The sequence below is a fragment of the Drosophila tropicalis genome, unplaced genomic scaffold (assembly GCF_018151085.1).
Source record: "Drosophila tropicalis isolate 14030-0801.00 unplaced genomic scaffold, ASM1815108v1 contig_527, whole genome shotgun sequence".
In the NCBI taxonomy this organism is placed as follows: Eukaryota; Metazoa; Arthropoda; class Insecta; order Diptera; family Drosophilidae; genus Drosophila; species Drosophila tropicalis.
The window spans coordinates 1,027,848-1,172,026 of NW_027172999.1; the positions used below are offsets into that span (position 1 = coordinate 1,027,848).

Consider the following 144,179-nt stretch of genomic DNA (forward strand, 5'->3'; position numbering starts at 1 on the left):
TGTTTCATAGTATGTGCTATCTCGCTCACTCTACGAACACACGAGCACTCTAGCGCCGCCACTAGCCAACGGCCAATTTTGGCCTTGTGGACCGCTTAGTAAAATACGTTCATACGCATATTTTACATGTTTCTAGTCCGATTTCAATAAAATTTGGTGGTTTTGTAGAAATAGATAAGATTAATTAGTCTGCCGAATTTGAATGCGATAGTCGAAAAACTACAGGAGAAAATCGGTTTTTTCTTAATTATAGAGGCGGAAGTGGGCGTGGCAAAATATGAAAATATATATACTCTGCGCGCATACTAAGCCAGTATACATACTAAATTTGGTGACTTTAGCTTTGTTCGTTTTTGATAAAATCAGTTTTGTTTAATTTGCGGGGGCGAAAGTGGGCGTGGGAAAATTTTTAAATAGCCAGTTTCTGCGCGTCTATTAAACTAGTCTGCATACCAAATTTGATGTCTCTAGCTATTACACTTTTTAAGAAAAACAGTTTTATGTGATTCCTGGGGGCGTAAGGGGCGTGGCAAAAAGTTTGAAGAATTAATTTCTGCGCGCTAACTAAACGGGTACACAAACTAAATTTGATGTCTCTAGCTGTTATACTTTTTAAGAAAAATAGTTTTATGTGATTCCTGGGCGCGTAAGGGGCCGTGGCCGAAATTCCAATTAACTCTATATATGTACATAATACACGAGTATACATACCAAATTTGGTGGCTCTAGCTCTTATAGTCTCCGAGATCTGCGTGTTCATACGGACAGACGGACATGGCTAGATCGACTCTGCTGTTCATCCTGATCAAGAATATGTATACTTTAAAGGGTCGGAGAAGCTTCCTTCTGCCTGTTCCATACATTTTGGCGACTTTAATATACCATTTCACCCTATGGGTGTATGGTATAAAAATTGGTTTATCAAAATCAAATTATAAATCAATATGTAAATAAAAAGGGAAAAATGTAAAGAGAGGCATATACAAACTTAAGCAAAAGTTAACTGCAATATGCAAATAAAAAAAAACAACAAAGTAAGAAAATATTTTTTGTATTAAAACACACAACAAGAAAAACTTGTTAACGCAAGCACGATCAAAATGGAAAACAAAACAATAGAGAGCACAAACATCACACAACCAATAACAAAATGTGAACTGTAAATTGAAAGCGCGAGTGGGAGCAAAAAACAGGAACAAATTAAAAACCAGAGGGCCGGGGCTAACTTCGACCGCGTTTGTATACCCTTGAAACTTTTTTGGTAACTCTTTCCTTACCTATGTATTAGCCATCAATGTGAAAGAACGTTCTATCTAAAAAGGCTTATGTTTGCGAAAGAATGGCCTACAATCTTAGCATGGGAAATAACCAAGATATTGATCAAAGTCACTGTTTTCCACCGATCGTTCCTATGGGAGCTATATGATATAGTCACCCGATCTTTATCAAATTCGGCACAGTCATTAACAGATATATTAAACTAACAAATGTTTAGTTTGAAAGCAATCGCGTTTAAAGAAACGAAGTTATTTACAAAAGTCACTGCTTTCTACCGATCGTTCCTATGGGAGCTATATGATATAGTCCGATCTTAACCGATCTTAATTATTTTTGGCACAGACGTTTATAGGCGTAATAAATAATAACACTGTGATAGTCGAAAAAAAGACATGGCAAAATTCGATGGTTTCACCCTATTTCGGGTCCTGCGAATCGAACTGCGTCATTAGTTTTTTAAGTTATCACGATGGTTTCATACAAAATTTTTTGCGGAAGTTTTTCATCAAAGTTGCCATTTTTTCGTAAAGGATGTTTTTTTCATTTGCTTCTAACTTCTAAAATATTCATTTTTTTTAAAAAAGCAAAGTTTCTTAGAATTGAAAGAGCTACAAATGTTGGGAAGTTATCTAGCCTCTAAATCCGTCCGTTCCCGAGCATTGGGACAAAATGTAAAAATAATCGAATCTTGACCAAATTTTTTTATGTTTTCTTTCTCGCATTTTGCTAAAATTGATATTATTCCATTTGAAGCTTGATCATTATATGAGAATTTATTTTGCTCAATGGCAGCAGAAGAGACACCAGACCTATCAAATTTACGATTTATAATATAACCACATAATCAAATTGAATTTTTTTTTAGATATGTTAACAAAATTAAACTAACTGTAGTTCTTTAGTTTTTGAAAAATAACAACATTTGTAGCTCTTTCAATTCTAAGAAACTTTGCTAAAGAAAGTTTTTAAAAAAAATGAATATTTTAGAAGTTAGAAGCAAATGAAAAAAACATCCTTTTCGAAAAAATGGCAACTTCGATGAAAAACTTCCGCAAAAAATTTTGTATGAAACCATCGTGATAACTTAAAAAACTAATGATGCAGTTCGATTCGCAGGACCCGAAATAGGGTGAAAGCATCGAATTTTGCCATGTCTTTTTTTTTTTTTGAAAAAAACTATCACAGTGTAATCAGAAAAGTCACTGTTCGTGACTTTGGCGTTTGTATGGGAGCTATATGATAAAGTAGTCTGATCCGGCTGAATCCGAGATATACAACCCCTGCAGTATATAAAAGCCTACATGCAGCTCTTACGGTCTAGGAGGAGTTTGCGTTGATCCAGACGGACGGACGGACATGGCTATTTGAACTCGTCTCGTCGTGCTGATCACGAATATATATACTTTGTATGGTCGGAGTTGCTTCGTTCTAGGCATTGCACACTTCTGACCAAAATTAATATACCCTTTTTGCATAACAAAGCTAACTCCGTTTCTGTGTTTTCCCTGTTATTTTTCAGTTCTAGATGGAAGATTTTGAATACGTTGACGGCAAAAAAAGAAATGGTTCTTTTGACAAAATCAAATGTGGATCGAATTTATATAACCCAGATGATTTCAAAATGGCATTGAAATTATTCAAAAGTAAAATATATTCAAATAGTCAAAATGTGCCTTTGGATATATCCTGCTTTGACGATGACACGTTTTTAAGTCGATTTTTGTTTGCGAATGATGGCAGTATAGTTAATGCGCATCAGCAATTTGTAAAATATTTTAAGTTTAAAGGCCAAAATAAAAGTTGGCTAAAGAATATGACCATATTCGACAATAAGATAGAGTTGTCACTTCGAGATGGAAATCCCAGAGTTCTTAAAAGTCGGGATAGAAAAGGCAGAAAAATAATTACATTTATGGCAGCTAATTGGATTCCTCAAAAATACACTTTGCTGGACTTATATCGATCATTTTTATTAACAATAGACAAACTATTAGATAATGTGGAGAATCAAGCTCTTGGTTTTGTGGTTATTGTGGACTGGACAAACGTCACTATGAATCAAGCTCGATATTTAACACCAACAATTGTAAAACTTATGATTCATGGATTACAGGTAATTTTTACATCATACTTATAATTATAGTAAATATTTACTTTATCCCTTTTCCTACTCGATTCATTTATGGCGAATGGTTAGGGTTAACGGTGGATGTGAAATTCCGATTTCCACAGTCACCATCTACCATGTTTCTGTAGGCCTATGCCTATGTTTTTTTTGTAATTTCATTTATCCAACTAACAGGCAACATACAAACAGTATACGTACAACACAATAAAATACAATAGAATGACGAAAATCTGCTGCGGAATGGTCGAAAGATAATTCTTCACATCACCCGTATTGGTTTATGGTTGTGACTCCAAGCATAGGAGATAGTTCTGAACACGCAGCAGACTCCGAGTGCGCTAGTGCGATGCTGCCTGTTGGTATCTTATATAACTTTCTGTCTTCGCTGCCTCTGCGTACACCTGTGCCGCCGACCGATTCAAGCAAAGGATTGCGTCATAAAAGGGGCCCCAGAACGGAGACTTAAAGTATCCCTACAAAAACTGAATATATGGATTTGACGTTAGTTATACAAATCTAAAGTTGCCTGTTTTCGAAAAAGCTCTAAATAATTGCGACAACAAAGTTGTATAGTGCATCCAAAATACATCCCCAGTTGGCTGTTATGAATGCATTTCTAACATCCAATCCGTGGCAATCAGACAATATTTCTATGTCCCGGGTCTAGTGTGACTTCGCTATGGAAATAATATTCCCTTGACTATAGAGCTGATTTGCTATGCCCCTAGAGTGTGCTGCCAGTTTGCATAAAAGAGCTTTACGACTATTTTATGGGCTTTCTTAGGTTGAATGTTACGAACGTACGCATGTGACATCTCGAACGTGACATTCTTTGAATCATACATTTAAAACAAAATTTTAAGTGAACAAATACAAATAAAACGGACACACAATTAGAATATGATTAATTACGAAAACTACGTGCTAAATGTGACAGAATAGAGATTTAAAAAAAAAGAGAGGCTTCTAATCTGATTACGGGATAAAGAAAATTGTAACCAGAGCATAGGATTCGAAAAGATTTATGCAAAGAATAGTTAGAAACACAGTGTCTTAAGGATAGAGGAATAAAATTTCTGGTAGGTCTACGGCGTACGGTAGGTTTAACTGGTTCAATATCTAGAGTCTATTTCACATATTAAAAGTTTATGAATAAAGATAGCACCAAGCATTACTCTACGATTAATTAAAATTGAAGATTGACTAAAAGAAGCCTACTGGCATTGACATTGCGATCCCAATTTAGATAGCGACGAACACAAAGCAGAAATTGCTTTTGAACAGATTCAATTTTATTTTGGTGCTTCTCATATTAAGGTGACCATATGCAAGATCCGTACTCTAAGATAGGACGGATTAATGAAGTGTACAGAATTATGGTTGTGTACGGATAGTCAAATTACTTTGACAATCGTTTTATAACCCAAGAACTCTAATAGCTTTACTAACAGTGGTGGAAATATGAGGATTCAAGTTAATTTATGGTCCAAAGGAACACCTAAGTTTTTGATGATATCTAACCACTCCTAGGAAGTGTCTTTAAGATAATAAGTTGCCAAGTATGGAGTGCATCTGTATAAAACAATCATTTTACATTTAGATCCATTGAAATTTAAAAGGCTGCTCTTACATGACCTGAGGTACTCCAGAGGTCACATGAATGGTCTTAGGAAATGAAGACTTAAATAGGACCTTTTGTGTATGCTTAGAAAGATATTAAAAAATCCAATTAAGTAAAAGGCTCGGTATGGCAGTTGCGTTTAACTTATATTGAAGTATGATTTGGAAATACCCTCGTAGTTCAAAGCCTCGGACTTTTTGCCGTTTCTATGCAGAGGAATAATATATGCTTCCTTCCAAATATACGTAAAAGCGGAAGATGTGAATGCAGTGTCAATAACCTAAGTATTGCATTACATAGAGCCTCTGCAAAAAACCTCAATACGATTTTTTTTTTTAATCTTTAACTAGTAACTCGATTTTACGGTCTTCAAGTTATATAACTCACGTTAAAGACAAGGGCTGCAAATGGGATGCAAATTCAAGAGAGAAATAGAAGAGATCATAGCCATGCAAGGTTACAGACATGTTCAATTATTAATTTAAATGAAGCAAGTAAGTCGACTCGTCGACTTGGGTATACCATACACCAAGTGAAACAAATATTTCAAATTTCGAAAACCAAATGTATGTCTATTGTTTTTACATGTTTCATAGTATGTGCTATCTCGCTCACTCTATGAACACACGAGCACTCTAGCGCCGCCACTAGCCAACGGCCAATTCTGGCCTTGTGGACCGCTTAGTAAAATACGTTCATACGCATATTTTGCATGTTTCTTGTCCGATTTCAATAAAATTTGGTGGTTTTGTAGAAATAGATAAGATTAATTAGTCTGCCGAATTTAAATGCGATAGTCGAAAAACTACAGGAGAAAATCGGTTTTTTCTTAATTATAGAGGCGGAAGTGGGCGTGGCAAAATATGAAAATATATATACTCTGCGCGCATACTAAGCCAGTATACATACTAAATTTGGTGACTTTAGCTTTGTTCGTTTTTGATAAAATCAGTTTTGTTTAATTTGCGGGGGCGAAAGTGGGCGTGGAAAAATTTTTAAATAGCCAGTTTCTGCGCGTCTATTAAACTAGTCTGCATACCAAATTTGATGTCTCTAGCTATTACACTTTTTAAGAAAAATAGTTTTATGTGATTCCTGGGGGCGTAAGGGGGCGTGGCCGAAATTCCAATTAACTCTATATATGTACATAATACACGAGTATACATACCAAATTTGGTGGCTCTAGCTCTTATAGTCTCCGAGATCTGCGTGTTCATACGGACGGACGGACGGACGGACAGACGGACATGGCTAGATCGACTCTGCTGTTCATCCTGATCAAGAATATGTATACTTTATAGGGTCGGAGAAGCTTCCTTCTGCCTGTTACATACATTTTGGCGACTTTAATATACCATTTCACCCTATGGGTGTATGGTATAAAAATTTCATTAAGTTTAGTAAAGTTGTCTTCAGAGATAACTAAGGTATCAGTCCTGGAAACATCGCAGTTGGAAGAATCTAACACAAATACTAGGTCTAGTGATCTGTCACGTCTATTCCGGACAGGATTTATTTGAGGAACACTGGACAATTTCAGACGAAAACGCTGAATCAACAGCGATCAAAACACCACCACCATTACGGATAGTCCGATCATGTCTACATGTTAAATATTTTGAATTGAAAAGAAACTCTTCTCTGGTCTTGCTGGGATTTTTGCAATAATATTTACAACAGACCGACATTATTAAAAAAAAATTGGTTTATCAAAAACAAATAATAAACCAATATGTAAATAAAAAGGAAAAAATGTAAATGTTAAGAGAGGCATATACAAACTTAAGCACAAGGTAACTGCAATATGCAAAAAAAAAAAAAAAAACTAAATAAGAAAATATTTTCTTTTGTATTAAAACACACAACAAGAAAAACTTGAAGTGTCGTTTATTAATAATGTTTTTGGGTCTCTACATTTAGTCTGTCTGTTATAATCGAATTAATGCATGTGTGTATGTATGTTTTATGTATGTATGATGATTTCTGGGAACAGGAAAAAGTCGATGCCACGTCTTCTTTCCTGAGTTTCGTTCCCAAATTTAGTGACCAGGGTGTTGGGTTGGGAACTTCTCCTTTCCCAAAATGAAGCAAATGCGTTTAGAAAGGGGTGTCAGGGTGGATGCCGCTGATTTTCCTTGTGTGACTTGGGCTTGTTCATCGGACCGTCGTTGTCCACTTCCAACGCAACACAAAAGGATCTAATGCAGGGCCCGGCACAAAGAGAGCGCTAGAAAAATGTAGTTGTATGTGTGCACATGCTTGTCTGCGTTTGTTGCTTTACACTGCGCAAACTGAAAGTTGACAAAATTTTGCCTCAAATCAAGAAAACGAGTACAGCAGCTAAACTGATGCAAGAGAAAGATAAAAAAACAAAGTAGCGATCAATTTTTTCATGTGTCATCTCTCAACAAAGCGACATAGACCTGCTTGCGTCGAAATGCTGAGGAAAACTAAATCCATCTTGATTTTTTTGTGTGAGGACTTCGGCAGCCGTTCGGTTACACGCATACGACGAGCCGAACGTGTTCGTCCCCCGGGGGATATGAGTGCCTGGCTCTGATCTAATGGTATGCTGAAAAGTTAATTTTCCTAGTTGTTTTGGTAGCATTTTATGTTACAAATTTTTTTTCAAATGTTTAAACATATGCTGTATTTTGTTTACAATGCATTTGGGTACAATGAATGACATACATATACCGTAAAAAGCAAAGATTATACTAATTATTATTTTGTTGTTCGCCTTATTTTAGATTTATGGATTTTTTGTAAGCGTGTGATGATAAGTGTTTTACCATTATCTCGTAAGACTTTATGTTTAGGAAATCTTGGCGTTAACTTATTTCTGCGGTTTTTTTTTCGAAATATGCTTTCATTAGTTGATAAGGGGGCTGCGGATTTCCGAGCTTCGTTAAGTTTATCAAGTTTGCTTTTAGTATTTTTATGTAAAATCTCTTTTACCTCTTGGTATAATTTTAATTGAAAAAAATTTAATTTTTGTAAATATTCATTATTAGTGTCGTATTTATTTGTTTGTTCAAATATAGGTGTGCGTCCAGTGAAAAGTTCAAAAGGTGTGTATTTTGTAGATGAATGTATAGCGTTATTGTACGTGAGAAATGTTTCCGAAAGAGTTTCTTCGTGTTTGTTAATCTGCTTATTTTTCTTTTTTTAATTCTGTGATTATTCTATGGGTTTCAGTAAGTGTCGTAATCGTTCTACTGGAGAGTTGCTGGATGACTGGATGGATGAAGGAAGTTATATGACATTGGATGTTGTATTGACTACAGAAATCTTTAAATATACTGCCAGAAAATTCCGCACCGTGGTCATAAACAATTTTTTTAGGTATTCCAAAAAGACTGAACAAATTTTTCATGGCGGTAACGACGTTTATGCAGGTCCTGTTGTTTTTGTTTATCGTGTATATGTCTATATGGACTATGTCCATTGGTTTGCAAGGAGTTTCTGGTACTTCAAAAGGTGGTTTCTGCGGCTGTCTATCGTATTTAAGTGTGAGCCAAATTTCACAACCCTTTATTATTTGCGCTATTATGCTTTTCATATGTGGAAAGTACACTTTTCTTTAAAGGTGCATTAATGTTTCATCAATATTTTTTTCTTGATCGGTATTAGTGATATCATCTAAAAGAGTTGTACACCTAAGCAATTTAAATAATTTATTGTGAGAAAAATGTTTAGAAAACACATATAGTACTATTGGAAAATACTGTCTGATGAGTAAAGTGCTAATGTCCTGTTAATCTTTAAAAATTTTTTTAGAATGTCTACTGATATGAATGATACTGTACTATCTAAGTTAAGTCTAGGTTTTGCGATTGTTCGCCTTAATTTGTTTTTAAAGGGAGTAGAAACCTGGTAAGAAGCAGGAGAACCTTCAGCTAAAACAATCTGCAAATTAAAATCATTAAGTGGTTTTTCGACAATTATTTTGCTTGATGAAAGATTATACAGAGAAGATGTTATTTTGTTATTTGAAAAATTTGCGACATCTATATTGTTAACGCTAATATCTGCAACTACGTTCTGAGAGAATTTTTTGGTTTGAAATTCGTATTCGTATTCTAGTAATTGTAGTTTCTAACGGGCGACCTTGTCGTTGGTTGAAAATGGTCCTGTGTTCCATGTTAATAGTTTGTGGTCTGAAACTAAAATAAATTTTTTTCTGAATAAGTAGGGCCTGAAGTGTTTTTGCCCAATGGACTGCAAGCATTTCTTTTTCTGTAGCTGAATACGGGTTTCTTCATCAGATAATGGGCGACTGGCGTAAGAAATAGGTTTTGCGCTTCTAGATAATTTTTGGGATAAAACAGCGCCGATGGCATAATTGCTTTCATCAGTAGTGAATATAAAGGGTTCTTTAAAGTTTGGGTAGGTCAATATTGGATTATTACAAAGTGATGTTGTGTTACAGAATTCAAATGCTTTAAAGTATTTGTCATCAATCGTTACTGATTTTGTACCTATTAATTGTTGTGTTAATGGCTTTGTTACGCGGGCAAAGTCTTTAATAAATTTTCTATAATAACCAAGGAGACCAAGAAAGGATTTAATTTGTCTCCTGTTTTTTTTGGGAACTCCTGAATGGATTTTATCTTATTTGGGTTAGGTTTGACCCCATCTTGAGTTACAATATGACCTAGAAAATTAACCTCTCTCCGAAGGAAGTCAGATTTTGCGATTTGCAGCTTAAGATTAGCGGATCTGAGTCTATCAAATACTTGTCTTATATCAATCAGGTGTTTTTGCAGAGATGGTGAAAAAATTATAATGTCGTCTAGGTATAATAAACAAATGGAACCTACTAGATCTCTAAGGACATGGTCCATTACTCTTTGGAACGTCGCAGGTGCATTCTTCAACCCGAACGGCATACGGATGAAAAGTGGCCACCTTCGACAGTAAAAGCAGTTTTGCTCCTATCTGCTTGGTTCATTTCAATCTGGTGAAATCCTCTAGCTAAATCAAGAGTTGAGAAATAATTAGATTTACCAAATTGTTGTAAAATCTCATTTATATTTGGAATTGGATAACGGTCTGAAATTGTTTTTTCGTTAAGTTTAATCTAAAACTAATCTCCATTTCTGCGTTTCAGAAGAGTTCGATTTTTTTGGAACTACCCAAACAGGGGCGCTCCAAGGCGAATAACTGTTTTTAATTATTTTTTGCTTTAGCATTGAGTCTATTTGGTCTTTTACTTCTTTCTTTAAGGCGTAGGGATATCGATATGATTTAACAAAAATTGGCGTGTCGTCAATTGTGCGTATATAATGTTTAATACCGCTGGTAAATGTTAGTTTTTGATTGTCGTCATAAAAAAGGTCTGTGTACTTGCTACAGAGTTGCATTAATGCAATTTTTTCTTCGGAGTTTAGGTGATCGGTTTTTAATTTGGTAACGTATTTGTGGACATGTGACTTTGATTGTCCGAATTCATATTGTATATTTCAATATAGTGATTTTGATCATAGGGTATGGTTTCTAATGGCTGTTCTAAATATAATTGCTGATCTTCGAGTGAATTATTTACGATTACCATCTTGCTATATCGGTTAGTTAACCGAATTCAGTTGAATTGTATAGTCCTTTTGAAATCTCTAAGTGCTTATTATACATTATCTATTGAGAGTAGAAATTGCCTTCCTTCATCCGGACCGGAAGGGTTATTAAAGATTTTGAAGAATCTGGGATAATATGTACTTCAGTTACTGGGTTGTCTTGTAAACAAATTTTCAAACATGATTTTGGAGTTTCTAAACAAAAACAGTACAGATTAATATTGGCCTTTAACTTTCTATGGACATCCATCCCAAGCAAACCTTTGTGGGTGAAAATCGAAAAGAAGTAAGTCTACCTTAATGAACAAATATTAAACTCTTTAAGTGATTGAATCGTGTTTTTTTTTTTTATGACGTGTTGGTTCAACACTGACTGTACAGTTATAGGGTTATCAAGAGTTTTGCGATCGACATTGCTCACTATGGTTGGACTTATAAATAAATTTGTGGAACCTGAATCTATTAAGAATTTTATGGGTTGAGTTGTAACGGAATTAATCCATATAAAAGGGAGTGTCGATCCGTGTGATTTTTTCGTTAAGTACCCTGTTGGTTCTCGGAGGCAGTTTCGAAAAAATTCCTGCGTCATTAATATTACAAAGTTCAGTTGAAGATTGCTGCTCATTGATATTGTGTAATTGGTTCCTAGTTGGGCCTGTTGAATTGAAAGGATTTACAGATGAATTTATATTATGGTAGTTATTATTAGCCTGATTGTTAATGTTAGGCTGAGAAATGGTTGAATTATTTCTAAATAACTGGCTTCGATTGTTAGAATAGGGGTTGTTGTTTGTTTGATTTCTTATGTTTTGGGGGCGTAAGTATGGTTGTGCTCGAAAATTCTGGCTAGTATTTGGTTTTTGCAAATAGAAGGTCTTTTCGACACGTCAATGTTCATAGGTTTTCTTGATATTTTGTGGCTTTTTTTGATTTTATTAAAGTTTTAAGGGGTTCTCATAGATTAATTAAAAAGGTATTCAAGCATATCTCGATTGTTAGAATAGGGGTTGTTGTTTGTTTGATTTCTTATGTTTTGGGGGCGTAAGTATGGTTGTGCTCGAAAATTCTGGCTAGTATTTGGTTTTTGCAAATAGAAGGTCTTTTCGACACGTCAATGTTCATAGGTTTTCTTGATATTTTGTGGCTTTTTTGATTTTATTAAAGTTTTAAGGGGTTCTCATAGATTAATTAAAAAGGTATTCAAGCATATCTCGTCATATAATTTTGGTTTGTCAGTTGAGTTTTGATTTGTGTTTTGTAAAATGTCTGTCAATTGTGATCTCATTTTTGGGAAAGTTTTGTAAATCGCGAATAAGCATAGCTTTGCTTTTCTTGCTACCATAATGCTGGATGAGATTAGCCTTGATGTCATCCCAGATGAGTGCAGTATTGGATAGTTTTAAGGCGTCATTAGCTCTACCTACGATTATGTTCCTGATGGCGCTGAACAGAAGGGAGCTGTATGGTGTCTGGTCAGTTCCTCTGATCAATGTGATGACTTCTTCCACATTGACAATGAAGTCTTGCAGTTTATTAGGGATGCCGTCAAAAGTAGGTAGCTCCTTGATAAAGGCAAGGATGTCAGTTGGATTTAAAGATGTTGGGTTGTTGGCTATGCTGCTTATTGTAGGCGTAACGTTTGGAGTCGATATAGTTGTGTGTGGGTGAATGAAGTGGATCTTTACAAATGAGTCTTGCCGTTCGTCTGGCAGATGTTCTTTTTGTGGCTGCTTTGAATGTAGATGTTTTTGGCATTTATGTTGACGTGATTTTTCGCATACACACATACACATGCATGTACACATGCAAATACATACAGTGCAGAAAACCTGGCGAACAGTATTATGCATAGCATTGAGACAGCCTGCAACGCTAGCATGACACGACGAAAACTTTTTAAACGCCCCTATGCGGCTGTACATTGGTGGTGCGACAATATAGCGACAGCCAGACGAGCGTGTTTCCGTGCGCGGCGACTATTTCAGCGTTCAAGAGGTACAGAAAGTTTTGAATCTCTAAGGCTTGAATACCACAGCAAACGGCTGGAACTAAAGCATGCAATCAAAAATAGCAAAAGAGAATGCTTCCTGCGTCTTTGCGATTCTGCCGAGCACGATCCCTGGGGAAAGGCATACCAGACCGTGGTCAAACGCGTTGATGTCGGGAAAACATCAATACCATCTGATGCAGCGAGCCTGAATCAAATCGTCAGCTCACTTTTCCCACAAAAACAGGTCCAGCTACCACTGGCAACTCGAAGCAGTGAGATAGAAATAACAGCGTGCACGAAAACAGAACTGTTGGAAATCGTCAACAAATTAAATAATAAGAAAGCTCCTGGACCCGACGGCATCCCGAACAGAGCTTTAAGGCTGGCAGTTAACCTGCACCCTGATGTGTTCATAAAAATGTACAATGCATGCCTGAGAGAAGGAACCTTTCCATCCAGATGGAAAAGGCAGAACCTGGTGCTCCTACCAAAACCCGGCAAGCCCCCCGGCGAAGCCTCATCGTATAGGCCTATCTGTCTTCTGGACACAGCAGGAAAAATATTGGAATCGCTCAAAGCGCGTAGGCTCAACAAGGCTATTGAGCAAGGAGGTGGACTTTCTCCTAACCAATACGGATTTAGAAAGGCAAGATCGACGATAGACGCGATAAGCACAGTTGTGGACACAGCCAGAGACGCCATATCTGGTAACAGACGGAAAGGGGGAACCAAACAATACTGTATGGTGGTGACGCTCGACATCAGAAACGCATTTAACTCGGCTGAATGGAGTCGTATAATGGGCAGTCTGGCTTCTTTCGGCGTTCAGGGTAATCTGCTGCATATAGTGGACAGCTACTTCACAAATAGGCGCCTCCGATACTCGACAGTGGACGGCTCGGAGGAATATAGCATCTCTGCTGGAGTACCACAGGGTTCAGTCCTGGGCCCTCTCCTGTGGAACTCCATGTACGACGGAGTCCTCAGACTAAATTTTGATCCGGGCACACGCATAGTCGGCTTTGTTGATGATATCGCGGTGGTGGTAACGGAAAAGGAGCTTGCAGTAGCGGAACAAAAATGCAACAACGCCATTGCAACTATTGGCCGGTGGCTGTCTGTTGCAGGACTTGAATTGGCAGCCCACAAGACTGAAGCCGTTTTAATTAGCAGCAGGAAGAAAGTCGAGACCGCCTCTATAGAAGTTGGTGGCAAAACCATCACATCTAAGAGGCCCATCAAATACCTAGGTGTAATGCTGGATACACGTCTCTGCTTCCGTGAGCACTTGGAATATACGTGCCAGAAGGCACTGAGCTCTGCACGCGCGCTGGCAAGGATAATGCTCAATACAAGAGGACCCAAACAAGAGAGAAGGCTGTTGTTAACTAGCGTGACAAAATCCATTTCCCTGTACGCTGCCCCTGTTTGGGCTAGTGCGCTACGGGTGAAAAGCTACAGGCGAGGGCTGGAATCGGTCTCCAATCAGCGATCTAGTGTACGAAGCAGACGCGATGTACAGAGCGCTACACTCCACACAACCGGTGGTTGAGCGATCGCCCTTAGCCAGTATACGGCAAGAAATACGAGGCGAACATGTGGCTCATGGCAGCAACGATGGACGGAATCTGCGAAGGGCCGTTGGACTTACTGCCTTATCCCAGACCTACAACAGTGGATAGGCAGAAGTCACGGGCAAGTTACGTTTTACCTGACGCAAATTCTGAGCGGCCATGGCTGCTTCAGAGCTTATCTAAAGCGTTTCGGGCACGAGGCATCCGACGAATGCACGTGGTGCGGAGCCGGCATCGTCGAGGACGCAAGGCACATAGTATTTCACTGCCCTCGATATGAAGCACGGAGACTCGAGTTGGAGTCCAGGATCGGCACGCGCATCACAATTGAGAACCTGGTGCCTCTGATGTTAGAAAACGATCGCGCATGGGAGGCAGTGTACGAGTTTGCGGCAGCCGTCATGTTCGAACAACGGCGACTAGAGAGGCCGAGAAGGGAGGTTTAGTTTAAAAGGTTTAGTTTAAACCGGCCGCTGCGAAGCAATACCTCGCGGTAGTCCCGCAGTAGCTTGTCACACCGCCAATAACTAACTATGTACATATATGAAGTAAATGAAATATTGGTTGTAAATAAAAAATGAATATAAAAAAAAAAAAAAAAATGCATATACATACATACCCACATATATATATATAAATATATGTATATATATTAACACACATATATACATATATATTATATATATATATACATATTTATATACATATATGTTCTTTTCAAATATTTTGTAACAAACCTTTATTACGTTAATCCTCTTGATATTAAAGTGAACTTGATTCAGCACGTGAGAGCGATTCTAAATTCTTTGTTATATTTGGTGTCTTCTTCACATTTGGGGTAACTTTATTTAACAACGTGAATGTGATTCTAAATTTGTATGTCACTGTTATGGCAGCATTTGCATGTATGAATAGTATATTGTTATTAAAACTTGATGTCACGAAACTTTAAACTGAACTTCTAATTTTATCAACGTCTTTGCAACTCAAGCTCACTTTTGTAAATGAGCCTACAATAAAACGCTAATACTTATGAAAACTTCGTTTGCCAATTGCAGCACTGCTTAGAAGATTGATTTCACTAGAATTTGCCGCTTTTGCTGCTTCGTCTGCCCATCGCAGCTCAGCTATCTGATCAGTTTCGCCAGAGCGTCGTCCGATTAGTTGGTTTAGGCGAAGCCCTTTACACTAATTCAGCTGGCGCCCATGGGTATGCACACAAAAAAAGGTGGAACCTGCAGTTGCAAGCTTTGCCGTTCTTTTTTCGCTTCATGTAGTTTGAATTCTCAACTACTTTTAGCGTTGAAGATATGGTATGGCCATTACAATTGTGGATTCTTTAGCGAAGTCTGCTGATGATAGAACTTGGTGGTTCTTGAAATAGCTATACAGACAACCTGCTCACCTTTTGTGCTGCCTAGAATTTAAAATCTTACAAATAAATCAGTAAGATTGACCTGAAGCCCCGCTCAAACAAAGTTTTTTATTTTTTTTTATTTTTTTTTTTTTTTTTTTTGAGATTATTAACTTATGATTTCAGCCCATACTTTTATTAAAATATTTTTTTAAACTTATGATTGACCTCCAATTATCAGCAATTGATTCTGTAGGCCAATTTCTATGTGTATAACATGTACATGTATATATGAAAACACCGTGAGGTAAATATTGTGTGTTTTTTTTTTCTTTTTCAGCTAGTTGATCAGTTTTGCCAGAAATTGCTATCTTTTTAGCGTCGTCTGTTCAGCGTAGTTCTGCTAGCAGATCGATTTCGACCGAAACGCAATATTGTGGTTTTGTAGCGTTTTGGCAATTCCGCAGAATTATAAAATTCGAAGCAGAATGAGCGACAAACAATGTGTATTTCGTAAAATCGATCTTGTAGCTTTGCAGCACATAAACATATCCATTGAATTACAAAATTTACACATACACATGTGTATCTGCATACATGTATATACATATGTGGTTCCAATTACCAATGCACTTAAGACACAGCATGTATGTTTTATGTATGTATGATGATTTCTGGGAACAGGAAAGAGTCGATGCCACGACTTCTTTCCTGGGTTTCGTTCTCAAATTTAGTGACCAGGGTGTTTGGTTGGTAACTAGCGCGTTCAAAAGGGAAAACAAACGAAATTGAATTGTAAATTGAAAGCGCGGATAGGTGCAAAAAACAGGAACAAATTAAAAACTAAGCAGCGAAACAACAAAATAATATGAGCGTTTTTTAATGTTTTGATAACAATAAGAATATAACTTTAAATAACGTGATGATATTTAATATTAAGAGTGAAAAACAGTTGTTCAGCGACAGTGCAAAAGAAACAAGACCAACTTTGATGAGAGACAATAATCATGGTGGCACAAATAGTTTTGGCTCAAAGTTAAAAACAGTGCAGAAAACCTGGCGAACAGTATTATGCATAGCATTGAGACAGCCTGCAACGCTAGCATGACACGACGAAAACTTTTTAAACGCCCCTATGCGGCTGTACATTGGTGGTGCGACAATATAGCGACAGCCAGACGAGCGTGTTTCCGTGCGCGGCGACTATTTCAGCGTTCAAGAGGTACAGAAAGTTTTGAATCTCTAAGGCTTGAATACCACAGCAAACGGCTGGAACTAAAGCATGCAATCAAAAATAGCAAAAGAGAATGCTTCCTGCGTCTTTGCGATTCTGCCGAGCACGATCCCTGGGGAAAGGCATACCAGACCGTGGTCAAACGCGTTGATGTCGGGAAAACATCAATACCATCTGATGCAGCGAGCCTGAATCAAATCGTCAGCTCACTTTTCCCACAAAAACAGGTCCAGCTACCACTGGCAACTCGAAGCAGTGAGATAGAAATAACAGCGTGCACGAAAACAGAACTGTTGGAAATCGTCAACAAATTAAATAATAAGAAAGCTCCTGGACCCGACGGCATCCCGAACAGAGCTTTAAGGCTGGCAGTTAACCTGCACCCTGATGTGTTCATAAAAATGTACAATGCATGCCTGAGAGAAGGAACCTTTCCATCCAGATGGAAAAGGCAGAACCTGGTGCTCCTACCAAAACCCGGCAAGCCCCCCGGCGAAGCCTCATCGTATAGGCCTATCTGTCTTCTGGACACAGCAGGAAAAATATTGGAATCGCTCAAAGCGCGTAGGCTCAACAAGGCTATTGAGCAAGGAGGTGGACTTTCTCCTAACCAATACGGATTTAGAAAGGCAAGATCGACGATAGACGCGATAAGCACAGTTGTGGACACAGCCAGAGACGCCATATCTGGTAACAGACGGAAAGGGGGAACCAAACAATACTGTATGGTGGTGACGCTCGACATCAGAAACGCATTTAACTCGGCTGAATGGAGTCGTATAATGGGCAGTCTGGCTTCTTTCGGCGTTCAGGGTAATCTGCTGCATATAGTGGACAGCTACTTCACAAATAGGCGCCTCCGATACTCGACAGTGGACGGCTCGGAGGAATATAGCATCTCTGCTGGAGTACCACAGGGTTCAGTCCTGGGCCCTCTCCTGTGGAACTCCATGTACGACGGAGTCCTCAGACTAAATTTTGATCCGGGCACACGCATAGTCGGCTTTGTTGATGATATCGCGGTGGTGGTAACGGAAAAGGAGCTTGCAGTAGCGGAACAAAAATGCAACAACGCCATTGCAACTATTGGCCGGTGGCTGTCTGTTGCAGGACTTGAATTGGCAGCCCACAAGACTGAAGCCGTTTTAATTAGCAGCAGGAAGAAAGTCGAGACCGCCTCTATAGAAGTTGGTGGCAAAACCATCACATCTAAGAGGCCCATCAAATACCTAGGTGTAATGCTGGATACACGTCTCTGCTTCCGTGAGCACTTGGAATATACGTGCCAGAAGGCACTGAGCTCTGCACGCGCGCTGGCAAGGATAATGCTCAATACAAGAGGACCCAAACAAGAGAGAAGGCTGTTGTTAACTAGCGTGACAAAATCCATTTCCCTGTACGCTGCCCCTGTTTGGGCTAGTGCGCTACGGGTGAAAAGCTACAGGCGAGGGCTGGAATCGGTCTCCAATCAGCGATCTAGTGTACGAAGCAGACGCGATGTACAGAGCGCTACACTCCACACAACCGGTGGTTGAGCGATCGCCCTTAGCCAGTATACGGCAAGAAATACGAGGCGAACATGTGGCTCATGGCAGCAACGATGGACGGAATCTGCGAAGGGCCGTTGGACTTACTGCCTTATCCCAGACCTACAACAGTGGATAGGCAGAAGTCACGGGCAAGTTACGTTTTACCTGACGCAAATTCTGAGCGGCCATGGCTGCTTCAGAGCTTATCTAAAGCGTTTCGGGCACGAGGCATCCGACGAATGCACGTGGTGCGGAGCCGGCATCGTCGAGGACGCAAGGCACATAGTATTTCACTGCCCTCGATATGAAGCACGGAGACTCGAGTTGGAGTCCAGGATCGGCACGCGCATCACAATTGAGAACCTGGTGCCTCTGATGTTAGAAAACGATCGCGCATGGGAGGCAGTGTACGAGTTTGCGGCAGCCGTCATGTTCGAACAACGGCGACTAGAGAGGCCGAGAAGGGAGGTTTAGTTTAAAAGGTTTAGTTTAAACCGGCCGCTGCGAAGCAATACCTCGCGGTAGTCCCGCAGTAGCTTGTCACACCGCCAATAACTAACTATGTACATATATGAAGTAAATGAAATATTGGTTGTAAATAAAAAATGAATATAAAAAAAAAAAAAAAAAATGCATATACATACATACCCACATATATATATATAAATATATGTATATATATTAACACACATATATACATATATATTATATATATATATACATATTTATATACATATATGTTCTTTTCAAATATTTTGTAACAAACCTTTATTACGTTAATCCTCTTGATATTAAAGTGAACTTGATTCAGCACGTGAGAGCGATTCTAAATTCTTTGTTATATTTGGTGTCTTCTTCACATTTGGGGTAACTTTATTTAACAACGTGAATGTGATTCTAAATTTGTATGTCACTGTTATGGCAGCATTTGCATGTATGAATAGTATATTGTTATTAAAACTTGATGTCACGAAACTTTAAACTGAACTTCTAATTTTATCAACGTCTTTGCAACTCAAGCTCACTTTTGTAAATGAGCCTACAATAAAACGCTAATACTTATGAAAACTTCGTTTGCCAATTGCAGCACTGCTTAGAAGATTGATTTCACTAGAATTTGCCGCTTTTGCTGCTTCGTCTGCCCATCGCAGCTCAGCTATCTGATCAGTTTCGCCAGAGCGTCGTCCGATTAGTTGGTTTAGGCGAAGCCCTTTACACTAATTCAGCTGGCGCCCATGGGTATGCACACAAAAAAAGGTGGAACCTGCAGTTGCAAGCTTTGCCGTTCTTTTTTCGCTTCATGTAGTTTGAATTCTCAACTACTTTTAGCGTTGAAGATATGGTATGGCCATTACAATTGTGGATTCTTTAGCGAAGTCTGCTGATGATAGAACTTGGTGGTTCTTGAAATAGCTATACAGACAACCTGCTCACCTTTTGTGCTGCCTAGAATTTAAAATCTTACAAATAAATCAGTAAGATTGACCTGAAGCCCCGCTCAAACAAAGTTTTTTATTTTTTTTATTTTTTTTTTTTTTTTTGAGATTATTAACTTATGATTTCAGCCCATACTTTTATTAAAATATTTTTTTAAACTTATGATTGACCTCCAATTATCAGCAATTGATTCTGTAGGCCAATTTCTATGTGTATAACATGTACATGTATATATGAAAACACCGTGAGGTAAATATTGTGTGTTTTTTTTTTCTTTTTCAGCTAGTTGATCAGTTTTGCCAGAAATTGCTATCTTTTTAGCGTCGTCTGTTCAGCGTAGTTCTGCTAGCAGATCGATTTCGACCGAAACGCAATATTGTGGTTTTGTAGCGTTTTGGCAATTCCGCAGAATTATAAAATTCGAAGCAGAATGAGCGACAAACAATGTGTATTTCGTAAAATCGATCTTGTAGCTTTGCAGCACATAAACATATCCATTGAATTACAAAATTTACACATACACATGTGTATCTGCATACATGTATATACATATGTGGTTCCAATTACCAATGCACTTAAGACACAGCATGTATGTTTTATGTATGTATGATGATTTCTGGGAACAGGAAAGAGTCGATGCCACGACTTCTTTCCTGGGTTTCGTTCTCAAATTTAGTGACCAGGGTGTTTGGTTGGTAACTAGCGCGTTCAAAAGGGAAAACAAACGAAATTGAATTGTAAATTGAAAGCGCGGATAGGTGCAAAAAACAGGAACAAATTAAAAACTAAGCAGCGAAACAACAAAATAATATGAGCGTTTTTTAATGTTTTGATAACAATAAGAATATAACTTTAAATAACGTGATGATATTTAATATTAAGAGTGAAAAACAGTTGTTCAGCGACAGTGCAAAAGAAACAAGACCAACTTTGATGAGAGACAATAATCATGGTGGCACAAATAGTTTTGGCTCAAAGTTAAAAAATGTGCGTTTTTACTGTCGCAAGCTACAGTGAAAGAAACTGTCAATTAAAACGAATTATTGCCGTATATGTCAACTAAATTGGCTTTTTTACATATACTTGTTATATTCTCTTTATACGAATAGCACAAGTTAATGGCATATATCTCTCATTAGGAGTAATAATAAAAACAAAATGTGGATGTGAAATACCGATTCAATCTCCCACCATCCACCATCTCAAACTAAATTATTTTCCTAGCTACTTGGCCCTCTCCCATTTTATGTTCTCATTTTTAGTTCGAACGTTCAGGCTTTTGCCGAAGTTCTCTAGGGCTCCATGATTACGCTATCGCACACAGTAATTTATACAGTCAAGTCGGGACCCAGTTTTTTTAAACCTTTGAAAATATCTCGATCTAATATTACGGAGATTAGATAGCCTATATGTTAATTAGACCAGCCGGGCCTACTGGAGGCTGTAGAGATATTCACATAAGCAACGGATTTATCAATTAGACAATTAACAGCAGAGTAGAAAAAATACACAGCACAGTCCATATCACATCACTCAAATAGAAATCAACAATTAAAAGAGGAAATATGATTATTAGGAAAACTGAAATTAGTTTTACGGAAACATCAACGACGAGATACTGAGATGTTATTAAATGAATTAGAAACGGAATTGTAAGATATAATAACTTCAATGGTAGGGTGATAGGAATCTTCAGGCTTCACAAGGGGCTGTGTTTGAGATACTGAAATAACAGTGGCAAAACAAGGTCAAGGAGTATTGTAGTAGATTAAGTTAAGTATTCAACTGATATAGCGGACATTCAAGTATGCTTTCAAGAAAAATGTGTTGATACAAAGGAATCAAGAAAGAGAGATTATCATCAACCAGACAAGAAATATTAGGCAAGTTAAAACACCTAAAACCAGGGACCAAAAATAATAATTATTTCCAAAATATTTTTCGGAAAAATTATTGATATAATAATTTTTAGAAAAACCCTCAATTTCAATTCTTATTTTGGATTTTACAAATAAAACTCATAGAAATATTTATTTATTTTTCCATCAACACATAACTGTTCTTTTTGGTTTGGAACTTTTATAACAAAAAAAAAAAAACAGAGGGCCGGGGCTAACTTTGACCGCGTCAAAGTTTGTATACCCCTGCAAGTTTTTTGTTACTCTTTCCTTACCTATAGTCTTCACAGTGAAAAAACGTTTTAAACGTTTGCGAAACGGCATACATAGGAAAAAAACGAAGTTAATAATCGGAGTCACTGTTTTCCCGCGATTGTTTTTATGGGAGCTATAAGATATAGAGATATATAAAACTGACAAATGTTTAATTTGAAAGAAATCGCCTTAAAAGTAACAAAGTTATTGACAAGTCACTGTTTTTGACCGATCGTTCCTATTGGAGCTATATGATATAGTCGCCCGATTTTAATCAAATTTGGCAAAGTCGTTTATAAGTGTAATAAGCTTATTAATTATAGATATCACAACAATAGCTTTGAAAATAACGAAGTTATTGAGAAAAGTCACTGTTCGTGACTTTGGCTTTGTATGGGAGCTATGTATATGATATAGTGGTCCGATCCGGCTGAATCCGAGATACAACCCCTGAATGACATGCAAGCCTACATGAAAATTTCAATTCTGTAGCTCTAACAGTCTAGGAGGAGTTTGCGTTGATCCAGACGGACGGGCAGACGGACGGACGGACTTGGCTATATGAACTCGTCTCGTCATGCTGATTAAAAATATATATACTTTATATGGTCGCCTTCATTCTATGCGTTGCACACTTCTGACCAAAATTTTAAAAAAGCGTATAAAAATTACATGAATGGAGTAGAGGTTTATTAGAGATTGAAATCATGCATGGGAATATTCGCTGCAGTGCAGGCTGCTAGAAAATGAATGTAAAGCAGAAATGAAAGAATGTCCGTTACAATTTACAAATGGGAGCATTCGAGAATAAAAAGAAATAGATAAACATACTGCGGTCTTTACATACACATGTAAACACTCCTTCTCAAAGCGAAGTTTATCTTAGAAAAAACTGCCTATTTTAATCCGAACATTTCTGTAAACTTTACATGTTTACGTTACATAAGTTTTTCGTTAAAATACTGAGGTCATACTATCTGTGGGAATGCATTTTATATCTATTACATTATCTTTATACATTTCCCTTACAAAATTATATTTTATTTCAAAACGTGAATGAAATTTAGCATCTTTAGCAAGACATTGTGCGCTCTGGCTGTCCCTATATATTAGCAGCTTCGCTATCGGCCCGAATCCTATCTCGTTGATCAGTTTTGTAATATATCGCTTCTTTGCAAAGAGCATTGGCTGCTGTATAAAGTGCTACGTACTCGGCATCCGTGCTACTAAGGACAACGAGATATTGCTTCTTCGATTCTTTTGACACCGCCGGTACAGCAATGAAAAATGGGCGACCTGTAAACAACTTAAAATTGTTGCTATCGCCCATTATTCATTAAATGTTCGTTCTCTTGTTCCTAATATTTAGTGATTATATAGAAAGGAAGGAGCGGCATGCATGTACAAGGGATGGGAATGAAGAAGAAAACGTAATGGAATGTATATTTGGAAGGTTTTGTATGTGCATTGATGGAAGAGTTTGGAACATGTATAAATGTATTAATATTGTAGGTATTGGTTAGCTGTTTTATTTTGCTGCATATTAGAAAGCTTAGTAGATATTACTTCTACTTAGGGATGGCAAAAAAAATAAATTAATCGATTATTGTATCATATGACTATTTTTTTCCTTGCGATTACTAATCGCGATTAATGGCAAAAAATGAAAATAATCGATTATTTTAACGATTATTTTCATAATTTTAATTTTTGTATGATTTTTACATTTTCTTATATATTTTATGGCTAAAATAGTAAAGAAAACAGAAAATGTTATTCATATATACTCAAAACTGTTTTGTAAGTAGTAAAACATTATAATTTTTATTTATTTAAAACAGAATTTAAGAACAGAAGTTTATTTAGATGTTCCGTAGTTAATCTGTTCCGTTTTTTTTGTTGCCGTATTTCCCGCTTTTGAAAACAGGCGCTCAGCTGGTACAGATGTACCAAGCAGAAAACAGTAGCGCTGTGCAACTGTATGCAATTTTGGGTATACCGATCTCATTTCCTCCCAGGCGTCAATGACGTTGCGCTTCAGCTCCAAAACAGGAGTTGAGGAAAAAGCTCAGCTCGTCTTGGATATCGGAATACTCCGCTTCTTTTTTGCGGCGCTTATGTGCCAACGATTTATGGTGGGCCCATAAGTCGAACTCCACTTCACTGCTAACTGAGCCATCACTAACACTGTCTTGGCTTTCATTTGCATGGGCTATAGTCGCCATTTCTCTCCGTATATTTTTCCATTACTGAAGCCAAGGCAAGAGCATATTGAAAATGGATTCTCTTGAAGCGGGGGTCTAGCAAAGTTGATGCAGCCAACAAAAACTACTGATACTGAAGCCAAGGCAAGAGCATATTGAAAATGGATTCTCTTGAAGCGGGGGTCTGGCAAAGTTGATGCAGTCAACAAAAACGACTGTTCCATTGCTCCAAAACGACGATCAAATTGAGCCAGTAAATTTGTTTTCAGATTATTGCCAGTGGTTGTATTGCAGATCACCTTCATTATTTGTTGGCGTCCACAATGAGCAATCGGTATGACCAGGCTCAATGTAGCATATTTTTCACTACTTATTTAAGTGGTCATAGCCTCTACTGGCTTAAGCAATGAAATCATTTCAACTATTTCGTTTTTTTCCTTGGTTGAAATCATTTCTGGAGATTCCGCAAAGTTTAATACTACTTGGCCAATGTAGTGTATTTATTTTAAAAAACGCTCCAGCATTTAAAATGCTGAGTTCCATCTAGTTTTGACATCTAAAGTTACTTTTAATGCTTTTCCTTCTGGGACTCCAGCAGATTGTTGTAGCTTTAGCAAATTCTTCGATTTTGTACTGCGTTTGAACCAAACTACAATACTCCGGCACTTGGCAATCACCTCCGCTGCTTGTGGAAACTCCAGTGCGTTCACACACACTAAGTTTAAAGTGTGCGCGAAGCAAGGGATGTGGCGCGATCTTCCAAAGCTGTCGTGCATTGATTTAACAATATTTGCACCATTATCTGTTACCACTGCCGTAATTTGGTCTTTTCCAATGGAAAAGCTCTCCAACGAAGCCATGAACACGTTAGAGATGTGATCTGCGGTGTGGGCTTCTGGTAATTTAAAAACTCCAACTGTGGCACTGATTTGCTTATTTTCAAATAAGCCATGTAGAGTAATTCCAATTACGCTGGTCAAATTTTTATCAGTCCATATGTCTGTGGTTAATGACAATCCTGACATTTGACGCACCATTTTTTTAAACTTGACAACCTCTACGTCATACATTTTAATTATTTCCGATTTAATGGTGTTGCGTGCAGGAACTTTTTAGTTTCTTAGTTATTTCGTCGTGCTTAGACCCCCCTAATGCAAAGCTATTTACATTTGCAAATGTTGTTTGGATTTTTGGTTTGCACAGGCTTTGTATCTTGCGCTGTTGACGTAGACGCAACCACCTCCTCTTCATCTTCAGTATCTTCAATACGTGTGATCGGTGTCTAGAAATAATCAAATTAAAATATTTATGTTTATTAAAAATATAAGCTGAAATACTAACCTTGACGTGTTTCAGTTTTAAATGCTGCAACATATTTGTTGTATTTTGGCAGTATTTTAATTGCTTCCCACACAAATTGCATTTCACTTCTTTGTTATTGACTTTGTTGAGTTCTTCCACACTTTACTTGCGTCGGCGCCATTTCTTTCGCTTTTAATTCGTAATGAAATAGTTTGCTGTATGAGCTTGGCTTGTAAAATTCGCGCTGAAATTCACTCACCTAAGCGATTATTTGATCGAATAATCGATTATTGAATAGATTAGTCAAATGTCATTAATCGATTATATTCAATCGCAAATTGAAACAAAATAATCAATTATTGTGTATCATATGATAAATTTTGCCATCACTACTTCTACTGATTCTCCGTCCACTGCTTTTGATAAATAAGCAATGATTTCAGCCATTGTCTGCTCATTATACCATACATCCATAGGGTGAAATGGTATATTAAAGTCACCAAAATGTATATATATTCTTGATCAGGATGAACAGCCGAGTCGATCTAGCCATGTCCGTCTGTCCGTCCGTATGAACACGCACATCTCGGAGATTATAAGAGCTAGAGCCACCAAATTTGGTGTGTATAATTGGAATTTTGGCCACGCCCCCTTACGCCTCCAGAAATCACATAAAACTATTTTTCTTAAAAAGTATAACAGCCAGAGACATCAAATTTGGTTTATATACTCGTTTAGTTAGCGCTCAGAAATTAATTGCTCAAACTTTTTGCCACGCCCCCTTACGCCCCCAGGAATCACATAAAACTGTTTTTCTTAAAAAGTGTAATAGCTAGAGACATCAAATTTGGTTTATATACTTGTTTAGTTAGCGCGCAGAAATTAATTGCTCAAACTTTTTGCCACGCCCACTTCCGCCACCGCAAATTAAACAAAACTGATTTTATCAAAAACTAACAAAACTAAAGTCACCAAATTTAGTAGAGTATATATATTTTCATATTTTGCCACGCCCACTTCCGCCTCCATAATTAAGAAAAAACCGATTTCCTCCTGTAGTTTTTCACTATCGCATTTAAGGACTAATTAATCTTATCTATTTCTACCAAACTACCAAATTTTATTGAAATCGGATTAGAAACATGCAAAATATGCGTATGAACGTATGTATGTTACAAAGCGGTCCACAAGGCCAGAATTGGCCGTTGGCTAGTGGCGGCGCTAGAGTGCTCGTGTGTTTGTAGAGTGAGCGAGATAACACTTAGTATGAAGCATGTAAAAACAATTAATTTGACATATGTAATTACATTTGGTTTTCGAAATTTGAAATATTTGTTTCACCTGGTGTATGGTATACCCAAGTCGACGAGTCGACTTACTTCCTTCATTTTTGATTGAACTCCTTGCAAGCCCTTTCAGTGCGCCCTTTAAATTTTTTAATAGAGTCAAAGAGTCTAGAAAACTTTAAAGATTTTGTGGCTTGACATCAAACTCTGGTATTGAAGATGTAGCTAGTCTGATAATTTCTGCTACTGCTGTGCCATTTCTGTTTTTATAATTATCGGGCTTTTTATATCGATTATTTCGCTTGTTTTTTTTTTCTGTGTTTCGATATCTTGGTTGTATAGATTCGTCTACCACTTTGAATTGACTGGGGTCAAAGTCCGCCCATTGGTTGGGACTTCCCGGATATTAATCTAAAAACCATGCTAATTTTCCTTCGTACTTATTTACTATGGTTACTATATATTTGTATTTTTTTACAATTATATCTACATATATGGATTTTTTTGCTGCATCTTTGTTAATGCAAGTATATGATTTAACAAATTTATTAAGAAATGCGGATATGTGTCCCGCAATTCAGTTCCACGTCATTTTTAATGGAAATTTATTTTTATAAATAAACTTACCATATAGTTGCTATTCCCATTCTGCGATGATGTTCCTTGATTACCTTAACTCTGATATATGGAAATTTTGTTAAAACGATGTCCAATATAAACTCAGCGGATATTGCTTTATACTGATCATCAAAACGATCAACATGCATGTAAGTAGGTAGACTGTTGCCTTGTTAGTGCAAGAACAGGTACAAGCCAAGCTTTTGAGAGGCGGCGTTAAAAAACTGATTACGCGGTAGAGAAGCTAAGCACAAAGAAGAGAGAACAAAAAAACTAGCACTGATGGTATGATTGGGGGAAGCAAAAAAATATTAAATGCACCAAACACTAAACACGAAAAAAAAAAACAATTAATTTGACAAATTATTTAAATAAAACACAAGGGTGTCATGCACAATTACGAGCCCCGACCATTATTAATTCGTACGGCAAGCTTTTTTACCCAAATGCAATGTTTAACTGACGATATTTTCAATACTATAGAAGATAGCACATGCAAACCACTTTTTTCTGAAAGATCCTTTTATTCTCTATTATATAACATAAAATGTTTGTTGTACTTCAATAACAACAACAATAATTTCATTAAATGCTCTGCTGAACTGTTAAAAAAAAAATTGACCAGTATTAATTCGTACGGTGCATTAGCTTAGCTTAGAATTGAAAGAAGATCAAAATAAAAACAAACAGTGTAACATAATCACTACCTAGTCATAATCTGGAAACAGTTATACCATGTGGAATGTGTGAAATGCTTTACCGCTTCATATTATTCAAAGTTTACCAAAAATGGTACGTGGTAAGCCGATTTCCAAAGAAATTCGCAGTTTAGCCGTAGATTTTTATAAATCTGGGAAGTCATTTGGTGAATTAGCCAAACAATTAAATCTGGCTAAATCGTCCGTTCAAGGAATAATAAAAATGTTTATGAAAAATGGCAGTATTGACAATAAAGTCGCAAATAGAGGCCGAAAATCAGTAATATCAGATCGTGATAAAAGAGCCCTAGCCACAATTGTGAAAGCTGATCGTCGCCAAAATTTAAGAAATTTGGCATTAGAGTGGTGTGAGAAAATCGGGAAAAGCGTTAAGCGTGAGTGGACTCGCCTGCAGTTGCGTAATATTGGATACAAGTTCTATAAAGTATGTATAGGGATTATCTATGCTACAAACTTAATATCTTAAATTACTCTTAGGCCAAGGAAAAACCATTGCTTACGCTTCGCCAAAAGAAGAAGCGTTTGCAATGGTGTCGGGAACGGATGAGTTGGACTCAAAGGCAATGGAATTCCATCATATTTAGCGATGAAGCTAAATTTGATGTGAGTGTCGGTGATGCGCGAAGGAGAGTCATTCGCAACAAAAGTGAAGCATACCATAAAGACTGCCTTAAAAGGACAGTTAAGTTCCCAGCGAGCGTAATGGTCTGGGGTTGTATGTCTGCCAAAGGCGTAGGCCAATTGCACTTTATTGATGGGATGGTCAACGCAGAAAAATACATTACCATATTAGAAGAAAGTCTGCTGCCATCAATACCAAAACTGGGTGACTGTGGTGAATACACCTTTCAACAGGATGGAGCATCATCTCATACTGCCAAAAAAACAAAAGCATGGTTGCAGAAAAAGGAAATTGGGGTTTTAGATTGGCCATCAAATAGTCCGGACCTAAGCCCAATCGAAAATATATGGGGAATAATGAAAAGAAATCTGAAAAATGAGCCGCAAAGAACCCTCTCTGACTTAAATCAAAATCACAGGAGATGTGCGACTCTATCTCAACCGAACAATGCCAGAATTTATTAAAATCTATGCCAAAGCGTTGTAAATGTGTTGTAAAGGCAAAAGGCGATGTTACCCAATATTAATTCTTAAAAAATCATATTGTATATACTTATTTCAAGCACCGTACGAATTAATACTGGTCAATTTTTTTTTATCAGTTCAGCAGAGCATTTAATGAAATTATTGTTGTTGTTGTTGTTATTGAAGTACAACAAACATTTTATGTTATATAATAGAGAATAAAAGGATCTTTCAGAAAAAAGTGGTTTGCATGTACTATCTTCTACAGTATTGAAAATATCGTCAGTTAAACATTGCATTTGGGTAAAAAAGCTTGCCGTACGAATTAATAGTGGTCGGGGCTCGTATAAATTGAGAGAAACAATAAATATTAATAAAAAATCAGAAGCTATGAAAAACACGACCGTCACGTCAGAGTGCAGACTTTTTTTTTATACAAATTTAGAAAACCTTTTGCAGTATTGTATACAATGGAAAAATAGTAAAACAATTCAAATAATTTGCGTTTTCGAACCTTGAACCAATTCAAATATGGAATGGAATATTGCCGATACTCCCAAAGAATTACCTGGCACGCCTTGTTATTCGAATAAAAGCCAAACGAGAAATGAAGTAGTTAGGAATTGCGTGGGACGTTGCCGAAAGACTCAAGGAATGGCCTAGAACAGATTGTAATTTAAACAAAAACCACAAACGCGAAATGGAACTTTTTCTTTGTAATTATGTTAAGTATTTCTTGATGGTTTAAATGTTTTGGATTAAATATTCCTAGTCTTGTCAACTGCATTCATAATTCTATGTATTTTATAAAATGCTCTAAGTTGTACATTAGAATATGTCGGATAGTGTTGATTAAGTGACTAACAGGTGAAAGCCTACTAGTTAGTTCCAATTAATTGACAGTTGTATCAATTGTAGCCCTGGCATTACCTTTGCAGCGGCTACAGATTGGCACTTGGAATGTTGCTAGGAATGTTGAGTTTGCAGGATGCCAAGCATCTTTGCTCTAGCAACATATTTAGAAACAAATGTTGAGATCTGCCTTCGTTTCAAGTCTTATATAAAGAGGGGGCCTCGGGCTAGAGAGTCAATAAACCCCCCTGGGAACTGGTCAAACAGTTCTAGATAAAAGTAAAGCTGTGAAAGTGAAAAGACAAAAGTGAAAACTATAAAAGACATGAGTAAATCAAGTAACATTGTAAACGCTCCGACATATATTTAATTATTTGTCTGGATCTTGTTTAATAGTAAGGTTATTTAAGACTTTCATAATTTTAAGGTGCCGAAAAGATTTTTTTTTTATTATTTTTATACAGTTCATTTCGCGATTTCATTTTTCGACTAAATACTGAATGTGGCATATGATCTTATCTACTGCTTTACTAAGTTTACAGTTAAATAATGATATTTGAAATCTGAGGCTAAATCCATTGTTCCTGTTTTGAATACAAGATATCCATTAGGTGACTTTATGAGGTTAATTTCAATGCTTTTATTATGCGTCAATTGTACCATTGAAAAGAATAGAAATAGTAATGTTGGGATCTCTGAAATTAATAATAATTAATATTAATTAATAATAATAATTAAATTTGTATATTTACTTTGATGAGCTTTCTTTTTCTTTTTGAATTATGATTTGTAGGGTGTTGTTTGTCTACCTCGGTTTGTTTCAATAAAATGTATGTACATCGTCGACTTGGGAAATTTCTCCTGTTTTCATAAAGGGTGTTGTCGTTTTCGATCTAACTAAGGGGGCTTGTTTATACTATGTATTTATTTCAAAATCTGATCCATTCACATTTAATTTATCAATTTGTTTTGCTTTGTTAGCTTATGTATTATGAAGAGGTGTGGCTGCGTAGATAAAGATAACCGCTGGTGCTCTGTTTGTCGTTAGATGTTTAGTTTTATGATTATATGTGTAAAGGGTAGTTCAAATCTAGTTTTTTTTTGTCTTTTATACTAGATTTGGCGTGAATAATTCTTACTTTTTTCTTTAAAGTTCTGTGGAGTCTTTCCAAATCTGAAACACAATTTTTCTCGATGTTTTACTTATATTAAAGTTTTCCGAATTCGAGCAATGCAAATGAAAACAGAGTTTTTATGTGCTTAAAAATTTAAAGATCGTTAAAAAATCCGCATAAGCCTAAGAATAATTTTATTTCTTTTGGTGTTTTCGAGATTAAAAATTTTAGAATTGATTGCTTTTGTGGTTATGATGTGGCCTAAAAATTCTGTTTCCTTTTTGAGAACTCGCATTTATCTTATTGTAGTTTATAGATTTAATCTTCTAATAAATTGTTCATACATCTTTCGAATATTGCTGGTGCATTTGTTACAGCAAATGGCATTCGTGTGAACTCGTAATAACCATGTTTAGTGGAAAACGCGGATTTTATACCCTTGCAAAAAGGGTATATTAATTTTGGTCCGACCATACAAAGTATATATGTATATTCTTGATCAGCACGACGAGACGAGTTCAAATAGCTAAGTCCGTCGGTCCGTCCGTCCGTCCGGATCAACGCAAACTCCTTCTGACCGTAAGAGCTGCAGAGCTGAAATTTTGCACGTAGGCTTGTATATACTGCAGGGGTTGTATATCTCGGATTCAGCCGGATCGGACCACTATATCATATAGCTCCCATACAAACAACAAAGTCACGAACAGTGACTTTTCTCAATAACTTTGTTATTTTCTGTGCTATTATCGTGAAACTTATTATTAGAGAGTTTATTCGCCTAAAAACTACTGTGCCAAATTTGATCAAGATCGGATGACTATATCATGTAGCTCCCATAGGAACGATCGGTCGAAAACAGTGACTTTTGTTAATAACTTCGTTACTTTTAACGCGATTGCTTTCGAATTAAACATTTCCTAATTTAATATATCTGTTAGTGACTGTGCCCAATTTGATCAAGATCGGGTGACTATATCATATAGCTCCCATAGGAACGATCGGTCGAAAACAGTGATTTTGGTAAATAACTTTGTTACTTTTAACGCAATTGCTTTCAAATTAAACATTTCTTAATTTAAAATATCTGTTAATGACTGTGCTGAATTTGATAAAAATCGGGTGACTATATCATATAGCTCCCATAGGAACGATCGGTGGAAAACAGTGATTTTAATCAATATCTTCGTTATTTCCTAAGATTGTAGGCCATTCTTTCTTTAGATAAAACGTTGTTTCACATTGATGGCTAATAGGTAAGGAAATAGTTACCAAAAAAGTTGCAAGGGTATACGAACTTTGACGCGGTAGAAGTTAGCCCCGGCCCTCTGGTTACAATTGATATAGGATTCATTGGAATTTGATGAAATACCTTGGCGAAGTCAATGGTTGTAAAATATTGACATTTTCCAAGTTTGTCCAATAATTTATTTATTACTGGTATAGGGAACTTGTTATCGACAGTAATCAAAAATTTGTGGGTATTTGTATGGGTGTTTGTAAATTAGGTTCCCGTGCTTTGTTCTTTACTTACCGTACGGGTAGAGGTCAAATTTTCAACTTTCCTATACTGGATATCGCTATATTCATGCAATATTTTTATTAACTTTTTTATTTCTTCTAAATTTAAATGATCAAGTCTAAATTCGTTTCTTTCGTCGATACCGTTATTTATTTCATGTGCGAATGCTTCATATTCGAACTCTGGGGCAGGATAAGGTATTGATTCTTCTTTATTGGTGTATTTGAAATAAAATTTTTGTGATTTGATAATGTTACACTATTTTCTTCGTAATTAATAACGGCCTGACATGCTTTGAGATATTTTCTACCTAATAGTATGTCATATGTTCATGAAAACTTATGGCAATAAAATTTTTGATGGTTAGGGCAAAGTTTGCTTGGTGCAAAAGATACGCTCTTATTAAGCTCAATTATTCCTTTTATTGTTTGAACATTCAAATTTTCTGATGTTTCTGGAAAATTGAAATAATTCTCGTTGATAATATTTATTGAATAGTCTGTATCTATAACGCTTTTAAAGGAATGTTATTGATTTTTAGTTGGACATAGGGATTTGATTGGAAGTATTCGGTTGATCTATTTGATTCACCTGTTCTGTCCGAGCTGAGGTTGATTCTGAATCTTATAAATAAGGGGACTTTCTTGTCTGCCCTGACTAAGATTTTGTTGGAATTCTTCTCGAAGCTGTTGGTTATTTTGGGAATTGGTATGATTTGAATTATTGTATTGTTGGTTTTGCTTATAATAGTTTTGCCTTGAATTATTCTGGTTTGATTTGTAATTCGAATTTACAGAATTACTTGGATTGTTAGTTTTGGGTTTCTCTGTGGAGCTGTTTTGTACTTCCACCTTCGAGCACATTAACGGATAGTGAGTACTCGGAACTCCAATCGGATGAGATGACTGCAGTTATTAAAAACCACATAACGCCGAACAAAGCCCCTTGACCTAATTACACCGAAAATGATCCTAGAACTCCCTATCATCGCCATACAATACATCTGTGTAATGACCGGGTTCCACTTAGTTGAAGTTTAAATAAATGAACACGTCAGTTCAGTTTGGTGGTAATATTTCGATTAATTTTTATTCTAAAAATATTCCTTTGCTTAACCCACTATTACATATATATTCTTATGCGACTTAGGCAACAGCTACAAAGAAGAGGGAGAGTGTCAGTACATACATACATACATATTATTTGGAGCGCTTGCATCAAAGTGCTTGGTCAGCGTTCACACGCTGGCCTGGCTCTAGCTCATGTTACGCTTGTGCATTGCTGCTCATGTGAATATATGTATGTGCATATATAAATACACTTGAGTCTTTTGTGCGTGCTCATATAAATGACTTTTGGGTCTACTGCTGCTATTTGCCACCAAGCCTCTCTCTGGAAAGCTATAGTAGGTCAATGGACGAGCTGATTACGGATATAAGAAACCACAACCGCGTTATTGTTGGCGGGGACTTCAACGCGTGGGCAGTAAAGTGGGGCAGCCCCTTTACCAATGCTAGAGGGTGGGTACTTTTAGAGACGTTGTCCTGTTAAACAGTGGCTCCCAATTTACCTTCAAGTAAGCGATACTTACACTGCAAGTGACCATGAGGCCATCGTTTTTGCTGTGGAGGAACCTGGCCGCTCACCATCTCTCTAATATGGTCAAGAGAGCATGCGATGCGGGCATGCAGCAATGTGGTGCATACACAAGGCACCACAAGTCTGTATATTGGTGGAACTAAAATATTAGTGACTTGCGGAAAAAATGTCTTGCAGCCAGGAGACGATAACAAAGGGCTAGACGCCCTGATGCTGAGAACTGTCCGCAACTGCAGCACGAATTTAGCTTGGCAAGGACGACATTAAAGCACATTATTTGGGCAACTAAGAGGGAAATTTTTCTAAGACTATGCGACTCAGCAGAGCAAGACCCTTGGGGGAAGGCGTATAAAATCGTCGTAAAGCGCATATATGTAAATAGGCAGCACACACCTTTAGAAGCGGAGCAACTCAGCTCTATAGTCACGGAATTATTCCTGCGCAGAGAAAACTCACTCGATAGTAGACGTCCCGCAACACCAGCAGCAGGAAGTTATGCCACTGAACCTGTGTCAATTCAGGAAATCGTGTCTGCAAAAAGCGCACTGAAGCCGGGTAAGGCACCAGGACCACGTGCCATCCCCACCCGGGCCCTCAAGCTGGCGATGTCGCTGCGCCCAGACTCATTTTTGGAGGCATACAATAAATGGCTATATGAAAAATTGGTTCTGATCCCGAAAGCAGGGAAACCCACAGGAACGGCTTCATCGTACAGGCCCACCTGCCTGGTGGATACTATGGGCAAAGTTCTAGAGGGTCTTATAGGCACCCGGCTTCACAGAGCTATAAATGCCGGAGGGGACCTATCGTCCAATCAATTTGGATATCGCAAAGCCAATAGAAGGCACTCGATGGAAGCACGGGACGAAGGAGTACTGTCTGATTGACACGCTAGATGCTAGAAATGCTTTCAATACTGCAGACTGGGGATGTATTTTGGATGCATTAACCAACGGCCAATAAAAAAACCAGGTTTCTGCAGAAGTACCCTAAGGCTCCGTTCTGGGGCCGCTGTTGTGGAACATTATGTATGAAGGGATCCTTCGCTTGGTCCTGCCGGCTGGCTGCGAAACTGTTGAATATGCTGACGATGTCGCTCTGGTCATAGTGGCAAAAGAAGTCTCGAAAGCAGAGGCGGTTCGGTGGGCCTACAACTAGCAGCGCAAAAAACGGAGCTTGTCCTAATAAGCAGCAGGAAACGGGTCGAGACGGCATCGGTCAGTGTGGAGGGCTCCATCATATGCTCGAAGCGGGCTATTCGGTACCTTGGAGTTTGGCTGGATACGCGGCTAAGCTTTTGAGAACATCTGGAGCATGTGCACGCAAAGGCTGTAGAGTCAGCGAGGGCATTATCGGGGCGGCATATCGTCTCAGTGCGCTCAGAGTATGTTGCGGGTTCAGGACCATCTCCGACGACGCCGCACTGGTTAATGCGGGAGTGGTTCCGATCGAGCTACAGGTAGAGGAAGCTCGACTAGTAGTATCTTCGCTCGAGGATGGGCCATCTAGGAGGGAGAAGAGGGCTGACGCTAGAAGGAGAAGTATAGCCACATGGCAGCGGAGGTGGGATCAATCCTTCAAGGGGCGTTGGACCCATAGAATGATTCCCGATGTAAGTGCGTGGCTTGGTAGGCAACACGGTGCCGTAAATTTCCACCTTACGCAAATCATCAGTGGGCACGGCTGTTTTAGGTTTTACCTACACCGCTTCGGCCACGACGCATCCCCCTTCTGCCCGTCCTGCGGAGACGGCGTCATTAAGGATGCAGAGCACGTTATGTTCGAATGTAACCGCTTCTCTGGCGAACGGCAATTGCTATTCCAAGAAGTGGGTACCACCCTCACAGTTGGTAACCTGATAGAGGAGATGATTTTGAGTCCACGTAAGTGGGATGCGATAAATTCCTTCGCGGCTAGTGTGATGCGCGATCTGCGATTATCCGAACGCCGGAGGGCAGGGGTGGAGGTACGACAATAAAAACAACACGGCTGCTGTGAAGCATTACCTTTCGGCCGTCCCGCAGCAGTTCTTGTCATTTTTTGTAAATTACTGTAGTGTACGTATTGTATCTGTATCTGTAATGTATTGTTCGTATACCGTATGTATGTTGCCTCACTAAAAAAAAATACATATATGAACATGTTTAGCTGTATATTTATTTTTTTTTTTTTTTAATTCATTTATTAAGAAATAGAAATAGAAATAGAAATACATATGTACAAGAAGAAAAAAGAAAATTTGGAAAAAAAAGGTTTGCGAGGGGAAGTAGCTCGTGTGGTACTGCCAGCGAGGGTATTGCTTCACGCAAGCGTCCTTCCACCCGCTTCCTGTTCTCAGGTTCGACTCAGCTGCTCCACTCTGCGGAGCTCGGTCATGGCGATGGCCGCGAACTTGTTGAATGCCTCCCAGTTTTCTCTGCGACGAATAATCATTGGGACCAAGTTGGATACTGTAATTTGCTCCCCGAGTTCCGCCTCGAGGTGTTCTCGCTCGATGTAGAAGTGTCCGCATCTAAAGAGGACGTGTTCAGCCGTCTCGTCTTCTCCGTTGGCGCACCATGCGCACTCTGGGCTTGTTGCGTGTCTGAACCGATGTAGGTAGCTACGGAAGCAGCCGTGGCCGCTCAGAAGTTGCGTCGAGAAGAAATTTACTTCTCCATGGGCCCTGGCCAACCAGTCTTTTAGACTTGGGATTAGCCGATAGGTCCATCTGCCTTTTTGCGACATATCCCACAGAGATTGCCACCTTGCAATGCTTATTTCGCGCGCTTGTACCCGTAGCAATTCTTTATCGCTTGGCCTTAAGTTTGGCTCTTTTAGTGCCCAAAAGAGTCTCTTTGATTCATTGGCCAGGATTCCGACTGGGATTGCGCTTGCTAGTACCTTGGCTGCGATACCTGAGATCGTACGGAAACCTCAGCAGACCCTTAGTGCGCTGATTCTATATATTGAGTCCAATTCTCTGGCGTATGCTTTTGTGGACATTGCTTCTGCCCAAACGGGTGCGCCATAAAGCATGGTTGCCTTGATTACCCCATGCCACAGCGTTTTACGACTCTGGCTTGGTCCTCTCGTGTTGGGCATTAATCGTGATAAGGCAGAGCAAGTTATTCTAGCCTTTTTGGCCGTTGCTGTGAGGTGATCTTTGAAATTTAGCCTTGTATCAATAAGTACCCCAAGGTACTTTATTGCCTTTTTGTGATTACTTGCGTGCCGCCGACCTGTATGCTTGCTGTCTCCACTTTTTTTCTACTGCTTATAAGAACAGCTTCTGTTTTATTTTCGGCCAGGAGAAGGCCCGTTGTAGCCAGCCATTGTTGCACTCGAGCAATCCCGTTTGAGCATATTGTCTCTGCTTCACTCAAGTTCTTTGCCACACATATTATGGCTACGTCATCAGCAAACCCTATAATTTCTACCCCAGCAGGTAATTCCAAGTTTAGAACGCCGTTGTACATGGCATTCCAAAGCAGGAGTCCCAGAACCGAGCCCTGTGGGACGCCTCCAGTAATGTTATAAGTTTTTTCTCCTTCGAGTGTGTCTGCGTAGAGGCTTCTATTGGAGAAGTAGCTACTTATTACCTTCCATAGATATTGTGGTATGCCGAAATTTCGCAGGGCATCTAGTATGCAAGGCCACCTTGCCGAATTAAATGCATTTTTAATATCCAAAGTGGCTATGATGCAATATTTCTTTGCGCCTCCTTTCCATCGGTCACCGGCTATTGCATTACGTGCTATGCTCACCACTTTTTGGATTGCGTCGATAGTAGATCGCCCCTTTCGGAACCCAAATTGGTTGTCTGACAGTGCGCTGGTAGAATGTAGTGCCTCATTTAGTCTATCCGCTAGGATTCTTTCGAGCACTTTGCCTGTCGTGTCGAGAAGGCATATGGGTCTGTATGCCAGGGATTCGCCGGCTTGCTTTCTTGGCTTTGGTAGCAGCACAAGCTTTTGCCTCTTGTAGAGATCTGGGAAGACTCCGTCGCTGATGCTTTTGTTGAATACAGCCGCGAATATTTCCGGGTGTTGGAATGCCGCAAGTTTTACAGCTTCGTTGGGAATGCAATCGAGGCCTGGGGACGACCTGGCTCTGATTCGCGCAACGGCTGCCAGTATCTCCTGTACACCTATTGGAGGTATAGCTTCCACCTCAATTGGTGCAGCGGGACTATTGTTGTGTGGCTGGGGGGGGGAAAGTTCTCCTACTATTTGGTTCATGTCAGCGACAGAGTGGGGCTCTGTTCTTTGGTGAGTTTTTAACCTCTTCATTACGATTTTGTACGGTCTGCCCCATACATCGTTTTCAGCTTCTACAAGAAGATCGTTAAAGCATCTCTTTTTACTACGGCGAATAGCCAGTTTAAGGTCCTTGCGCTTCTGCTCAAACTCTGAGCGGAGAATTTCTGAATCATCGCTGACTCGATTCCGTTGGTGTCTTCTTCTGGCTATATGACATTGCTTGCGAAGGTTGGCGATCTCATCATTCCACCAGTATGTTGGTATGTGTTCCCTTGGGCAGCAATTTTTCCGCGGCATGCTGGAATCACACGCGTTACGCAGCCATTCGAGAAGTCCTCTTGCTGACGAGGCGGTGTGAACATTTTGTTCTAGTGTGCTGGTGAAGCTTTGCATGTCCATACGTTTTGTGTTGTACCGTTGTGGTCTCGCTGTCGGTCTGTCGTATCTACGCCGGCCCTCAATAGTGCAGAGGATTGCCTTGTGATCGCTGGCCATGTAGACATCGCTCACTTCCCACCGTGCGTAAGGGCATAGTACATTGCTTACAAAAGTAAGGTCAATCGTCGAGCCGATATTGCCCCGTTGGAATGTGTATTCCTCGCCTGTGTTTAGAAGTGCCAGATCGAGTGTGGCAAAAGTTTCTAGTAGTGTTTGGCCTCTAGCATTGGTTGATGAGCTGCCCCATTCTGATGCCCAGGCGTTAAAATCTCCAGCTACAATTGCCGGCTTATGGCTGCGAATCTGGTCTGCCAATTCGTCCATCACGGCGCTAAACTCTCCGAGGCTATAAGAGGGAGGCAGATAGCAGCTAAAGAACCAGTAGTTGTGTAGTTTGGCCCTCACAAAGCCATTGAAGGACTCTGGGAATTGCACTTGTGCTGGTATAGGCCCACACGACCAAATCGCAGACTTTCCAGAGTTGTTTTGGACCCATTGGGAAGACGATAAATTTCTATAGGGCTCGCTTATAATGGCAACGTCTGAGCGTAGGTCTCTGACCGTTTGGACTAGTAAGTCCTGCGCCGCCTCGCAGTGATTGAGGTTTATTTGGAATAATCTAATCATGGCGAGTCGATTTCCCTCTTTTTGGCCCATGAACACATTTCTGGCTGCCTGCTATGTGGCTTATGTTCTGCTCGCCACTGGCGCTACATAGACAGCATGAGGGGCTGTTGTCGCACTCACTTATTTTGTGGCCGCTTTTGCCGCACTTGAGACAGAGTCCCGTTCTGTCGATTTTGCTCGTACATAGCTGTATATTTATGTGAGTATGTTTATGTGAATATATCAATGTACACACATAAACATATTCAAGTGCACACTTATATTTTATTGCATACATTTTTTATTGTTTATACTTGCAACAAAGTGTTACAAGTTAAGCTCTTTGTGTTGAATGATTTTTGGTATGAATATACTACACCTCCCCTTTTTAGAAAATAACGTAATATTATGGAGTTATTTATTAATTACTGATAATGATAATTAATGGTTGATTAATAGTAATGTAGGTATGTTTGTTGGAAAAATTGTTTTATTTTCTTTCTCATTTATCTGTTTGTATGTATATACTTTTAATTAGATGAAGTAGTTATAATAGTTGAATTTTTTTCTTTAATTATTTTTGCAGATTTTTAACCTATCCTTATGTACTGTTTGTATCTTATTTTTATTGTTCCTAATTTTTATGTTGTTGTTTTTAGATGTTTCTACAACTTCGAATGGTCCTAGATAGGCTGAATCAAGCTTATGACCAGCTTCATTTTTTAAGAAAACTTTATCTCCTTTTTTTAAAATCTGCTGACTTATTGTCATAAAAATTTTTCTGGTTTTCTTTACGTTTTTCTAACATTATTCCAGCTCTACTGTATGCTAGTTCTAATCTAAACATAACTTCTTTAGCATAATCATCTACATTATATAATGGTTCTATTCTATTTATGCTATTAAAATGTATTGGTAAATTATTTTGTTTATCAAATACAAGTTCATGGGGACAGTATTTGTGTGTTACTGATGGGGTTGTTTTAAACCATTCACAAATTAGAGCGACTGCATATTCATTACCATTTTCAGATTTTGGTAGTGTCTACTATTACCCTATCAAAAGCATGAAAAAACCGACCTAAATCTAGATTTCCATTGGTGTACAAATCTCCAATCTCAATTCTTGCTATAACTTTCTTTCCATGTTTGAGGAAACATAAATCGTGTGTTATGCACAAGGTCACTACTCTTTGTACTTCATCATTGCACATCACTACTCTTTGTAAGCATCATTAGGTACGTGCCTAATTGTATTTTCATTTTTATCGTCTGGCCAGAAATTATTTTCTCTACTTTCCTGCCTGGTAGCGACTTTCAGGACATTTGCTTTTGTGTTTTTTAGATCCTGTATTGTAATGCGGGATAATGCATCCACAACAAAATTATCGTTTCCCTTCAGATATTCTACTGTAAATTTATATTCCTCTAGATCAAGTCTCATTCTTGTTAATTTTGAACTCGGATTTATCATAGAAAATAAATACGTTAGTGGTCTATGGTCTGTTTTGACTCTGACGTGTGTGCCATATATATATGGGCGAAAGTGTGTAATAGCCCAGTGTATCGCAGCTAGTTCTTGCTTAGTAGTACTTTTATTACTTTCACCTTTAGTGAACGTACGGGACGACTATGCTGCTGGCAACTACTTATCGCCATAAGTTTGAGTTAGTGCTGCTCCACATGCATATTTGCATGTGTAGCATCTGTTATTATGCAAAATTCTTTGCTAAAATCTGGATACTGCAGCAGTGTAGGTTCTATTAAGACTTTTTTCAGATATTCAAATCCTTTTTGGCATTCTTCAGACCAAACAAAATCTACGTTTTTCTTACATAGTTGTGTTATCGGACGTGCATGTTCTGCGAAGTTTTTAATAAAACGTTTTTGAGCATGTGTTTCTCAGAACAGCCGATGACTATTAAGTCATCCATGTAAAGGAATGCTTGTGACGGATTTAATCCAGAGAAAGCAATTGTCACCATTCTTTGCAAGGAATTTAATGTTATTTTCAGACCATACGGTAGTCTAGTAAACTGATTAAATCCATTGCTGGAGGAAAATGACGTAATGCTTCGCGATTTATCTTTTAGTTCTATTTGGTGAAAACCGGACATTAAATCTACACATGAAAAATATTTGGCTCTGCCTAGTTGATCAAGAATATCGTCTATTCTTGGTAATGAGAATTTCTATTACCAATCGCCATCGTTTCTTTTCTGATCCTGGTAAACCCTTTTTCGGCACCAGTAGTAACGGACTATTATACTCGGACACTGACGGTTTAACTATTTTATCTTTAATGAGTTTATCGACTTATCTAGTTATTTCTTCTTTATGCATGTGTGGTATTCTGTAATTTTTTGTGTATACTGGCTGGTTATACCCTTGCAGAGGGTGTTATAAAATTGATCAGATGTTTGTAACGCACAGAAGGAGACGTTTCCGACCCCATAAAGTATATATATTCTTGATCAGCGTGAAAAGCTGAGTTGATATAGCCATGTCCGTCTGTCCGTCCGTCTGTGCGTAAGCGGCATAGCCGATGTTAGCTTCTTTAATTTTTATACCCTTGCACAAAGGGTATATTAATTTTGGTCAGAAGTGTGCAACGCGTAGAACGAAGCATCACCGACCATACAAAGTATATATATTCTTGATCAGCACGACGAGACGAGTTCAAATAGCCATGTCCGTCCGTCCGTCCGTCCGTCCGTCTGGATCAACGCAAACTCCTCCTAGACCGTAAGATCTAAAGAGCTGAAATTTTGCACATAGGCTTGTATATACTGCAGGCGTTGTATATCTCGGATTCAGCCGGATCGGACCACTATATCATATAGCTCCCACACAAACCCCAAAGTCACGAACAGTGACTTTTCTCAATAACTTCGTTACTTTCTGCGCTATTACCGTGAAACTTTATATTAAAGAGTTTATTACGACTATAAACGACTGTGCCCAATTTGATCAAGATCGGATGACTATATCATATAGCTCCGATAGGAACGATCGGTCGAAAACAGTGACTTTTGTAAATAACTTCGTTACTTTTAATGCGAATGCTTTTAAATTAAACATTTCTTAATTTAAAATATCTGTTAATGACTGTGCCGAATTTGATAAAGATCGGGTGACTATATCATATAGCTTCCATAGGAACGATCGGTGGAAAACAGTGACTTTGATCAATATCTTCGTTATTTCCTATTATTGTAGGCCATTCTTTCGCAAACATAAGCCTTTTTAGATAAAACGTTCTTCCACATTGATGGCTAATAGGTAAGGAAAGAGTTACCAAAAAAGTTGCAAGGGTATACGAACTTTGACGCGGTCGAAGTTAGCCCCGGCCCTCTGGTTTTTAGTTAATCTTATTTCATGCTTATAAAAGTTGTTTGTAGTAATTGGTTCGTTTTCTAAACCAAATATATCTGTATACTTGGTGCAGAGCTCTTCTAGTACGTTTTTGAACATAAGTGGGAAGTTTGGCTTTAGTTTTTGCATTACTGATTGACTTCTTTGGTCATCAGTTTTATGTACAATTTCATAATTCAATGATTCATATTTTATGTTTTTTAAATTTAAAACTTTTACTTCTTTTGTTGTGTTTAAAATTCGGACAAATGTTTGGTTAGGACTTAAGATCGAATTTCCAAAAAATATTCCATTTTCGACTTCTTCATTTAAGATGACGATATTTGAATTTTCGTTTGGAATATTTATTTGTCGGATTACTTCAGATTTTGCCAGGAGGATTGTGTTATTGCTGTCACAAGTGTGTGGGATATTTATTGGGATATTTATTGCAAAATTTAAATTATTTGGTCTTAATATTAGTGAATCGTTTGGTTCACTGAAATCTAATTGGCAATTAAATGTTTTAAAGAAATCTAGTCCCAAAATTCCATCAAATGGAATTGGAAAACTTTCATCTACTATATGAAAGTTGTGTGGAATTATGAATTCATTTTGTCGTAGTTCTATAGGGGTTAGAACTTTGGAAGTAATTGAACCTTCCCCAATTCCTGATATATCAATCATGTTTGAGGTATCTATATGTTCAAAAGTATCTCTTTTTATACCGTTGCAGAGGGTATTATAAAATTGGTCAGATGTTTGTAACGCACAGAAGGAGACGTTTCCGACCCCATAAAGTATATATATTCTTGATCAGCATGAGAAGCTAAGTCGATATAGCCATGTCCGTCTGACCGTCTGTCCGTCTGTCCGTCGGTGCGTACGCGTTTTACTTAGCCATCTTAACAGCTATCGGGATGAAATTTTTTTGGGAGCTTTTTTTTTACCCGGGTGAGATAAAGTATGAAAATCTTTGGGATCGGACTACTATATCATATAACTCTGGAACAAAAATTTTTGCAAAAATTGGAGTATCCCCATGAAATTTACCAATATAATAGAATTTGATATAATAATCTCAGATCCCAAAATTTGACCCTGATCGGATAAATAGAACACAAGTTACAGTCTATATAAATCGGTTCAATCGCTGCCGGCAGCTCTGCTTGCTGCCTACTACGTCATCATCAAATCAACAGAGCACATGCATACACACACAGACGCAACGCTACATAAACTGTATGTGTATGCGTGCGTTGCTTTGCTTAGGGAATGAGGGAAGAAGAAGAACAAATTGTACATAGTATGAAGAGTAAAATTGTTTTGTTTGTATATTAATGAATTGAGTTGCAGAAAACAAATTTTGAACATGTGAAATTATTATTGTCAAGGACTGCAAGGGTATATAAACTTCGGCATAGCCGAATTTAACTTCTTTGATATTTTTTCTTTTATTATTGATACGTCTGCACCTGTATCTAACAAGAAAGTGTGTGTGTTGTATGTATTTTCATTTTTAGCTTTGATGAAAATACTAAGGCTAAGGTTGAATGTGTAAACATTTACAGTTTCTTCTGAATATCTGTAGGGATCTATTTTTTTCCGTTATTGGAACTACCCCGGTTGGAATTACCTCGGTTCGAGCTGTTTCGGTTGGAATTATTTCTTCCTCGGTTATTGTATCGTGAGTTACCACGATATCCACCTGTATTATTATTCCTTTAACCATTATTTTGGTAATTACCTCTACCTCGTTAATTATTTTGTCCAGTTTTATTGTATTGACGGTAGTGCATGACAGGGTATCGAGCTGAAATTTTGTTTCTGTGCTTTTTATTTTTTATTATCTGATCAAGGTCCAAGTATGAGAATTATCAGGATCAGACTACTATATCATATAGCTCCAGGACAAACATTTTCATAAAAATTGGAGTATCGCTATGAAATTTACATATGTGATAATATTAGATATAAAACGCCAGATCCCCAAATTTAAATCGGATCGGGTAAATATAACACAAGTTACAGTCAATATAATAATCGCTGCTCTGCTTCCAGCTCTGCCGGCAGCGCTTCTTGCTGTCTACTACGTCATACGTCATCAACAGAGCACATGCACACACACAGACGCAACGCTACATGAACTGTATGTGTATGAGTGCGTTGTTTTGCTTAAGGAATGAGGAAAGAAGAATAACAAATTGTAGTAAACAGAGTAAATTGTTTTTTATGTATATTGATGAATTGAGTTTCAGGAAAAGAAATTTCAAATTTCAGGGTATATAAACTTCGGCATAGCCGATGTTAGCTTCTTTGATATTTTTTTTTTTAATTCCCTGAGAGATCAATTGTCTCCATGGGTTGTTTGAATAGGTTATGTACCCAGGTGGGTAGAATTCTGTTCTTTCGCTTTAGGCGGTTGTATGGTTGTACTATGGATCTTTCTATTAAGTAGGCTATCCCTGATTTAAATTTTCTATTATGCACAATCCAGTATTTGAATTCTTTATATTTTGGATTGGTTTCACCTCTGATAAAGAGGAAGTCTAAAAATGGAACGTATTTGTTTAAAGATTTAAGTTCTACTCGACTCATTATACCATACACCCATAGGGTGAAATGGTATATTAAAGTCGCCAAAATGTATGTAACAGGCAGAAGGAAGCTTCTCCGACCCTATAAAGTATACATATTCTTGATAAGGATGAACAGCAGAGTCGATCTAGCCATGTCCGTCTGTCCGTCCGTCCGTCCGGCTGTATGAACACGCAGATCTCGGAGACTATAAGAGCTAGAGCCACCAAATTTGGTATGTATACTCGTGTATTATGTACATATATAGAGTTAATTGGAATTTCGGCCACGCCCCCTTACGCCCCCAGGAATCACATAATACTATTTTTCTTAAAAAGTATAACAGCTAGAGACATCAAAATTAGTTTATGTACCCGTTTAGTTAGCGCGCAGAAATTAATTGTTCAAACTTTTGCCACGCCCCCTTACGCCCCCAGGAATCACATAAAACTGTTTTTCTTAAAAAGTGTAATAGCTAGAGACATCAAATTTGGTATGCAGACTAGTTTAATAGACGCGTAGAAACTGGGTATTTAAAAATTTTGCCACGCCCACTTTCGCCCCCGCAAATTAAACAAAACTGATTTTATCAAAAACGAACAAAGCTAAAGTCACCAAATTTAGTGTGTATATTGGCTTAGTATGCGCGCAGAGTATATATATTTTCATATTTTGCCACGCCCACTTCCGCCTCTATAATTAAGAAAAAACCGATTTTCTCCTGTAGTTTTTCGACTATCGCATTCAAATTCGGCAGACTAATTAATCTTATCTATTTCTACACCACCAAATTTTATTGAAATCGGACTAGAAACATGCAAAATATGCGTATGAACGTATTTTAGTAAGCGGTCCACAAGGCCAGAATTGGCCGTTGGCTAGAGGCGGCGCTAGAGTGCTCGTGTGTTCGTAGAGTGAGCGAGATAGCACATACTATGAAACATGTAAAAACAATTTAATAAACATACATTTGGTTTTCGAAATTTGAAATATTTGTTTCACCTGGTGTTTGGTATACCCAAGTCGACGAGTCGACTTACTTGCTTCATTTTTATACTGTATTTAGGCCATCTGCTCTACTCTGATATTATTTCTTAATTAAAACATTGTTTAAGTTGTAAGCCTACGCATGTCTACTCTTCTATCTTCTCTTAATATGCATAAGTTCAAAGCCAGATTTAAGGCTAGTAATATTAGGATAGCTAACAACAATATCCCTATTTCTTCTAAATTTGCCCTGTGATCTACTATTTTCACGCTGTTAACGACATTAGCCGTTGAATGATCTATTTTCGATTCTTGGGAACCCATCTTACTAGCAAAAAATTTTTTTCTTGGTCGTTTAGACACAAAAAATTTTCAAAAAAAGAAAAATTATCTCAACTGTGTTTGGCACAGTGAGCCAGAGAAGTAGAAAGATAGAAGAGTAGACATGCGTAGGCTTACAACTTGAACAATGTTTTAATTAAATCTATGCCTACGCATTTTTTTTAGTAATAGCCTATCAATGTTTGGTTAGTAAGTGTACTGTGCAACAAGTGCAAACTCGTACATGCTTAATATTATAGAATTTCAATTATAATTAAGGCAAGGGAATTATTTACTCCTTGCGTGTCTTCGCTCTTTGGCGAAGTTGGGCCGTGTTGTTCATAAGGCACTCTGTGTAGTGCTGTCGGTCTTTGTCGTCAAGTCCTGTGTGGAGGAGTTCCTGGAGGAGCTTCCTTTCACCCCTTAGCCTGGCGTATTTCCCTCCTCACGACTTCTTTTTGGGGTCTTCCTTTCGCTTCTCTTGGCGAGTCCGGTACTCCGCTATCGTGAGTGGGCGTGGTCCCTCGTTTGGACATACCTCTAATACTTCTTCGAGGAGGGGTGCGTCCCTTTGTACGGTAGGTACAGCCGTCAGGAAATCCAAGTCCTCTGGATGCGACGGTTCTGTGCTAGTCATCAGCACGTGCCTTTTTTTCAATTGTTTATTTATTTTTGTGTGTGTGTGTGTTATGTTTTTTGTTTTATTATTATTTGACTATTTGATTTTATATTTTATTTTTTTTCTTAGTCCATTAAGTAGAAATGGAATGTACCTGCGGTATTTGTGTAGCAGCATATGTTTGGTACACTTAATAAGAAGCACATTTGTATTCTTGTGTCTCATTTTACTGGGAATTTTTCTTCAGCAAGTTCTAAGTATGATGCTCTCATCCGCACTAGAGTAAGCGAGCTTTGAGGGGACTGGCTTTTCTCACTTTTAAACACCTCAATTAGGTTTTCTCTAATGCTCGGGTTTCGTCTGATAACTCTTTGAAAGTAGTTATCCATCGTTACCGTTTCTCATTTTCGTGCTTATATTTTTTTTTCTTCTTCTTCTTGTTTTTATCACACACACATACGTCCTTCCGATGTTCTAACGGTCCTATTGCCTATTGCCACGGTCGCCATGTAATGACCGGGTTCCACTTAGTTAAGTTTAAAGAAACTAACACGTCAGTTCAGTTTGGTAATATTCCGATTGATTTTTATTCAAAAAATATTCCTTTGCTTAACCTATTGTTACATATATATTCTTATGCTGCGACTTAGGCAACAGCTACAAAGGAGAGGGAGAGTGTCAGTTCATATATACATATTATTTGGAGCGCTTGCATCAACGTGCTTGGTCAGCGATCACAGGCTGGCCTGGCTCTAGCTGATGTTACGCCTGTGCATTGCTGCTCATGTTTTTTTTTTTTTTTTTTAATTCATTTATTTAGATGATGGGATACAGTATAGCAGTATAATAGGTTATAGAAATTTAACAATAAATATTACAAGTAATAACATAGGCTACATATGTAAGAAAAAAAAAAGAAAAGAAAAATAGACAGAATATAGGAAAGAGAAAGTTTGTTACTGCTGGTGGCTTGTGTATTTGGGTGTAGGGAACATTACTTTCGGGACTAGCCAGTGGGCCATTGCATCGAAAGCACAGAAATTCCCTACTTACCCTACCCTAGCCCTCTCGCGTTCTAGTCTGCGAAGCTCAGCTGCTGTAGACGCCGCATAGTCGCTGCATGCTCTCCAGTTAGATTCGCTTTCTAGCATAATCGAAATTAGATTGCCCGCGTTGATAGTTGCACCCAGCTGTGTTCCCAGCCGAGTCCGCTGCTCCGCAAATCGGCCACACGTAAATAGTGCATGGCTAGCATCCTCCTCAATGTCTTCGGTGCACCAAGTGCACCGATCTTAAAACGATGCAGATAGCTGCGAAAGCAGCCGTGCCCGCTTAAGAATTGTGTCATCGGGAACGACACTTGGCCATGATTTCTCTCTATCCAGCCTCTTATATTTGGAATTAGCGAGTTAGTCCATCTTCCATTCAATGCCTCATCCCACCTCCTTTGCCATCTGTGAATCGTGCGCTGCCTTGCTGCCAAGAACACTTCCTGATCCTCTAGGGCTAGTAGATCAATTGGTGGCATGCCCGCAATTACCAATGCTGCCTCCGTGGATACCGTCCTGAATGCACAGCAGACTCGTAGGGCACTCAATCGATATGTCGCTGCCAATCCTCTGGTGTAGCTAGGTGTTGCTGCTGCTCTGGCCCATATGGCCGCGGCATATAAAATAACGGATTTAAGAACCGTCATGAGGAGCTGCCTTCTCCATTGTTTGGAGCCCCTGAAGTTGAGCATGATGCGTGAAAGTGCCCTGCAAGTGCCTGAAGCCTTTGTGTTAGTCATCGCCAAATGTTCCCTGAAACTTAGCCTGGTATCAATTATTACACCAAGGTAGCGCAATGCTCGCTTAGACGCAACCGTTTCATCCGCAATTTTGATTGATGCTGTCTCCACTTTTTTTTTTGCTACTGACTAGCACTGCCTCCGTTTTTGTGCCGCCAGCTCCAACCCCATTCTGTCCAGCCAGCTTTTCAGTATCAACACTGCCTCATTGCAGTTAGTTTCTGCCAGGCTCAGATGCTTCGCCACTACCACCAGTGCAATGTCGTCGGCGAAGCCCACCATCGTGCATCCTGCCGGTAGCGTCAAACGAAGAATGCCGTCATACATTACATTCCATAATGTCGGCCCTAATACCGAGCCCTGAGGGACTCCGGCTGAGATGTGATGCGTTCTAAGCCCGTCATCGGTATTGTACAGGAGAGTCCGGTTGCTGAGATAGCCCCGTATGATACGTGTTAAGTACATGGGCACTCCAAAGCCTTCCAATGCAGATAGAATTTTATTCCAGGGGGCAGAATTAAAAGCATTTTTAACGTCAAGTGTGACTATCAGGCAATACTCCTTGTCTCCGCCTTTCCATCTCGTGCCCTCAATTGCATTTGCCGCTATGTCTACAACTGTTTTTATGGCATCGACAGTCGAGCGTGCTCTGCGAAACCCGAACTGAAGCGGAGCCAAGTCCCCCACCTCTCTTATGGCCACTTCCAGTCTGTTGCAGATGACTCTTTTAAACACTTTGCCTAGGGTGTCGAGCAGGCAAATGGGCCTATATGCTGAGGGATCATCTGGTGGCTTATCAGGCTTGGGAATAAGGACCAGGTTCTGAATTTTCCATCTGCTTGGGAAAATGCCTGACCTCATGCATAGGTTAAAGAGTTCTGCGAACACCTCGGGCTGCAGGGACACCGCTAGCTTAGTGGCGCGGCTTGGTATACCATCTGGGCCTGGCGCTTTGTCGTCTGCGATACTCCTTGCAGCATCAATTACCTCTCTCACGGTAATCTCTGCCTCATATTCTGCTGGTGTCGCCGATGGATCTTGCCTTTCTGCTGGGTCATGTACTGCAGGGAAAAGGCTGGATACGATGCGGCCGAGTTTCTCAGAATCTGTCGGAGCTTGCTGCTTGTGCCCGTGAAGCTTTTTTACAATCGTATTATATGCCTTTACCCAAGGATCTGTGTCGGCCGTGTCACAAAGTTCGAGAAACAGCGTACGCTTGCTGTCTTTGATTGCTTTTTTGAGTATTTTTCTCTTAGCCTTATACTGCTGCCTCAGTGTTTCCGCATTATCGCTGCCTCCTGACCGAGAATATTGGCGACGCGCTATGTGGCAGTCTCTTCTAGCTGCGGCGATATCGTTAGTCCACCAGTACACGGGTGTGTGGTGTCGCCGATATGTGCCTCGTCTTGCCATACTCCTGTTGCATGCTTCTGTGAGGCAAGTTGTCACCGCCTCTGCTGCAGTCTCCGGGTCATTTGTGGTGTTAATGACCAGCGATTCAGCGAATAGCTGCGGGTTTAGCGTCTCCGCTTTGTACCCTTTGCACGAGTTGCGCGTAGTTGCTGCTCTGTTGCTATTGGCTCCTATGTCGCACAAAATGCCTTCATGGTCACTGCCGGTGTAGTGGTTACTGATCCTCCATTTTATACTGTTGAACAGCCCGCTGCTGGCAAATGTCAGGTCAATTATCGACGCAGCACCACCCCTGTTGAATGTGTGTTGCGATCCCTCGTTGAGCAGAACCACATCGAGGGATGCTAACGCCTCAAGAACGGCCCTTCCCCTCCAGTTTGTGCTTGCGCATCCCCAATCCACAGACCAGGCGTTAAAATCGCCTGCTATGACCACCTTTTCGTGGCCTCTGGCGTCGTCAATTAGGGCATCTAGAATGCTATAATAATCATCGGCAGTTAGGCTGGGGGCCAAGTAACAGCTATATATTCGAACGCCAGATATCTCTGCTCTTACGAATCCAACAGCTGCGTGATTATTTTCCAATAGACATGGCGAACTTTCACATGCCCAAATTGCTGATCCTCCATCCAGCGACTGAATCCAGCCTCCACTACTCATGCGGCGGTAAGGCTCACTTATCAATGCAGCCGCTACCCGTAACTCCCTGACTGACTGAGTCAGTAAGTCATGGGCGGCCCTGCAATGATTGAGGTTGAGCTGCAGTGCTCTAAACATCCCTGATTTTGTTTAATGCCTTCAGGAACGCCGGACACATCCTGCTTAGCGTTTTATGTGAGACATTTTGCCCCCCCGCTCGGGTACAGAGGATGCACAATGGTTCTTCGCAACATTCGCTGGCACGATGGTGCTCTGTGCTGCCACAATTGAAGCACTGTTGAGATGCGTTAAATTGGCTGCCACAGTTTTTTGCTACATGCCCGAACTCCAAGCATTTAAAGCATCTGAGTGGTTCTAATTGTCGAATTGTGCCCTCGCTAAGTAGCTTTTCGGCCAGCTCGGCTGGTAGTCGTTGTGTCGCTGTCTGCGTGTTGCCGTATGCCTTTCGTAGTCTTGGCGCCGCATCTGCTGGAATATCTCCGTCTTGCGATGCGAACACTGCTTTGAGCACATCGTCTGGCGTGTAAGCCACCAGAATGTCCTTAATTTCTACAACGATCGCCTTTTTTCGCAGTTTATAAATATGACGTCTGGTCTTGGTCTCTTGTTTTTATACCATACACCCATAGGGTGAAATGGTATATTAAAGTCGCCAAAATGTATGTAACAGGCAGAAGGAAGCTTCTCCGACCCATGTCCGTCTGTCCGTCCGTCCGTCCGTCCGTCCGTCCGTATGAACACGCAGATCTCGGAGACTATAAGAGCTAGAGCCACCAAATTTGGTGTGTATACTCGTGTATTATGTACACTTACAGAGTAATTTGGAATTTCGGCCACGCCCCCCTACGCCCCCAGGAATCACATAAAACTGCTTTTCTTAAAAAGTATAATAGCTAGAGACATCAAATTTGGTTTATATGCTCGTTTAGTTAGCGCTCAGAAACTAATTGTTTAAACTTTTTGCCACGCCCCCTTCCGCCCCCGGAATTTACATAAAACTGATTTCCTTAAAAACTATGATAGCTACCTACATTAAATTTGGTATGTAGACCAGCTTAATAGACGCGCAGATATTGGCTATTTAAACATTTCGCCACGCCCACTTCCGCCCCCGCAAATTAAACAGAACTGATTTTATCAAAAACTAACAAAGCTAAAGTCACCAATTTTAGTATGTATACTGGCATAGTATGCGCGGAGAATTTATATATTTTCACATTTTGCCACGCCTACTTCCGCCTCCATAATTTAGAAAAAACCGATTTCCTCCTATATTTTTTTGACTATCGCATTCAAATTCGGCAGACTAATTATTCTTATCTATTTCTATCAAACTACCAAATTTTATTGAAATCGGACTAGAAACATGCAAAATACGCGTATGAACGTATTTTACTAAGCGGTCCACAAGGCCAGAATTGGCCGTTGGCTAGTGGCGGCGCTAGAGTGCTCGTGTGTTCGTAGAGTGAGCGAGATAGCACATACTATGAAACATGTAAAAACAATTTAATAGACATACATTTGGTTTTCGCAATTTTAAATATTTCTTTCACCTGGTGTATGGTATACCCAAGTCGACGAGTCGACTTACTTGCTTCATTCTGACCTACAGTCTGCCATTTCTGCTGGGTGCGTTGACCATTCAAGGCCTTGTTAGCCGTCTGAGACATGGTCGACGGGTCAGCTACCGCGTCTCTCACAGTATCAGCATCTATCGTGAGCCCGCCTCTTCTTCATTGGTGAGTTTCTAGTTGATGGCTGTTCCTCGCGGGGCCTCTTCGGAGTGACTTTATTGCCATTTTGTAGGCACAGGTCCACATTGGGATGATTTCGAGTCGGTTTCGGCTTTTTAGGCACCACTTTGGCGGCCTCGGGGGACATTTTCGTCGCTCTTTCCCACGTTATGGGCTTGCCTGCAAGTTTGCGGCAATCGCATTTTGACAGAGCAGTCTTTGGAGCTCGTACATTCTCGTAATCGCATCCTTGTTACCTGCGGTTACATGCCGAGTTGGTGGCTTGCCACCTTCCTTTGTGGTGAAGGTTTTGGCCAGTGCATATAGCAGCTTGCCCAGCTCATCAAGTTCCGGAATGTCGGAGACTAACGGCCGCTTGGGACCCGATGGCACTTCTTCCATATTGGTGACATCCGACACCGACTCTCTGGGCGACATTCTAAGTCTTGGCTTTCTGCCAAAGATGGCCGCTTCGTACCCCCCCCTCTGCAATATCTTCCACCATGGCCTTTGTTACTGCCAAATATTTGGAGAAAGCCGGGATTTTCTTTGCTACAAGACTCTATTCTCTATTCCTATCTTTTATTGCTGCTCATGTGAATACATGTATGTGCATATATAAATGTACATACATATATGCAACAAAGTGTTACAAGTTGAATGATTTTTGGTATGAATATACTACATCTGCAAACTGTTCAACGCTATAATAAGAATTGGCTACTTCCCAAGAGCATAGAAAAGGTCCACTATCATCATGATTCCTAAAGTGGGAAAGGACAAAATCCAGCCATCATCCTATAGTTTATTAGTTTGCTGCCATGTCTTTCGAAGCTTTTTGAAAAGCTCCTGCAGATCCGACTAAACTCATTTCTGGCATCAGACGCATCAGACAATTGAACAAGTCAATCGCATAACATCCGAAATACGAACAGCATTCGAACTAAACGAATACTGTGCGATGTTGCCCAGGCTTTCGATAGAGTTTGTCTGGAGGGTCTGATGTTTAAAATCTGACAAAAACTCCCTGAGTACACCCACAAACTCATGGAATCTTACCTTTACAATACATCTCCATCTCGGCTGATTTTGAAATCAAAACTGGTGTACCGCAAGTCAGTGCACTCGGCCCATTGCTCTACCTGCTGTACACTGCAGACTTACCAACGAGTTTAGGACTTACAACGTCCACTTTTGCCACTTTTGCCGATGACACGGCAATCCTCAGCAGATCCAAATGCCCAATACAAGCCTCTGCAAAATTAGAGGAACACCTCAAGGTGGTAGAGGAATGTCTAGCAACCTGGCGTATCCGGGTCAACGGGCAGAAATGCGAACATGTTACATCTACGCTTAACAGAAGAAACTGTCCAGCTCTTTAGCTAAACGACGTACCAATTCCTCATGCCGTGGATGTCACTTACACTTACCTAGACAGAAGACTAACTTGGCGCAAGCACATCGAAGCAAAAAAAGTCACAGCTTAAACTGAAAGCGAGTAGCTTCAATTGGATCATCAATGCTCGGTCCCCTCTACGTCTGGAGTATTAAGTCCTCCTATACAACTCCGTACTGAAACCCATCTGGACTTACGGTGCCGAACTATGGGGCAATGCAAGTACCAGCAATGTCGACATTATACAAAGGGCGCAGTTGAAGATTTTAAGTTCATTCACGGGGGCCCCGTGGTACATACGGAACGACAACATTCAAAATGATCTAAATATACCTAACGTAAAATCTTGAATAATGTAGTCAACTATTGAAGTATTCTGCGAAACTGGAATAATAATATAATAAGTGATTAGGGCCGCCTACAATATCCCCAGGGTTTATCTTAAGTACCAGATTAAGAAAAATATCTGAAACAAATATACATATTCAACGTTAAAAAAAATTTAAGAAAACATCTTAAGAACTAACTTATGAATACATAGCTCTTGATATTAGTAGTGGGAGCTCTTTGTATCACCAGATAATAGGGACATGGGATCTTGATTTGTACTGGTTAATTGATTGTTGGCTAGTAAGCGTTCCCACGCTTGGAATATTTTGGAGAACAGATTTGAAGGGTGTGGAGTTATGTGAGTAAATGGAGTGGGAAATTAAGTGGTGTGGGTGGATGGAGTGGCGGAAATATTACTTTATGTATATGTGTAGTCACTTGATGCAGCCCCTTCAACAAGCACATGCAAAATAGGTGAATCAAGTTACAAAAATTAAAAGCATAAGCGACAAAAAGGAAAATACATTTCCGACTAAAGAAATTCAAATAAAACTATAAGTAATAAATATTATTAATTATGTAAATTTGTCCATATAAATACCCTATATAAAATAAAACCAGAGGGCCGGGGCTAACTTCGACCGCGTCAAAGTTTGTATACCCTTGCAACTTTTTTGGTAACTCTTTCCTTACCTATTAGCCATCAATGTGGAAGAACGTTTTATCTAAAAAGGCTTATGTTTGCGAAAGAATGGCCTACAATCATAGGAAATAGCGAAGATATTGATCATAGTAACTGTTTTCCACCGATCGTTCCTATAGGAGCTATATGATCTTGATTAATATGGTACAGTCATTAACAGATATATTAAACTAACAAATGATTAATTTGAAAGCAATCGCGTCAAAAGTAACGAAGTTATTGACAAAAGTCACTGTTTTAAGGCTACTAATATTAGGATAGCTAACAACAATATCCCTATTTCTTCTAAATTTGCCCTGTGATCTACTATTTTCACGCTGTTAACGACATTAGCCGTTGAATGATCTATTTTCGATTCTTGGGAACCCATCTTACTAGCAAAAATTTTTTTTTCTTGGTCGTTTAGACACAAAAAATTTTCAAAAAAAGAAAAATTATCTCAACTGTGTTTGGCACAGTGAGCCAGAGAAGTAGAAAGATAGAAGAGTAGACATGCTTAGGCTTACAACTTGAACAATGTTTTAATTAAATCTATGCCTACGCATTTTTTTTAGTAATAGCCTATCAATGTTTGGTTAGTAAGTGTACTGTGCAACAAGTGCAAACTCGTACATGCTTAATATTATAGAATTTCAATTATAATTAAGGCAAGGGAATTATTTACTCCTTGCGTGTCTTCGCTCTTTGGCGAAGTTGGGCCGTGTTGTTCATGAGGCACTCTGTGTAGTGCTGTCGGTCTTTGTCGTCAAGTCCTGTGTGGAGGAGGTCCTGGAGGAGCTTCCTTTTACGCCTTAGCCTGGCGTATTTTCCTCCTCTCGACTTCCTTTTGGGGTCTTTCTTTCGCTTCTCTTGGCGAGCCCGGTACTCCGCTATCGTGAGTGGTCGTGGTCCCTCGTTTGGACACACCTCTAATACTTCTTCGAGGAGGGGTGCGTCCCTTTGTACTGTAGGTACAGCCGTCAGGAAATCCAAGTCCTCTGAATGTGACGGTTCTGTGGTAGTCATCAGCACGTGACTTTTTTCAATTGGTTATTTATTTTTTTTTTTTTTTTTTTTTTTGAATATTATTTGATTATTATTCTTTGATTATTGAATTTTATATTTTTTTTCTTAGTCCATTAAGTAGAAATGGAATGTACCTGCGGTATTTGTGTAGCAGCATATGTTTGGTACACTTAATAAGAAGCACTTTGTATTCTTGTGTCTCCTTTTACTGCGAATTTTTCTTCAGCTAGTTCTAAGTATGATGCTCTCATCCGCACTAGAGTGCGTGGCTTTGCTCACTTCTAAACACCTCAATTAGGTTTTCTCTAATGCTCGGGTTTCGTCTGATAACTCTTTGAAAGTAGTTATCCATCGTTACCGTTTCTCATTTTCGTGCTTATATTTATTTTTTTTCGTCGTCTTCTTGTTTTTATCACACACACATACGTACACAAAATTTTTCTCCTTGTTCCTTCCGATGTCCTAACGTTCCTTGGTCCTTCCTATGTCCTTAGGCCTTATGTTGGCCTATTGTCACGGTCGCCATGTAATGACCGGGTTCCACTTAGTTGAAGTTTAAAGAAATTAACACGTCAGTTCAGTATGGTGGTAATATTCCAATTTGTTAACCTCTTCTTACATATATATTCTTATTCTGCGACTTAGGCAACAGCTACAAAGGAGAGGGAGAGTGTCAGTTCATATATACATAAAGGGTGTTTTTTTAAGCGTTTGGTTTTTAAAATTGAAATGAAACACAAAATTTGAATATTACTGTTGAATTTTTATTTGAGATGATAAAACAATCTCTGCCAATTACTTTTTAAAAATGACTTCATGTAAATGTTGGCCGCGACTGCGTTTCAAGTGATCAACACGGAAGGTACAATTTGGCACCACTTTTTCCAGCATGTCTAATGGAATTTCGCCAATAACACGACTGATATTGTCTTCCAATGCACCAATTGACGCTGGTTTGTCCTGGTAAACCAATGACTTTACATATCCCCAAAAAAAATAATCCATCCATGGTTGAATGTCCAATAAAGTAAAATGTGTGCGAAATTTGTCCACAATTGCCTTTATGGCTTGCTCGGTTGGTCGGTTGTGTCGACCATAATATGGCCGTAATTTGCGAAACTTTTCACAGAACACGAATTTTGATAATAAATTTCAATGATTTGTAAACGTTGTTCGGGCGTAAGTCTTTCCATGATGAAATGGCAAACTAAACTGAGCATTTTTCACTTTCACAGCTGTCATGAACATCATGCGGTATATCAGTGTTGCCAACGTGAAAACCAAACGCTTAAAAAAACACCCTTTATTATTTGGAGCGCTTGCTTGATTTGTAAACGTTGTTCGGGCGTAAGTCTTTCCAAACTAAACTGAGCATTTTTCACTTTCACAGCTGTCATGAACATCATGCGGTATATCAGTGTTGCCAACGTGAAAAACCAAACGCTTAAAAAAACACCCTTTATTATTTGGAGCGCTTGCATCAACGTGCTTGGTCAGCGTTCACACGCTGGCCTGGCTCTAGCTGATGTTACGCCTGTGCATTGCTGCTCATGTGAATACATGTATGTGCATATATAAATGTACATACATACATATGTATATGCAACAAAGTGTTACAAGTTGAGCTCTTTGTGTTGAATGATTTTTGGCATGAATATACTACATCTACAAACTGTTCAACGCTATAATAAGAATTGGCTACTTCCCAAGAGCATAGAAAAGGTCCACTATCATCATGATTCCTATAGTGGGAAAGGACAAAACCCAGCCATCGTCCTATAGTTCGTTAGTTTGCTGACATGTCTTTCGAAGCTTTTTGAAAAGCTCCTGCAGATCCGACTAAGCTCAATTCTGAGCACACAATCCCTTCACACCAGTTCGGCTTCCGCGAAAAATATGGGAAAATTAAACAAGTCAATCGCATAACATCCGAAATACGAACAGCATTCAAACTAAAATAATACTGTGCGGCTGTCTTTCTCGATGTTGCCCAGGCTTTCGATAGAGATTGGCTGAAGGGTCTGATGTTTAAAATCCGACAAAAACTCCCTGAGTACACCCACAAACTCATGGAATACATCTCCATCTCGGCTGACATTGAAATCAAAACTGGTGTACCGCAAGGCAGTGTACTCGGCCCATTGCTCTACCTGCTGTACACTGCAGACTTACCAACGAGTTTAGGATTCACAACGTTCACTTTAGCCGATAACACTACAATCCTCAACAGATCCATTTTATATACCCTCGCAGTCTTTGGCGTTAATATTTTTTGCATGATGAAATTTATTTTTCTGAAACCTTATTCATCAATCAAAGCCTTAATACTCTTTTTACTACAATTTTTCTTCTTCTTCCCTCATTCCCTAAGTAAGAGTTGCGTCTGTGTGTATGCATGTGCTCTGTTGATTTGATGATTATGTAGTTGGCAGAAAGCAGCGCTGCCGGCAGAGCTGGGAGCAGGATCGATATATATTGACTGTAACTTGTGTTATATTTATCCGATCAGATTCAAATTTTCTGGTCTGAGGTTTTCCATCCAATATTTTTTTTTACGCTTTTGGTTTTTCACGTTGGCAACACTGACATACCGCATGATGTTCATGACAGCTGTGAAAGTGAAAAATGCTCAGTTTAGTTTGCCATTTCATCATGAAAAGACTTACGCCCGAACGTTTACAAATCATTGAAATTTATTATCAAAATTCGTGTTCTGTGAAAAATGTGTTTCGCAAATGACGTCCATATTATGGTCGACACAACCGACCAACCGAGCAAGCCATAAAGGCAATTGTGGACAAATTTCGCACACATTTTACTTTATTGAACATTCATGGTTTACCAGGACAAAACAGCGTCAATTGGTGCATTGGAAGACAATATCAGTCGTGTTATTGGCGAAATTCCCTTAGACATGCTGGAAAAGTGGTGCAAAATTGGACTTTCCGTGTTGATCACTTGAAACGCAGTCGCGGCCAACATTTACATGAAGTCATTTTTAAAAAGTAATTGGCAGAGATTGTTTTGTCATCTCAAATAAAAATTTAACAATAATATTCAAATTTTGTGTGTTTCATTTCAATTTTAAAAACCAAACGCTTAAAAAACACCCGTTATTACATTCATAGCGATACTACAAATGCTTAACCTCTCTTGCTGTTAAGGCCATGTCACAAAAATGTCCTATCAAAAGGGTTACACTTATAATGGAGGCCGGCACATTCAACAACATGAATGATGCAATGACAAAAATTGTCAACAGTTGCACTGAGGCAACTGGCCATTCGAACACGGTGCTTTATTATAAACAAAATTATTATAGAAGTAACCGTTGTAACTACCGGGGTAAAGGAAATTACAATAATACCAGCTACCAAAGCCAAAATAATTACCAAAGCTACTACCGTAGTTATAATATAAGCCAAACCAGAGGAAAGTCAATACACAGCATAATACAAATGTCCGATTTATAGAAAGTAGTTCGGAAAACCAATAAGTCCCTTGAGACATTCAAAAGTATAACATATTAATCTTAGTTCAGGAATATTTGTAAATTTAAAAACATCAAAACAGGTAATCAATGTACTTTGTACAAATTACTGGTACAGACATATCAATTCTAAACCAGAGGGCCGGAGCTAACTTTGACCGCATCAAAGTTTGTATACCCTGCTTTTTTTTGGTTACTCGATCCTTACCTATAGGCATCAATGTCGAAGAACGCTTTATCTAAAAAGGCTTATGTTTGCGCAAGAATGGTCTACAATCTTAGCATGCGAAATAAGGAAGATATTGATCAAAGTCACTGTTTTTTTACTGATTGTTCCTATGGGCGCTATACATAAGAGTCACCCGATATTTATCAAATTCAGAACAAATGTGTAATTTGAACGCAATCGCGTCAAAAGTAACCAAGTTATTGACAAAAGTCACTGTTTTCGATCGATCGTTTCTATGGGAGCTATATGATATAATCACCCGGTCTTGATCAAATTTGGCACAATCGCTGAAAACTGTAATAAACTAATGTAATAAACAATAGCTCGTAAAATAACGAAGCTATTGAGAAAAGATACTGTTCCCGACTTTCACGTTTGAATGGGAGCTATATGATATAGTGGTCCGATCTGGCTGAATCCGAGATGTACAACCCCTGCAGAATATACAAGCCTACTTGCAAATTTTACCTCTGTAGCTCCAACGGTCTAGGAGTTTGCGTTGACAGATGGATGGACATGGCTATTTAAACTCGTCTCGTCGTGCTGATCAAGAATATACATATATACTTTATATGGTCGGAGATGCTTCGTTCTATGCGTTGCACACATTTGACCAAAATTAATATACCCTTTTTGCAAGGTTATAAAATATGTAGATATTTTTGATAATGTTAAAACCAACATTTCGACAAAGCTTTCCAACCCCTAGTAGCGTAGTATTATTATAGCTAATGATTTCATTAAAAAATTCAATTGCCAATTAGATTGTACACATACCAGAACTATGGCCAGACAATATTAGATTCCCAATAAACATATCTATGCACACTTGGTTAACAATTTCACAATACTGTCAGCTCGCGCTGATGTTGTCTGACAGATTAAATTAACATCAGCAGAACATGCTGTTTTGATCCCTAGTCAAGAAATTGGAGAAGGAATTTTTATTGAAAAAACAATTTCCAATTAAGACGACATATTTGTCAGAGTGTTGAACACAACAAATTTAACCGAAATTCTAAAAATGGATAAAATAAAAACCGAAATGTTGACTGACTATAATATAGTCCAAGAAGTTAGCAAAGGTAGTCACGAAGATGTCATGAAAAATATAACTAAAAATTTTCAACCCATTTTAAAACAAAACTCAATGAGTTCTGCATACAGTACACGGACATATTCGGACTTGAAACCGAATCGATATCCACAAATAATTTCAATGAACAAGAAACAAGATTAAAAGATAACACCCCAGTATACACAACAAACTATAGAATAACTCACGCACATAGAGACGATATCAATAGAAAACTCATTCTCGATAAAATAGTTGAACCATAAATTTCAGAATATAATAAATAGTCCAAATAATAACTCGTGCCAAAAAAGGACTCCCTGGATCTGAAAATAAAAGATGGCGATTAGTTATTGATCGGCAAAAAACATAATAATTTTTTCCCACAAGTTGCCACCTTCAACAATAGTTGATATTCTCGATTCATTGGGTAGAGCCCATTACTTTTCATGTCTAAACTAAATGTCTGTATTTCACCGAATAGAATTGAAACAACAGTCCAGCAATTTAACGTTTTTTTCAACGAGCTATGGCTCGTATCAATTACCAAGACATATGGTCTAAAAAAAGCGCCAAATTCTTTTCAATGAATGATTACAACAGCTTTTTCTGGACTTAATCCTTCACAAGCATTCTTGAAAATGGTTGGCTTAATAGTCATCGATTGTTACAAAAACTACATGTGTAGGAAATACAACCTTTAATTACAACCTGGAAAATGCAATTTTTTCATAGAACAAGTAACTTCTCTAGGACATAAGTGCACAGATCAAGGCATCTTTTCTGATGATATAAAATATGATGACATCGAAAAATATCCAGTCCCTACAGACACGGATACCGCTAAAAGATTCGTTACGTTCTGCAATTACTACAGACGCTTTATAAAAAACTCCGCATACTTACACATAACTGGATTATGTAAAAAGAATGTCCCTTTCCAATGCCCCGACGAATGCCAAAACGCATTTGCTTATTAAAAAGAGGCTTTAATTGAACCCACATTATTTAAATATGCAGATTTTAATAAAGAATTTCGCATAATTACATATGCAAGTAAACACGCTTATAAAGCTGGACTAATCTAAAAATTTGAAGATAAATACATTGATGGTTAACTTATTTGTTTCCAATGACAAACCAAAATTCAAATTTGACAAGATTTAGAAGAATATGATTTCACAGTTGAATAGTTGGCAGACGGCCTATATAGAACAAGCAGGCAACAAAGTAGACAAAATAATCTCCAGCCAGAGAACGAAAATGAAACTATGTTAAGGCAAGTTCCTAATAAAGCTTCTTAGCCCAACGTACATGAAGTCATTTCCGATGATGAAGTACGCAAAGTAGTAATAAATATTTTATGTTTTCCCAAACATGGAAAAAAAAGTAGCGCTACTCCAACAGGTGACCATTACCGAAAAAATTTAAAAAAAAATAAGGAATAATGTCTACATATCATGGATGATATACAATACAAGGTATATACAAGGTGTTCATACTGGCATATCAAGAACTTTGGACAAAATAAGAAGGCCTATTATTGAAAAAACATGACCCGTCACGTCAAAGAAAATATACGTAGATTTCAAAAATCCCCACCTCCCACCCGACCGACTGAGGAGTGCAGCCGTATAACGCACGGCACGAATCGCGTGGACAAATACACAATAAAAAAAAACAGACAAATAAATAATACTATAGCTATCTATTAACTACATGGGATAGGATAGATGTTTTAAGCATATTAATAGAAAACTCTGAGCCGATTACAGGGAATAGAAGGTTGTAATCAGAGCAGAGGACCCTAAAAGGTTCATGCATGGCATAGTTAGAATAAGTTATTGGCAGCAGACTTGCCAAATGAAAACTGTCCTCACAAAACTAAAGAGATTGCACCCTTTTGATTTACTTTTCAGGTCTGATCAGATGATGATTGAAGTCTCATTCGATGAACCCTTATACGGCTTTGCTTTTTGTACCTACTTTTGCTAATGCCTTATTGTATATGTTTTTATCGAATTTAATCATTGTCCAAGTCTGGACAGATTTAATTTAATATTTTTTTTATTCGAATTTTATTTTCATTTCGCGATTGCTTACACTAGTTTTTGTGCATTTAGAAAATAAAATCTTGTACAATTTTAACATAAATTAAAACGTACAACAAAACTTGCATTAGCGTTGTTGTTGTGTTGTTTATCTCTTTTGCTTTTGTGTCTTTACCGTTGTAGGTAACTCTCAAATTTTTGTTGCATGTGTTTAATTTGACGCGCTCTCCCGCTCTTTCCTATTCTTGTTTGATTTGCGCTCGCTTCTCTTGCCCACCCGAGACTCTGTGATACGTGTTTTTGTTTTTGTGTATTCTTGCTCTTTTTATTCTTAAGTTGTGAAGGCTAACTCTGCACATTAACCCTTGTGTCAGAAGTGGTCAGTATATTCTCATACACAAATTTTCTTACCGTAACAATTTGTATTTTTTTTTATAATTCCTTTTTTATACCCTTGCAGAGGGTATTATAAAATTGATCAGATGTTTGTAACGCACAGAAGGAGACGTTTCCGACCCCATAAAGTATATATATCCTTAATCAGCATGAGAAGCTGAGTTGATATAGCCATATCCGTCTGTCCGTCCGTCTGTGCGTACGCGTTTTACACAGCCGTCTTAAGAGCTTTCGGGCTGAAATTTTTATTTGGTGGTTTTTATTACCCGGCAAAAATAAAGTATATAGCTCTAGAAGAACTAGAAGAAACATTTTCATAAAAATCGAGTATGCTATGAAATTTACATATGTGATAATATGAGAGTAAAATTGTTTCGTTTGTATATTGATGAATTGAGTTGCAGAAAACAAATTTTGAACATGTAGAATTATTATTACCAAGGACTGCAAGGGTATACAAACTTCGGCATAGACGATGTTAGCTTCTTTGATTTTTTTTAACTAATTTAAACTTTTTAATAAAATGGTTGTCTGCTCTAAAAATAATTGCATAGTTGCCACTAATGCGGTTGAGTCCCATGGTTAAATTCTTTGTTGATTGTGTGACAATGCGGTTCACGTTAATGTGCAGGTTACACAGGCAGAATCAAGAAGTCTATTGCTAAAGGTGGTGGCTTAAAGTATGGATGTGATGCTTGCCGGGAGGTCGAGAATGAGTGTGCTCATTTATGAGGCGGAGATAGTTTTGACACGTTAAGGGCAGGTTTTAACAAACTCCAAGCGGAGTCCTTGGGGTGTTTCTCTATCTGTTGATTCAGCAGCGTCTCTTATCGTTCACAACCAGTCTCATGCACCGTCCACTCCCAATGTACAGCAATTGATATCGTTTAAATACCCGGTTGTGAATGCGATTAGTAAGGAAATTGCCGATAATTCTAAAAGTATCGAGGGCCCCGTGAACAAGCTGACTGCTGGAGTGGCTGACTTGTCCAAAGTTGCTGCTGCGGCTGACGCTTCGGGACCGCGGCCTCCCGTTGGCATACCACCAAAGATACATATATTTCTTTCTAGGCTAGACCCTGTTGTCACATCTGATGATGTAATAGCCTATATTCGGAAGAAAGATAACGTCTCGAATATTGCTGTGGAAAAGTTTAAATTTTCCTATTCTCGGGACATATCGTCCTTTAAAATTAGTGTTTCTGCCAATATCTTCGACATTATATGTCGTAAAGATTTTTGGCCGAAACATATAATAGTTAAGGAATATACTGTAAAGAAGAAAAATCGGCAACCGATTCGCCTGCCAATAACAACAACTAACACTATTCCTGCCACATCAGCATCTGCTGGTGTGTCAAAAAACTAGTTTTGTCTCTTAACGTGGGTTAAGAGATACATATGTAGATAGAGACGTGGCTAAAACCTGATATTGCTGATGCATCAGTTTTTTCCACAAACTTTTCTATTATTATCATCTGAAATAATTCGTGTTTATCTGAAATGGCTTCACCAAATCAGATTGAACAAAGAAACATACAAAACATAAAACAAAAATAAGTCATTAAGACTCATATGACAATTATTGCTTAATTCCAAAAACAAAACATGTATGTAAACACTTAAGATTGTAACAGCGGCTCAGTATCAAGTAACCGAACTGAGCATGAAATATAAACAATTTTCAACCCCCGAAAAACGTGAGTCATTAGAATAAGATATTTTAAGAACAATTGTTACCTCCTAGAGCCTAAGATTCCCTATACAAACTCAATACTTTTGTTAATAAAATCAGTTCATATTTTGAATTCAACGAATGAAGATTGGGTATTTTCTTTCTCCCGGAATCCCTATTCAAAATTTTAAATCTTTTAATGCTTTTAATTCTTGTTCCTATATTCCACCATTGTCAGACATAGTGGTCTATTTAAATCAATTAGAGGCAATTCAGTTTGTCTCCTCTTTAGTTTCTAGTCAAGACATGCTCATATTACTACCGATTGGTCTTATCTGTACAATTCAAGAGAAAGAACTCTGGTGTATGGTTCTTTTATGATACTCTGAATTCATTCTTTAATATTTGTGTGCCTCTTGGTAGGCAGGAGTTGCTTAACAAACCTCCCTGGATCTATATTATAAGAAGTTTCAAAAAACACGTCGTTCATCAGATTACGCTCTGTATACAGTCGCTCGTTCAAAATTCATGAAAAAATTCATCATCTTCAGCGGTGTAAGCTTCAGTGTTCTTCTGATCCTAAACAGTTTTATAATTTTGTTGATTGTAAACGTAAGACCTCTGTGCACCCATCTTTTTTGTCCTTTCACAATAAAAAAGCTAGCACTTATCAGGCAATTGCCGATATGTTTGCGAGTTTTTCCAAAACAACTTATTCCTCAGCGGAATATCAAGCAAGTCCGTATTCTTAACATTTAAAAAAGGCTTATTATACTTTCAATCCAGTGATTGATGAAAGTTCTTTTCTTAGCGAACTTAAACTAGTTAAACCTGTTTATTCTCCGGGGCCAGATGATCTACCTGGATGTGTACTCAGGTTCTGTGCAAACGCATTTTGTAAACCCATTTTAAAATTGTTTTAATTGTCTATCGAATCTTCCTCTTTTCCATCTATTTGGAAAGAGTCGTATATCATTCCTCTGCATAAAAATGGCAAAGAGTCCGAAGCCTCTAACTACAGGGGTATCTCAAAATTGTCTGCTATTCCGAAAGCTTTTGAGAAAATTATCACTTCTCAATTGCAACATTTTTGCAGCTCTATTATTTCGCCATCCCAACATGGGTTTGTGAAACGTAGGTCTACAACAACTAACCTTTTAGAATTTACCTCTATAATTACTAAGGGGTTCAAAAATGCTAAACAAACTGATGTCATATACACGGGCTTCAGCAAAGCCTTTGATTCTGTTAATCATACTCTATTACTTTCTAAACTTAACGACATTGGGTGATGCGCGTCTCCATATAAATGACTTCTTTGACGCGGTTAAGAAATTAAAAGAAATAGGGGTAACTATAGGCGACGACTTACTCGCCATTCTTTTATTGTATAGTTTACCGGATACCTATGAGACTTTCCGATGCGCAATAGAAACACGTGACGAATTGCCCAGCCCTGATATATTGCGTGTGAAGATATTGGAGGAGTCAGAAGCGCGACAAGCCAAAAAAGCGCGCGAAGAGCAGAGTGCGTTATACGTCGACCGCCGCAAAGGCAACGACAGAGAGGGAAGCACGAAAAAAGAGACACGAAAATGTTTTGCGTGTGACAAAATCGGACATTTCGCTCGTAACTGTCCAACTAAAGCGAGACTGCATGCAAAGAAAGAGAGAGAAGAGCCAAAAGAGAACAAAAGGCAAATGAAGAACGAAGCAATCAACGTTGAGGAATGTGTGTACAATGCCGAGAGAAAAAGTAACTTGTGGTGTCTAGACAGTGGCTGTAGCGCACACATGAGTTCCAACAAAAATGCATTTTATCAAGTACAAGGTAGTGATATGACATTGCATTTGGCCAACAACGACACCGCAGAGGTGAAAGGCGTCGGCGAGATCAACATTGAAGTGAAAGAGAAGCAGCATACAAATGGAATTACCTTAAAAGAAGTTTTGTATGTGTCTGACCTACGACAAAATCTGCTTTCGGTATCTCGAATTACCAACAACGGATACGAAGTTATATTTCGTAAGGATGAAGCAGTTATTATGAAAAATAATAAGCAAGTTTGGTTTCGAGCTCAGAGATACGGAAATCTGTATTACGTTTATGCCGAGGAACACGAATCAAAAAATGTGTGTGACGAAGGAAATGAAATAGATCTATGGCATTACCGTATGGGTCATCTGAATGAGGTTGACCTGAAGTGTTTAGCCAAAGCCGGTACATGGTATGAACATAAAGGAGAATGCAAAATTATCGCAGTGTGAGATTTGCATAAGCGAAAAGCAGGCAGCAAATGCCTACAAGAGCTCGACGGTGAAAAGGTCAAAGCAGACATTGGAGATTGTGCACAGCGACCTGTGTGGATCAGTCTATGAGTGGATATAAGTATTTTATCACATTCACAGATGATTTTTCCAGACATTGTTCAGTTTATTTTCTCAAGCAAAAATCTGAAGTTTTCGAAGTATTTAAATCATATAAATCTTTCGTTGAGAATGTTACAGGTCACAATATAAAAATGTTACAGACTGACAATGGGACGGAATATCGAAACAAGAAATTCGATGAGTACTTGAGCGAGCATGGAATTGGCCGACGACTCACTGTGCCCCACACACCCCAGCAGAATGGTATAGCTGAAAGACAAAATCGTACATTGGTAGAGGTGGCCATGTATGATGAAACAAGCGGGCGCTCCACCATCATTTTGGGCAGAGGCAATTAACACGGCGTGCTATATCAGGAATAGATGTCCCACAAAAGGATTATCTGGAGAGTTGCCATACACGTATTGGACTGCAAAAGTTCCGAGTGTGAGACACATGCGTACTTTTGGCACAAAAGCGTATGCACTAATGAAGGGCAAAATCAAGGGCAAGCTCGAGTCACGATCGGAGGAATGTATATTATTGGGGTATTCATCAGAGTCGAAAGCCTATCGACTGTATCAACCAAAACGGCGCGAGATTTTAATAAGCAATGATGTTAAATTTATGAATATTTCAGGATTCAAAAGCGAATTTCAAGAATTCTATGAAGAGCCAGAAAATGGCGTAGATATTCCACTAGGTGACCAAGTGGATGAAACAGAGAGAAGTTCATCAAGCGACGAGGATGATACCGAACAGGTAAATCAACCTGAGAGACATGGTAGAGGACGCCCAAAGTTGCTAAGAACCGGTCAGCGTGGTAGGCCACGGAAAGTCTATCAACAGGGAAGAATTGTTTCGGCAGACGAACACATTGGTCAACAGGATGAACTAGACTCAGCTGAGGATATATTCGAGGAGTGCGAAATGGCATTTGCAGTAGCTACAGATGATCCAGTAACCATCAAGGAAGCCCAAGGCAGTGGCGATGCTGAGAACTGGACAAGAGCTATGGAAGATGAGTTTATGGCTCAAATTCTCAACAAGACCTGGGAAATTGTTGAGCGGCCAAAGGGCCGAAAGCTAATTGGAAACAAAATGGTGTTCCAAACAAAGGACAACGGCACTCCAACAGGACGAAAGAAGGCGCGTTTAGTTACAAAGGGTTATGCACAAAAACCAGGAGACTTCCACGAAACGTATTCGCCTGTGGCGCGATTTACATCGGTTAGACTGCTAGCGGCCTTATCAGCTGAATATGACATGGAGATCCATCAAATGGATGTGGTCACAGCGTACCTCAACGGTGAACTGGAAGAGAAGGTATACATGGATATTCTAGAAAAGTTCAACGAGTTTATGCAAAAGGTGAACTCTGGAGCTCTTATGGGATCGAATCAACAACGCCCCGACGCAGAGTATAAGAGAGCAGCAAATCAATGGCGCAAAGCTATAACTGAGATGAGAGATCCCGTGTGTCTAATAAGAAGAGCTCTATATGGACTACGCCAGTCCGGACTACAATGGTATTGTAAACTGACAACGAAGCTGCAAGAAATCGGACTAGAGGCCACAGAACAGGACCCCTGCCTGTTTCTGAAAATGATAAAAGGAAAACTTTTGATCGTCACGATTTATGTCGATGATTTGCTAATAGCATCAAATCATCCGGAATGGTTGCAGCAAACGAAGGAGCATCTTAAGAAGACTTTTAAAATGAAGGACTTTGGCGCAGTAAAGACTTGTTTGGGCATAGAATTTAATCAGATCAAAAAGCAACAGCGCGTTTTTCTATCCCAAGAGAAGTACATCGATGCCATATTGAAAAGATTCGGCATGACAGATTGCAAGCCGGCAACGACACCTATAGAGGCAAAATCAGCATTGCGGAGCCCGGCTGAATCGGACGAGATGGAAAAGTACCCTTATCAAAAATTAATAGGTTCTTTAATGTTTCTTTCAGTAACCACTCGTCCTGACATAGCGATAGAAATTTATATATTTATATATTTATATATTTATATATTTATATATTTATATATTTATATATTTATATATTTATATATTTATATATTTATATATTTATATATTTATATATTTATATATTTATATATTTATATATTTATATATTTATATATTTATATATTTATATATTTATATATTTATATATTTATATATTTATATATTTATATATTTATATATTTATATATTTATATATTTATATATTTATATATTTATATATTTATATATTTATATATTTATATATTTATATATTTATATATTTATATATTTATATATTTATATATTTATATATTTATATATTTATATATTTATATATTTATATATTTATATATTTATATATTTATATATTTATATATTTATATATTTATATATTTATATATTTATATATTTATATATTTATATATTTATATATTTATATATTTATATATTTATATATTTATATATTTATATATTTATATATTTATATATTTATATATTTATATATTTATATATTTATATATTTATATATTTATATATTTATATATTTATATATTTATATATTTATATATTTATATATTTATATATTTATATATTTATATATTTATATATTTATATATTTATATATTTATATATTTATATATTTATATATTTATATATTTATATATTTATATATTTATATATTTATATATTTATATATTTATATATTTATATATTTATATATTTATATATTTATATATTTATATATTTATATATTTATATATTTATATATTTATATATTTATATATTTATATATTTATATATTTATATATTTATATATTTATATATTTATATATTTATATATTTATATATTTATATATTTATATATTTATATATTTATATATTTATATATTTATATATTTATATATTTATATATTTATATATTTATATATTTATATATTTATATATTTATATATTTATATATTTATATATTTATATATTTATATATTTATATATTTATATATTTATATATTTATATATTTATATATTTATATATTTATATATTTATATATTTATATATTTATATATTTATATATTTATATATTTATATATTTATATATTTATATATTTATATATTTATATATTTATATATTTATATATTTATATATTTATATATTTATATATTTATATATTTATATATTTATATATTTATATATTTATATATTTATATATTTATATATTTATATATTTATATATTTATATATTTATATATTTATATATTTATATATTTATATATTTATATATTTATATATTTATATATTTATATATTTATATATTTATATATTTATATATTTATATATTTATATATTTATATATTTATATATTTATATATTTATATATTTATATATTTATATATTTATATATTTATATATTTATATATTTATATATTTATATATTTATATATTTATATATTTATATATTTATATATTTATATATTTATATATTTATATATTTATATATTTATATATTTATATATTTATATATTTATATATTTATATATTTATATATTTATATATTTATATATTTATATATTTATATATTTATATATTTATATATTTATATATTTATATATTTATATATTTATATATTTATATATTTATATATTTATATATTTATATATTTATATATTTATATATTTATATATTTATATATTTATATATTTATATATTTATATATTTATATATTTATATATTTATATATTTATATATTTATATATTTATATATTTATATATTTATATATTTATATATTTATATATTTATATATTTATATATTTATATATTTATATATTTATATATTTATATATTTATATATTTATATATTTATATATTTATATATTTATATATTTATATATTTATATATTTATATATTTATATATTTATATATTTATATATTTATATATTTATATATTTATATATTTATATATTTATATATTTATATATTTATATATTTATATATTTATATATTTATATATTTATATATTTATATATTTATATATTTATATATTTATATATTTATATATTTATATATTTATATATTTATATATTTATATATTTATATATTTATATATTTATATATTTATATATTTATATATTTATATATTTATATATTTATATATTTATATATTTATATATTTATATATTTATATATTTATATATTTATATATTTATATATTTATATATTTATATATTTATATATTTATATATTTATATATTTATATATTTATATATTTATATATTTATATATTTATATATTTATATATTTATATATTTATATATTTATATATTTATATATTTATATATTTATATATTTATATATTTATATATTTATATATTTATATATTTATATATTTATATATTTATATATTTATATATTTATATATTTATATATTTATATATTTATATATTTATATATTTATATATTTATATATTTATATATTTATATATTTATATATTTATATATTTATATATTTATATATTTATATATTTATATATTTATATATTTATATATTTATATATTTATATATTTATATATTTATATATTTATATATTTATATATTTATATTGTAGTATATTCATGCAAATAATCATTCAGTACAATGAGCTCAACTTGTAACACTCTGTTGCAAGTATAAACAATTAAACATATACGCACTAAAATATAATTGTGCACTTGAATATGTTTATATATATACATTGATGTATGTACATAAACATATTCACATAAATCTACAGCTAAGCATGATCATATATGTATGTACATTTGTATATGCACATACATATATTCACATAAGCAATGTATGCACAAGCGTAACATGAGCTAGAGCCAGGCCAGCGTGTGAACGCTGACCAAGCACTTTGATGCAAGCGCTCCAACAATATGTATGTATGTACTGACACTCTCCCTCTCTTTTGTAGCTGTCGCATAAGTCGCAGCATAAGAATATGTATGTAAACTTAGCTTAAGCAAAATAATAATTTGGAATAAAGAATCATTCTAAAAACGACTATGCATGGACACTGACGTGTTCATCTTGGATATACAATTTTTTTATCAAAGGAACCCGGTCTTGGTATATATATAACATGGCGACCGTGACAGGACAAGGACCCGCTATCTGCTAACAAAAACAACAACTGCAATCTGCAAACCAAATGCAAAAATCAAACCATCAATCAACGTTAATGTCAGAAGAACAACAACTGCAAATATTAACCACAACACAAAACATGAACATTTTATTTATTTAAATGAAAATTTAAATAAATAATATTTTACTAACAATGTGGTTGGAGATTTTTTTTTTAACAATAAATGAAAATGAAATGTATACCTGAATTGTGAGCCAACCACATTTTCTATAATTTTTCCACGTCTCTGGCTCGCTGTGCAAGACACAGTTGAGATAAATTTTATTTCTCTCTTAGTTTTTTTTTTCTCTTCACAAATAATTAAAATAAAAAAAATACGCATGAATCCATAACAATCTTATTTTAATATTTCAAATAGAAATCAAATTCAGACATTTTATGAAAAAAAAAATTAAAGTAATTGCTAAAAAACAAGTTTTTAACCTGTCTTTATGAACTTTATTTCATATTTTTGAATACTTATAAAAAATAAAAACAAAAATCCCATACGTATGTTCGATAATAGTATAAGTAAATTTGATGATATATCCGTTATACCCACAATGGGGTTAATCGAAACAAAATCAGTGGACTCCACTGCAAATGTCATAAATAAAATTGAATCATCAAATGCTGATATGAGATTAACGAACATACTACTTTTAATAATTGTCATAATATTGTGCGCATATGTATTATATAAGGCTTACCTATTACACAATAAATGTGTAACAAAAAGAGCTCTAAGCCAAGCTAACGATCTAGATAAGATCTAAAAATACATATGCACACAAGCAATTATAAATCAAAACCTTTTTAACAAAAGATAAAATATATATATATATATAAAAAAAAAAAAAAAATAAAAAAAAAATGACCCATTGTGACAGGTACTTTGAAAAAATAAACAACAGGCACCCTAGCATAGTCCAAGACTTAATTGAGGTTTTTAGGAGCGAGGGAAGTACCTCACCTCAACGCTCCATAAACTTAGTACAAATTAGGTTAGCTTACCTTGACATAACGGGCGAAGATTTCCCAGTCAAAGGAGGCACTAGGGTACAGATGAGTTTCATTCTCACGGTACCATATGTATGCTGTTTTTCAAACGCAGCGGGCACACTGCGTTTCTACCTAATGGAGGAACAACAGCAGTAAAGAACTAAATACATCCATAATCAGTTTAATAGGTTTAGGCAGTTAGTGTAGAATATGGATAAAGCAGAAACAAAACAGCTCCAAAAATATTTACCTTTCCTTGATTTCCTGATACAATCAGGTGAAACAAATCACAAATACAAGGAAATAAGGTATTGGATAGCCCACAACTACAAATTTCAAAAAAATATTGTAGATCTTATGGAAAAATCCATAAAAGTAGCTTACAGTAGATTGTTAGCTAAGACTCCTTTAAGAAAAGACGTGCCCGGATGGGTCCACGAACTTTTCAAGGACTCAATTGCGCTGATAAACATATCAGAATCGAGTGCAGAACCAATAGATTTAACAGACTCAGATGTAGAAATAATAGACATAGAATAGTAAAAACTTTACACATTTTCAATTTTTTTTTTTTTTTTTTTTCTTAAATTAACAACAGGTCTAAACGACAAATTTCTTTTTTTTAGTAAAATGGGTTCTCAAGAATCCAAAATAGAAATAGAAATTAATCTTAGAAATTAATCTTAACAAACTATGGTTACTTGGGATGATATAATAGGAAAAGCTAGAATACACGCACAAGAATTAACTAAATCTTGTAAGTGCCTCTCGCAGAATAGAGAAACATCCCAAGACACAGTAACCAAACACACGAAGATAATAACCGAGAATCTTCAAGCTATTAGAGCAGTATTAACTGAACACTATAGCAAACTAAAGATATGGCAAAAAGCAGCCGCAAGTGCGTTCTACAGTGATTACAAACAAAAAGCAATAACTGTGTTTAACAGACACAATATTGAATTTAAACAAACATCAGAGTTGGAAACTTCAATAGTACTGGAAGAAAAAACGCAACTAATGGCTGATGAAGAAATAAGTCAAGAAGAACCATCAGCAATAAGTCTTAACAAGCTAACAATTCCCAAAGAAAACAACAAAATGACACAAACAGTGGTAGAATTCATAAACACAGCCACCAGGCTGCTACCATACTTCGATGGTGATATTAAAAATCTACCTGGTTTCCTTGGAGCGCTTCGCGTACTTAACAGCATAAAAGAAACGCACGAAGCAGTAGCTATCGAAATCATAAAATCAAAATTAAAAGGTCAAGCGGGTAATACCCTAAGTTCTGAAACAACGATTGATGAAGTAATACGAAAACTATCAACAATCTTCAAGGGGGAATCAGTGGATCTTTTAACAGCAAAAATTAAAAATCTGCAAAGAAACCCCAATAACTGTGTTTCATACACAAAGGAGATTACTGAGTTGACCGACGCCCTTAAAGCCGCATATATTTCGGATGGTCTTCCAACTGAACAAGCAATAAAATACACCACCAAAGTGGCAGTAAATGCTATGGTAAGCCATACCAAAAGTCAAAGAGTCCAGCTATTAATGGAATCAGGAAACTTTGATTCGGCTAAAGAAGCCATTGCTAGATTCACCACTCTTTCAGTAGAGACGGGCTCCACAGAAGGTTTCCAAAATAATACCATTTTTTATGCCCAGCATAATGACCGCGGCAGACGCCGCTATAACAATAATGGTAACTGGAGAAACAACTCGAATTGGAACAATAACAACTTGAATTGGAGCAATAACGATGCCCACAGAGCCCAACGAGGCCGAAATTATTCACGCTACCGAAGAGGCGGCCGTGGAGGTGGACACAATAATAATAGACAAAATACAAATAACCAACAGAATGGTTACAACAACACAAATGTCCGAATTACCCAAAGCGACCAGGGAAACGGACAAGATTCTCCAAATGCTCAAAATTAAAAAATAAAGTCTATTCCATTAACCTAAGTCTTAATAATTTCGTATCATTTAAGAATGTTAAAACAAATAAGAAAATAACATTCTTAATTGATACCGGTGCAGACATTTCAATAATAAAAGAAAATTCGGATGTATTTCACGACATCCAAGTAAACAAAACTGTAGACATTCGAGGCATAGGAGAAGGAGTAATAAACTCCAAAGGCCTAGTCTCAATAGAATTGCAGACAGATAAATATATTATTCCATACGAATTTCACATGCTTCATTCAGATTTCGCAATCCCATGCGATGGAATAATAGATTAGATTTCATAAAAACTTTTAATTGCAAATTAGATTACAGCAATTCAGAAGATTGGTTTATACTTAGACCACAAAAATTAACGTACCCAATTTATGTTCCAATAACATTCAATTCTGGTAACAACTCAACACTTCTACCAGCAAGATCCCAAGTGGTACGCAAAATAGAACTATCTTCAGCAGAAGATAACATTTTGATTCCGAATCAGGAAATTAAACCGGGCGTTTATGTCGCAAACACTATTGCAACAGCCCAAAGTACTTTTGTCCGATTCTTAAATACCACAGATAAATGCCAAATAGTAGGCGTTAACAATATAAAATTTGAATCACTTTCGAACTACGATATAGTTCAAAATACCAGAGATATAAGAAAAGAATCTGTAATTCATAAATTGAAGAAAAATTTCCCAATACTATTCAAAGACAAACTCGAAAAGTTATGCACTGAGTATAGTGATGTGTTCGGACTTGACACCGAACCGATCACAACAAATAATTTTTATAAACAAAAATTAAGACTTAAGGATGATGAACCGGTATATGTGAAAAATTACCGGAGTCCGCATAGCCAAATAAACGAGATCCAGCGACAAGTTGGAAAGTTAATCGAACAGGGTATTGTTGAACCATCTGTTTCGCCTTATAATAGCCCACTCTTGCTAGTCCCAAAGAAAACACTTTCGGGATCTAAAGAAAAAAACTGGCGATTAGTAATTGACTATCGTCAAATAAACAAAAAATTGCTGTCAGATAAGTTTCCGCTCCCCAGAATTGATGATATTCTTGATCAATTGGGAAGAGCAAAATATTTTTCTTGCCTTGACTTAATGTCAGGTTTTCATCAAATTGAACTAGAAGAAAAATCAAGAGATATAACGTCTTTTTCAACAAGCAATGGCTCATATCGTTTTACACGATTACCTTTCGGTCTAAAAATAGCACCTAATTCATTTCAGAGAATGATGACAATAGCATTCTCGGGGCTTGAGCCAAGTCAAGCTTTCCTCTATATGGATGATTTAATCGTTATTGGTTGTTCTGAACAACATATGATTAAAAATTTAGTAGATGTTTTTAAACTCTGCAGAAAAAATAATCTAAAACTGCATCCAGAAAAATGTTCATTCTTTATGCATGAGGTGACATTCCTAGGTCACAAATGCACAGATAAAGGAATCTTGCCAGACGACACAAAATTTGACGTCATCAAGAATTATCCAGTCCCACATGATGCAGATAGTGCTAGACGTTTCGTTGCATTTTGCAATTACTATAGACGTTTCATAAAAAATTTCGCCGAATATTCCCGGCACATAACAAGATTATGTAAAAAGAATGTTCCATTCGAATGGACAGCAGAATGCGAAAATGCATTCCAATACTTAAAAGAAAAGCTCGTTCAACCTAATCTATTGCAGTACCCGGATTTTAGCAAAGAATTTTGCATAATCACAGATGCAAGCAAACAAGCATGTGGAGCAGTTTTAACACAAAACTATAATGGACTGCAGCTTCCAGTTTCATATGCATCAAGAGCATTCACTAAAGGTGAAAGCAACAAGAGTACTACAGAACAAGAGCTAGCAGCAATACACTGGGCAATAACATATTTGTTCTCCATGGTCAACCCGAGTTCAAAACTGACACGCATGCGGCTAGAATTGGAAGAGTACGACTTTACAGTAGAGTATTTGAGAGGTAAAGATAACTTTGTGGCAGACGCCCTATCAAGGATAACAATATCCGATCTAATTGACATGAACAAAAAAATCCTGAAAGTCACTACCAGGTACCAAAGTAGACAAAACAATTTCTGCGCAGAAAATAAACAAGAACTATTGCCAAGGCAAAATCTTGAAAAAGCTTCCGAGCCCAACGTATATGACGTTATTGTAAATGACGAAGTACGAAAAGTAGTGACCTTGCGAATAACTGATTCCTCGACCACATTCAAACATGGCAAGAAAGTTATAGCAAGAATTGACATTTGCGATATGTATACCAATGGAATTCTCGACTTAGGTCAGTTTTTTCAAAGGCTCGAAAAAGAAGCCGGTATACTTAGTATCACCAAAGTCAAAGTGGCACCGAGCGAAAAGATCTTTGAAACTATTTCAATAGAATCTTTCAAAAATATGGGCAATAGAATTTTACAATTTTTAAGAGTAGCGCTACTCAAGCCGGTGACCCAAGTAAATAATAAGAAAGAAAAAGAAGCTATATTGTCTACATTCCATGACGATCCCCTTCAAGGAGGTCATACAGGCATAAATAAAACAATTACAAAAATAAAGAGACGATATTATTGGAAAAACATGACTAAATGTGTAAAAAAGTACATTAATAAATGTCAAAAATGCCTGACGTCGAAAACGACAAAACATACAAGATCACCTATGATTATAACCGAAACACCACTATATGCTTTTGACAGAGTGATAGTAGACACGATCGGTCCACTACCACATTCGGAAAATGGGAATGAATACGCAATCACATTAATATGTGACCTGACAAAGTATTTAGTAGCAGTTCCTGTTGCAAACAAAAGTGCAACAACTGTAGCAAAAGCCATATTTGAATCTTTTATTCTGAAGTACGGTCCAATGAAGACGTTCATTACGGACATGGGAACAGAATATAAAAATTCCATTATTACTGCGCTGTGCAAATATTTGAAAATAGATAACATAACATCTACAGCACACCATCACCAGACATTAGGTACCGTTGAAAGAAGTCATAGGACCTTCAACGAGTACATTCGTTCATATATTTCAGTAGATAAAACTGATTGGGACATATGGTTACAGTATTTCGTGTATTGTTTTAACACAACACCATCAGTAACACATAATTATTGTCCATATGAACTTGTATTTGGTAGACAAAGTAACCTACCAATTCAATTTAATAGCGTTAATACTATAGATCCAATATATAATATAGAAGACTATTCTAAGGAAGTTAAGTTTAGATTAGAAAACGCGTATAAAAGAGCTAGAATAATTTTAGAAAACAATAAAATTAAGCAAAAAGAAATAAATGATAAAAAAGTATCGGATTTTAAAATAGAAATAGGAGACAAGGTTTTCTTAAAAAACGAAACTGGTCATAAGCTTGATTCAGTGTATTTAGGACCCTTCGATGTTGTAGAAATAGGTAAAAATAACAATATAAAAATTAGAAACAATAAAGGTAGGATACAAAAAGTACATAAAGATAGATTTAAAAAAAAATAATAAAATAAATATATAATATCAAAAGTTAATTAAAAAAAAATATATATATATGTTTATAAAATTTTTTTTATGGATTCATCTATTATCAAAAATATATTCATATGATTTCGAAAAGAAAAGAGAGAAAGAAAATTTGTCTAAGCAGACACAATCTAAAACACAAAAAAAAAAAAAAATTTTTTTTTTCCTAATATACACATTTACCTTACCCTTATTTTACCTTTAATTATAATTAATTAATATGATTATTAATAACTCCATAATATTACGTTATTCTCTAAAAAGGGGAGGTGTAGTATATTCATGCAAATAATCATTCAGTACAATGAGCTCAACTTGTAACACTCTGTTGCAAGTATAAACAATTAAACATATACGCACTAAAATATAATTGTGCACTTGAATATGTTTATATATATACATTGATGTATGTACATAAACATATTCACATAAATCTACAGCTAAGCATGATCATATATGTATGTACATTTGTATATGCACATACATATATTCACATAAGCAATGTATGCACAAGCGTAACATGAGCTAGAGCCAGGCCAGCGTGTGAACGCTGACCAAGCACTTTGATGCAAGCGCTCCAACAATATGTATGTATGTACTGACACTCTCCCTCTCTTTTGTAGCTGTCGCATAAGTCGCAGCATAAGAATATGTATGTAAACTTAGCTTAAGCAAAATAATAATTTGGAATAAAGAATCATTCTAAAAACGACTATGCATGGACACTGACGTGTTCATCTTGGATATACTATTTTTTTATCAAAGGAACCCGGTCTTGGTATATATATAACAATATATTTATATATTTATATATTTATATATTTATATATTTATATATTTATATATTTATATATTTATATATTTATATATTTATATATTTATATATTTATATATTTATATATTTATATATTTATATATTTATATATTTATATATTTATATATTTATATATTTATATATTTATATATTTATATATTTATATATTTATATATTTATATATTTATATATTTATATATTTATATATTTATATATTTATATATTTATATATTTATATATTTATATATTTATATATTTATATATTTATATATTTATATATTTATATATTTATATATTTATATATTTATATATTTATATATTTATATATTTATATATTTATATATTTATATATTTATATATTTATATATTTATATATTTATATATTTATATATTTATATATTTATATATTTATATATTTATATATTTATATATTTATATATTTATATATTTATATATTTATATATTTATATATTTATATATTTATATATTTATATATTTATATATTTATATATTTATATATTTATATATTTATATATTTATATATTTATATATTTATATATTTATATATTTATATATTTATATATTTATATATTTATATATTTATATATTTATATATTTATATATTTATATATTTATATATTTATATATTTATATATTTATATATTTATATATTTATATATTTATATATTTATATATTTATATATTTATATATTTATATATTTATATATTTATATATTTATATATTTATATATTTATATATTTATATATTTATATATTTATATATTTATATATTTATATATTTATATATTTATATATTTATATATTTATATATTTATATATTTATATATTTATATATTTATATATTTATATATTTATATATTTATATATTTATATATTTATATATTTATATATTTATATATTTATATATTTATATATTTATATTATTTATATATTTATATATTTATATATTTATATATTTATATATTTATATATTTATATATTTATATATTTATATATTTATATATTTATATATTTATATATTTATATATTTATATATTTATATATTTATATATTTATATATTTATATATTTATATATTTATATATTTATATATTTATATATTTATATATTTATATATTTATATATTTATATATTTATATATTTATATATTTATATATTTATATATTTATATATTTATATATTTATATATTTATATATTTATATATTTATATATTTATATATTTATATATTTATATATTTATATATTTATATATTTATATATTTATATATTTATATATTTATATATTTATATATTTATATATTTATATATTTATATATTTATATATTTATATATTTATATATTTATATATTTATATATTTATATATTTATATATTTATATATTTATATATTTATATATTTATATATTTATATATTTATATATTTATATATTTATATATTTATATATTTATATATTTATATATTTATATATTTATATATTTATATATTTATATATTTATATATTTATATATTTATATATTTATATATTTATATATTTATATATTTATATATTTATATATTTATATATTTATATATTTATATATTTATATATTTATATATTTATATATTTATATATTTATATATTTATATATTTATATATTTATATATTTATATATTTATATATTTATATATTTATATATTTATATATTTATATATTTATATATTTATATATTTATATATTTATATATTTATATATTTATATATTTATATATTTATATATTTATATATTTATATATTTATATATTTATATATTTATATATTTATATATTTATATATTTATATATTTATATATTTATATATTTATATATTTATATATTTATATATTTATATATTTATATATTTATATATTTATATATTTATATATTTATATATTTATATATTTATATATTTATATATTTATATATTTATATATTTATATATTTATATATTTATATATTTATATATTTATATATTTATATATTTATATATTTATATATTTATATATTTATATATTTATATATTTATATATTTATATATTTATATATTTATATATTTATATATTTATATATTTATATATTTATATATTTATATATTTATATATTTATATATTTATATATTTATATATTTATATATTTATATATTTATATATTTATATATTTATATATTTATATATTTATATATTTATATATTTATATATTTATATATTTATATATTTATATATTTATATATTTATATATTTATATATTTATATATTTATATATTTATATATTTATATATTTATATATTTATATATTTATATATTTATATATTTATATATTTATATATTTATATATTTATATATTTATATATTTATATATTTATATATTTATATATTTATATATTTTATATATTTATATATTTATATATTTATATATTTATATATTTATATATTTAAATATTTATATATTTATATATTTATATATTTATATATTTATATATTTATATATTTATATATTTATATATTTATATATTTATATATTTATATATTTATATATTTATATATTTATATATTTATATATTTATATATTTATATATTTATATATTTATATATTTATATATTTATATATTTATATATTTATATATTTATATATTTATATATTATATATAAATATATGTCGTGAGTATCTGAGCGATGTAGTTGAATAGTTCTTGGATAGCAGAAACTGCAAATTTACCTATTTAATACTCCATACGAGGTTTGGAGTGTAGTGTATCTCATCTTTCGTATTTGGTATTAAAGCTATTGTATGAGATAAACATAATAAAAGTTTTCGGCGAAAGGGAAGCAGTGTATTTTAATAGGTTACTCCGAAAATGCCTAGTCTTATCGTCTTTACAACCCTGTCAAAAGGACCGTAGTAGGATTCCGAGATATCGTGTTTTTAGAGCACAAGTTCATGAAAGAGTTGATGCAGGGTCGAGAACCATCATATGAGGCAGATGTGGTAATCTTTTAGCCAGGTGAAAAACTTGATGAAGTAGGTGACAATGCTGAGGAGTAGCAAGCATATATCCGAAAAATGCCAGGGAGAACAAAGATTGTTCGCACTGGGCGTGCTGGTCATCCCCGAAGAGCGTACAATATGCTGAATGTACTAGATGCTAAGGACGTTATTGTTGCTACCTGTATAAATGAGGCATTTAAGTCAGAGCAGTCGGAAAACATAAAATCATAGAAGGAGGAAAAGGATGGAATAGAAGGAGTATGGTTACCTAGAAAATATTAAGACATGGAGTTGATCAACCAAACTGCAAACAAAAAAGTTATCGGTTGAAAATGCGTTTTTACCACCAAATGAAATGAGAGTGGCAAAATTCAACAAAAGGGTGTGGTCAACAATATGCAATTAACTAAAAGGAAACCTTTTCCCCGATTGCACGTTATTCTTCACTGGTGATTGCGTTGGCGGTGGAGCACGAGATGCACTTGCACCAGATGAATGTCTCTGCAGCATACCTCAATAGCGACCTACAAGATGACGTATATATGCGACAACCTGAAGGCTTCGTCGATGCTGATCATCCAAAGCGTGTGTTCAAGCCAGAAAATGGATGGAAATCGAGCGAGATGGCAAGACTGGCAACAAGCAGTACATCGGAGGCTTGTTGCATGAATATGGTATGCAGGACTGCAAGCCGAACGCGACTTCTCTAGAGGTTGGGTGATAGTAATGATTGTGGTCAGGTGGACAATCAATGGACTATCAATCACTCTTTGGATCGTTTATGTGTTTGGCGTTGACTGCACGGCCAGATATAATACACTCTGTGGCTAAGTTGGCGCAGAGAAATGCAGAGCCCCACAAGGAACATGAGGTTGCAGACAAGAGGGTATTGAGATATTTAGAGGTACCTCAGATGTGAGACTTCATTATAACAAAACGGGTGTTCCTATCCACTGTTTGGTTGATGCGAACTGGGCTGGCGATTGCAACGATCGGAAGTCGTTGTCGCTTGCCCACAGTAGCACGGAGGTCGAGTACGTAGCACTTTCTACAGCAGTCAAAAAAGTGATATACATTAGAAAACCGATCAACAAGATGGGATTCGGGCCAATAGAGAAGCTGCTTGTTTATAGCGACAACCAGAGCACACAATGTCTTGCTAAAGATGCTAAATTTTATTCACGTAGCAAGCATTTTGAAATAAAATATCATTTTTTAAGGGAAATATATAAAGATAATGTAGTAGATATCAAATACGTTACCATGTATGTATGGTATGACCTCAGATATTTTAACGAAGAACTTATGTAAGGTCAAACATATTAAGTTTACAGAAATGTTGGGATTAAAATAATCTGTTTTTTGTAAGATAGACTTCTCGTTGAGAAGGAGTGTTAAAAGATGTATGTAACCACCGCAGTATGTCGATCTCTCTCTTATTATTCTCGAATGTTACGATCCGTGAATTGTATCGGACATTCTTTCATTTCTGCTTTACATTCATTTTCTAGTTGCCTGCACTGCAGCGAATATTCTTATGTATAGATTTAGTCTCTAATAAACCTCTACTCGAATACTTACTCATTTGCACATTATTTTATTTCAGGACTGTCTTCCAGCTAAATTCTTCGCCATACATTTCATTTGCCAACCCTGGTATATAGGAATGACTTCGACAGTCTTAAAAACTTTTTTTGACAGACGAAATGCGAAGCAGAATTTTTTTTCATGGGTCTAATTTGGTTTCCCTTCACAATCATGTAAATAAATCGGTTTTACCACCGGATCTAGGAGGTGAAGGTCCTAACATAACTACTTTAGATTGGTATCATTTTTTGTTAGAATCTAGTCAAGACATCATCAATAACAAATCCTACAAACTGCAAGATATTCTGGAATATTCAAAAATACCTTATAACAAAGCTGAGGCCGAAAATAATTATTTTCAAAATATTTAAAAAAAATTCCATCATCGAAAGAATTGATTACATTTTTAAACAAAACACCTTAAATTTTAACAAAGAGAAATAACTTAACTCGTGTTCAGCTATTAATTTAAGGTATACAAAAAAAGTGTGTTGAATGGAATCAGACATATGTATGTATGCACATGTATTAAAACAAATCAGAAACAGATTCTTTAACAAAGCGCCCTTTACCTAAAGTGCAATTGTTGACGTAAGAATCTTCAAAAATTTTCATCATATGCACAATTTTTCTTTTTTTATTTAGCGGTTAATACGTTATGAATCAAAGATTAGCATAATATAAACAATTTAATAAAATTATATCGAAAAACTCAAATGTTTTGGTTTTTATTTTATAAATATTATTATTGTAGCATATCTACCCTATCATACCATTCATATCAAATCATAACATTTTAGCTTTTACGGAGTCGTCGTAACAACCTGACGTTGCCGATGCATCTGTTTCTTCCATAAAATTTTCTTTATTCAGATGTAGGCGGTTGTTGATGCTGCTTTATTATGAAAACTGAATGACATCAGGGATTCGAGAGTATCTAACAAATAGTGTTATCGTTATCTTAGATTTGCATATATTAAGATTCTAATATTATTTGTTTAGAAGCATTCTAATTTCTACCACTGTATTTACATAAACATGTTCTAAAAGCTTTTGTTACATGAAGAACTTCTGACTCAGGAACCCGAAATATAAAAATGACTTCTTTCTGGAATTCGAAGAGGAGAGAACTTATTTTTCCTTACTCCACTCCACATGATATTGAGCATTGGAGTTTTGTATATCATATAGCTCCCATACAAACCCAAAAGTCACGAACAGTGACTTTTCTTAATAACTTCGTTATTTTCTGTGCTATTATCGTAAAACTTAATATTAGAGAGTTTATTACGCCTATAAACGACTGTGACAAATTTAATCAAGATCGAATGACTATATCGTATAGCTCCCATAGGAACGATCGGTCGAAAACAGTGACTTTTTTGAATAACTTCGTTACTTTTAACGCGATTGCTTTCAAATTAAACATTTGTTAGTTTGATATATCTGTTAATGACTGTACCGAATTTGATAAAGATCGGGTGACTAAATCATATAGCTGCCATAGGCACGATCGGTGGAAAACAGTGACTTTGATCAATATCTTCGGTATTTCCTATGATTGTAGGCCATTCTTTCGCAAACATAAGCCTTTTTATATAAAACGTTCTTCCACATAGTTGGCTAATAGGTAAAGAAAGAGTTACCAAAAAAGTTGCAAGGGTATACAAACTTTGACGCGGTCGAAGTTAGCTCGGTCATCTGGTTTATTTTTACATCATCATCTTGGACAGTCATTATTGGACTTCTGCATCATTACATAATCATCTTGAATAGTTGTCATCGGAATTCTTCATTATAGGCCTTAGCGAGACATATCATCGTGGGACATTCACATTGGAGCACTATCATAACCTAAGTAAACTTGAGTGTGTAAATTTACATTATCGATTTCCACTTAAGTTTTGACTCAATTGCCACTCATTAGCCATCGTAAAGCTTCACATTGTAAAGCTTCGGTGAAATACGTATACATATGAAACATTCCGTATCTACCAAAATTTGTTCAAGAATATCTCCAGACCATTGGAATATAGAGTTTGTCGTAAATCTGTCAAATTGGGCCATTCCGAAAAAAATTAAGTTAGCCGACCCATTCTTTTATAAGCCCGGAAAGGTAGATTTATTGCTTAGCGAAAAGGAGTTTTTTGATCTACTTAAGACTCATTTAGTGAAAACTGCATTAGGATGGATCGTCGGAGGTAAGATTTCTGAACACCAATCAACTCAACACTACACTTGTAATTTAATGTAACAGCAAGACCTTAACATATTATTAGAAAGGTTTGGAAAATGGATGGAATACATGGAATTCAAAATAAAGATGATTCGTTGACCTTAGAAGAACACGCATGTGAAACTCACTTTCAGGTGCACACACAATTCCTGAATTCAGGGCGCATACAGGTTCGGTTGCAAAAGGACGCAAATGACGTTTTCTTCAACTCGAAAGAAGACTTGCATCTCAACACGAATTAAAGGAAATGTACATCGAATTTTTAGATAAATTTCTTAAGTTGAATCACATGGAGGCAGCTTCGTTAGACAATTTGCAACCGGGAAATCATTACATTATTCCTCACCATTGTGTCCTGAGACTGCAAACCTCATCAACTAAACTCATCAAATATATCATTAAATGATATAGATATATATATGGTCATACTATTCAACAAGATCTGTTCCTAACATTACTCTCGTTTCGTTTGTACCGCCATGCCGATACAGCTGACAGAACAAAAATGTACAGACAATTTCTCGTCGCACCTGAGGAAAGAAGTTTCCAACAAATCTTGTGGAGAAAGTCACCGCAAGAACCTATTCAATTATTTCAATTGAATACTGTTACCTATGAGATGTCGTGCGCTCCATTTCTCGCAATCAGGTCTTTAAAGTTTTTATCAGAGACGTATTAGGAGTTGTTTCCAATTGGAGCTGCTGTATTAGCTGAGGATATGTACGTCGACGATCTACTTTATGGAGCTGACTTGCTCGAAGAACTCAATGCTAAGATGAATGAAGTTACCAAATTGCTCTCCAAGGCACGCTTAGCATTGACAAAGTGGAATTTTAGTGGGGCACCAACAGATTATGAATATAATCTCAATATTGACAATAGTGATGTCACCAAGGCTCTTGGCATGTCGTGGCTGCCAACTGCAGATCTTATATTATTTCGATTTGATCGTCCATTAACTGCAATACTAACAAAGCGAAGAATAGTATCGATCATGGCCAGCCTCTATGATCAGCTAGGATTATTAGCTCCAGTCGTAGTACGCTACAAAATCTTGATCCAAGACTTGTGGATCGAGCGCTTGTACTGGGACGACCCGTTGCCAGAGATCTTACGGACTAGATGGCAACAACTTGAAGCTGATTTATCTAATCTTGACATGGTTCGCGTAAATCGATTTGTTAACACATCACCAAAAAATAAGTGTGAAATCCATGGATTTTCGGATGCCTCAAATCGAGCGTATGGATGTTGCATATACGCAAGGGTCTTGGACAACGGAAAATATGTAACTTCATTGATCATTTCGAGATCGAGAGTTGCGCCCACTCAATCGCAAAGCATACCTCGTTTAGAGCTTTGTGCTTCCGTTTTACTCTGCCAAACATGGACTAAAATCAAACACAAATTAAATTGTCTTGTCAGCAAAACATATTTTTGGACAGATTCAAATGTCGTTCTCCATTGGATTAAAATGCACCCATCAACTCTAAAATGCTTTATTGCCAATCGCGTATCAACCATACAAACTCAATCGCAGGATATCATTTGGAGTCACGTGCCGGGAAAGGATAATCCAGCCGACATTGTTTCACGTGACTGTGCAGCGCGGGATTTGATGCAGACAATTTGGTTTCATGGACCAAAGTTCTTAACACTTGATGCATTACATTGGCCGAAATCAATGTAGTCAGGGATGAGTTGCAACCAATTTAAGTCCAGAATATTTTCATTCCTTTCGCTGTAGATGATTAAAAAGTATAGCGCGAAGAGAAGTGACAGAAAGATGAGAAGAAATTAGGTGAGAAAGGTTGTTAAAATATTGGCAAAGAACACGAAAAGGTTCGTGAAGAGAGTAGTTAGTCAGACATCTACTAAGGTGAATAGGAAAAAAGATGCTGGTTCGACATGAGGAAACACAAAAATATAGCGTTTTTAGTAAATTGGTAGAAATGACTTCGCCGTTGACTAGTTTATGGAGAAAGAGAATGAGAAACGAGCCTACGGTATTAAAGTGAAGGAAGATTAATAAGAAGAAGTCTGTCAGAATTAGAAGGTAGGCGAAGACCCGGGTCCCAATTTAGACCGCGTAGCGCAAACTTAAGGAATTGCTTCTGTACCAATTCAATACTACGCTGGTGAACATCATGATGGAACACAATCTAACAGAACAGACTTAATAGAGTAATGAGCTAGGAGCGGAGACAAACGACTGAAAGTCATAAAAGAACACTTAGAGGCATTAAGGTGTAATTTATTAACGTGGCACCAATCACAGAACGCATCGAGATCTGATTGCAAGTACTGTTGGAAAGAAGGATCATTATAGGAATAACAAATCTTGACGTCATCCGCAAACATGAGCATGCTTGAATGAGCCAAGGCCAAATAATAGTTTTGGGGAAAAACCCATGATGTTTCATGAGAAGCACAGAAGCTTCAACCGTATCGAAAGCCTTACTAAAGTCAGTATAAATAACATCAGTTTGACACTCTTTACGAAAGCCATTGTGTACAAGGGTAGTCAATTCTAAAAGGTTGGTAAGCGACGAACGACCTTTCATGAAGCCATGCTGACAAGGAGAAATAGTGGATCTGGATAGATTTTGAAAGGAAGACGTAATAATTTTCTCAAACAGTTTAGGTATTGCCGAAAATTTGGCAATGCCACGGTAGTTTTTTTTTTTTTTTTATATTCATTTATTTATTTATTAATTAAGCAACAAAATAGAACAGAGATGAAAGGGCTAACAACAGAAAGATAGGGTAAAGAAATAAATACATATAAGGAAGGTGGGTAACAGAGAAAGGAAGAAAGATGGGGGAGACGCTGCTTTGGCAACAGTGGCGGCCGGGATCCTGCGGTACTTCCTCGAAGGAATTGCTTCGCAGGATAGCTGCTACCTCCTATGCCGCTCCAGGTCCAGCAAGCCACAAGATTTTCGGCGCATATTTCAACGTTTGCCTCCCGTTCAAGCGCCCTCCTGCCGTTGTTAAAGCGACTGCACGCGACAGGATGTGTTGCGCGTCTTCCACTATTTCGCCGGGGCAGATTGGACAGCATTGAGAGCTATCGTGCCCAAAACGAGTTCCACGCTCTGTAGCAGATATAAATTCCGCCTCCTTTGCCTGTAGGTCGATAGGCACCACTCCGGCGATCACAAGTGCCGCATCGTCTGATACTGTGCGAAAACCCGAGCAGATTCGCAGCGTGCTTAGCCTGTGCGACGATCTGATCCCTCTTGTAAAGCTGTCTACGCTCATGGCGCGTGCCCTGATTGGGGCCGCGTATAAAATGATCGACCTGCAGACTGTCATTAGCAGCTTCCTGGACTCCTGCTTGGGGCCCCTCGTGTTCGGCATGATCCTTGAGAGGGCACGAACGCTCGCGGCTTTTCGCTTACATACGCCAAGTGCTCTCTAAAGCAGAGGCGGGTGTCGATCCATACTCCGAGGTAGCGAATCGCACGCTTTGATTGCACCGTGTTTCCGTCGATTAAGATTGTGGCGGTCTCTACGATCTTTCGGCTACTAATCAGCACCGCTTCGGTTTTTTGTGCTGCCAGGAGCTCATCCAACGCATGATGGTCGCTATTGTAGAGTTCGCCCCATCTTCGGCCTGTCTGATGGTTTACTCACCACTATGAGGGCCACATCGTCTGCGTATCTTATAAGTTGGCAACCAGCAGGCACAGCCAGCCTCAAGACGCCGTCGTACATGCCATTCCATAATGTTGGGCCTAGGACAGAGCCTTGTGGTACTCCAGCCGAAACATTGTACGATTCGCAGCCCACGTCTGACCTATACACAAGTCGCCTGCCGTGGAAGTAGCTCCACACGATGGCGCGCAGGTAGGCAGGAACGCTGAACGACTGAAGGGCATCCAGAATACGTCCCCAGTCCGCCGTGTTGAAAGCATTTTTCACGTCTAGAGTGACGACGAGGCAGTATTTCTTCGAGCCGCCTTTCCACCTCGAGCCCTTGATCGCCTGCGAGGCCGTGTCTACAACCCTGGCTATTGCGTCTGTGGTGGACAGGGCCTTCCGGAAACCGAATTGGTTCGTAGAGAGTCCACCACCATCCTGAATCGCCTGCTGCAGCCTTGAGCATACGATAGACTCTAAAACCTTGCCCAAAGTGTCGATAAGGCATATCGGCCTGTAGGCAGACACGTCGCTTGGAGGCTTGCCAGGCTTCGGGAGAAGCACCAGTTTCTGGAGCTTCCACCATGCAGAGAAAGAGCCCTCTCGCAGGCACTGGGTGTAGACTTCGGTAAATAATTCTGGTCTCTCTGTCATCGCAAGTTTTATGGCGCAGTTTGGGATTCCGTCTGGGCCGGGTGCTTTGCCGTTTTTCAGCCTCTTTGCTGCCGCGCGTATCTCCTCCCGCTCAATAGGCTCCACTGCGAAGGGAGATTGCTGCTGATCCGTCGACTCACTATGTCTCCTCCAGTATGCGGGAACAGTCCTGACACGATGTCTTTAAGCATTTCTGGATCCGTTGGTGGTCGCTGCTTCGAGGCATAAATGCGCTTGACCACGATTTTGTATGCCTTGCCCCATGGGTCATTTTCCGCCGAGTCGCATAGGTCAAGGAAACAACTCCGCTTGCTCGAGTGGATCGCCTTCTTGAGTGACTTCCTAGCCGCGGAAAAAGTTTCCCTCAGGATGGGCCAAGACGGGTCGCCGCTCTTTCTGGCACGCTGATACCGCCGCCTTGCAGCGAAGCAGGATTGCCGCTCTCCGGAGATCGCCTCATTCCACCAGAAGACCGGGCGGTGGGGGCCTGCGTAGGTCCTTCTTATGTTCATGCTGGCGTCGCATGCCGAGAGGACTGAGCTAGCCAAGCAATTTGCCATATTTTCAGCGCTGTCCACCTGAATTGTAGCTTCGTTTAGAGAGCTTTTGAAAAGGCTCTCTCTTAAGCTGCTGGTTTTGTACGCTTTCTCTTGCGGGATTGGCACAGGCAGGATTTCTCTGGAGCCGAGAACGGTCAGTATGGCCTCGTGATCACTGGCGGGGTAGAAGTTGCCGAAGTTGAAGGTATTTCTACCGCCACTGTGTAGCAGGGTTATGTCCAGTTGGGCGAACGCTTCCAGAACCGCTCTTCCCCTTGAGTTGGTGTAGGTGCTGCCCCAATCAACTGCCCAGGCGTTGAAATCACTGGCGATAAGGCAGGGTGTGTGCAAACGAGCGTCAGCTGCCAGCTCGTCGACGATCTCGCAGAATTCATCAAACGAGAGACTCGGGGGAAAGTAGCAACTGTATACAAATATCTTGCCTATACAGCCACGTATGTAATGCCTCGCAGTTTTCACTTTCGTCAGGGGTGGGATGTGAGTGCTGCAGACGATGATGGCGGCCTTGCTTGATCCGCTGCACACGCTGTTCCCGCTGGGTTTTATCCTGTATGGTTCGCTAACAAGGGCCACGTCGCTCTTCTGTTCCACTAGAGTCTGCAGCAGAAGGTCCTGGGCTGCCTCGCAGTGATTTAGATTTAGCTGTAAGAATCTAATCATGCTGCGTCCGGGAAAGCCGGACCAAATGCGCTGTTTTCCCGGACGCAGCATGAACATCCGATTTGCTACCCTTTTTAAAAAGCGGAATAATAAAAGACTCCTTCCAAATATCAGGAAAGCTACAAGCTACACTCAATATAAAAAATAACCGAGACAAAGGCTTAGATAGGGAAATCGAACACATTCTAAGGATGCAACTAGGTATATTATCAGGTCCGCGAACGAAGGAAGACTTCATAGATGACAAGCTAGAGATAATACAGTCTTCAGTAATACTAGGAATAAACATACAATTTAAATGTGGGATTGAAATGGGATAGGGTATGGGATCCGAAACAGTAGTAGAATATGTCGACTGAAAAAATTTAGCAAACAGATCTACAATATCTGAATCATTATTAGCATTCTGGTTGTTAAGTCTGAAGGTGGAAGGTAGTACATTAGAGCGTCTTTTGGAATTGACAAAGTTGTAAAATCTTTTGGGGTTCTTATAAAATTCAACCTTGCAGCGAACGAGATAATTGTTGTAGCATTGAGTATTTAAAAGACAAAATTGAGATTTGGCTATACAATAATTTGCATAGTCAAGTTGCGAACCAGTTTTTTTAAAATCTTTTAAAATATCTCGATTTAATGTTACGGAGATTAGAGAGCCTACGTGTGAATCAACTGGCGCGCTGGAGACAGTAGAGACATTCACATAGGGAACGCATTTATCAGTTAGAGAATTAAGAGCAGAGTAGAAAAACTTCACTGCACAATCTATATCGCAGCACTGAAATAGAAGTGACCAATCAAAAGAGAAAATAAGGCTGTTAAGAAGATTGAAATTTGTTTTACGAAAACATATACGACGAGAATTCGAGATGTTATTAAATGAATTAGTAAAGGAATTATAAGAAATAGTAACTTCAATGGTAGGGTGATAAGGATCTTCAGGTTTCACTGGTGGCTGTGTTCGTGATACAGCACTAACAGTGTGATCAGAGACAAAAACAAGATCAAGGATTCTTTTAGAAGAGTTAAGAAAGAATTCAACTGATCCAAGTAGGCTATCAAGAAAAACATGTTGAGATGAAGGAACTAAGAAAGATAGATTGTCATCAACCAGCCAAGAAATATTAGGCAAGTTAAAATCACCTAAAACTATAAGAAAATCACGATCTTTAAGACGACTAAAAATAGTTCGTAAAGCATCAGCATGGTGTACGTAGATCATGATATCAGAAGCTGGGGGAATATATGAACAAGAGAAAAGCCGAAAAGGTTTAGATAAAGTTAGAACATGTAACTTCGACGCAAATAAACTCAACACCTAAGGGGATATCAATCGGCACCACACTTGAACACAGATTCGAGTTGACAGCAATGAGTACTCCACCGCCACGACGACCAACACGATCAAGCCTATAAGAAGTAAAGTTATTAGAAAGAATTGTATTATCCAAAACAGAGGAGTTAAGCCAAGTTTCAGAGAAAGGTAATATGTCAGCCAAAAAGGTTTGGCTGTCACAAAACAGGTTTGCGAGCTTGGTAAAAAGTCCTCTTTCATTTTGATAACGAATGCAAAGACTAGACGTTATTAGTTTTTTGAAGCAGTAGATAAATTAGGAAGGTGGACAGGCAACGGACGAGAGCGCTTATTGGGCGCAAACTTATATTACTGTAAGCTGCCACAGACGACTCAGAAGTATCTGGAGCAAGCCTAGAGATAAATAATTGTTTGCAATGAGGCACTACAGTTAGTGGAGGTGGAGGAGCATTGGGATCCGCAAGTGATTGGGAGCTGGCATGATCCTGTGATTGATCAGAGTTCCCGTGAGGGATAGATTGAGGTACACCAGGGCTTGTAATGGGTACTTCAATCTGAAAAGAAGAGGGACAAGAAGATAGTGTAGGCGAAAGTAAAATCGGAGAGGAAGTAATAGAGAGAGCTGGCGACTGCTTACGAGGTAACTCAAGGGTACATTTCTTGTGCAATTTCTCAGAAGGTGGAACAAACTTGAATTGCGACAATAATTGAACGCTAGAGTCACATTCGTTTGACAGCTGTTTGGCCAGTTTGTTTAAAGAAAGAAACTTTAAACGAAGATCCCTATACATACGGCTAAAATCAAGCTGCTGGCTGGCACAAGATGGGCAAGTCCAGCGCATTAAGCCAAGCTCAGGCTTAGACACAGACAAACCAGAAAATTTGTCGTAGTCGCGGCCATTGAGGCCACCACATTTTAAGTGAATAAGATTATCGCAGAGCCAACAAGATATTGCTCTATACTGATCATCAAAACGATCAGAATGCAAGTAGGTAGACAACAAGACATTAAAAAGCCAAAAGAAACACAAGGCAAAAAAAATATATAGGTATATATAAGAATATATTGAAAAATTTAAATACACAGCACAAAGATAATTACCGATAAAAAATCAATAATTACAAATAAAACAAAGAGACAGCTAGAGTGCACAGCACAACAGAGAGTGCAAGAACAGTTATAAGCTGAGCTTTGAGAGGTGATTACGCGGAAGAGAAGCTGAGCACAAGCACAAAGCAGAGAGAACAACAAAGCCAATAGCACTGATGGTATGATGGGGGCAATGAGTGGAGCAACTGCAGAAGCAATGACGAGAGAGAAAAAAAAAAAAAAACAAATGTTTAAACTGATTAATTTGGCGAATTATGGAAATAAAACACAAGGGTGTCAAGCGAACAACACCATCGAAAGCGTAAACAAACTAAGCACAATTAAAAATTGGCAGAAAACAATAAATATTAATAAAAACTCAGGAGCTATGCAAAAACACGAACGTCACGTCAGAGAGCAGAAGCTTTTGTGTGTAGGTTTCAAATTATTAAATTGCGGAAAGTCAATGGGAGGGGCTGCAATTAATTTTGTGTGGGTGAACTTAAATTGTGTTTGTACATATTTTTTTTTTAATTCATTTATTCAACAAAAAAAAAGTGTGACAATTTAGAGAAAGATAGAAGAGTATAGTGAGGAAGAAGTAGAAGTGTGAAAGGACATTGAAGGGGAAAGGGATGTTTTGGGTGCCAAATTAACCTGCGGGACTGCCGGGGGGTATTGCTTCGCAGGCTAGAAAGGCGGGCTACATGCCCCTCAGGCGTTTCGCTGCCTCTCCAGGCGGCGAAGAGCGTCCATAACTTTTTTGCAAATGTGCAGGCCGCGGACCATTTTCCTTGGCTAGCACACATTATATTGGTAGTGTTCTCAACCGTAGGTAGTTCCCCAAACGCTTCCTCGAGCTCATTGCGTTCACTCTGAAATCTCGGGCAGCAGAAAAACACATGCTCGGCATCCTCTACTACGCCGTTTTGGCATAGCATGCATTCTGGACTGCTTTCGTGCCCAAATCGGTGTAGATATGAATTGAAGCACCCATGGCCACTTAACAACTGGGTTAACTCGAACGTTACTTCGCCGTGACTTCTCGAGAGCCAGGGCTCCAGGTTTGGGATCAACCTAAACGTCCATCTGCCTTTGGTTGAGGATGTCCATCTTGCTTGCCAGTCTTCTAAGCTCGCTCTTCTGGCTGCTCTTTTGGCCTCTTGTTTTGCCAGTGGCGTCCATTCGTTAGTTTGCCTTCTATTGTGGATGTATTGGGACTTCTTCGACAGGAGATCGATGGGTGTCAGTCCAGCTATGACCAACGCAGCCTCGTCGGATATTGTTCGGAAGACTCGACACACTCGTATGGCTCCCACTCTGTACGTCGATTCGAGCCCTTGGCGATATGATTTCTGCCGCATAGCCGTTGCCCAGATAGGGGCTCCGTAGAGCATTACCGATCTCACGACATTTATCAATAGTACCCGTTGCCGTTGGCTTGGGCCTCTGGAGTTGAGCAAAAACCGTGTAATGCAGCGGCCTATTTCTGCAGCTTTTGTGTTTGCGTGCTCTAGGTGTTCCTTGAAGCTGAGGCGGGTGTCTAATAAAACGCCTAAATAGCGTATTGCCCTGGATGACGTTATTTTGCATGTGTCTAGAGAAATTTCAGCTACCTCCACGACTTTGCGGCTGCTGATCAAGACAGCTTCAGTTTTTTGGACTGCAAGTTGCAAGCCTACATTGTTTAGCCATCCTTTGACTATGTCGACTGCCACGGCCGTTTTGCTCTCCGTCTCATGTAGATGCTTCGCTACCACCACTATCGTCACGTCATCTGCAAAGCCGACAATCTGGGTTCCAGGTGGGAGAGAAAGCCTAAGCACGCCATCGTACATCACGTTCCATAGGATTGGGCCCAGAACGGAGCCTTGCGGGACACCTCCTTTGACGACATGTGTGCGCCAGCCACTTTGGGTGTTGTAGCGTAGGATGCGATTTCGGAAATAGTCTTCCACCATGAGGACTAGGTACTCTGGTACCCGAAATTCCCGAAGAGAGCTTAGGATCCGACTCCAGTTTGCGGTGTTGAAGGCGTTTCTCACATCTAGAGTGGTCACCAAGCAGTATTCTTTCTTGCCACCCTTCCATCGCTGGCCCTCGATGGCATTGCTAGCTATGTCCACAACCGTTTGTAGCGCGTCGATTGTGGACTTTGCGCGTCTAAATCCAAACTGCATCGGTGAGAGGTCGCCAGAGTTCTTGATGGCGGACTCAACTCTCTGCGCCAGCAGTTTTTCAAACAATTTCGAGACCGAATCTAGAAGGCAGATTGGCCTGTATGCTGATGGGTCCTCGGCTGGCTTGTTCGGCTTGGGCAGAAGCACTAGATTTTGCAATTTCCAGCTGTCTGGGAAAATGCCATCGTGCATGCATTTATTGAACACTTCTGCAAATTTTTCAGGCTGGAGGCGTGCCGCCAGTTTTAGCGCCTTGTTTGGTATTGCATCTGGGCCTGGTGCCTTTTGGTCCTGCAACCTTGCGGCGACTGCAAGAATTTCTTCGGGGCTGATATCGTGTACGTCTGGTGTATTAGCGATCCGAGTGGGTCTTGGCGATATGACTGAGGTGTTCGGGAACAGAGTCTCTACAATGAGTTTCATTTGCGATTCGTTAGGAGTCGCGGGCTTGTTTGCGTTGAGCTTCTTCATGGCCACTTTGTAAGCAGCACCCCAAATATCGTTCTCGGCGGCGTTGCACATTTCGAAGAAGCATTTGCGTTTGCTCTCCTTAATGGCCAATTTTAGTTCTCTTCGCCTAAGCTTATATTGGGCCTGCAGGATAAAGAACTCTGGCATTCCTCGCGCCCTCTGGTATTGGCGTCTGCATTGGAGGCACCTCCTCCTCGCCTCATTTATAGATGCATTCCACCAATATACAGGTGCCTTTTGTTTGTTGTGGCATCTACGGGCTACCATGCTGGCATCACAGGCTGCTAGTACGGCATCTACGAGCGTTTTAGCAAACTTGTTTGCGTTGCCGGTGAGGGGTGGGATTCTGAGGGATTCCTCGAATGTTGTGCTATTTAGAGTATCCACTCTAAACATTTTTACGTTTTGGTCAGTGGTTGCGTTTTCAGCGGGGCGGTTACCGATTGTGCACAAAATGGCTAAATGGTCGCTAGCCGTGTAATGGCTACACAATTGCCAGTTGGTCTGTGCTGCTAGTTGTCGGCTTGCAAATGTGACGTCGATCACTGATCCGTAGCCAGCTCTGCAGAATGTGTGCCTGTTGCCCGTGTTTAGCACGACAAGTTCGAGTGAGGCAAGGCTCTCAAGAATTGTGCGGCCCCTGGAGTTTGTTCGGGCGCTGCCCCATTCTTTGGACCACGAGTTAAAATCACCTGCTACTATTGTTTTGCCCTTTCCTCTGGCATCCAGAGCAAGTTGATCCATTACCGACTCGAATTCTTGGGGGGTAAGACTTGGTGCCAGGTAGCAGCTGTACACCCATATGTAACCTATGTATGCTCTGACAAAACCTCTATGTGCGTAGATATGCTGCATAGGCGGAGTACGATTGCCGCACAACCAGATTTCAGCTTTCCCCGAAGAGTCTGTTGCCCATGAGCTGCCAGGCCGGGTTTTGTATGGCTCGCTCAGAATCGCCACGTCTATATTCATTTCCCTTACTGATTGCGCTAGTAAATCATGCGCCGCCGCACAATGATTTAAATTTAGTTGTAGTAGCTTCATAGATTTTGTTGCTGATTCGCTCCTGCACTCGCCATTGGGCAACGTCGGCTGCCAGTGTAATGCCCCACCTGTTGTCGTTTGGCGTCTATGCAGTTGAAGCAGACAGGAAAGTTGCTGCATGAGGCTGCCTTGTGGTCTGTCGCCCCACATTTGAGACACCAATTTGTGCGATCGACTGAGCTACTGCATTTTGCCGCCGTGTGGCCGAAGTTTAAGCATTTGTAGCATCTTTGCTTTGACTGCCGTTCCCGAATCGGGCAGTGCGACCATCCTATTGCAATTTATCCCGTCTTAAGCAAGGAGTCAGCAGTTGAGCGCGGCATTGATAAGACAGCCAACTGTGTATCACCAAAAGTATGGCGCAAACTTCGGACTCGCACATTTGCGGTGGCATCGCCAATAATTTTCGTTAATGCTTCTATAATATGGTCTGGAGATACCAGGGCATCGAGTTTGCGTATCTCAATCCAAGCTTCGGCTCCTAATGCTCTTACTGACGCTTGCTGGCCTAGAACTTGGCTAAGCTCGTTCCTCAGTTTTTGGCAGTCCGAATCGCCGTCTTGCTTGAGTTCTAGAAGCAGCTCGCCCTTGGCGGTCTTTCTTGTGCGCTTTACGTTGTTTTTGACTCCATCGAGTTTGCCATCGGTTCGCCTTGTAACCATACCAAGAATTTGGGCGTAAGAGAAACCCTCTTGGGCCTGGATCACGATGGCCGCAGGCTTGTCCCTTCGAGCTGGTTGCTTGTTAGGCCGCTTTCGAGACACCGTTTGCCATTCCGCATCCGCTTCGGCTGCATTGACTAAATTGGCCCACGATGTGTTTGTATTCGCCAAGTTGGTTTCCAGTTGTTCTGGTCGAGAACACTGCGTCGTTTTCCCACGTTTTGGTGGAGTTTTCCGCTGAGTGGCGGCATCCTCTCTCTGGCGTTTGGGCGTAGCTGATTTAGCTGGCTGGCTCAGACTTATGGGATAACCCAGATGGTTGTTCATCACCGGTGTTGTTTGCGTGGCGATGACGCCCTTTTGGACCATTTTTGCGGGGTGGCTATCGGTCATTTTTCGGCACAGTGTTTCATGCAGTTCCATCATGCGCACTATTGAGTTCTTAGTACTCAGATTTACGTGACGAACTGGCTTTCTACCATCGTCCGCTCTGTTGAACATACTGTACGTATGTATGTGCTTGCCGCGGAAAAAATTTTTAATTACATATGTGTTTATGGATGTACAAATTATTTGGCATAAATAATTTATGCCAATGGACCAATGATCCGCCAGTGGAGTGTGCTTTACACTTTAAGTAAAGGTAAGTGGTACTTTATGTATTCGTGATTATTAAACACTTTTACTTGCAGATTATAAAACAGCTGTTTTTACATATATGTAAACATGTGTATATACAAACATATGTAATACTATGCAATTGGACTTTTGGACAATCAGAATTTCGACGAATGGAAAAAAATGCACTTCATAAACACAAAAAGGATCGAGAAATACCATATAACCTTTGGGACAGGTCAGGTATGTACATACAAGTATACAAAAGTGTGTAGGTCGCTATGGAAGAGCGGGAAACCTCACACTTTTATAAGTATGTAATGGGATATAATGTGAATGAGATTTTTAATAAGAAATGTTGTACTTATCAGGGACTCCGCCGATGCAAGCTGGAAGAGCGGAAGGATATCCGGCTCGAAGGACCAATGATCGCGGAGGGGCGAAAGGATCCAAATAAAAATACAAATAGTTGGCGGGTGCCAATTTCTTCTAGTCTAGAGAGCTGACAATTAAAAACGCGCGGGAACTTTATTTACAAAACAAATTCCCACACGAAAAGGTTCGATTAAAAGTAAACTGGAAAGGTGCGGGTACTCGGAGCAAAATCTTGTGTTAGATAAACCCAGCGATTTACAGGAGAACTCGTCACTCTCCTCAGTATGACCGCATTCCGTTTTGGGAAAAAATCCTACCCCTCACTCTCTGCTGTTCACCCGGTGGTGAACAGAGTAGATCTATGTGGACCATTCCTTACTTCGTACCGCATTTGAAGCAAAGTTCCCTACAAAACATATTTGGCCATATTTGTTTGCTTTTTTTCAAAAGCTATTCATACCGAACTAATCTCAGACCTCTCTGCTAATAATTTTATTCTCTGTTTGATGCGATTCATCGGACAACGTAGCATATTGAAAAGGATTTATTGTGACAATGCCACCAACTTTGTCGGAGCATGTTCGCAACTCGAAAGCTTCAAACTGCAGATCTGTTCAAAACTCAATGTAAAAAATCTGGAGGAATTTAGCCGAAATGCTGGTTTTGAATTCAACTTTGTTCCAAAGCGCTCTCCACATTTTGGAGGCAGCCGCAGTAACGTCAGTGAAGACTCCGCTTCCAGAATACGCCCCCAGTCCGCCGTGTTGAAAGCATTTTTCACGTCTAGAGTGACGACGAGGCAGTATTTCTTCGAGCCGCCTTTCCACCTCGACCCCTTGATCGCCTGCGAGGCCGTGTCTACAACCCTGGCTATTGCGTCTGTGGTGGACAGGGCCTTCCGGAAACCGAATTGGTTCGTAGAGAGTCCGCCACCATCCTGAATCGCCTGCTGCAGCCTTGAGCATACGATAGACTCTAAAACCTTGCCCAAAGTGTCGATAAGGCATATCGGCCTGTAGGCAGACACGTCTCTTGGAGGCTTGCCAGGCTTCGGGAGAAGCACCAGTTTCTGGAGCTTCCACCATGCAGAGAAAGAGCCCTCTCGCAGGCACTGGGTGTAGACTTCGGTAAATAATTCTGGTCTCTCTGTCATCGCAAGTTTTATGGCGCAGTTTGGGATTCCGTCTGGGCCGGGTGCTTTGCCGTTTTTCAGCCTCTTTGCTGCCGCGCGTATCTCCTCCCGCTCAATAGGCTCCACTGCGAAGGGAGATTGCTGCTGATCCGTCGACTCACTATGTCTCCTCCAGTATGCGGGAACAGTCCTGACACGATGTCTTTAAGCATTTCTGGATCCGTTGGTGGTCGCTGCTTCGAGGCATAAATGCGCTTGACCACGATTTTGTATGCCCTGCCCCATGGGTCATTTTCCGCCGAGTCGCATAGGTCAAGGAAACAACTCCGCTTGCTCGAGTGGATCGCCTTCTTGAGTGACTTCCTAGCCGCGGAAAAAGTTTCCCTCAGGATGGGCCAAGACGGGTCGCCGCTCTTTCTGGCACGCTGATACCGCCGCCTTGCAGCGAAGCAGGATTGCCGCTCACCGGAGATCGCCTCATTCCACCAGACGACCGGGCGGTGGGGGCCTGCGTAGGTCCTTCTTATGTTCATGCTGGCGTCGCATGCCGAGAGGACTGAGCTAGCCAAGCAATTTGCCATATTTTCAGCGCTGTCCACCTGAATTGTAGCTTCGTTTAGAGAGCTTTTGAAAAGGCTCTCTCTTAAGCTGCTGGTTTTGTACGCTTTCTCTTGCGGGATTGGCACAGGCAGGATTTCTCTGGAGCCGAGAACGGTCAGTATGGCCTCGTGATCACTGGCGGTGTAGAAGTTGCCGACTTCCCAGGTCGCGTTTCGGCACAGAGAGCTACTGACGAACGTCAGGTCTATCACCGAACCATAGCCCGCACGGTTGAAGGTATTTCTACCGCCACTGTTTAGCAGGGTTATGTCCAGTTGGGCGAACGCTTCCAGAACCGCTCTTCCCCTTGAGTTGGTGTAGGTGCTGCCCCAATCAACTGCCCAGGCGTTGAAATCACCGGCGATAAGGCAGGGTGTGTGCAAACGGGCGTCAGCTGCCAGCTCGTCGACGATCTCGCAGAATTCATCAAACGAGAGACTCGGGGGAAAGTAGCAACTGTATACAAATATCTTGCCTATACAGCCACGTATGTAATGCCTCGCAGCTTTCACTTTCGTCAGGGGTGGGATGTGAGTGCTGCAGACGATGATGGCGGCCTTGCTTGATCCGCTGCACACGCTGTTCCCGCTGGGTTTTATCCTGTATGGTTCGCTAACAAGGGCCACGTCGCTCTTCTGTTCCACTAGAGTCTGCAGCAGAAGGTCCTGGGCTGCCTCGCTGTGATTTAGATTTAGCTGTAAGAATCTAATCATGCTGCGTCCGGGAAAGCCGGACCAAATGCGCTGTTTTCCCGGACGCAGCATGAACATCCGATTTGCTACCCTTTTTAAAAAGCGGAATAATTAAAGACTCCTTCCAAATATCAGGAAAGCTACAAGCTACACTCAATATAAAAAATAACCGAGACAAAGGCTTAGATAGCGAAATCGAACACATTCTAAGGATGCAACTAGGTATATTATCAGGTCCGCGAACGAAGGAAGACTTCATAGATGACAAGCTAGAGATAATACAGTCTTCAGTAATACTAGGAATAAACATACAATTTAAATGTGGGATTGAAATGGGATAGGGTATGGGATCCGAAACAGTAGTAGAATAAGTCGACTGAAAAAATTTAGCAAACAGATCTACAATATCTGAATCATTATTAGCATTCTGGTCGTTAAGTCTGAAGGTGGAAGGTAGTACATTAGAGCGTCTTTTGGAATTGACAAAGTTGTAAAATCTTTTGGGGTTCTTATAAAATTCAACCTTGCAGCGAACGAGATAATTGTTGTAGCATTGAGTATTTAAAAGACAAAATTGAGATTTGGCTATACAATAATTTGCATAGTCAAGTTGCGAACCAGTTTTTTTTAAATCTTTTAAAATATCTCGATTTAATGTTACGGAGATTAGAGAGCCTACGTGTGAATCAACTGGCGCGCTGGAGACAGTAGAGACATTCACATAGGGAACGCATTTATCAGTTAGAGAATAAAGAGCAGAGTAGAAAAACTTCACTGCACAATCTATATCGCAGCACTGAAATAGAAGTGACCAATCAAAAGAGAAAATAAGGCTGTTAAGAAGATTAAAATTTGTTTTACGAAAACATATACGACGAGAATTCGAGATGTTATTAAATGAATTAGTAAAGGAATTATAAGAAATAGTAACTTCAATGGTAGGGTGATAAGGATCTTCAGGTTTCACTGGTGGCTGTGTTCGTGATACAGCACTAACAGTGTGATCAGAGACAAAAACAAGATCAAGGATTCTTTTAGAAGAGTTAAGAAAGAATTCAACTGATCCAAGTAGGCTATCAAGAAAAACATCTTGAGATGAAGGAACTAAGAAAGATAGATTGTCATCAACCAGCCAAGAAATATTAGGCAAGTTAAAATCACCTAAAACTATAAGAAAATCACGATCTTTAAGACGACTAAAAATAGTTCGTAAAGCATCAGCATGGTGTACGTAGATCATGATATCAGAAGCTGGGGGAATATATGAACAAGAGAAAAGCCGAAAAGGTTTAGATAAAGTTAGAACATGTAACTTCGACGCAAATAAACTCAACACCTAAGGGGATATCAATCGGCACCACACTTGAACACAGATTCGAGTTGACAGCAATGAGTACTCCACCGCCACGACGACCAACACGATCAAGCCTATAAGAAGTAAAGTTATTAGAAAGAATTGTATTATCCAAAACAGAGGAGTTAAGCCAAGTTTCAGAGAAAGGTAATATGTCAGCCAAAAAGGTTTGGCTGTCACAAAACAGGTTTGCGAGCTTGGTAAAAAGTCCTCTTTCATTTTGATAACGAATGCAAAGACTAGACGTTATTAGTTTTTTGAAGCAGTAGATAAATTAGGAAGGTGGACAGGCAACGGACGGGAGCGCTTATTGGGCGCAAACTCATGTACAACTGAGCCCTTTGGCCAAAAATTAGGGTCAACCATAGCTGAAAAGTACTCATTTGGTACTGTAATTTTAAAAGAGGAGATTTCGCAAGGCCTACAAAACATATATTACTGTTAGCTGCCACAGACGACTCAGAAGTATCTGGAGCAAGCCTAGAGATAAATAATTGTTTGCGATGAGGCACTACAGTTAGTGGAGGCGGAGGAGCATTGGGATCCGCAAGTGATTGGGAGCCGGCATGATCCTGTGATTGATCAGAGTTCCCATGAGGTATAGATTGAGGTACACCAGGGCTTGTAATGGGTACTTCAATCTGAAAAGAAGAGGGACAAGAAGATAGTGTAGGCGAAAGTAAAATGGGAGAGGAAGTAATAGAGAGAGCTGGCGACTGCTTACGAGGCAACTCAAGGGTACATTTCTTGTGCAATTTCTCAGAAGGTGGAACAAACTTGAATTGCGACAATAATTGAACGCTAGAGTCACACTCGTTTGACAGCTGTTTGGCAAGTTTTTTTAAAGAAAGAAACTTTAAACGAAGATCCCTATACATACGGCTAAAATCAAGCTGCTGGCTGACACAAAATGGGCAAGTCCAGCGCATTAAGCCAAGCTCAGGCTTAGACACAGATAAATCAGAAAATTTGTGGTAGTCGCGGCCATTGAGGCCAGCACATTTTAAGTGAATAAGATTATCGCAGAGCCAACAAGATATTGCTCTATACTGATCATCAAAACGATCAGAATGCTTGCAAGTAGGTAGACAACAAGACATTGAAAAGCCAAAAGAAACACAGGGCAAAAAAAATATATAGGTATATATAAGAATAAATTGAAAAATTTAAATATGACGAGAGAGAAAACAAAAAAAAAAAAAAAACAAATGTTTAAACTGATTAATTTGGCGAATTATGGAAATAAAACACAAGGGTGTCAAGCGAACAACACCAGCGAAAGCGTAAACAAACTAAGCACAATTAAAAATTGGCAGAAAACAATAAATATTAATAAAAACTCAGGAGCTATGCAAAAACACGACCGTTACGTCAGAGAGCAGAAGCTTTTGTGTGTAGGTTTCAAATTATTAAATTGCGGAAAGCCAATGGGAGGGGCTGCAATTAATTTTGTGTGGGTGAACTTAAATTGTGTTTGTACATATGTATGTATGTACGTATGTATGTTTCTCCACATTTCTTGTTGCTGCAAGAGGCTGCTTCTTCTTCCCCGATCGTTTATCAGCTGACCAAGGCCAGTGTTGGGAAACGCAGGGGTCGGGCCCTTGTATCTGACAGAGGGCGCCAGGGAGTTTTTGGGCTTTTGGGTTCTGTCGCCAATTTGAAAATTCAAATTCAAATTTTAAAGTAACGGATAGCGCCTGACTGTTAAACCTTGTCTCAGTAGTGCCAATCTAGTATGGTTGGTGCGAATTCTGCTAAGGCAGTGGAAGAGGCTGCTTTCAGGAAGAGCTCACGTCTGGGCCGGACTCCGCCTCGGGTTACAGCTCCACAAGAGAATGGCCAGCAACTAATTGTGGCACCAGCGTCAACGCAAAGAGTCGAGTGCTCGGATGCGGCACCGGTAGCTCCACTGGCATCGAATATCCCTGAGCTCGATGAATTGGGTAAGCTCCTCGGGGATTTAGTAGAGGTGTTCATGACAAAGGGCGTCCAACACGTCAATGTCAACACCAAACAAGCCATCACGAGAATGAGGGAGCTGCAAGAACTCCTGTGCCAAAAGGTGTTCGACGGCCAGCTGACCGTCTGCAATGAGAGAAAGTCTGCTGAGTCAGATCAAGCGCCCGGCGTGGCCATGGCCGTGAGTAGACTCCGTGGTAAGCCCCCAATCGGCGATTCTCCTAAACGCCCAAGGGATGAAGTGGTGACTCAAAGCTGTGTGCCAGCAAAAAAGCAAAAAAGTGCACATATTGGTGAGATCAGTACTGCAAAAGAGCCTGCTGCTGGCGGTGCCGAATGGCACGTAGTAGCTCCAAAACCGAGAAGGCATACAAAGCAGAGGCAGCGACCAAATGCTATCATCGTCGAAAAAAGGGCGACATGTCATATAGTGACATCCTAAAACTGGTGACACGGAGCGAGGATGCAAAGCTCAAAGCCGTCGGCGAATGTGTCCAAAAAGTGAGAAAAACAGCAAGGGGCGACCTTCTTCTAGAGATCAAGGGTAGTGCCGATAATTTGCAGCGGATTAAAGGAGATATCGATGTGGCACTGAATGGCAAGGCAGAAGCCCATACCCTCACCCACCGTACCCGGCTGGATATTCTAGACATGGACAATGAAACTACTGTATAATCAATGCGATTTCTGCTGAACTGAGCATAAATCTACCCCATGATGCTGTAAAGAGTCCGCGTCCGCTGCGCTCGGGGACTCAGAAAGCCATTCTGTGTATCCCAGCACACGTGGCGGAGATTTTGCTTAAAGTTGGTACCGTTAAAGTAGTTTTTAACGTATGCAGGATCCGCATAAATGAGACCCCAGTGAGGTGCTATAAGTGCCTGGAAATTGGGCATATCGCAGCCAGATGCAATAGGCGAGTCGCCAGAAGCAAGTGGTGCCTGAGATGTGGGCAGAACGACCACAAGATAAAAGAGTGCCACAACAAGGCTAAATGTTTTTTGTGCCTAGAAAAGGGCCTTGACCAGTTGGACCACGTTTCCGGGGGCCAGAATTGCCCTGCATGGACCAAGAAAAGTCCCAAGACGGTGTCACACCACGAAGAAGATTAGATTTTTACAGATAAATCTAAACCATTGCGAGGCGGCGCAAGCATTGCTAACGCAAACAGTGCTTGAGTTAAACACAGAGGCGGTGTTAATTAGCGAACCTTATAGGTGTAGCGAGGACAGCAACTGGAGCAGGAACCTCTCATCCAAGGCGGCTACCTGGACTTGCAACGTGCGGTCGCAGCGTTGCTCGCAGTATTCTGTGTGGGCAGCTGAGCATTTTGTGCGTGCTCATATAAATGACTTTTGGGTCTACAGCTGCTATTTGGCACCAAGCCTCTCGCTGGAAGGCTATAGTAGGTCATTGGAGGAGCTGATTACGGATATAAGAAACCACAACCGCGTTATTGTTGGCGGCGACTTCAACGCGTGGGCGGTAGAGTGGGGCAGCCCCTTTACCAATGCAAGAGGGCGTGTACTTTTAGAGACGTTTGCTGCCGCAGACGTTGTCCAATTAAACAGCGGCTCCCAATTTACGTTCAGGCGCGCAGGAATGGGATCAATTATAGATCTCACTTTCACCAGCAGCGGCCTTTATCCATCGTCGTCATGGAAAATAAGCGATACTTATACTGCAAGTGACCACGAGGCCATCGTTTTTGCAGTGGAAGAACCTGGCCGCCCACCAAATGCTAATGATACTCAAGATAAAAAATATAAGATAAACACGCTTAACTTGCAGGAATTTACAGCGGCACTCAATAGCTGCGACTGGGAACAGGATGAAGCAGAGGTTATGGCTCACCGTATCTCCAAAATGGTCGAGAGAGCATGCGATGCGGGCATGCAGCAATGTGGTGCATACACAAGGCACCACAAGTCTGTATATTGGTGGAATCAAAACATCAGCGATTTGCGAAAAAAGTGTCTTGCAGCCAGGAGACGATACCAAAGGGCTAGACGCCGTGATGCTGAAAACTGGCCGCAGCTGCAGCACGAATTTAGCTCGGCAAGGACGACATTAAAGCACACTATTTGGGCAACTAAGAGGGAAATTTTTCTAAGACTATGTGACTCAGCAGAGCAAGACCCCTGGGGGAAGGCGTATAAAATCGTCGTAAAGCGCATATATGCAAATAGAAATCACACACCTTTAGAAGCGGAGCAACTTAGCTCCATAGTCACAGAATTATTCCCGCGTAAGGATAACTCACTCCATAGTAGACGTCCCGCCACACCAGCTGCAGGAAGTTATGTCACTGAACCTGTGTCAATACAGGAAATCGTGGCCGCAACAAGCCAACTAAAGCCGAGTAAGGCACCAGGACCAGATGCCATCCCCAACCGGGCCCTCAAACTGGCAATGGCGCTGCGCCCAGACTCATTTTTGGAGACATACAATAAATGCCTAGATGAAGGAGTTTTCCCCACGATCTGGAAACGGCAAAAATTGGTTCTGATCCCGAAACCAGGGAAACCCGCAGGAACGGCCTCATATTACAGGCCCATCTGCCTGGTGGATAATATGGGCAAAGTTCTAGAGGTTCTTATATGCACCCGGCTTCACAGAGCTATAAATGCCGGATGGGACCTATCATCCAATCAATTTGGATTTCGCAAACCCAAATCGACGGTCGACGCCATTGGCAAATTTGTCAGTATAGCCGCGGCAGCCATAGAGGGCACTCGATGGAAGCATGGGACGAAGGAGTACTGTCTGATTGTCACGCTAGATGTTAAAAATGCTTTCAATACTGCAGACTGGGGATGTATTTTGGATGCAGTATATAACTTTGGAGTCCCAGAGTATCTACGCGCAATTATCTGGAGCTACTTCGAGGACAGGCAACTGTGCTTCAGCACAACAAACGGCCAATCATCATACTCGGTTTCCGCAGGGGTACCCCAAGGCTCCGTTTTGGGGCCGCTGTTGTGGAACATTATGTATGACGGGATCCTTCGCTTGAACCTGCCGGCTGGCTGCGAAACTGTTGGATATGCTGACGATGTAGCTCTGGTCATAGTGGCAAAAGAAGTCGCGAAAGCGGAGGCGTTGGCGAACGAGGCGATCTTGCTCATCACAGAGTGGCTGCGTTCGGTGGGCCTACAACTAGCAGCGCACAAAACGGAGCTTGTCCTAATAAGCAGCAGGAAACGGGTCGAGACGGCATCGGTCAGTGTACAGGGCTCTATCATATGCTCGAAGCGGGCTATTCGGTACCTTGGAGTTTGGCTGGATACGCGGCTATGCTTTCGAGAACATCTGGAGCATGTGCACGCAAAGGCTCTGGAGTCAGCGGGGGCTTTAGCGAGAATCATGCTGAACACCCGCGGCCCCAGACAAGAAAGAAGACTACTACTCTCTAGCGTTACAACATCTATCATTCTCTACGCGGCACAGGTATGGGCAGATGCAGTAAAGACAGAGAGCTATACCAGAGGTATCCGGGCAGCATATCGTCTCAGTGCGCTCAGGGTATGTTGCGGTTTCAGGACCATCTCCGACGACGCCGCACTGGTTATTGCGGGAATGGTTCCGATCGAGCTACAGATAGAGGAAGCTCGACTAGTAGCATCTTCGCTTGAGGATGGGCCATCTAGGAGGGAGAAGAGGGCTGACGCTAGAAGGAGAAGTATACCCACCTGGCAGCAGAGGTGGGATCAATCCTCCAAGGGGCGTTGGACCCACAGAATGTTTCAGATGTACGTGCGTGGATTGGTAGGCAACACGGTGCCGTAAATTTCCATCTTACGCAATTCATCAGTGGGCATGGATGTTTTAGGTGTTACCTACACAGTTTCGGACACGACGCATCCCCCTTCTGCCCGTCCTGCGGGGACGGCGACATTGAAGATGCAGGGCACGTAATGTTTGAATGCAATCGCTTCTCTGGCGAACGGGAAGTGCTATTCCAAGAAGTGGGTACCACCCTCACAGTTGATAACCTGATAGAGGAGATGATCTCGAGTCCATGAAAGTGGGATGCGGTAAACTCCTTCGCAGCTAATGCGATGCGCGATCTGCGATTAGCCGAACGCCGGAGGGCAGGGGTGGAGGTACGGCATTAAAAACAACTCGACTGCTGTGAAGCATTACCTTTCGGCCGTCCCGCAGCAGTTCTTGTCATTTTTCTTGTATATTACTGTAGTGTACGTATTGTATCTTAATGTATTGTACGTATACTGTATGTATGTTGCCTCACTGTTATATGTAATTAATTTGTTAAATAAATAGAATTAAAAAAAAAAAAAAAAAAAACGTATGTATGTGCTTGCCGCGGCAAAAATTATTAATTACATATGTGTTTATGGATGTACAAATTATTTGGCATAAATAATTTATGCCAATGGACCAATGATCCGCCAGTGGAGTGTGCTTTACACTTTAAGTAAAGGTAAGTGGTACTTTATGTATTCGTGATTATTAAACACTTTTACTTGCAGATTATAAAACAGCTGTTTTTACATATATGTAAACATGTGTATATACAAACATATGTAATACTATGCAATTGGACTTTTGGACAATCAGAATTTCGACGAATGGAAAAAAATGCACTTCATAAACACAAAAAGGATCGAGAAATACCATATAACCTTTGGGACAGGTCAGGTATGTACATACAAGTATACAAAAGTGTGTAGGTCGCTATGGAAGAGCGGGAAACCTCACACTTTTATAAGTATGTAATGGGATATAATGTGAATGAGATTTTTAATAAGAAATGTTGTACTTATCAGGGACTCCGCCGATGCAAGCTGGAAGAGCGGAAAGATATCCGGCTCGAAGGACCAATGATCGCGGAGGGGCGAAAGGATCCAAATAAAAATACAAATAGTTGGCGGGTGCCAATTTCTTCTAGTCTAGAGAGCTGACAATTAAAAACGCGCGGGAACTTTATTTACAAAACAAATTCCCACACGAAAAGGTTCGATTAAAAGTAAACTGGAAAGGTGCGGGTACTCGGAGCAAAATCTTGTGTTAGATAAACCCAGCGATTTACAGGAGAACTCGTCACTCTCCTCAGTATGACCGCATTCCGTTTTGGGAAAAAATCCTACCCCTCACTCTCTGCTGTTCACCCGGTGGTGAACAGAGTAGATCTATGTGGACCATTCCTTACTTCGTACCGCATTTGAAGCAAAGTTCCCTACAAAACATATTTGGCCATATTTGTTTGCTTTTTTTTTCAAAAGCTATTCATACCGAACTAATCTCAGACCTCTCTGCTAATAATTTTATTCTCTGTTTGATGCGATTCATCGGACAACGTAGCATATTGAAAAGGATTTATTGTGACAATGCCACCAACTTTGTCGGAGCATGTTCGCAACTCGAAAGCTTCAAACTGCAGATCTGTTCAAAACTCAATGTAAAAAATCTGGAGGAATTTAGCCGAAATGCTGGTTTTGAATTCCACTTTGTTCCAAAGCGCTCTCCACATTTTGGAGGCAGCCGCAGTAACGTCAGTGAAGACTCTGCTCATCAAAAATTTTACCTCTTCTCGTTTAACGTACAAAGAGCTTCAATCGATTGCAATTGAATTGGAGGTGGCATTGAACTCCCGTACAATATCCATTCACAGCGATGATCCCAATGACGAAAGGCCCTGACGCCAGTGGTGTGGTCGAAGCTATACTTGGGGCAGATGGAAGGGTCAGAGTAGCCGGTGTTCGCACCAAGAATGGAATTATTCGCCGCTCAATCTGCAAACTTGCCCCATTGCCTTTGAAAGATGACGTTTATGTAAATTGAATAGGTCATACTTCATCCTTTAATGGGGAAGGATGTCATCGTTAATTTAGATTTGTATATATTAAGATTTCTTATATTATTTGTTTAAGAGCAATGGAATTTCTACCACTGTATTTACATTAACATGTTCTAAAGGCTTCTGTTACATGGCTCATGAAGAGCTTCTAACTCATGAACACGAAATATAAAAATGACTTCTTTCTGGGATTCGAAGAGGAGAAGACTTATTTTTCCTTACTCCACTCCACATGCTATCAAAAAAATAGAATACAGAAAGTACTTTTTAAGAGTGCTTATTCCAATTGCATTCATGTTTGGTGTACTTCAAAGTAGTTATCTTGGCCCCTCTGTTTTTCACACTATTCATTAACGATATTTACTTATAAATATGAAGTAATGAATAATAATTCATTCGCGTTTGGTTAAGTATCTTGACAATGTTTAATTTTGTCTCACTTATAGCGAAATGGATTCTTAAAAATTATCAATCCTGGTTCCAGTTGAATCTATTAAATCTTTACACGACCACATGTAAGATAACGGCTTTTCATTGTAACTCTTCTCAACAGGTCGCTTATATTCTAAACAATAGTGGTAGTGTTCTAAGTTTTAGTATTCCAATTGAGTTGTTTGACAGTATCTGAAGTTCTAGCTTCTGATTGAGTGTACATTCAGAAAAAGATAGTCATATGGCCAAACAAGGATTCCTTCAGTATCTATTCTTCTTTCTATTTCATCTATTCCCATTTCTTCCTTATCTATTCCTTCCTATACTCCATCAAAAAACTAACAACTTCCTTTTCTGTCGGAAATCAGAATGTCAGGGGCCTTAATACTAAACTCAATAAACTCATTGTTGATAGTCTGTCTTTTGATTTTGACCTAATTGTTAAGACAATGGTTAAGTCCTGACATTTTTGACGCCATAGTATTACGCTCTACTTTAAATATTTTTAGACGTGGTCGTTTTGATCGTGCTATCATCGGGTCTAATGACGATAGCTGTCACGAGTACTTAGTATCGAATTTATATGCGTTAACGTATCTTTCTTATTTCCATTTTTGTTACCTGTTCTCAAATTCCGCCCCAATTGAAATTTAGGGTGTCATGATATTAAGACAGGCTGCTCGGGCCGTCGCTGGCTCAGCTGAACTTAGTTTCTAATACATCTGACAGAATTCTTGATTTTTTTCGATGTATCAAGAATTAGTCCAATGCTGTTACCAGAGTATGGTTTCCATCCAACTTTGGAGTTATATATTAGTTTCCCAGCCGGGAGCCTATTTCCCAGTGTAATCCTACCGTACGCACCCAAAGTTTTCAAAAGACTGAGTTTGCCACACTAAACAATACCTTTCTTAACACCGATTACACTAATCTATACACTAGCGCGCATATGAATTCCGACTTTTTTTTATTTAATACTACTGTCGACTCAATATTTATATTATACTAATGTCGACTCAATCCTAAATGACTGTGTACCTTTAGTTTCTCTTCCATCGTAAGCAGTTTTTAAAAAGGTTTCGGCCGCCTCTGATCAATATATTTCTAATTTATTTGCTTACTGCTTCTCGACAACGTACATATCCACTAAGTATAACTCTAATCACATATGTGGATTAATGTATAGTTTTATTATAATAAGTTTACATATAATTTTGGATATTTAGATTTCAAAACTTTTAATAGGCTTTACACAACTTTAAACAACAGACAACCTGCGACTTAATTCGACTGACAACTTAATTGAGACCGACAACTGACGACATCTGTCAACCTCATGGCAACCTCCGACCGAAAAGCATGCCACCTCTTTATGGATGCCAAACAGTCGGTGCATGTGTTATTGCCACCTTACACTCGGTCATCCTGATCCTCGACTGACCTCGTCTGGGTTTTTGTCGTCTACAAAAGTTCTTCGTTTCATATTGTCTGAACTTGTTGGCGTTGTTGTGGGACCTTTTACCTAAACAGCTTCTCTCACCTCGTATCGGCTGTTGCGTTTGATATTAACCACTTCATATGGTGCAAGAAAATTGGTTGCTAGTTTTGTACCAGCAACAAATTGAGTGCGTTTTATTGCGACTAAATCGCCCAGCTGGTATTTACGATCGTCTTTGCGTTTTTTGTCTGCTTATAAACTTTCTGTGCTTGTTCTATTTGATTCTTTGCTTTCTTACGCATTTGGAACCTGCGTAAGACCTTTCAATAAGAGTCTGCTCCAACATCGATACAATTTTGTCGATTGATTTGTTCTGCTTTTATACTTGAGCATTATAGATGCGAGTTTATAGCTCTTTGTAAATTAACATTACAACACCACCAAACCAAATGTATTTTCAAAATAATCTGTAACCCGTACCAAAATAATCACACATGCCTGCTTTAGTCACTGATTACTTTACCAGTTGTCACAAAATGCCCTGAAAAACGAACACCGCAAAAGGGAAACTTTTATTAAATTGCATTATGGTAAGGTCCTAAAGCAGAGAAAAAGCACATTTTTGAACAATTTTTGTAAAGATATGAATAATCTTGGTGAATAGGGATAGAGAAGGAAAATAACTCCATCTTCATTCGTTGAATTCAAAATATTAACTGTTTTTAGTTACAAATAAAATAAATAAATAAAATAAAATAATGTATATAAGTGAACTCTTAGACTTTAGGAGGCGACAATTGTTCTTAATAATACTTATTCTAATGACCCACGTTTTTCGGGGGGTGAAAATTGTTTATATCATGGTCAGCGTCTGTTAATTTATACCGCACCGTTGTTATAATCCTAAGTGTTTTCCAGAGAGTGTGGATGCATGTTTTGTTTATTTTTAAGCAATAATTGTCAATTGAATCTTGATGACTTTTTTTGTTGCGTTGCGTTTTGTATATTTTTTTTGGTCAATCTGATTTGGTAAAGCCATTTCAGATGAAGACGATGTTTATTCTTAAGCATTCTGCAAAAAAGCGCCAAGTGCTACGTTTTGGTTTTTAACTTTATAGTTAGTTATTTTATACAAATTAATAATAATATTATCGTTAGTAAGATAACTGTTGTTAAAGAAGCATGGCCAGCTACAATTTTCCAATTCTTTCGTATGGTTTACTAAATTGGTTTACTAATATTAGTAAATGCTTAATTTCTGTTTTGGGATGTGTATTACTCCTGATGTGTATTACTGTGTTGACTTCTAGCCTTTTTATATGGTGGAAACTTTGAAGACCAACTACTTTTACCTCACGGCTTAATCCAATGTGCCTTTTACTCAGCTGTTTTGACACTTCGCTGAAATTTGAGCGTTTATTCTGTTTAAATGTTGCCCCTTTATGAACATTTTTTACAGACTCGGAAAACTTATTACTGGAATCTATTTTGATATTGTTTTTTAGATAATCATTATTTAATTTAACCATTGCAATCTGAATATTCTCATTTCGCACTGGGTGTGGAATATATAATTTGTCTTTATTTTAATGTCAACCCTACCAGGTTTATTAAAGGTGGGGTGAGCTAGCACATAAGATTGCCATTTTGTAGCCCTATTTAATAATAATAATTTTAATTGCATTTCGGAAAGAATATATTCTTTTGTTTGTTTGCAAGAATAAATGAATAACCCCCCCTTGAGTACTACGCACATGTCTTCATTGGTACGGTTCTTACTCTCATTTCGCACAGCGATCGCAAAGCGTAAGCAAAGAAGAGAGCATGGAAAAGATCCGTTAGAATTCGTTCGCATGTATTGCATTTGCTTAGAAACAGAATTTTTGGTACAGGCTTTTTCATTTAATTTGAAACTTTGATTGCGAAAAGACGTGAATATTAATATTCAAATAAATATATATATATATACATATATATTTGTTAAACACGTGCATATTACATCATCGTTTAAAAAATATAGTACTACACAAGGCAGTAATATACATAGTTGGCTAAAGTGAATAAAAATATTAGTGAATATTCGAAGAATAAGGTGAAATGGAATTAAATTTAGTGAAAATATTAGAATTTAAACCAAGAAACTTTTGGCTTTCAAGCAGCCTTGGATTTTTCATTTTCTTTGGGACCATTTGTTTGATTGTTCCCCAGCCCAATCGCTGATATTTTCTTCGTTGGAATATCTTTCAATAACCAAGACACCAACGAGTCTCGGATTTACTTTATCAAAATCGAAATCTACTACTTTTCGATTTCTTTTTGGTGCATATGCATACTTAGTATGCTACCTTTTCTTGTTTCATCTTTACGCAAACTATGGCGTAGCAGCCCGTTGGTTTGGATACTACTTTTTTTGTTGCACCACGGCAACTCCTTTTCATACTTCTTTTTTTCTCTTTGATTAACGTAAATTTTTGCTGAACTAAAAGAAATTTAAATAAATTATTAGTTTAAGTAACGTAACGAAACTTTAAATATTATTAAAACTAAGTCCCTATTTGGTTAAGTAAAATCAGTTTTCCTTAGTAGGAAACCTAATGGGTATGTAATGCGTTTTGATTGGTTTTGGTACATTTAATTTTTTTAATAACTAAATTATACAGCAAATCCCTGTAGCATCGATGGGCCCAGAGATCGCACCGTTGGATAAATCGTGAGTTAACACACACATGTATATACTATAAATATTTGTTTCATTGCCAACTGGCACACGCGGCCACATAACCCAAATCTCTTTTGAACTACTATGAATTTTCTTTGAATCTATATTTACTCTAATTATCGTGTTTAAATATATTTTGCTATATCTTTTTGCATATCTTTATTTTGTAATTTCTTAGAATATTAAGTCATGAAAACCTTTTGTTTGGAATTAAACCCGTAACTTGAAATTTCGTCATGTTTGCGTAAACTAATTCTTTGAGGAGTCCGTCACCTGAATCCATGACTATGCTGCCGTTACAAATCGTTTAAGATCATTTAAGAGTCTGTTAAGGGGCAATCAATTAAACCCAATAGTTTGCCAAGGTAGGGTGGGTACAGAAAGGGTTAGCGAACAACACCTTTAGCTAATCTGCAGAGAAGTCGTCCGCACAATTAATAGTATCCCGATCTGGTCCAATATTTTGCTTTTTACATCGTTTTAGTTTCTGATAGTGCACTTATATTTTTAAACCCTTGCAAAAAAGGGTATATTAATTTTGGTCAGAAGTGTGCAACGCATAGAACGAAGCATCTCCGACCATACAAAGTATATATATTCTCCGTCCGTCCGTCTGGATCAACGCAAACTCCTCCAAGACCTTGCACGTAGGCTTGTATATACTGCAGGCGTTGTATATCTCGGATTCAGCCGGATCGGACCACTATATCATATAGCTCCCATACAAACCCCAAAGTCACGAACAGTGACTTTTCTCAATAACTTCGTTATTTTCTGCGCTATTATCGTGAAATATTAGAGAGATTATTACGGCTATAAACTACTGTGCCAAATTTGATCAAGATCGGGTGAGTATATCATATAGCTCCCATAGGAACGATCGGGCGAAAACAGTGACTTTTGTAAATACCTTCGTTACTTTTAACGCGATTGCTTTCAAATTAAACGTTTGTTAGTTTAATATATCTGTTAATGATTGTGCCAAATTTGATCAAGATCGGGCGACTATATCATATAGCTCCCATAGGAACGATCGGTCGAAAACAGTGACTTTTGTAAATAACTTCGTTACTTTTACCCCGATTGCTTTCAAATTAAACATTTGTTAGTTTAATATATCTGTTAATGACTGTGCCGAATTTGATAAAGATCGGGTGACTATATCATATAGTTCCCATAGGAACGATCGGTGGAAAACAGTGACTTTTGTAAATAACTTCGTTACTTTTACCGCGATTGCTTTCAAATTAAACATTTGTTAGTTTAGTATATCTGTTAATGACTGTGCCAAATTTGATCAATATCGGATGACTATATCATATAGGTCCCATAGGAACGATCGGTCGAAAACAGTGACTTTTGTAAATAACTTCGTTACTTTTAACGCGATTGCTTTCAAATTAAACATTTCTTAATTTAATATATCTGTTAATGACTGTGTCGAATTTGATAAAGATCGGGTGACTATATCATATAGCTCCCATAGGAACGATCGGTGGAAAACAGTGACTATGATCAATATCTTCGTTATTTCCTATGATTGTAGGCCATTCTTTCGCAAACATTAGCCATTGATGGCTAATAGGTAAGGAAAGAGTTACCAAAAAAGTTGCAAGGGTATACAAACTTTGACGCGGTCGAAGTTAGCCCCGGCCCTATGGTTTCTGTATGATTCGTGCGTATGCCTAGAGTAGGAAAGAACCCCCCCTTATCCGACGAGCTAAGCAAGAGCAACGCTAGAAGTGCACGAGCCGCATCTTCACAAAAAATGGTGCTCTGTGAACCACTATTAATAAGGGCTCTTAGAGTCTTACATATGTAAACAGATGTACCGAAGTAATAGGACATGGATATAGTCGAGGCAACTGAGGTAATAACCAAACGATTACCGAAATAATGAAATTAAAATGATAAAAGCCAAGGTCGCACTAGACGAAACTTTAGATGAAGAGGAAATTCCATTCAGAGTAGCCCAAAATACTTAGGGAAAATCCGGACACCTACATGATATGAATACAAAAGTCCTGAAAGTCACTTCCAGGCAACAAAGTAGACAGAAAAACAGCGCAGTTAATAAAGAACATCTACCAAGGCAAAAACTTCAAAATGCTTCAAGGATGCTTCAAGGATCGAAATTTGTCTGTGCTTCTTAGAAAATTCAGCTTCACCTGATAGCGACAGGTGCTAGCCGGGCAAAAGGACAGGTCGTAAGAGTAATAGGTGCTTTAAAAAATCTATAAACTATCGTTGAATCCAGTGAGAGTTCATGGTAAGATGCTATAGGACACGTTCAATTAGTACTCGACCATTGGGATTAGTTCCCATTGATGACTTTGAGACAGCGATAGACTTAAGTATACAAAGATCTCAGCCAACCAGAAATATGGCAAGCTATGACAAACTTAGATTTGATAAAGACAAATTAGGTTCAGTAAGGGAGATTATGTTCTGATCAAAAATAGTGAGAGACAACAGACTAAGCTGCACCCTAAGTTTCGTGAACCTTTTATGGTCACAGAAGTATTAGAGGGCTTTAGATATACATTGAAGTCCATATCAAGTAAAAGACCAACATGATAATTTATGGAGAATGCCGATGCAGGTACCAAGCGAGCTGGATATCGACGGAGATGAGTTGGATTCATCTGGTCAAACGGGTGAAACAGACCGTAATGGCACAGTTGGAACGGAACCAACGGAACTACCTTTCAGTATTGCTTCATCAGGGGGAAACACCACCGACGTCGGGTTTCGAACTCGAGCACAACAGAATTGTAGTTTTAGTAGGTCTCCATTGAGCCACCGACTAGGTCTGGACTAGTAAATGAGACACTAGAGGAATAATGTTTTTGTAAAGAGTGTTGTTGTTGATGCTACGTGGTGGTACCGTGGATTCTTGAAATTTAAATGAGAACATAAAGAAAAGAGAATATTTGTAAAACTAAAAGCGAAATTGTTGTTTTATAAAAAAGAAAATGCGAAGGTTATAAAGTAACAAAATATTGAAAACATTGTAATGTTAAATGAATTGTAAAAGAAATATAACCAAACGAATGTTCAAATAGGAGAGTAAGAAAAATATGAAGTAAGAATTTTAAGTTACTAAATATGTTATAGCAAATAAGAGATTTTGAATTAACACTAAACTGGATTCGGTTCAGTTAGTTAAAACAAAGATGAGCAAATGAGAGAGAGAGCGTAGTATGTATGTATGTAATATATGTATGTACATATATGCATATGGCATATATATTTAACAGGCGCATAAGGCTTAGGGAATATGCTGACGAGGCAGATCCCACGCTGGTGGTCAGCCACACATAAGTGGGGTAGCATTACATTTGTAGTGGAGAGGGCCCAGTTGTGACTCAGGCTTAGTTGTGACATTCTCAAATATTTTTGAAATGCGGTATTGAATGACAGTTTGAGCCCTGTAAATCATGTTTGTTAGACGTTCTGCAGTTTTTGGACTGACATCAACGTTAATAATCGCATTGTAAATACGCGTACCAAACGTCGTGTTGAAAATCGTGCGAAAAAGTTTTTTCTTTTAATTTTTTTCAAACTACCAAATTTTGTGAAATTAACAGTGAAAAGGTGAGTGTAATGCATCAAAATATTGTATTTGCCGTATATTTTGTGATTCTATAGGGATTTATGTGATTATGTAGTGTGTATAAAAAATATACATATAAACTATAAACTATGAAAAGGCCCGGTTATGACTCAGCTGGGGTGCCCTGTTATGTCCCATTTTTGGTTTGCACTAGGATCATGTAAAATTGTCAAATTCCAACATTTTTGCTGTTGTTTAAAAGCAAGGAAAGGAAATTTACTTAGTGAGACCAGTTTGTCCAAAAATATTCTGGAAGATCTCGAGCGGGAAGGTTCGGGATTGTTTCATTTGGTAAAAACACAAATTAAGTAATGTTTGGGAATTAAACGACTTTATATAGTTTAAGTCAATGTTCATTTGAGTTTTTCATTATTTTTGCCATTGAACGCCTTCATAATAAATAAACCATTAAATCACAACAATTGGCGTGACATTCCTTTCGCATTTTCTTTTTTTCAGTAAATTCCTTAAGGTCATAACTGGGTCACTTTTTTTTCGGCCTAAAAAAAGTTATCCACATTAAATCTGTTCCAAAATTTTTTGAGTAACTCAAAATAAACATACTTTCTTTGAAAAAAAGTTGCGTTTTGTTAATATTTAAATGTTAAACTTCTTAATTTTTCATTTCCCAGAACTGAGGAAAAAATTTTGAGTTTTTTCAAAACCCGCGTCACAGCTGGGCCCTCTCCCCTATATATCTTGCGCTCGCCTTGTTTATGCCTAGCGACAAAGTGTCACTATGTGAACATGTAGTATACACTATCATGTGTTGAGCATATGACGCTTTTACATGTAGTATACTCTACATTGCGTCGGGTATTATTATTTTATTACTGAACATACTACACCTCCCTGTTTTTTAAAAATAACGTAGTATTTATACGTAGTTATTTAAATTTTTATACCCTTGCAAAAAGGTATATTAATTTTGGTCAGAAGTGTGCAACGCATAGAACGAAGCATCTCCGACCATGCAAAGTATATATATTCTTGATCAGCACGACGAGACGAGTTCAAATAGCCATGTCCGTCCGTCCGTCCGTCCGTCCGTCTGGATCAACGCAAACTCCTCCTAGACCGTAAGAGCTACAGAGCTGAAATTTTGCACGTAGGCTTGTATATACTGCAGGCGTTGTATATCTCGGATTCAGCCGGATCGGTCGAAAACAGTGACTTTTGTAAATAACTTCGTTACTTTTACCGCGATTGCTTTCAAATTAAACATTTGTTAGTTTAGTATATCTGTTAATGACTGTGCCAAATTTGATCAATATCGGATGACTATATCATATAGGTCCCATAGGAACGATCGGTCGAAAACAGTGACTTTTGTAAATAACTTCGTTACTTTTAACGCGATTGCTTTCAAATTAAACATTTCTTAATTTAATATATCTGTTAATGACTGTGTCGAATTTGATAAAGATCGGGTGACTGTATCATATAGCTCCCATAGGAACGATCGGTGGAAAACAGTGACTTTGATCAATATCTTCGTTATTTCCTATGATTGTAGGCAATTCTTTCGCAAACATAAGCCTTTTTAGATAAAACGTTCTTCCACATTGATGGCTAATAGGTAAGGAAAGAGTTACCAAAAAAGTTGCAAGGGTATACAAACTTTGACGCGGTCGAAGTTAGCCCAGGCCCCCTGGTTTTTTTTTTGTGTTTGCTTTTTTTATATCCTTGCAGGGGGTATTGTAAAATTGGTCAGATGTTTGTAACGCATAGAAGGAGACGTTTCCGACCGATAAAGTATATATAATTAAATATCTGGTTTTCCCAAAGAGGAAAAAAAGATATTGTGAGTTAAAAGCAACGTACTTTATTATTTGAATGAAAACTTAAAACTGAGTTACAAAAATATCTTATGGCTATATTTATAGGCTAAATTTGTGAGCCCTTTAGTGGCGTGATTGATATTGATGGGATTTTATTGGCCCGAATTTTAATGCTGAATTAGCGTTCTCACGCTTTTGGTTTTTAGGAGGACAATTATTATTGCAAGTGTTTAATTGTTTATGTTAATTATGAGTTAGCGTTCACGTGCTTTGATTTTGAGGGGTACAATGGTTTATAAAAACGGATGTTTATATTAACGTTATGAATTTTAATGGGCGAAAAATTTATATGTTATTGGGTATTGTAGTTGGATATGTGACTCCCCCATCCTAAAGAAAATTGCCTGTCCTCAGGCGGATACTTTGGGATATAGCGAGGGGTTTTTCTCAGCTGTATAGATTTTTTCTGTGGGAGCTTGATTGTCATTTGATCGAAAATGCTTAATTATTAATTTTGTGGCATTCTCTTAAACTTACAGATTAAGTATGTAATCAAACTTATTATATTCAGTACAAAAGTGGTTAATGTAATAGTTTGAAATACAGTATAATTTTTGGTGTGTTCGTTAATTATCTCTTTTGTTTGGATAAAGGAAATAGGTTCTAGCCTGGTTATATTGTTTGTTGCATAAATGCTTTGGCTATAGTCAAGCAATGATTTTATTATTGATATTTCGTTTAATTGTAAGGCACAATCGTAAATTTTTATTATGTTATTGCCTTCTATTATTAAGTCGTTTTTTACGCAATTTTGATTAAGTTTAGTTTTTGGTATGTTCCATGTTACAATTATGTTTGGTTCAATGTAATTAGTTTGAAAATTCTTATATGTTTTAGTATATTTGCAAGTGGTTGGGATTTGATTTAAAATGCTTATTATAAATTCATTAGTTTCTATTTGTTTTGTATTTTAAATAAACAAATTGTTGTTGTCAAAATAGTAGTTTTCGTATGAATTCTCTGCAAAAATATTTTTATTTTCATCTGGATAAGGAAGTATCTCAAGGATAGGGGGTTTTTTTTATTTCATGGAGAATGGATTGGCTGCATGTTGTTTTTAATGTTAAAAGTAGCATAATGCACAAAAAGGTCATCTTGAGTTGTTGACCTGTAATTAATCAATTGTCCTACTTGCTTTTATCAATTTTCTTTTTCTTTTTGAATTTTGATTTGTAGTGTGTGACTTTTTGTCCTCTATTTCTTTCTTCAAAATGTTTCTCGTCTAACTGATTTATTTCTTCTGTCTTTTTGAATGGATTTGTCGTTTTTGAATTTACTAATGGTGCTTGTTTAAATCTAGTGTCGATTTCGAAGTCGTGTCTATCTTCATTTAAATTGTATTTTTGATGTATTTTTTTTTGTTGTATACGTAAAGGATTTTTTTCAAATTCGATTAATTTATCTTCAATGTCATTTTCACTATTTATAATTCTAAGTTTTTCATTTACTGTTTTATGGAATCTTTCTACGTCTGAAATGCCGTTTTTACTTGATGTGATTTCTAACTTTACATTTTCTTCTTGTAGCCAATTTTTTAGTGCTATACCCAGAAATGCTGAATATTTGTCTGATTTTATTTCTATTGGTTTGCCCATTTCAGTGAACACTTCGTAATTGCTCTCTTGGCTTTTAACCAATCTCTAGACTTTACTTCTACAAGTGTTGCAAATTTGGAGTAAATGTCAATGCATGAAAGGAATTGTAAACTGTCGATCATGTAAAAGTCCATGACGTATTTCTCTGATATTAAAAGTTTCTGGTGTTATTTCAAAAGTTAGTGTTGAAAATACCATATGTAAGCTTGTAGGTTATCAATATAAGATGCTTTGTAACTCTGTATATCTTGCTTCTTTCCTTTTTCCGCCCTTGAAAGTGTATGGACACTTAATAAAGATAAACTTATAATTTAACGCAATCAACTCGATTCTCAACAGGTTATGGGCCTAGATACACGCTAGTGTGGGCAGGAGGATTTGTGTTAAAAGTTTAAGTAGATATTTCGCGGCTGGCGAAAAGTAATTGTGCGGAAAGACACACGGCATAAGGCGCGTGGTAAAATATGAGTTCTTTTTACCAAATAGAAAAGTTGGAGGAGGGGAATTATGATTCCTGGTCCGTTCAAATGCGCAGCGTGCCGAGGCCTACGGAAGCGAATGCGGTTGCTGCATGGGATGCACAGAATCAGAAAGCGTTGGCGACGATAACGCTGAGTGTAAGACCGTCTCAGTTGGTTTACCTCAAAAATTGTGCTAAAGCAAAGGAAGCATGGGATAAGCTCAAGGAAACGTATGAGCCAAGCGGACCCGTCCGGAGGGTGTCGCTATATAAAAAGTTGCTTGGGTTGCAGCTGAGAGAGGATAAGATGAGCGACTATCTCAATATGTTCTTCTCGACAAAGGACAAACTTGCTGAAGTGAATATAAAGCTAGAAGACGAACTAGCGGTGATCATATTACTTTCAAGTTTGCCAAAGGAATACGAAAACTTCGTTATTGCGATGGAGACTCGTGATAGTCTTCCTTCTTTGGACAATTTAAGGATTAAGTTGCTGGAAGAAGGAGAACGCAGGAGTAACAAGAGAGTGTCAACCCCAGAAGAGCAACGGGCATACCAGGCAAATGTGCGAAAAAATCCAACTCGTAAGAAAAGGTCTCTGGTGGATATAGAATGCTACAGTTGTGGGCAGCGAGGTCACTATAAGAGGGACTGCCCAAAGTTTCAAGAAAAGCCAAAGGAAAATCGGCAATCACAACATCGATCGTACACTATTATAGCTGCGGCACAGGCAGGAAATCTAGATGCTTCGAGCTGGTGTGTGGATTCGGGAGCAACGGCTCATTTATGTGGCAGGCGCAGTATGTTTGCGAATTATGTTGCACATGAGGAAGATGTTGTATTGACCAACAACCACGTCATAAAAGCAGTTGGCAGAGGTGACGTGCTTGTACAAACAGGATTTTGTGAGCTGAAACTGGAAAATGTTTTGCACTTACCAGGGTTGGAGATGAATTTTATGTCGGTTGATCAGTCGATAGGCGATGCACTGTGACTTTCGACAAAAATTCAGCGACGGTTCGCCAAGACGACGAGATGGTACTAATAGCAGAAAGGCAAGGAAAGCTCTTTGTGTTTAAAGAGACAAGCAATCGATGCTTTGGAGCGAAACAGATAACTGCAGAAGATTGGCACTACAGGTATGGTCATCTGAATTATTCAAGTCTAATGAATATCGTTAAACGCAGGATGGTGACTGGCATGGAAAATGTGGATTTTTCCGAGAAGATGCCATGTGTGACTTGTATGAGAAGCAAGATTCATACTCAACCTTTCCCATCAGCGTCTGAACATCGAGCTCAGCATCTTTTGGAATTGGTACATACCGATGTATGTGGACCTTTTAAGCAACGTTCTCTAGGCGGCTCTTCATATTTCTTGACATTCATAGACGACATGTCGAGACGATTATTTGCTTATTGTCTAAAATCGAAGGATGAAGTATTCGAGAAATTCGTGGAATTTAAAGAGATGGCTGAAAGAGAGACTGGCCAAAAATTGAAGGCAATAAGAAGTGACAACGGCCGAGAATTCATCAACAGGCGTTTTGATGTGTACTTAAAGGATCATGGAATTGTGCGTCAGTTGACGGTTCCATATAGCCCTCAACAGAATGGAGTGGCTGAACGAGCAAACCGGACGCTAGTCGAGATGGCTAGATGTTTGCTTGTACACGCGGATATGCAGGAGTTTCTCTGGGCAGAGGCAATAATGACAGCGTGTTACATTCGAAACAGATCACCAACAGCAGCATTAGTTGGTATGACACCTTATGAGGCATGGACTGGAAGGAAACCCAATGTGCAGGGTATGCGCATTTTTGGATCGATAGCAATTGCATCTTATCTAATGCAACGAACGACGACGAAGCAAGTTTCAGGCCAAGGGCAGAGAATATCGACTCTTAGGATATTCACTGGTATCAAAAGCATACAGGTTGTATGACAAAGAAAATCGAGAGGTCGTTGAGAACGGGATGTAATGTTCAAGGATCCGAATGATGTGGTTTCGATTGTTGAATCCTCAGGTCCAGCACAAACAGTCACAGGTCTGGAAATGCGGTGGGACCAATCAAGTAAAGATGATCTGGAAAATGAGGAATTTGTTAGCGCTGAAGATTTCGATAATGAGAGTTTAGGGCAGAGCGATGATGAAGCTGGCCAAGCGGAAGAACAAGAACCGGAACAAGAGATACGGCAGGAAGGACAGATCGGTCCTGGAAGGCCACGTTTGATTCGCACCGGTAAGCCAGGACGTCCCAAGAAAATATACAATCGTGTAAACAAGTTACATGTAAAGGAACTGGATTTGCCACAGACATTTGATGATGCGATGCAAGATAAGCAATCTTCATTCTGGAAGACTGCTATGGATAAGGAATATGAGGCTCTGTTGGCAAATAAGACATGGACTGGTAGATTTACCCATGGGACAAAAAGCGATTGGTTCAAAGTGGGTATATACTATCAAACGGAGTGGAGATGGAAGCGTGGAGCGGTATAAGTCTCGGTTGGTGGCTAAAGGGTGCTCACAGATACATGGCGTCGATTATACCGAAACCTTCTCACCAGTGTGTCGTTACGAAACGATACGGCTAGTTTTGGCTATATCAGCGGAGCTGAAACTATATCTGCACCAAATGGATGTGTGCACAGCCTATCTTAACAGTGACCTAAACGAAGTCGTCTATATGAGGCAGCCTCAGGGATATGTGGACAAGGCAAATTCACAACAGGTGTTGAGGCTGAATAAAGCTATATATGGATTGAAACAAGCAGGAAGGGAGTGGAATGCCAAGTTGAATGCAGCGCTATGTGACCTTGGATTCACTTCTTGCAAGAACGAGCCGTGCCTTTATCAGCAAGATATAAAAGGTAGACTTTGTTTGGTACTAATATATGTAGATGATTTACTTATAGCTTGCCAAAAGATGGATGACATGATCGCAACTAAGGCAAAGATTGCGATGAAATTCGAATGCGTCGATAAGGGTCCGTTACGAGAGTTTTTGGGCATGCAAGTAGACCGGAATGATGATACAGGCAGTATCGTAATGAATCAGGCTCAGTACATAAAGGGCAAGCTTCAAAGACATAGTATGGAAGTGTGTCGAGCAGTTGCTACTCCATTGGATGCTGGTTTCCAAGTGGCGTGCAATGACGAGAAATGCGTTGTACAGGATGTGACAATGTATCAGTCAGCAATCGGAGAGTTGATGTGGCTTGCATTAACATCAAGACCTGATATCTATCATTCAGTTATCAAATTAGCGCAAAGGAATAAGGAACCTCACAGTGAACATGTTGCAGCAGTTAAGCATGTTATGAGGTATTTGGCGGCAACGAAGGATCTTAAGTTGCACTACCGATCGTGTGGAGATGCTCTTACGGGATACGCTGACGCAGATTGGGGCGGTGATGTGAGCAACCGCAAATCGTACACAGGGTACGTGTTTTTCTAGGCAGGTGGACCGATTTCCTGGAAGTCAGAAAAACAATGCAGTGTGGCGTTGAACAGCACAGAAGCCGAATACATGGCTATGTCTTCAGCGGCGAAAGAGGCATTGCATTTGAGGCGATTGTTGATCGAGATTGGATGTGGAGACGCTGGCACATCTACGAAATTGTTTGGAGATAATTTGAGTGCTCAATCTCTGGCCAAGAATCCTGTGATTCATGCTCGATCGAAACACATTGACATCAGACATCATTTCGTTCGAGAAGTTGTTACAAGCGGCGAGATTGATCTGGACTATATATCAACTAAGGACATGGTAGCTGATATATTAACGAAAAATTTGTCTAAGCAAAAGCATAATCATTGTGTCAAGTTATTGAATTTAAACTAAGAAAGAAATTGTAATTGGCACACAGAATCATATTGAGGAAGGGTGTTGAAAATACCATATGTTCTTGTGTGCAGCCCTGTATTTATCCCTGGTTATATCGATTGTACTAAGCTTGTAGGTTATCGATATAAGATGCTTTGTAACTCTGTATATCTTGCTTCTTTCTTTTTCCGCCCTTGAAAGTGTATGGACACTTAATAAAGATAAACTTATAATTTAACGCAATCCACTCGATTCTCAACAGTTAGTTTTGTATTTCTATTTTCTGTCTTTGCGATATTGTATACTGAGCATTCATTAATAATGGTTTGAATCAAGTTTTGAAAATCGGGAAAATAATATTTTTTCTTTAAACAAATGAATCGTTTTTTCGATTCCTGGATGTAATAATTCTTTATGTTGTTTTAGGATTATTTCTTTTAATTGTGCAAACGTTTGAAGGTCCTCTAACTTAATGCTAGATTTCGAGGTTTTTGTATTTGCATTCGATTGTATTATTTCAATAAAAGCTTGTTGGAATATGGAAAATCTTATTCATTATAAAAATATAGTACAGTGTTCTTACTGCAAAGATATCTTATGATTATATCCCTTGCGTAAGCATTGGTCATTTCTTTGTATGTTATTTTTATGTTTGTTTTATAAAAGTAAGTTGTTGCTTCTGCTTTGTCTTCTGAACCTCTAACGAATTCTATTTGCTTGTTGAAATAATTAATACTATTGGAATGTAATTTTCATTATCCTCATGAGCACTATGTATTGTAGCTGCTGGGCTTTCTGTTGATCCTAAAAAGTTTTCATCTATTTTAATTCTGGAAAGGGCATCTGCTACGTGATTTTCTTTGCCAGGTAAATATTAAATTTTGTAATCAAACTCATTTAGTTTTATTTTCCATCTTTGAAGTTTCATATTTGGTTCTTTTTGTTGTTGAGCCATACTAAAGGCTTATGGTCGCTTAGAATCTCGAACTTTCTACCGAAAAGGTATGGCCTAAAATATTTACAATAGATAGTAATTCCTTTTCTATGGCTGAATAATTAAGTTTGTGTTCGTTAAGTGTTCTACTACCATAAGAAATAGGTCTATGGTCCTGTGAGAGGAACGCACCTAAAGCTATATTGCTAGTATCTGTGGTCAGGAAAAATGTTTTTTTGAAATCGGGATATGCAAGTATAGGATCATTCATAAGGATATATTTTAATTTTTCAAAGGATGAAATATAATTTGGGTCGTTTATGTTTATTTTAGCTCCCTTCTTTAATCCTAGAGTTAAAGGTTTTGCAATATGTGCAAAGTTGGGTATGAATTTCCGGAAGATTCCGCATAATCCTAAGAATGATTTAATTTCTTTTGGGGATTTAGGGATCGGAAATTTTTGAATTGCTTTGACTTTATCTGGGTTAGGTTTTATACCTTCTGTTGTTATTATATGACCAAGGAATGCTGTTTCTTTTTTCATAAATTCGCATTTGTCGAGTTGGAGTTTAAGATTAGCTTCTCTTAGTTTGTTCAATACCTTTCTGAGTGATAGTATGTGTTCCTCCAATGAAGTGGAGTATACAATGATGTGATCCAGATAAACAAGGCAATCCCTATAAATAAGGTCTTCCAAAAGATTATTCATGCATTTTTGGAATGTTGCCGGTGCATTTTTAAGACCAAATGGCATACGTGTGTATTCGTAATGTTCAGAAAGCTGTTTTTCCAATAGATTCAGGATCCATTTGAATTTGATGAAATCCCTTAGCTAAGTCAATGATGGTGAAGTATTGGCATTTTTCCAGCTTGTCGAGAATTTCATACATGACTGGAATGCGGCATTTGTCATCTATTGTGACTTCATTTAGATTTCAATGACTCATCTGAATTTTTGTTTGTTGGAAGCATCTCCTTTTTTTGGAACGATCCAAATGGGTGAACAGTAGGGGGAATTCGATTTTCGAATGATACCCTGTTCAATCATTTCATTTATCTGTTTGTTGATTTCTATATCAAATGTTTGGGGATATTTGTATGGACGTTTATAGATTGGGTCCTCATGTTTTGTATGAATAGAGTGCTTTATTGTACTCGTGAAAGTCAAATTTTCACCTTCGCGGTACTGAATGTCACTGAATTCGTACAAGACTTTTTTAAGTTTTTGAGTTTCTTCGTTGTTTAAATGGTCGAGTCTATACTCATTGCTTTCTATTATTTTATTTTCAATCGCAAAATTTGTTTCTGTGTCCCTTTCTGTGGGTGGGTCCAAAACTTCTATGTTTTGTTCTTCTTCTATCTATCTTCAACATCTCTAAAATAAAATGTATAGTTCCCTAATTTTGCGTATTCTTCTTCATAATTTATTTGTGCTTTGCAGGCTTTTAGGAAAGTTCTGCCTATCAGCATGTCGTATTTATTTGAAAATTTATGGATATACAATTTTTGTTCTGTTGGACAAAGTTTGCTGGGTGCAAGGAAAATAATTTCTTTTAGTTCTACTGCTCCTTCAATCATGTGAATTTTGGAATCTCCTAAATAGGTTTTGAAATTAAAAAAGTTTTCGGACATTATATTAATTGAAGAGCCTGAGTCGACTACACATCTCAAAGGTTTATTGTACATCATTATTCTGATGAAGGACTTGTCCCTATCTCTTCTTCCGATTGATCCGAGGCATTCTGATGAAAATTTTCGGATGTGTCAATTTTGCTAATTCCACTATTACTTTCTCTCTGCCTTTTTGTAGGCTGGTTTGCTACATTCTTTTTCGGATAATTATTTTGCTGTGGATAATTCATTGGATTTTGAGCCCTGTCAATATTTAATTTTTGTTGAAATTCTAGGAAAAGTTTTTGGTTTTGTGTTGTATCGGGTTGTTTTGTTTGAGACGGAGTTGTACTATGTACCCAATAGTAATAGGGCTTTCCACCTTTTTTGATTTTGATTTTGGCTTTGATTTGTTTTTCTGATTTCTGTTATACTATTCTCGTATAACGCTTCTCTTTGAGCTACTTGCTTCAACTTGCTGACTGTGGTTATATCGTATCTAGCTAACGTCATAAATAATCTATCGGGTAATTTTTTGTTTATTACATCTTTTATAGTGTTATTTAAAGCATTTGTATACAGAATGGTGTTAATTGCATCTTTTTCTAGCCTTAGTTCGTTTGTGATAATTTAGGACTTATCTTCTAATTATGTTACAAACTTACGAAGGTTTCCTGTGTAGTTGGTGTTGTAGAGGCGTTGAAGAAGTTCCTCACAGGGGGTCTGCGTCTTCAATTCATTGATGAGTTGTGCCTCTCCAGTGAGCTGCATCTCGATTGCATTGAACAATGTTGCCTTATATCATGGGTTGGATATAGGTGCATAATGAAATCTATCCTCCTTATGAATGACGTCAGATTCTCTGGTGCTCCATCATAGTTTGCCACCTGTCTTAACGAAGACAGTGCTTGATTGAGGTGGGCTTCGGTGAGTTCTACAGCCATTTTGTTTTTTTTTTTTTTGTTTTAGTGGTGTTTTGTATTTTTTTTTGGATTTTCTGGGTTTTAGTGATGTTTTTTTTTTTTTTTTTTTTGATTTTCTGGGATTTAGTGATGTTTTGTTTTGTTGATTTTCTGGGTTTTTTATGGTGTTTTGTTTTGTTAATTTTCTGGGTTTTAGTTATGTTTTGTTTTGGATTTTGGTTTTTTGTTCGCACATAAGTTGCCGTTTTTGTTCCTCAATTGAATTTAATGGTTGTAACACACAGTTGATATTTTCGCGCACAGTTGGCGTAAATATTTCTTTTTCACTGTTGTACACTTTTGAGCACTACCCGTAAGTTCTTGATGTCGGATCGGAGTTTTATAGTGATTATTCACTAATTCTATGAAACACACGGATAATAATTCTATGTGTAACACGGATAGAATAACTAGTTCACTTTTACCGATCCTACCGACTGCGCCAATTAAATATCTGGTTTTCCCAATGAGGAAAATAAAGATATTGTGACTTAAAAGCAACGTACTTTATTATTTGAATGAAAACTAATTTAGGCTCCTTCTAGGGACTTAACCAATTTTTGTACCTCTGGGTATATTGATTGACTGCTTTGCTCTTTTGTTGCACTTTGCTTTTTTTTCGCTAATTGACTGTTTGGTACCCGGTTTTTATAATTCTTTTCAATACTACGACAACAAGGGTTACACATTTCGAAACTATTTTTATGTTAGAGAATTTTCTTTTTTTTTTTTTTTATTTTTTATTTTCTTTGTATATTTGCATATTTCTTTATTTTTCTTGTCAGCCAAATTAAAACGTTTTAATTTAATTAAATTAAATTAAATTAATTAAATTAAATTAATTAAAATTCTCTAATATAAAAATAGTTTGGAAATGGGTAACCCTTGTTGTCGTAGTATTGAAAAGAATTATAAAAACCGGGTACCAAACAGTCAATTCGCGAACAAAAAAGCAAGGTGCAACAAAAGAACAAAGCTGTCAATCAATATACCCAGAGGTAGAAAAATTGGTTAAGTCCCTAGAAGGAGTCTAACTTAGTGATGGTTTGTCACCTGATTTAGCTAAAAAGTATATAAAAGCTATGGTTCGAAACTGCTCTATTGATAAGAAAACTTATAAGTTATGTAAAACTTATCATGCCGGCAGTTATATTCAATGATATGAGTGAAGCCACTTCCAAATATGAAACAGATGTACCGAAGTAATAGGACAGTCAAATACTGTACTGTACTTCCAACAGCGACAAAATGGATATAGTCGAGGCAACTGAGGTAATAACCAAACGGTTACCGAAATAATGAAATTAAAATGATAAAAGCCAAGGTCACACTAGACGAAACTTTAGATGAAGAGGAAATTCCATTCAGAGTAGCCCAAAATACTTAGGGAAAATCCGGACACCCCCATGATATGAATACAAAAGTCCTGAAAGTCACTTCCAGGCAGCAAAGAAGTCAGAAAAACTGCGCAGTTAATAAAGAAGAACTTCTACCAAGGCAAAAACTTCAAAATGCTTCAATGCCCAACGTACACGAAGTCATCAATAATGACGAGGTACGGAAAGTAGTGACCTTGCGAATAACAGAATCTAAATGCTCATTGAAACATGGAAAGAAAGTTATAGCAAGAATTGATGTTAGCGATTTGTACACCAATGGTATTTTCGACTTAGGTCAGTTCTTCCAAAGACTTGAAATGCAAGCCGGTATACTTGAAATCAGCCAACTTAAAAGGGGCACCGAGCGAAAAGATCTTTGAAATTATTTCAATAGATTCTTTTAAAAATATGGGCAATACTATGTATATTGAAAACATTAAGAGTAGCGCTACTCCAGCCGGTGACCCTAATAGAAACTGAAAAAGAAAAAGAAGCAATACTGTCTACATACCATGATGATCCAATTCAAGGAGGTCATACTAGCATTACCAGAACGCTGGCAAAAATAAAAAGACACTACTATTGGAAAAATATGGGACGCCATATCAAAGAGTACATAAGTAGATGTCATAAATGCCAGGTGTCAAAAACGACGACACATACGAAGACCCCCATGATAATAACAGAAACACTAGCGGACACAATAGGTCCGCTACCAAAATTAGATAATGAAAATGAGTATATTGTCACATTGATATGCCATCTGACAAAATACTCAACAGCCATTCCAGTTGTATCCAAGAGTGCAGGTAATGTAGCTAAAGCTATATTCGAAAATTTTATACTACAGTACGGTCCAATGAAAATACTCATTACGGACATGGGAACTGAGTATTAAAATCAGATTATAACAGATATATGCAAGTACATAAGGATTAAAATTCTAACATCTACAGCATACTACCACCAGACTTTAGGGACAATAGAACGAAGTCATAGAACATTGGGATGTTTGGATACAATATTTCACTTATTGTTACAACACAACACCCTCGGCAGTGCATGAATATTGTCCATACGAACTAGTATTTGGAAGACTACTAAATCAGTTCATAGATTTTAACAAAATAAATAGAATAGATCCTATGTACAATTTAGACGACTACTCTAAGGAAATAAAATTTAGAGTGGATATATAAAAAACTAGGATAATGTTAGAAAACCATAAGTTACAGAATAAGAAATACTACGATAAAAATCCTTCAGATTTTGATTTAAAAATAGGAGATAAAGTCTTGTTAAAAAAAAAGAAATATGTCATAAACTAGATGCTAAATATATAGGGCATTTAGGTAGTGAGTATAGAAGAAAATGATAATATAATAATTGCAGATGATAAAAATAAAAACCAGAAAAGTCATAAAAACAGATTAAAACCATTTATAAAATATTATAAAATAGTTTTAAAAAATCAAAGAAGCTAACATCGGCTATGCCGAAGTTTATATACCCTTGCAGTCCTTGGTTCATCAATATACAAACAAAACAACTCTCTTTTTCACAATTTGTTCTTCTTCTTCCCTCATTCCCAAAGCAAAGCAACGCACACACGCATACACATACACTTTATGTAGCGTTGCGTCTGTGTGTGTATGCATGTACTCTGTTGATGACGAAAGACGTAGTTGACAGCAAGCAGGGCTGCCGGCAGAGCTGGGAACAGAGCCGATTATTATATTGACTCTAACTTGTGTTATATTTATCCGATCACATTCAAATTTTGGGGTCTGGGGTTTCAACAGTGGAATCAAACGACGGGGAAAAAAAAAACAGCGCGAAAACGAATAAGAATTAGCATCAAACGACGAAAACGTAACGGCTTACGACGAAAAAGCGGCAAATAAACAGTAAAAAATTTTCAACGAACGACGAGAAAGTGTTTGAATACGACGATAACTGTGGAGACGTGGCAAACGACGTATATGTACAATATTAGTGTGTGTGCGTAAGAGAAAGAACTATGAGCAAACTTGAAGACTTTGGGAATGTGCAAGAGGCACTGAAAACTGAAAAGAAATCTAATATTACATTGTTTCACAAGTTTTTTTACGAAGAAGAAGGCGATCGTGCAAATCGCCAAAGATTGAGAAAGTTTGAAGGGTTTGATTTTGATTGCAACAGCGATTTATATAAAAGTAAAGTGTCTTATGTGGAAAAGAATTTAACAAATAACGATCTAGTGATTATTTGTAACGTTTTGGGTTTATCGCATGATAAATCGAATCTAACTTCCCATTTATTTCGCAATTTGCAAGCTGGAAATTTGCTAGCTGACCTTGACACAGAGAATGATCAAAACGAAGATGACGACGATGAGTGCGAAAGAGATGGCGATGTAGGCAATATGCAAGACGAAGACGAAATTTTGTCGGTAGTGAGCGACGAAACGAATTTTAGAACAGCTGCAACAAACGAAAATATGCGAAACAAAACGAATAGGGCAAACTCTACAGTCGTGGCCAACAATATTGATACGCAAAATGCAGTGAATGTCAACATGCCACCACCGAGGTTCGCTTTGAGTTTTCGGGACGTTGAGGACTCTTTACGACCTTTCCATGGCGATGAAACTTTATCAGTTGAAGTATGGATTGAGGATTTCGAAGACATGGCTGACTTGATGCAATGGGATAGTTTACAAAAATTTGTTTTTGCTAAAAGAGCTATTAAAGGACTTGCTAAAATGTTTATTCTGAGTGAACGCGGAATTAAAAATTGGTCGACATTGAAAGAATCACTTTTAAATGAGTTTAAAACAGTAATAAATAGCGCGGAGTTACATAAGCAATTGTCAGAACGGAAAATAAATATTTGTTGAAAATGAAAGAGATGGCATCACGGGGTAATATAGAGAACAGTGCTCTTATGCAGTATGTAATTGACGGAATTAATGACTTGAGTATGAACAAAGCAATATTGTACAATGCTAATAACCTAAAAGAGTTTAAAGAGAAAATAAAATTGAATTTAAACCGGCTCGAGGTCAATCTTACAAAAGAAGATTATTTCAAAGGTAACACACAAAAGGTGAGCAGCAACTTGGTAGTTCTTTTTTTTTTTTTTATTTATTTATTTATTTACGTCAACTAACACAGCAGTCGACGAAAAAGCTTAAGCTAAAGACAGATAGTAATTAAATGAAGAAGGTAGCTTAGCTTTATACACAACTAAACATCCCCGACCCGGTGGAGGTGTTATGCCCCGATTCACAGCCAATGTGGTCAGGGATGAGTTGCAGCCAATCCAAGTCTAGAATATTTTCATTGGTTTCGCTGTAGATAATTAAAAAGTATAGCGCGAAGAGAAGTGACGGAAAGATGAGGAGAGATAAGGTGAGAAAGGTTGTTAAAAGATTGGCAAAGAACACGAAAAGGATCATCAAATTCTTTGGCCCAACGTTTAATGAAGCCGAGAAGGCTGCTTGCTCTGTTGACAATTGAAGAAATATGAACATTAAATGAAAGTTTAGGGTCAAACATAACGCCTAAGTCTTTGAATGATGGTACACAATCTAACAGAACAGACTTAATAGAGTAATGAGCTAGGAGCGGAGACAAACGACTGAAAGTCATAAAAGAACACTTAGAGGCATTAAGGTGTAATTTATTAACGTGGCACCAATCACAGAACGCATCGAGATCTGATTGCAAGTACTGTTGGAAAGAAGGATCATTATAGGAATAAAAAATCTTGACGTGATCCGCAAACATGAGCACGCGTGAATGAGCCAAGGCCAAAGGCAAATCATTTATAAACAATGTAAATAATAGTGGGCCCAGATGACTGCCTTGGGGTACACCTGACGTAACTCGAACAGTTTTAGATATCGAGGAACGAAAAGACACCTTTTGGGTTCTGCCAATAAGATACGACTTTAACCAACCCAATAATTTTGGTGAAAAACCCATGATGTTAAGTTTCGCGAGAAGCAAAGAATGATCAACCGTATCAAAAGCCTTACTGAAGTCAGTATAAATAACATCAGTTTGACACTTTTTACGGAAGCCATGGTGTACAAGGGTAGTCAATTCTAAAAGGTTGGTAAGCGACGAACGACCTTTCATGAAACCATGCTGACAAGGAGAAATAGTGGATCTGGATAGATGTTGAAGAGAAGACGTAATAATTTTCTCAAACAGTTTAGGTATTGCCGAAAGTTTGGCAATGCCACGGTAGTTGGAAACATCCGATTTGCTACCCTTTTTAAAAAGCGGAATAATAAAAGACTCCTTCCAAATATCAGGAAAGCTACAAGTCTCACTCGATATAAAGAATAACCGAGCTAAAGGCTTAGATAGGGAAATCGAACACATTTTAAGGATGCAACTAGGTATATCATCAGGCCCGGGAACGTAGGAAGACTTCATAGATGACAAGCTAGAGAGAATACAGTCTTCAGTAATACTGGGAAAAAACATACAATTTAAATGTGGGATTGAAAAGGGATAGGGTGTGGGATCCGAAACAGTAGTAGAATATGTCGACTGAAAAAATTTAGCAAACAGATCTGCAATATCTAAATCATTATTAGCAGACTGGTCGTTAAGACTGAAGGTAGAAGGTAGCACATTAGAGCGTCTTTTGGAATTGACAAAGTTGTAAAATCTTTTGGGGTTCTTATAAAATTCAGCCTTACAGCGAACGAGATAATTGTTGTAGCATTGAGTATTTAAAAGACAAAATTGAGATTTGGCTATACAATAATTTGCATAGTCAAGTCGCGAACCAGTTTTTTTAAATCTTTTAAAATATCTCGATTTAATGTTACGAAGAGTAGAAAGCCTACGTGTGAACCAAACTGGCGAGCTGGAGACGGTAGAGACATTCACATAAGGAACGCATTTATCGATTAGAGAATTAAGAGCAGAGTAGAAAAACTTCACTGCACAATCTATATCGCAGCACTCAAATAGAAACGACCAATCAAAAGAGAAAATAAGGCTGTTAAGAAGATTGAAATTTGTTTTACGAAAACATCTACGACGAGAATTTGAGATGTTTTTAAATAAATTAGTAACGGAATTGTAAGAAATAGTAACTTCAATGGTAGGGTGATAAGGATCTTCAGATTTCACTAGTGGCTGTGTTTGCGATACAACACTAACAGTGGGATCAGAGACAAAAACAAGATCAAGGATTCTTTTAGAAGAGTTAAGGAAAGAATTCAACTGATATAGTGGACATTCAAGTAGTCTATCAAGAAAAACATGTTGAGATGAAGGAATTAAGAAAGATAGATTATCATCAACAAGCCAAGAAATATTAGGCAAGTTAAAATCACCTAAAACTATAAGAACATCACGATCTTTAAGACGACCAAAAATAGTTCGTAAAACATCAGCATGGTGCACGTAGATCATGATATCAGAAGCTGGAGGAATATATGAACAAGTGATATATAGGCTAAAGTTAGAACATGTAACATCGACGCAAATAAACTCAACACCTAAGGGGAGATCAATCGGCACCACACTTGAAGACAGATTCGAGTTTACAGCAATGAGTACTCCACCGCCACGACGACCAACACGATCAAGCCTATAAGAAATAAAATTATTAGAAAGAATTTCATTATCTAAAACAGAGGAGTTAAGCCAAGTTTCAGAGAAAGCTAATATGTCAGCCGAAAAGGTTTGGCTATCACAGAAAAGGTTCGACAGCTTGGTAAGAAGTCCTCTTACATTTTGATAATGAATGCAAAGACTAGACGTTATTAGTTTTTTGAAGCAGAAGATAAATTAGGAAGGTGGACAGGCAACGGACGAGAGCGCTTTTTGGGCGCAAACTCGTGTACAACTAGGCCCTCTGGCCATGATTTAGGGTCAACCATAGCTGAGAAGTACTCATTTGGTACTGTAATTTTAAAAGAGGAGATTTCGCGAGGCCTAGAAAACTTAAACTTTTGAATTAAAACCTTAGCAGGGCAAATATTACAAATGTAAACTGCCACAGACGACTCAGAAGTATCTGGAGCAAGCCTAGAAATAAATAATTGTTTGCGATGAGGCACTACAGTTAGTGGAGGCGGAGGAGCATTGGGATCCGCAAGTGATTAAGAGCCGGCATGATCCTGTGATTGATCAGAGTTCCCATGAGGGATAGATTGAGGTACACCAGGGCTTGTAATGGGTACTTCAATCTGAAAAGAAGAGCATAAAGAGGGACAAGAAGATGGTGTAGGCGAAAGTAAAATCGGAGAGGAAGTAATAGAGAGAGCTGGCGACTGCTTACGAGGCAACTCAAGGGTACATTTCTTGTGCAATTTCTCAGAAGGTGGAATAAATTTGAATTGCGACAATAATTGAACGCTAGAGTCACACTCGTTTGACAGCTGTTTGGCCAGTTTGTTTAAAGAAAGAAACCTTAAACGAAGATCCCTATACATACGGCTAAAATCAAGCTGCTGGCTGGCACAAGATGGGCAAGTCCAGCGCATTAAGCCAAGCTCAGGCTTAGACACAGACAAACCAGAAAATTTGTCGTAGTCGCGGCCATTGAGGCCAGCACATTTTAAGTGAATAAGATTATCGCAGAGCCAACAAGATATTGTTCTATACTGATCATCAAAACGATCAGAATGTTTGCAATTAGGTAGACAACAAGCCATTGAAAAGCCGAAATAAAGGCAAAAAAAAATTATATATATATAAGAATATATAGAAAAATTAAATTCACAGCACAAAGATAATTATTGATAAATAATCAATAATTACAAATAAAACAAAGAGACAGCTAGAGTGCACAGCACAACAGAGAGTGCAAGAACAGTTATAAGCCGAGCTTTGAGAGGCGGCCTTACAAAAGTGATTACGCGAGAGAGAAGCTAAGCACAAGCACAAAGCAGAGAGAACAACAAAGCCACTAGCACTGATGGTATGATGGGGGCGATGAGGGGAGCAACTGCAGAAGCAATGACGAAAAAAAAAAAAAAAAAAAAAAAAAATATGTAAATGCACCAAACACTAATCACGAAAAAGAAAAAACTGTTTAAACTGATTAATTTGGCGAATTATGGAAATAAAACACAAGGGAGTCAAGCGAACAACCCCAGCGGAAGTGTAAACAAACTAAGCACAATTAAAAATTGAGAAAAAACAATAAATATTAATAAAAACTCAGGAGCTATGCAAATACACGACCGTCACGTCGGAGAGCAGAAAGCTTTTCTGAAAAAGCTATACAGACAACCTGCTCACCTTTTTGTGTGTTACCTTTGAAATAATCTTCTTTTGTAAGATTGACCTCGAGCCGGTTTAAATTCAATTTAAATTTCAATAGGTCGCAATCTCTAACCAGAGAAAATAAAATGTTATGAAAAAATGCGGGAAAAGTCGAGTAATCAAAAGAGTGAGTCTAAGAACGTTCAAATCAAAAAAGAAAGTGGTAAAAAATGCTATAACTGTGGGCAAAAAGGACATATATCTGAGAATTGTGACAATAAGAGTAAAGGAAGAAAGTGTTTTGGTTGCAATAATTTTGGTCATATAGCAAAAGACTGTCCAAATAAAAGGCCTGAAAATAGCACAGACGTTCGTAATACTAATAAAATATCAGCTTATCATATGTTTATGTGTAAAGAAGTGTCAATCAACAATGAAAAGTGTATAGCCTTGCTTGATACTGGTAGCAAATATAATATCGTAACCGAAACAATTTATAATCGTTTGAAAAAACCTAAGCTGGCTAAAGTTGATAAAGTTCTATACGGTTTCGGAGATAAAAAGAGAGTGGTACCTATCGGTTCGTTTACGGGAAGGCTTTCCGTAAGCGAAGAACAGTTTGATTTGGTTTTTTTAGTGGTATCATCTGAATTCCTTGATGTTGAAGTGATTTTGGGAGAAGACTTTTGTAAGCAAGCCGAAATAAAAATCAATCGTGATGGCGCACAAATCGGGAAATATAATGATGAAACGGAATTAAGTTCGGTAATGAGAATAAAGGTCGAAAACGACGAAATTGACATTGACTCAAATGCATCGAAAATTACAAAGTGCGAAGTGAACGAACTTATCAAAAACTATAAGCCGGAAAAGTGAGAATCAACAAATGTTGAAATGCGTATTGTTTTAAAAGACGATAGTCCAATTTATTCGAGACCACGCAGATTCGCTTTTGCTGAACGGTGCATAATCGATGACCAAGTCGATCAGTGGCTGAAAGACGAAATAATAGAACAATCCGAGTCTGAATTCAGCAGTCCGGTCGTATTAGTAAAAAAAACGCGATGACACTCCACGGCTGTGCATTGACTATAGAAGAATAAACAAGGTAATAGTAAAAGACCATTTTCTATTACCTCTGATTGAAGATCAATTGGATCGGCTACAAGGAGCAACGGTTTTCAGCACAATCGATTTAAAGAATGGATTTTTCCATGTAGATGTTGAAAAAGAGAGTCGAAGATTCACCTCATTCGTTACACACAACGGACAGTATCAGTTTTTAAAAGTTCCTTTTGGATTGATAAACTCCCCTGGGGTATTTCAGAGACACGTTAATGCCATTTTTGGTGATTTAACCCGTGCTGGTACGGCTATTCCATACGTCGACGACATTATAATCCCTGGTAAAACTGAAGAAGAAGCCGTCTCCAATCTGAGAAATGTTTTGAAGCGATGTGAAGAATATGGTTTAGTCATTAACTTAAAGAAATGTTGCTTTTTGAAGAGAGAAATCGAATTTTTGGGGCATACTATAAAGAATCAGAAGATATGTATCTCAGACGCAAAGACCAAAGCTGTAAAAAAATGCCCTATGCCGATGAATCAAAAGCAGCTCCAAAGTTTTCTTGGCCTGGTTGGTTATTTTCGCAAGTTCATTGCAGATTTTTCGATTATAGCCAAGCCTCTTACTGATTTATTAAAAAACGATGCAATTTTTAGATTCAACGAGAGTCAGATAAAATCTTTTAATTTGCTAAAAGAATTGATAACACAGAAACCTGTTTTGCAAATATTTAACCCCAAGTTTGAAACAGACGCATCGATTGATGGCTTCGGAGCAATTTTATTACAAAAGTTACCTGATGATAAAGAATTGCACCCTGTATACTACATGAGCAAAAAGACGACTGAAGCGGAAAGAAAATTCACTAGCTACGAATTAGAGATTTTGGCGGTAGTTGAGGCATTTCGTAAGTTCCGAGTTTACCTTCTAGGTATGCATTTTAAAGTCATAAGCGATTGTAATGCGTTTGCAAAGACGATGGATAAAAAAGATGTGTGCACTAGAGTCGCACGATGGATTCTTGAGATCCAAGAATTTGATTTTGATGTTGAGCGCCGTGCAGGAAATCGTATACGTCATGCGGATGCGCTTAGTCGCTACCCTGTTATGATTATATCAGAAGATTACATACACAGTAAATTAAAGAATGTCCAAGCACAAGACGACCAATTGAAGGCCATAATCGATATCCTTGCTCAGAAAACTTCTCATAACAACTATTTTATGAAAGCTGGCATACTTTATAAGTTGGTTGATGACGAAGACCTAATTGTAGTTCCCTCTACTCTGCAACGGGAAATTATTAAACATGCTCACGAAAGAGGTCACTTTTCTGTGAAAAAGACGAAGGAAATAATTGCAAAGGAGTATTATATCCCAAAATTAGATGAGAAAATACAACACCAAATAAGATGCTGCATTCCATGTCTAACACTTAATCGAAAGCTTGGTAAAAAAGAAGGAGAACTGCATCCACTGCCGAGAGAAGAACTGCCCTTTCAGACGTTCCACATCGATTTTTTTGGACCCTTAGAGTCAACTCACAAGCAGTATAAGCACATTCTTGCAGTTATCGATGGCTTTACAAAATTTTGCTGGTTGTACCCACGAAAACGACATCTACGAAGGAAGTAATCACAAGACTACAACAACAAAGTTTAATTTTTAGAAATCCACTTCAAATTATTTCTGACAGAGGTTCTGCGTTTACTTCTGACGAGTTTAAAGAGTATTGCAAGGCAGAAAATATCGAAGTTCACGCAGTTACGACTGGTCTTCCACAAGCGAACGGTTTGTACAAAGATGCACACAAAAGACGACCTTAAGCTGAAAGAAATAATTCACGATGAGATGATTCAGATTTTTAACGACAACAGAGATGATCTACGGAATATAGCGAAGCAGCAGATCCTTCGTATGCAAGAAGAAAATAAGAAGACCTACAACTTACATTGCAGACCTGCTTCCATACACAAAGTCGGTGATCTGGTAGCTATTAAAAGAACCCAACTTGGAGGAGGTTTGAAGCTGAAGCCCAAATATTTAGGTCCGTACCGCATTACCATGGTAAAGGCCAGAGATACATACGACGTGGTCAAAGATACATTGTTCAACGATGGTCCTAGGCGAACTACGACTTGCGCTGCCTATATGAAGCCGTGGGTTCCCTGTGACATAGACGACCAGGATGCATTCGAGGCGAATGCGTACTAGGATGGCCAAGTTGTGGGATTGGGTCTGGCAACTGTGCTGAGCGAGGCGAATTGAGCAAAAGATGCGCAGTCGAACCGAAGAGACGAGCGAGAGCGGTTGCAAAAAAGACGAAAAGACGAAACGACGCGAAGCAGTAAAGACGACTAATTTCCAACTAAATCTAATAAAAATAATCAAATAAATACATAGTTTTACATTAAAATAAACTAAAATACTACAAATAAATATAGTGAATAAAACAAATTCCTACATATGATATAGTGGTCCGATCCTGATGGTTTTCATACTTTATTTTTGCCGGGTAATAAAAACCCCCGAAAAAAATTTCAGCCCGATAGCTTTTAAGACGGCTGAGTAAAACGCGTACGCACAGACATACGGACAGACGGACATGGCTATATCAACTCAGCTTCTCATGCTGATCAAGAATATATATACTTTATTAGGTCGGAAACGTCTCCTTCTGTGCGTTACAAACATCTGATCAATTTTATAATACCCTCTGCAAGGGTATAAAAAAAATATATATATATAATAACAATTTTTTTATCTCTACAATTTAAAAAAAAATTAATTAAATAAAAAAAATTTTTTTTAAATAATTATATATGTTTTTTAATTTTCATTATAATTAAGTAATTTTCCAAAAAAAATTTAAAAGAAGCTAACCTCTGCTATGCCCATGTTTATGTACCCTTGCAGTCCTTGACAATAATAATTTTACATGTTCAAAATTAGTTTTCTGCAACTTAGTTCATCAATATACAAACAAAACAATTTCACTCTTTTTACTACAAATTGTTCTTCTTCTTCACTCGTTCCCTAAGCAAAGCAACGCACGCATACACATACAGTTCATGTAGCGTTGCATTTGTGTGTGTGTATGCATGCGCTCTGTTGATGACGTATGACGTAGTAGACAACATCCAGCGCTGCTGGCAGAGCTGAGAGCAGAGCAGAGAATTTTACATTGACTGTAACTTGTGTTATATTTATCCGATCAGATTCAAATATTATCCAATATTATCACATATGTAAATATCATAG

At 37.5% G+C, this 144,179-nt stretch overlaps 2 long non-coding RNA genes across 2 annotated transcripts; one reads left to right on the forward strand and one right to left on the reverse strand.

Moving 5' to 3' along the window:
* Positions 1-3,252: 3,252 nt before the first annotated feature.
* Positions 3,253-85,069, forward strand: LOC137574986 (uncharacterized). Its single transcript, XR_011032104.1, has 2 exons — positions 3,253-3,391; positions 84,768-85,069. It is a non-coding gene; the product is annotated as an uncharacterized lncRNA (long non-coding RNA).
* Positions 23,733-25,776, reverse strand: LOC137574985 (uncharacterized). The gene is made up of 3 exons (XR_011032103.1): positions 25,640-25,776; positions 25,420-25,569; positions 23,733-25,360 (listed from the first exon to the last, which is right to left on the reverse strand). It is a non-coding gene; the product is annotated as an uncharacterized lncRNA (long non-coding RNA).
* Positions 85,070-144,179: the final 59,110 nt, after the last annotated feature.